Source organism: Azolla caroliniana, unplaced genomic scaffold, assembly GCF_043228905.1.
Source record: "Azolla caroliniana isolate FFs.n. ecotype wild unplaced genomic scaffold, voAzoCaro1.0.p SCAF_10, whole genome shotgun sequence".
NCBI lineage: Eukaryota > Viridiplantae > Streptophyta > Polypodiopsida > Salviniales > Salviniaceae > Azolla > Azolla caroliniana.
Window position 1 is genome coordinate 18656424 of NW_028230445.1, and position 127338 is coordinate 18783761.

At 38.0% G+C, this 127338-nt stretch overlaps 13 protein-coding genes across 13 annotated transcripts; 6 read left to right on the forward strand and 7 right to left on the reverse strand.

The window, feature by feature from the left end:
* Positions 1-8486: 8486 nt before the first annotated feature.
* On the reverse strand, positions 8487-12378 carry RUS2 (root UVB sensitive protein (Protein of unknown function, DUF647)). Its single transcript, XM_087325869.1, has 9 exons — positions 12238-12378; positions 12021-12109; positions 11815-11899; positions 11542-11601; positions 11323-11416; positions 11068-11166; positions 10108-10286; positions 9630-9752; positions 8487-9030 (listed from the first exon to the last, which is right to left on the reverse strand). The coding sequence occupies exons 1-9, from the start codon at positions 12346-12348 to the stop codon at positions 8578-8580; spliced, it is 1293 nt and encodes a 430-aa protein (XP_087181995.1). The 5' UTR covers positions 12349-12378; the 3' UTR covers positions 8487-8577.
* Positions 12379-19888: 7510 nt separating this feature from the next.
* LOC147859337 (S-adenosylmethionine synthase 2) lies at positions 19889-21672 on the forward strand. The gene is made up of 2 exons (XM_087325473.1): positions 19889-20852; positions 21144-21672. Exons 1-2 carry the CDS (start codon positions 19938-19940, stop codon positions 21402-21404), a joined length of 1176 nt encoding a protein of 391 aa, XP_087181599.1. The 5' UTR covers positions 19889-19937; the 3' UTR covers positions 21405-21672.
* Positions 21673-24357: 2685 nt separating this feature from the next.
* Positions 24358-26202, forward strand: LOC147859338 (uncharacterized). The gene has a single exon (XM_087325747.1). It carries the CDS (start codon positions 24362-24364, stop codon positions 25997-25999), a length of 1638 nt encoding a protein of 545 aa, XP_087181873.1. The 5' UTR covers positions 24358-24361; the 3' UTR covers positions 26000-26202.
* Positions 26203-27025: 823 nt separating this feature from the next.
* Positions 27026-31530, reverse strand: LOC147859339 (pentatricopeptide repeat-containing protein At2g27610-like). The gene is made up of 2 exons (XM_087325745.1): positions 31257-31530; positions 27026-30951 (listed from the first exon to the last, which is right to left on the reverse strand). The coding sequence occupies exons 1-2, from the start codon at positions 31338-31340 to the stop codon at positions 27832-27834; spliced, it is 3204 nt and encodes a 1067-aa protein (XP_087181871.1). The 5' UTR covers positions 31341-31530; the 3' UTR covers positions 27026-27831.
* A 1087-nt stretch (positions 31531-32617) lies between these two features.
* LOC147859340 (pentatricopeptide repeat-containing protein At3g09040, mitochondrial-like) lies at positions 32618-35788 on the reverse strand. Its single transcript, XM_087325746.1, has one exon. It carries the CDS (start codon positions 35589-35591, stop codon positions 32712-32714), a length of 2880 nt encoding a protein of 959 aa, XP_087181872.1. The 5' UTR covers positions 35592-35788; the 3' UTR covers positions 32618-32711.
* Positions 35789-42091: 6303 nt separating this feature from the next.
* On the forward strand, positions 42092-45570 carry LOC147859341 (hydroxymethylglutaryl-CoA synthase-like). Its single transcript, XM_087326336.1, has 11 exons — positions 42092-42247; positions 42564-42803; positions 42893-43036; positions 43197-43355; positions 43570-43643; positions 43738-43813; positions 43923-43978; positions 44098-44185; positions 44319-44456; positions 44945-45094; positions 45205-45570. The coding sequence occupies exons 1-11, from the start codon at positions 42173-42175 to the stop codon at positions 45391-45393; spliced, it is 1389 nt and encodes a 462-aa protein (XP_087182462.1). The 5' UTR covers positions 42092-42172; the 3' UTR covers positions 45394-45570.
* Positions 45571-55417: 9847 nt separating this feature from the next.
* Positions 55418-60066, forward strand: LOC147859342 (uncharacterized). The gene is made up of 11 exons (XM_087326303.1): positions 55418-55978; positions 57535-57622; positions 57768-57887; positions 58039-58116; positions 58252-58343; positions 58427-58508; positions 58595-58668; positions 58859-58957; positions 59223-59291; positions 59418-59532; positions 59878-60066. Exons 1-11 carry the CDS (start codon positions 55476-55478, stop codon positions 60064-60066), a joined length of 1509 nt encoding a protein of 502 aa, XP_087182429.1. The 5' UTR covers positions 55418-55475.
* Positions 60067-62578: 2512 nt separating this feature from the next.
* On the reverse strand, positions 62579-66021 carry FKBP12 (FK506-binding protein 12). The gene is made up of 5 exons (XM_087326375.1): positions 65882-66021; positions 65013-65046; positions 64543-64604; positions 63957-64009; positions 62579-62875 (listed from the first exon to the last, which is right to left on the reverse strand). The coding sequence occupies exons 1-5, from the start codon at positions 65967-65969 to the stop codon at positions 62774-62776; spliced, it is 339 nt and encodes a 112-aa protein (XP_087182501.1). The 5' UTR covers positions 65970-66021; the 3' UTR covers positions 62579-62773.
* Positions 66022-72804: 6783 nt separating this feature from the next.
* Positions 72805-75007, reverse strand: LOC147859344 (uncharacterized). The gene is made up of 3 exons (XM_087326474.1): positions 74887-75007; positions 73818-73912; positions 72805-73551 (listed from the first exon to the last, which is right to left on the reverse strand). Exons 1-3 carry the CDS (start codon positions 74956-74958, stop codon positions 72939-72941), a joined length of 780 nt encoding a protein of 259 aa, XP_087182600.1. The 5' UTR covers positions 74959-75007; the 3' UTR covers positions 72805-72938.
* A 4969-nt stretch (positions 75008-79976) lies between these two features.
* Positions 79977-84414, reverse strand: EMB1687 (ribonuclease P family protein / Rpp14 family protein). Its single transcript, XM_087326581.1, has 3 exons — positions 84189-84414; positions 81898-82035; positions 79977-80345 (listed from the first exon to the last, which is right to left on the reverse strand). Exons 1-3 carry the CDS (start codon positions 84340-84342, stop codon positions 80194-80196), a joined length of 444 nt encoding a protein of 147 aa, XP_087182707.1. The 5' UTR covers positions 84343-84414; the 3' UTR covers positions 79977-80193.
* Positions 84415-85491: 1077 nt separating this feature from the next.
* On the reverse strand, positions 85492-89113 carry LOC147859346 (uncharacterized). Its single transcript, XM_087326371.1, has 2 exons — positions 86539-89113; positions 85492-85913 (listed from the first exon to the last, which is right to left on the reverse strand). The coding sequence occupies exons 1-2, from the start codon at positions 89092-89094 to the stop codon at positions 85878-85880; spliced, it is 2592 nt and encodes an 863-aa protein (XP_087182497.1). The 5' UTR covers positions 89095-89113; the 3' UTR covers positions 85492-85877.
* Positions 89114-95008: 5895 nt separating this feature from the next.
* On the forward strand, positions 95009-103397 carry EMB2766 (structural constituent of nuclear pore). The gene is made up of 9 exons (XM_087326372.1): positions 95009-96758; positions 98160-98211; positions 98306-98375; positions 98453-98575; positions 98814-98891; positions 100164-100267; positions 101299-101386; positions 102739-102837; positions 102946-103397. Exons 1-9 carry the CDS (start codon positions 95060-95062, stop codon positions 103036-103038), a joined length of 2406 nt encoding a protein of 801 aa, XP_087182498.1. The 5' UTR covers positions 95009-95059; the 3' UTR covers positions 103039-103397.
* A 12778-nt stretch (positions 103398-116175) lies between these two features.
* On the forward strand, positions 116176-118798 carry LOC147859348 (protein ETHYLENE INSENSITIVE 3-like). Its single transcript, XM_087325697.1, has 2 exons — positions 116176-116429; positions 116630-118798. The coding sequence occupies exon 2, from the start codon at positions 116711-116713 to the stop codon at positions 118511-118513; it is 1803 nt and encodes a 600-aa protein (XP_087181823.1). The 5' UTR covers positions 116176-116429; positions 116630-116710; the 3' UTR covers positions 118514-118798.
* Positions 118799-127338: the final 8540 nt, after the last annotated feature.

A 127338-nucleotide genomic window follows, 5' to 3' on the forward strand; every position in this document is an offset into this window, starting at 1 on the left:
TACCTAATTTCTTTATATCTAAGTATCTAACAGTTGGGAGAGGTTGGGAGAGGGTCCTAGTATGTCGTGGTATTTTTCCCTTATCTTGACATAAGCAGGACACTTGCATGTAAAGTGATACTCATCATCTATCTCTATATGACATAATCTACATATCCTTTCCTCTATGGGGACTCCATTAGCACGACAATTCTCAACCTCAAGTTGATAACACTCTAAGTTGTCCAATGGCAACCATTAGTGCATTTGGTAATAATGTATCTAGATATTTTGGTCATATAATAAAACCTAACTTAGAGAAGTGCATGAAGTGTTCCTTATAGTACAACATTTTAGATAGGAGTGACTCTAGTGGGTTGATCCATTTATGTCGAGTGTAAATTTATCATATTTTTTGGCGTATTAATTTATTACGATCCTCATGAGAGATTAATTTAAGTTTTATCGGTCTCGTGGTTGTACCTAAGAGGAGGTAGTTTATTAATGTCTAGGCCATTTGCAAGAAGCCAACTTACCACAAAGCTAGTATCTCCAAACTCATAGAGTGATCAAGATGCCTCAAAAGCTTTATGAGATATTCTATCTTTGTGATTGGCTATGTATCCTATTAATAAAAACTACAAGCTGAAAAATAATTGCATTGGTCGTGAATCTAACTTGGGTCTGTACCATGGCAATGTACTATTCTACCACTAGACCACCAAGAGAGAGAGAGAAAGAGAGATGTGTTTCCCTTAATTACCTGGGATGCCCCTAGGTTTCTGTTATTCTCCAAAAGACTACCCTTGGCCTATAAGGGGATGACCGTATCTGTTGCTTGAGCAACTAACTGTTCATTTCTTTAGGCGATTTTCGTTGATGGACCATGGTGTCACATGTTCACGGAATAAGCCAAAACCCTTTATACCTGCCCACCCATGACCATTTAGTTTCCCGCTCTGATGCTCTCTCCGTTCCGAGTCCAACCTCTCCATCCATCGTCCTATCACAAGCACCAACTACACAAAACAAACAAGACAATCAAAACTCTCAAGAGCATTCTAGGGACTTTAAAGAAAGGTCGACGACGTATTTGTATTACCATGAACATTCGACCAGGAGTCAGTCTCACCCATGAATGAATGTTGCTTCATCTGGATTGGTCATTAGGTTTACACACTCCAAAGACGCAATCGAAAGGTACAAATTGGCAATAAGAGTCGGTTATCAACAACCATATTATAGATAATAACTACTTGTAAAACTTTCTCTCTCGTTTGTGCTAGGACCAAACCTAATGGATAATCCAAAGTTTGTCAATCCATCCAGATACTAGTATCTCACTATGTCCACAACTTCAGTAGATGTCACTATGTGAATACGTGACCTTGTAAACTCTTCCAAACAACTTAACCAATTGAGCTACAATTACGTGGGATCCTCCATGGAGTTGCACCCTAGTAGTAGTCCATATATTTGACTAGTTATGCATTGGGGCCTAAATCTCAATGCATGCATGGCATTGCATACGTAGATTTAATGCTTAAAAAGAGAGTATTAGACACATAAATATAGCTAATGTGTTTGGAAAGTTGTCAAATGGAGACTAAATATCAATCCCTAGACAATCCACCTTAGTGTTAAACCATGTTCAAATCAACCCGAACACATGCATTCAAATCTAGTTAACTAGATGCCACCCATGAACTTGGGTCCAAATCTCAATAATTGCATTAATATACGTGACATCACTAGGGAATGTATGCATTGCACGCATGAATCACAAGTATTGGAAGTCCTATTGGTCGTGCTAAATCCCAACTTTGAAGCTCATGTAGAGTAAGAAAGCTCATGACGGTTCTTGTGACACGTGGTCCAATTTAATAATCATTGTCTTGTGTCAAGTGTTTTTCTCACCTCACAAATGTATGTTATGTTAATTTTTGCCATATATCTATAAGAGAGTGTTGTGTACTAAAAAGAAAGAATGGTCACCATTCAAAATAATTGGGAATCATTCTAATTGTTGAATATTTATGCTCCCAGATTATTCTTTATCATATTTTCAGTCAAGTAGTCACTTTTATGCTCCAAATTATTCTATATTGTGTAATTGTGGTGCATGTGCCACACCATATCATCATATCATATTTGATATGCCATTGTAATTGTATGTTTCTCATTTCTTTTGACAACCTTTATATTCCTGGGTGGATCAAGTATTCCCTCGGCCTAGAAAGCAATGGTTTGCTTGTCCATTCATCAACAAAAGTTGCTTCCCAAATTGGGTTGAAGAAATTGATTGAATAAGCTCTATGGCTACCAACTTTGTTGCGGACACTCCCAAGTGTAAACCTTGGGGATATACTACACTAGGTAAAAGAACCAAGAAAACAAAGAAATACATTAACCTATTTATAATTTGCGTTCTCGGTGTGATAATCGATCATATCTATCGCAATTTTTTGGCGAGTAACTTCAGTAACAATCGTTTGTCTCAAGTTTCAACAGTGTTCTCATGAGGTTTTTTGTCTTTCCCAAATGAGGTTAGCTACTCATTTTATGCTCGCACCCCATGTTCTCAAGTCACTTCATGTACTTGCCATTGGGAAATATTTGTCTCTCCACATGAGGTTAGCTACTCCTCATTTTATGTTTGCACCCCATGTTCGCAAATCACTTCATGTACTTGCCATTGGGAGATATTTGTCTCTCCAAATGAGGTTAGCTACTTCTAGTTTTATGCTTGTACCCTAGGTTCTCAAATCAATGCATGTACTTGCCATGTGTCGTGACTTGATGTGAGTAGGCACATTTCTTAATATACTCTTCAAGCCATTAGAATTTTTCCCCTTAAATAATAGATTGAGGTCACATGCACATATCACCTTCCCAATATCCAGTATCGATGTGGTTGCAATAGCACCCAAACATAGATATACATTGGGTTGTATTCCACTTTGGTGGAGGGCTTCTTATGCGGCTATGTAAAATATGAGCTTTGATTCTCCTATCCTTTCTTTTCCTCTATCTACACATTTATACATTCTTCAACATGCCATCTTATAATTCATTTTTGGATCTAATCGGCCCATTTGGATGAAAACGTGTTGCAAATGCTTTTTGAAATACTGCCTCCCCAAAACTTCAATTCTATATGAAGTAGAAATTGCACCATGCACTTAAATTCATAGTATTTAGTTGTGTTGGCTTACTAATTACACACATGTTCCCATTGCATTGACTAGGTATGTTATCTCCAAGGGCTTGAAATTATGAACCTCTTCAATTGCCTACTACTCTTCCTAATAGTGTATTGGTTGCTAACTTTAAAGTAATGCTTACCACCATGACTTTGGCCTTACCCACATTGCCCATTAGACAACCATTTTTATGGAAAGTAGGCATTGTATTTAAAAACTTTTGCAGTCTCAACTAGGAGATGCCAAAAATGCAATATCATTTGCATAAATCAAAACCATTACTATGAAATGTTTAATGAATGGTTTTCTAGGGGGCATCCCTCATGCTCTTCAAAGGCTTCTTGTATGGATACTTCTTTTGACCAATTTAAAATTTAAATAAACCATAGAGGGCATAGTTGTTTCACTCCCATAGTGCTCAAGAACATGCATCTCCCTCGCACTACCAAGCCATTGTTGTTTTCATGCATGTTGCCACTACACATTTTTCAATTATTTCCCATAACTTTGCATGTGACATTGTGTCAAAAGTCTTTTTAAGACTATAAAACAATACAATAGGCTACTCTCCTCCATTACAACCCATAAAGATGATCAATAGTGTTGTGAGTGGCTCAAAAACCTACTTATTCCACAATACAATAGCCTACTCTCCTCCATTACAAGCCATAAAGATAGTTAATCTTGTTGTGTTTGGGAATCTACTTGTCCCCAACCCTTTGGAGTTTTACTTAACACATTAACTACATTGATGTTTTGCAATACTACCTAAAGTTTGGTCATACAACATCCCACCGTGATCATGTGATAGTTGGTAACCTAACAAATGTAGCATGTTAAAGCATCAAGAGTAATCCACAAACGAGAGAGAGAGAGAGAGAGAGAGAGAGAGAGAGAGATGTTATATATTAGCATCTCTAAAGAGGTCCAAGTGACCTATGAGACCCAGAGTAGGTTACAATCTCATCCATGCAAAGGCAAGGGCTCAAAGAGTTGCAAATCCCAGGAAGTCTTGGGCTCTCTTTTGCCAAGAGTTGAGAGAGAGAGAGAGAGAGAGAGAGAGAGAGAGAGAGAGAACCTTGCTCAAATTTCTCAAAATTAAGGTACATTTACAACTAGAATCTTAATGAATGTTTTCACATTACAAGTGAAAATGCCAAATGGATAATTCATCTCATCTCTACCACCAAATCCATCACTCCCCCTAAACTCCCACATCATAAACTTTAGACGAGCCTTCTCCACTATTGACCACATCTTCACACTTAGGTGCTTAATTGACCAAACAAAGGCTCGTAAGAAGAAACTATATTGTTGCTTTGTGGACTTTCGCAAAGCCTTTGATACGGTTCCTAGGGAGAGGTTGTTTGATAGACTTAAGAGCTTGGAGATACCAAATGACACGATTTGGGCCATTTATGCCCTATATGAGCAAGTCTGTGGGCGCGTAAGATGCCCAGGTGGCCTATCCGATTGTTTCACTAGCACCATTGGTGTAAAACAGGGTTGCCCCCTATCACCGACTCTTTTTGGGATCTACATTGATGAGATCACTGATTTTATTGCTCGTAAGGGAGGCATAGGAGTGGCTATTGGGGATATGCAAGTTAGTCTCTTACTCTACGCAGACGACATTGTCTTGCTCTCGGAGTCGGAACACGACCTACAAAAGCATCTTAATGCCCTAGATGACTTTTGTACACAACGAGGACTGGTAGTGAATCTAGCGAAAACTAAAGTCCTTATCTTTCATACATCGTCCAGAGTTAGGAGTAAATGTCACCTCACCCTCTCTCATAAACTAGTTGAGGTGGTGGGATCTTATGTATACTTGGGAGTCACTTTTAGTGCTCGCTCAGGTAAATTCTCGATGACCCAGGCAGCCAAAGATAGGCTAACGAGAGGATATGCATCCCTCTCACTCTTAGAGAGACAATGCCACCAAGCATACTTTCAAGAGCCACGGACTAAGGGATGGCTTTTCGACTCATTAGTGACCCCGTCCCTCATGTATGCATCAGTAGTATGGGCTCCAGGTCTACCATCTTTCATGTGGACGCAATTGGAGAGACCTTTAGTGGTGATGTTATCACGTCAACTCCGAAGCAAATCGACAGTACCACATGACATTATTAGAGCGGAGTTTAGCCTACCCCCGATGTTAGTAGAAGCACTCTTTCAAGTGGTAGCTTTTATTCATCGGATACATAGTCAACCACAAGATAGGATATCCCGTCGAGCCTTTGAGGCATCCCGATCCTTACATGTGTCTGGAGACACTAACTCTTGGTATAGCATTGTGGTGAGTTGGTTATTTGCAAATGGCATAGACATTAATAACCTACCTCCCCTTAAGTACAACCATGGGACTGATCAAACTTTAATCTCTCGTGAAGATCGTAATAAAGTGATACGCCAAGAAATATGGCAAATCTACACTCGATACAAATGGATCACCCCACGAGAGCCACTCCCATCTAAAATGGTGTACTATAAGGAACACTTCTTGCACTTCTCTAAGTTAGGGTTTATTACACGACCAAGATACCTAGATACTTTCTTATCAAATGCATTAAGGGTGGCCATTGGACAACTTAGGATATCATCTCACCAACTTGAGATTGAGAATGGTCGAGCTAATAGAGTCCCTAGAGAGGAAAGGCTATGTAGGTTATGCCACATAGAGATAGAGGATGAGTATCACTTCACATGCAAGTGCCCAACTTATGCCGAGATACGGGCGGAATACCAAGACATACTAGGACCCTCTCCCACCCTCTCCAAACTATTAGATACCCCGAGTGTAAAGAGACTAGGTAGGTATATCTTAGAGCTAAAACAACATAGGGAGGATAAATTACAAAGTGTTAATCATAACCCTTTTACTACTCATCAACATGTACCTAGTGTAATTTTTCAGGAACATGGGGAGACGATGAATGTGGATACACTTATGCCGCTCGGCCTCTCCCTTGAGGAAGCAGAAATACAAAGAGCAACCAAACGTCCTCGGATGTTGGGCTTCAACACAAGTCAACGTGGAGTAGAAAAGATTAAGAAGATAAGGGAACGTGAGCTACGTCGACTCGAAGCTATGGTTGGGGTACCTCTTACATGGGGACCACGGGCCACATCCACATGGCAACCCTTTGACCCCCCGCTTCTCTTCGAGAGACTTGGATGGAAATGAAATTAGGCCTAGTATAGAATCATTCTCATTGTAGAACATGTTTTTTATATAGAACATGTTTGTTGTTTTCTTAGAACTATTTAGCTTAAACTCTATTTTATCTTATTTTTATTTTTACTTTCGATGAATGGGTAAATATCCCATTTTTGTTGTACACCATTTGTCTCATGGGCCAATTTTGGCCTTAGAAGACGTTAATATATCTTTCTTTCTTCTTTCTTTCTCTCTCTCTCTCTCTCTCTCTCTCTCTCTCTCTCTCTCTCTCTCTCTCTCTCTCTCTCTCTCTCTCTCTCTCTCTCTCTGGTAAAAGCACACCATTATATTAATTGTATGTAAAATCCACTTAGTTACAACACTTCTTAGTCTCCTCTACCTATCATATGTCTATGTAGGGAGAGGTACGTCATGTAATGCTATTAAAAAACTTGAATATGCATTTGAGGAAATGATCCCCACATGCTCTAACATCCAAATATTCCACATGAGAATACCTTTCAGCTTCTTTATATAGGCTTTCGCCCCATGTCTATTATCAAACATGAAAGCATTACGCATATTCCAATTGTGTTGTAGACCCCAATAACGTAAAAATTGGAACAATATCTCTATCTCATCATTTGAACCATTTTGAACATATTGAGAAAAAATCCATTGTTGAGGTCTCAAACAACAACGGGTTAAAACTTGCCAAATGTCCAATAAGTACTTCCAATGGTACACATTATAGGACATTTAATGAACCTATGTGTAGTATATCCTCCAATGGACCGGTGCAAAAGAAACAAGTGCAAGATCCTAGTCCTCCTCTCTCTCTCTCTCTCTCTCTCTCTCTCTCTCTTCGTAAATCAATGTTTTGTTATTAAAACAAGATGATAATACAACCCTTGCTATCTTCACTACATCATGAGTAGTGATAATGCATGGGAAACCCTCTCAAGTGTTGCAAAACTAGATGGCATACCTCTATCTCCTCTCAGGACAATGTCCTCAAACAACATAGTTGCGAAAATTGCCACATCAATTTCCCGTTCATCCTACGAAGTTGTTGTGTTACCCCATGAAGTCCATCAAACAAGAACCCATTTCTCATGGTCCAATTAAACCATATCCCCCAATACCGAAGGTAGTCAAACACGAGCTTATATGATGGTGCAGGCCTGCCTTTATCGTCATCAATAAAAACCCAGTTAAAAGGTGACAAAATATTGCTTGTTATCAATGCCCAATTTTGTGATATAATCACCCAAATGGCTTTAGCAACCGAACATGCAATGAACCAAGGTTGGTTGAAGATAGAGCTTGGTTAGCAACCAAGGTTGCAAACACATGGTATATTACTCGGCATGCAAAGTGGTGGACTAGAGTTTTGAATGCAGGATGACAATCTCATCTTCCGTTTCGTGCTAAGGTGTTTCTTTGGCATGCGATTGTTGGTGGGTTGCCTTTGGCGATGGCTTTAAAACGGCGAAATATTTCAAATGGGACATGTTTTTTTTGCACGGTGGTTGAGGAAGATGCCAAACATAGGTTCTCTCTCTCTCTCTCTCTCTCTCTCTCTCTCTCTCTCTCTCTCTCTCTCATCCCTTATCTTCCCTATATAAACCCCTCAAATTCTACATGGTCATGTGCATTGATGAGCTCCTTAGGAGCGAAACTAGTTTGCCACATCCACCATTTCTTTGTATTACCTTTTCAAGTTTCTTAATATGAATTAGTTTTTAGTGTCTCTCTCTCTCTCTAAACTTTGTATATATGTCTCTCTCTCATTTGTATTCTTTAGCTAACACTCTCCCTCTCACATACACCCATTGATTGTATACCACTCACACTCCTTGCATCGACGTCACAGTCTAAAACCCGAAAACTAAATCCTAAGCCCAAAACCCAAACCCTAATTCCGAATTCCTTTCTCTAATCTCTCACTGTCCCCCTCCGTCTTACATATTCACACCCATTGATTGGACGGCCGTCTTACATATTCACACCAATTGATTGCTTACCGTCCGCACTCCTTGTTTCGACCTCATGGTCTAATAAAGTAGTGCTTTTTACACACATTATTGTGTGTTTTCACCAAAGAGAGAGAGAGAGAGAGAGAGAGAACCTTGATCAAATTTCTCAAAATTAAGGTACATTTACAACTAGAATCTTAATGAATGTTTTCACATTACAAGCGAAAATGCCAGATGGATAATTCATCTCATCTCACCAAACAGCCCGTTCACCAGCTCCCTCGAGAAACAAATCTGTATGCCATCCCTTCTCCTTCAATCCAGATAAAAGAATTGAAATCTTACCCTCCATTTGCACGTAAGCATCCACACAAGCTTGTGTTTTTTCAATATTAGATGCCTTTACACTTGGTTCCATTGAATCTTGAGTTAACTTTGCTGCATATGCACTTAAAAGCCATCCCCTGACCACATCCTCTCCCGAAGCATCTTGTCGTAAAACCATATCTGTTTGCTTGTCTTTAAAACTCAACAAAAACTTCTCTTTTGCAAAAAGTTCTTTCAATTGGTTTAAATCAGATGGCTTCTTAATTGCTCGTTTCAGTGGGACACCCGCCACTACACTTCCAGCATCATGGTTAAGACCAACAGGCAATAAAATGCGTTCCTTATACCGAATTTCAGCCGGAGATGCAATGTAACCCGTCTGCATTTATTGATCGATGCAAAGACATTGAAACCCATTGGAAAAAAAACATCAAAAATGTCTCAGTCAAATTTGTTATGCTTTGAACGAGGAAAAGCATCATTAGGGACGTTTACAAAGCTAAAAATATAACAAAATGGGAAGTTTTGTTACTTTTTTGTAAATGGAAGATTCATCATTAGGTTTAAATCAGCAGTTATTCATCTTCAATCTACAAGATTAGAATTCAACTTTTCGAAAACCCTAACCCTTAAACTAAGCATAGGTAGGAATAACTTTTTGAAGATTGAAATCCTACTGTTCTGGAATTTGAATGATTAATTGCTAATTGAAATCAAATGATGACTTGGTGATTAAGGAAAATTAACTTGCCCTGCCATTTTGGGAAATATTGAAAATATGGTAATCTAGACTGACATTTTGATCATTTTCCCTCCTTAAAACCCATAGAAAAGTAGTATACACATACTCCATCATGGTTTCTAACCAAATCATTATGTAACAATTTTGTGGCATTTTGGGAATTCTGTAATCTACAGTGGCATTTCAATCAATCTAAAAACCTTAGAAAAGAAAGATACTTGTTCTTCAAACCATACCTTAACAAATTCTGCCACTAAGCTTGAGGTCCTCTGTGCATTCAGTGTGTTTACTGGACAAGCTCGCATTTCCTGAGCTATACTGAACAAGTGTACTGCTGAGAGCAAGGGTGAGACAATAAGCTGCATGCAAAGTTTAAATGTGAGAACTAAGATGTTGCAAATTTAAGATACCTAGTCAAATATAACATGATTTCCAGAAATTTAAGAAAAAATAAACCTAACGTATCACAGAAACCTCCAACCATAGCCTTTGTATAATCTAAACTTGCAAAACACCCCTCTACAACTCTTCCCTCCACACTTCGCCTCTCTAGAAATTGAGCATAAACCATAGAGAAAGATGCTCCAGAGACAGAGTGGAGAGTGTTGAGAATATGAGGGGTAGTTTTGGGATAAATAAATACATTTAATATAAACCTCGGGAAAAAAGAGGAGGTATATTGATAAATTTTCCAATGGTGATAAATGTATCTACCTTCCCTGGCATGGATGAGCACACAGTTGAAGCTAGTTGAATACCAACACCCAGACCCAAGACATTAAATAAGGTGGATATCGCCTCGCCTTTTGCGTATAAGTCACTTAAATTGCCTTCCTTGGCAAAGGCAGAATAAATAGGTAGCCTTGTTGCTCTTGCAGCAACTGTGGCCATCCCTGTAACCATAGCAAACACAAACGTGATTAATTAAGAAGATAAGAGATTTGCATATAGAGAAAGTAAAGACCAGAAGAAGCATTTTCGTTAAACATCTAATTGAATGTGCGATTTCATTTGTGTATTGAGAGGGCCATTCAGCCCCGATGTGAAGTGATTCTCTCAATAGAGAGACTTTCAATCTTAACTTATCATGCAAGTATAAAGAAAATTCGGGAGAGTTTAAAGTAACTCAACGAGATATTTTATATTTTCGATATAATAACATATATATAGTGCAGCCCATCTAAATAGTTTGATGCAGAAAATATATATCTGATTTATGCAGAGGATTTGTTTGCTGTATCCAGAACTCAACTCTTAATTAAGTTGACCAGTAATATCACCTTTGTGACATTAAACTGTCGTATACAGAACCATTTCCTACCATGAAAAAAATCTAATTAAGAATTACTTTATTGTATCACTATGATTTTGCAAATAAATGTTCTATACAAAACCTTCATTATGAATCTATGAAACCATAAGGGGATTCTATACACACACATACAACCATATGTGTTCCATTACCCCTACCATAAAACATTATTATTCTATTTACCAGTCACAAGGTATGTTAATTCCCACTGAAACATGGATATAGATGAATACCTTATAATTATATCGCTTTAAATAATCAACAACCATCTCATATGTAATTATAATCTATAAATTCCACATATCCATTCACCCAAACTACACGAAGCCAAGTTTTATTAGTAGCACCAGAATGAGATTTACCTTTTGCAAGGTTGGCGGTGCCAGCAACTTCAAGAAACAAGTGCGGACAGAATGGTGAAATAATTTCTAATCCAGTACCCACATCATACAATATGTCAGCTGTCACGAGATGAATTGCATTTAGCAAGTGACATTTTCGTATCAAAGTTATTGTCGTATACTTGCACATACTACAGACTAGACAAAGTTAAGTGCAAAGTACAGTTGAAAATACACAATTCAACATGAAGTTCAATGAAAACTCTGCATACCAACCAATTAGCCTCCAACGCTTCGGTTCAGCATCCATGCGAGCACCCCATGTACTACATACCAGTTTTCCTACATGTTGCATCCCGTCCTTTAATACCTGTATAAGAAAATGAATACCTCAGATTCACCCTGATCTTAATAACAAGAAATCTACTCAAAATAAAGTGTTTGGGTTTTATATGGTCAAATCAAAACACAATCCATCTGTAAAGAACGACTTACCCAGCTAACAACTGTAGCCTGAGCAGGAGTCGGCCTCAAACCAGCTGCATATAGCAAGGACTACAATAGAAAATACAAAGAGATTATGTTTGCTTCTAACATGCAGGTGTTGCATATCTGTGCATAAGCATACAATTACACATTCACAAAAACACATGCATTCACTTTCACATAAATAGACATGAACGCACACATTACCTTTCACTTTAAAATACAAAATACACATTTTTTTTACATTCATAAATACATAAGCAAGAATGAATCCAATTTTACCTGCGTAGACAAGACTGACAGCATTGCACTGGAGAAGTGTTGAAGAGCACGAAACTGAGAATATGCCACATATCCCTCTGAGACGCTGTTTAGAGGGAGCGAAAGAAAGCAAAGGAATATACTTATTGAACCAAAGAAAAGGCAAACAAACAGATCAAAAGATTCGACGGTAATATGAACAGAAGGAAAGAAGAAAGGGAACTAACCTGTTAGGATAACCAACAGGGAAGAAACGCTGAAGAAATGATTCAGCCATGCGGCTGGGGAGGGGGCGATGGTCAATCAGGGTCTTGGCCTGCACAGGGGGAAACGAAAGAAGGAACAAGAAAAGAAGCCATAAGACAACGATGGAAAGCTTCACGATATGATTCAAAAACAGAGAGAGAGAGAGAGAGAGAGAGAGAGAGAGAGAGAGAGGCATACGCGAAGGATGTCGAGGGATGAGCCTTGGAAGGAGAATTCTGTCTTGACAGACTCGTTCTGCTCGATCCATCGGGAGCACAGGCGAGCTGGACATGGCTGCTGCGACGCCATTGTCTGTGTGTCTGCAGGCAAAACCAACACACAGACAGACAGACAGACAGACAGCTACTCTGTATGTATGTATGTATGTATGTATGTATGTATGTATGTATGTATGGTATGTATGTATGTATGTATGTATGTATGTATGTATGTATGTATGTATGTATGTATGTATGTATAAGGACTCTGCAGGTTTTCTGGGCTTTCTTTCTTTCCTTCCCTTTTCTGTGAAGTCTCTCTCTCTCTCTGTTTGCATTTTCTGTGTGGTCTCACATACACATACATACATACATACATACATATTTCTGAAATGGATGATTGAATTGGATTGGATTGGATTGAATAGAATAGAATTGAGTTGAGTTGAGTTGAGTTCAATTGAATTGAAATGAGTTCACATGAATTGAGTTGAATAAAGTTGAATTAAATTGCAGCCCGCCCGCCTTGGATTGGATTGGATTGGATTGGATTGAGTTGAGTTGAATAAAGTTGAATTAAATTGCCGCCCGCCCGCCGAATTGTCGCATCCGGGAAGGAACCATATGTTTACATCACGTGTCGGCGCAACAATGTTTGACATGTGTATGTCTTGCACTTCTCCTCTCCCCATTTGCATATGATTGGAACCACCAAAAATCTGCTCTACTCCACGATTGTACGCATGCACGCGAGCTATGTGTAATCTGAATCGCCTCGAACAATATTTGTTTCGGCATGAGATTAATACTTTTTCTTTCCTTAATTCTCTTCTTATTCTTGTTCGAAGGGGGGGAGAGGGTTGTCATGTCAGCACACAAGGAACAACACTACCTACTACGTTCACTCACTCACTCCAAGCGAAGAAATGTGAACATGTTTAGGACATCTACTTGAATGAAGCTCGGATACGATGAACATGCACACACAGATTGTGCTCTCAATTTAGTCGATTGTTTCATTTAGGGATCAAACAAGTGGGAGATATAGTTGAGGTCCAATCTCAAATAATTTTGGAGTTTGTTGAAGTGCGACAATTATTATGCATCCCGCCCGCAACAACTACAAAATATTGTGCCGATACAAGGTCCTTTACATTTACAAACAAATCAGCAATCATGGGTCGATTGGTGTTTACGGGGTCAAAGATCCTCTTTACAAGTGACTGTTATTTTATTGCATCATTGTTTTGTCGAGTCTCTTTGAGTGTTATTGTCTAAGGCTTAACAATAATGGAAAGTACATAACTCTGATAATGGATGGTGGCAAATCTTAAATCGTAGTTAGCATTCTAAAATGCCACGTTTAGTGAAGATTTTCATTTAGAGAGTTTCGATCGGGGGGTTGCATTTGGGTTTAGCTCTAAAGTGACGCAATCTAACCACGGGCAAATGCTTCTTTTACATTCTTCAAATGGAAGATAGTAATCATCATTTCATACACTATTTGATTGCTTGCTAGATTTTGAGTTGCATTTCTCAATTTAGGCCAGTTTTGTCACGTTGTTATTTGACGCCAATACATAAATCACACAAGTTGACCCAAAATCAAGGATGGACATTGTTTTCCTATTTATGAGGTATTAGATATCGTAGCATAATTGGGATACGTGCAGTGCTTTTGAATTTGATGGTAGGGATAGAGTAAAAGCAATTCTACAAAAGTTGAAGGCAATTCTAATGTGGCAATTGTCTTTATTAAAGCAACTTGCAAGTAGAAAATCTTTCCTTGGTGGAGTGTTCGTCTTGCCTATTAGCAATTCAACATGTTCCACTATTTCATGGTGGGTGACCATATTTCATGGTGACACTCATTTTGTTTTTCATGCACATTTATTAATATGTTTGTGTGTTTTCACCGAGAGAGAGATAGATAGATAGATAGATTATATTATCATCTTCGAAGGTCAAATATGACCTATGAGACCAAAAATATTACATTTCACGTGATACATGTGAAGGTGAGTAGCGACTCTCGATGTTCAAGAACTTTACCAATGAAAGTTGCAATCGAGAGTGCACATCATGGTTGTGAGAGAAATTCGTGCAAGGATTGGGCTCGATCGAAGAGATGTGGAAAGCATGGTCGAATATGATCAAAGGCAGAGCATTGTATCAAAGTGTGATACTCAGACTCTCAAACTTGTTTAGGGCAAAGTGTGCATAGTCGGCCACTCTCATCACTTGTGCCCCAACGCCCCGTCTCACATTTCAATGCGTGCGAGCTAGAGAGAGAGAGAGCCCAGATAGATTTAGCTCAGTTGCTAAGGTTGCCCAATAGAGACCAGTGGTCGTGGGTTCAACCCCCACTTTTCACAGTGGCATTTAGTGAATTAAGAGATATATAAGAAGTACATAATAAAGAGGTGAGGAAGTTGGGTTTCAAACCCAGAGCGCGGTGCTTGTAGTGCTAACAACTTACCACTAGGGTAAAGTAATTACGAAAAAAAGAAGAGAATGAGTGATTATGGCTTCAACCCACTCATTGTTTGGAATAGATCAACATCGTTCAAGCCACACCTCAGTTTGTCATGTAGCCCAACCTCGGCCACATGAATCCTCCAACATTGTTGCTACACTCGTTCCATTTGGGTTCCACTCTATATCCATGAATTTACAATGACTTTAACACATATGGTTCAACTTTTTGAGACTCTTTATGTAAGTCCTATGAATCAAAGGTATTCGTATTTTAAAGCCCCAACACTTATGTGCCTTTTGGGAATGTACTCATCATGGTCATGGAAACACATAATAAGTCACCAATTCAATTGTTCATACAAAATATACAATACAAAGTATTCAAGATAGTCAAGTGGTGATGGCTACTACTAGGAGATCAAAGTAATCGTGATGCGTAAATAAACAAATAAATATGTATATACACACACACATATGAATAATATATAGTTGGATAAGGTAAGGTGTCATATCAATTGGCACCATCTCAAGGTCAATAAATAACATTATGCATCAATGACGTTACCGACAAGATAAGGCTTCAAAGCAATGATGAAGCTACCAACAAGTGAGGTCCATGATGCCATGATGAAGTTGCTAATGAAAGTTTGCATTGTATTTTTTCACTACAGGAAACAACGACCATCGACAAGTATATTTAGAATTTGTAATGCATTAAATACAATTAGTGGCACCAATTGGACCCATGACTCTCTATTGATTATCTTGGGTATTGTTGATTATGGATTGATAACCTCGATTGTTGTGTATCGTGCTATAGTGTTATGTTTGTGTACGCCACATGGTGTGTGTGTGTGCGCGCGTGCTTATGTATATGTATATATATATATAAATTATAATATGTATGAATGCATAGAAATGTCAAATAGCTTCGTAAATATTCTAATTGCCAAACCATATGCATGGATTTCAATGCCTTAAAAAATATAGCAATATGTATTGGGGACCATCATGACATTTTAAGGATATGGTTGTTTGTGTATGGCATTGAAAAGTACTACCTATGAAAACATTGGCGTGTAGATCTTGACTTGTTATGTAAGTCAATGTCAACTCTTGGGGCATGGCTAAGGTCCCTAATAAATTGTTTATGTTCCTCAGTGCTCACCTCTAGTCAATGTTGCCTTTATGGGGGAAACATGAATATGTACATATATGTAATGGTGGTTTGTAGAAAGGCACATGATATGCAACCATAGATTGGTTAGACATACATGTACATTGCAAAGCCTTTTAACCCTAACATGGTGGCCACTGGCAACAATTCCATAAGACTATTGGTAGCTATTTACTTTTTTCTATGTTCTTGAGGGATGAAAATTAAATAAGGTTTTAGAACATGGATGGCGAGAGAAGCAATACCTAGCCATTACCTTATCTTACTTGGAGATCATGTTTGATGGTTGGAAGCAATGAAGTGAAGCGCTAAAATTGCACTACAAAAAAACTTTGTAAAGTTTTTAAAAGCACAATGAATCATGCAAATGCCGCTTACATTAAGTGAAGTGTTCCAATTGTGTTGCATTGATGTCATCATGAAGGGTGGTGGAGACAATGAAGTATGGCATAGAAATCATATTTTACACTAAGACTCGTAAAGTTGATGAGATCATTTTGAAGTTTTATGTTTTCAAGGACAACAATGGGAAAGTGTTGCTACTCAACTTTTATTCTCTTAACATTTCCTCTCTTCCTTGTTATTAAAGTTTCAATAAATACAAAGTCTAAAAAGGTTATGGTTAGATGTCATTTTCCATATATATAAGTTATAACATGAGCACCGAGAGTTTGTTGTGGATGTTTGTATGAAACATACAAAAGTTTGTCATGCATATGTATATGTTGGTTTTGTATGTTTGCGTGTGGATGTACTCTGTGAAGCATGTTGTTCATATTGGAAAAAATGAGTTCAGATCATTGCTATAAGTACCTAAAAAGTTTTTTATTTCCTACCGACATTGAATTATGTTACTATTCAAATGTCAACCTAAGTTAACGTTGCCTCTACATATGCATTCAAAAGCAAATAAAAAGAAGTTGATGCAATGTGGTAAGTTGTGAGACATCATGGTGGGGTTTTGCTCATATTGGTTGGTTTAGGAAGAAATTAAACAAAGTTCTTTCAGTCATTGTCCCTTGCATTTTTGCTCTTGTTTTCTTAGATGGCTACATCATCTTCGTTTTCTTTTATCATCGGTGTTTGGGCTTATTCACATAATGCCACCCATGATCTAGATAGTGTTAAATTAAGGTAGTTTTAGATTGGTGGCTTAGAATTATCATAAAATCATCTTCGTTTTCTTTTATCATCGGTGTTTGGGCTTATTCACATAATGCCACCCATGATCTAGATAGTGTTAAATTAAGGTAGTTTTAGATTGGTGGCTTAGAATTATCATAAATTTGTCATTAAATCACGTGTTCTTAATCCTTAGTGCTCCGCTATAACTTCCAATTGATCTAAATAAACAACATGAATTAGGATGATCAATGACTCATTAGAGTCAACAACAAACCCTCTCACTATTTCTTAACCTTGCAAGCCATCATTCGTTGTTTTTCAATGTAAATCTTTGTGCCTATACTTACTTGACTTCAATTCCTATGTTTATGAACAACCTTAGTTTGCAAAAGCAAAATGAACACGGGGAATGAACAAATTGGTGATAATGGGCTTGTGAAGCATCCTCATCATGGCATATATTCTTGCTCATCCTCACTAGTTTCTACGGTACTCTGGTCAAACGTCCCAAACATAATGGATGAATAAGCAAAATGAACCAAATCATCGGGCACATTAGCAATAATGGGCTCGTGGAGCAAAATTGTCGCGACGTATGTTTCTTGTTCATGCTCACCGATCTCTATAGTAGTTCAATCATGCATCTCATGTTCGATCCCAAACGTTATGTTGCATGTGTGTGCTCATGCACGAAGAAGACCGAGGGCTATAAGCATCATCACGGAGGTGTCATTAACGCTAAGGCTACCAGTTCCACGCCATTTTAGCTTTTCCTCGCAACTAATTAACTTCATCGGTTAGTAGCAGCTATAGCTATATATAGCTGGTGCAGGGCAACCAAGCAAGAGTGTTTTCTCGGGCGCGTTTTTCTTTTTCGTTTCTTTCTGAACCCCCTCCCCCCCAATACACACACAGACACAAGACACAGACATAGACACAGACACAGACACAGGGAAGGGAAGGTCTAACAGGCAGGCAAATGCATTGGTTGGCCTTCGGGGTTCTCCCTAGGGGTGTCCAAGGGGACACGAGGCGGACGGAACGAAGACCAAACACTCTCGCCTTAGGATCTCGACAATAAGGGGGTTGGGAAATGGACGGCCAGATTGAGCACCCCTAGTTGACCACCAAATGCATCTGGGCCGTCCGATGCAATCTTAGATCTGTTGGCTCCCCTCTCCTCTCCCCCCCCCCCCCAACCACTATATAAAGCTCATCCCTCTCCCTCCCCAATCCTGTTCTGCAGGACAGTCTTCTCCTCCCTCCCTCCCTCCCTCCAGGTGAGTCTCTCTTCCAAGGTTTAGGGTTGCATCTGTGAACTCATCTGTTGTTTTTTACACCTCAATTTTAATGTTTCAGCCATGTGTACTCGATCTGACTGCTTAATGCATCATGGTCGCTGCTCACATCGTGATCTGTCTTCTTCTTCTTTTGTTTCAATCGCATTGTGAAACCCTGAGCTACCTCACAATGTCCACAGGAACCAGTTTAGTACCTCACAATGTCCAAAACTGGAACCCTAGATTATTTCACAACCGCTCCAACTATGTCACACTTCTCCAAAAGCAAATCCGAAGCTTCTCTATTTAACATATTTCTCTATACATCAGATCTGGGTTTCCGCACTTTCAATTAGAATACTTGCTTAAAGTTCACTAAATATGTTTATATGTATAAGACTTTCAATTAGAATAACTAGCTTATTTATAATACAAATGCTTGGTTAAAGTTTAGGGTTTTTAGTCATCTCGAAACTTAAGATTAACTCGTAATTATATTTGTGTTCTGGCTTTATGCTAGTTTTTTCTCACAACTGCATGCATTTACATGAAACTGAAACTTGATTTGATCTTTCCACTCTTAAAAGCTTGAACTGATCTTTCCACTCTTAAATCTTGAACTGATCTTTCCACGCTTAAAGCTTGAACTGATCTTTCCACTCTTAAAGCTTGAACTGATCTTTCCACTCTTAAAGCCTGATCTGATCTTTCCACTCTTAAAGCCTGATCTGATCTTTCTTCTCTTAAAGCCTGATCTGATCTTTCCACTCCTGAAGCTTGATCCGATCTTTCTTCTCTTAAAGGTTGAACTGATCTTTCTACTCCTAAAGCTTGAACTGATTTTTCGTCTCTTAAAGCTTGAACTGATTTTTCGTCTCTTAAAGCTTGAACTGATCTTTCTTCTCTTAAAGCTTGAACTGATTTTTCGTCTCTTAAAGATTGAACTGATTTTTCTTCTCTTAAAGCTTGAACTGATCTTTCTTCTCTTAAAGCTTGAACTGATCTTTCTTCTCTTAAAGCTTGAACTGGTCTTTCTTCTCTTAAAGCCTGACCTGATCTTTCTTCTCTTAAAGCCTGATCTGATCTTTACACTCGTAAAGCTTGATCTGGTCTTTCTTCTCTTAAAGCTTGAATTGATCTTTCTTCTCTTAAAGCTTGAACTGATCTTTCTTCTCCTAAAGCTTGAACTGATCTTTCTACTCCTAAAGCTTGAACTGATCTTTCGTCTCTAAAAGCTTGAACTCATTTTTCGACTCTTAAAGCTTGAACTAAAGCTTGATCTGGTCTTTCTTCTCTTAAAGCTTGAATTAATCTTTCTTCTCTTAAAGTTTGAACTGATCTTTCTACTCCTAAAGCTTGAACTGATCTTTCGTCTCTTAAAGCTTAAACTGATCTTTCGTCTCTTAAAGCTTGAACTGATCTTTCGTCTCTTAAAGCTTGAACTGATCTTTCTTCTCTTAAAGCTTGAACTGATCTTTCTTCTCTTAAAGCTTGAACTGATTTTTCTTCTCTTACAGGTTGAGCTTATATTTTTTTTCTTAAGATTTTCATTTCTGGGTTTTTGGTGCTTTTGTGTAAGCAGTTGGAATATCCATAAAGTGTGATCATATATAGAGGGAGATGGAAACATTCCTTTTCACATCCGAGTCTGTGAATGAAGGCCATCCTGATAAGCTATGTGACCAAGTGTCGGATGCAGTCTTGGATGCTTGCCTAGAGCAAGACCCCGAGAGCAAAGTTGCATGTGAGACATGCACAAAGACCAACATGGTGATGATATTTGGAGAGATCACGACGAAGGCCGTGATCGATTACGAGAAGATCGTGCGAGACACGTGTCGCGAGATTGGTTTCGTCTCTGCTGATGTTGGCCTAGATGCTGACAATTGCAAGGTATTGGTGAACATTGAGCAGCAAAGCCCGGACATTGCCCAAGGAGTCCATGGGCATTTCACAAAGAAACCCGAAGAAATCGGGGCTGGTGACCAAGGCCACATGTTCGGCTATGCCACCGATGAAACCGAGGAGCTTATGCCTCTTAGCCATGTCTTAGCCACTAAGCTTGGTGCTAAGCTCACGGAGGTACGGAAGAATGGCACGTGCTCTTGGCTACGGCCCGATGGGAAAACTCAAGTCACAGTTGAGTACAAGAATGAGGGAGGTGCAATGGTTCCGATTCGTGTTCATACTGTCTTGATCTCGACCCAACACGATGAGACGGTGACTAACGACAAGATTGCGGCCGATCTCAAGGAGTATGTGATCAAGCCCGTGATTCCGGAGAAGTATTTGGATGAGAAGACCATCTTCCACTTGAACCCATCTGGGAGGTTCGTCATTGGAGGCCCTCATGGTGATGCCGGTCTCACTGGTAGGAAGATTATCATTGATACTTATGGTGGGTGGGGAGCTCATGGTGGTGGTGCTTTCTCTGGCAAAGACCCTACCAAAGTGGATAGAAGTGGAGCTTACATTGTGAGGCAAGCTGCCAAAAGTGTTGTTGCATCAGGACTCGCCCGCCGATGCATTGTCCAGGTCTGCATAAGTTCTAAACTGATAGCCCTATATATTATATTATATATATATAATGTGCATTATAAAGGATTTTAGGATCTGGTTAAGGATTCCTGAATCAGATTTAGGATGGTAGGTCTAATTCTTGACCCCTTTAGAATTAGGATCCCTGTGTAATGTCAACTTCATAACAAACTTTGATGTGCATACATATTTAATCCTTGTACAGTTTAATTCTTGTATGGTTTAATTCCTGTATGATTTATCCTTGTATACATACATTACATTCGTGGTTTACATTTGTGCATATAGGTCTCTTATGCTATTGGTGTACCCGAGCCGCTGTCGGTGTTTGTCGACACTTATACTACCGGCAAGATCCCGGATGCTGAGATTTTGGAGATCATTAAGGAGAACTTTGATTTCCGACCAGGGATGATGGCCATCAACCTTGACCTTCGCAGAGGCGGGAACAAGAGGTACCAGAAGACTGCGGCGTATGGACACTTTGGCCGAGATGACCCCGACTTCACATGGGAAATTGTTAAGCCCTTGAAGAGTTCCAAGGCCTAGGCTTTCAGAGAGAAACAACACAAATTTGCTTAATGTATGATGATCTTTATCTTCTTTCTAAGAATTATGCAACAATAAAACGGTTTTCCAAGTAGAGGAAGGAGGGAGGAGCACATTGGTTCCATCATGTATGAACAATCAATTATTTCATTTGTTTAAGCTCCGTAGAGCTTTTCATATATATATTTTTTAACCCCTTGCAGAAGAGATGATATTGAGTCAATGTAATGACTTCTACCTTCCATTAATTTATTTATCTTTTGGTTCATTCTCTTGGTAACCATTAAGGTAAGCATAAGGCGGTGAATCTTTACATCACCATGTTATGTCACAATCTTTTGATAACTATCTGCATGATCCATGGGTAATTTTTCTATGTCTTTACATCGCCTTGTTATATTTCACAATATTTTCAAAACTATCTGCATGATCCATGCTTATTTTTTTATATGACAAGCTTGTACAAGAAAGTTTGTTTTAGATTGCTTGGTAATACAAACAAACTACATCTTAAGACAATGAGAAGTATGTTGCATATGGCCAAGAAACTACTAAAGCTATTGTATATAATGTTGGACAGGTAGCAAGAATGGAAGATTGATATTCATTGTATGAATAGATTGTGTGATTAATCTTTAAATTTACATCTTGATGTCAAAGAAATGTGTAGGGATAAGAACCTGGAAATCGTAACAATTAATGGAACGTTGAAACAACTTTAATGATGTGAGCTGTTGTGAGGATGCATTGCTTTGTCATATCTCAACTATATATCAAGACAAACCACTTGGTTGAAAATCAATGAATCAAGGTGTGAATCAATCAATTCATCTTTTCATTGGTGGATGAATGACATGAAATTATCATGTTAAACTGAAGAAACATATCTTATCTACAAGCTTCCTTGTCAAGAAATTTGCAAAGAAGGAAGCTTCCAACCACTTGTAGATGTTTCTCCTCTATATCATAAAACTAACATGATCTTTGTGAGTGATAATCATATAAGATATGCAACGTATCTACTAAAATTTTGATAATGCATTAGCCACTTTGTTATATACCTCCAAATCTTTGGCATATGCAATATTTGCACAATCCAATGAGGTGTATATTGTTCACTTAGAAAAAGATTATATTTTGATACCGTCTCTCAAGACATGAATGGTAGATAACATTTCTTGTCCATACATACACGTACGATTTTTTCTTTAGATTGTCACATCATCTGCCTAACAACACTGTACAATTTCTACCTAACAAGCTTCAAGTTCTGAAGGCATTATATTGGCATCATAAAGAACACATCTTTTCATAGTCATTTGAAGTTGATGTGGTGTCGGATAAACTAAGATAAAGTAGTAGGTGCCACATGATTTAATACATTCTTTAAGCTTAGTTCCAATAGTTATGATACATTTTTCTATTTGAACAAAGAAGTCACTTGAAGGGAATTTACATTAAGGTACACCGACCCAACTAGTTATTGGTACCTTTATCCCACTGGCACAAATGTTTGGCGCAAGGAAGTCACTAGCACCATCAACTACATATTATAGTTTGGTTGTAGTTACAAGGTACCTTTTGTCTTGCTCGTGAAAAAGTTCAACACAAGAAGACAATGCCGATATGTAGGCATATTTATTTAGTAGTGACAAGCATCCTGGGCTATAATGTGGTCCCATCTAGTTCCTAGTATCTTTCTCAATACTTGCATTGAATTTGTTTGGTTGGAACACGAAGACACACTGGCAATTGTTGGTTGGGTTGTGGACACATCTAACAATCGGCAATGGTTTGGTTTGAACCGAACCAAACTGTGAAACCTCTGCTTAATGGCTTAACGGTTTAAATGGTTCTGTTCATTCAGGTCTATGTTTTAATGGTTTAAAGATTTGAAAACTTGAAAACCAAAACCGAACCGCGAAACCGCCATTTTAACAGTTGGTGTGTGGGCCAGCCGTACTTCTGGCTATTGGACTTTCATCATCTGGGGTGCAACACTCAACTGCTTCGCCTAGCAAGACAAAGCTCTCATCGCTCTCCCACAACCCTGCTTTCACGGTTTAGGCTATTCCCGTTTCACTCGCCGTTACTAGGGGAATCACTTTTGCTTTTTATTCCTCCGACTACTAAGATGTTTCAATTCGCCTTTGCGAATGGTATTAACCCCTTCGCGAAGCTAGGAAAGGTTTGAGCTAAAAGATCGCGATTTAGAATAAGCTCATGAGGAAGGGGTATCTCTTTGGGATCAACTCCTGCATCTAATAACTTGTTAATCAGTAGTGAAACGTGTATTTGATGTCCCGTCCATGCGAGAGAACCTAAACCCAGAAGATCTGCTAGGTGGTGATTCAACATGGATTCTTTTAAAGGTTTGAAAGTCTCTAAAACCGTTTGGTTTGAGCATGACTTTTTTTGTAAGTGTTTGATTTAAACAATTTCGTGATTTAGTTCAATTCGGTTTAAGTTTCAAAAATTTTAAACGGTTTGAGTTTGACACTCTCGAACCAAACCAAACCGCACCATTGTCAATTGCTAGACGCATTGAGGTATGGTGGGGCAAGGTGTTATAAACAGGTGTCATTAGATGTACGAGCACGAGGTTTGGAGACACGTGGAGAATGATCGGAATCCAAGTGGTGGAGGGTACTGTCAATGCAGCTACGAGAGGGTCAAGAAGCCACGCATTTCATATCTTGTCTAGTTCCCGGCACTCGCGTGTCGTACCGTGGAGAAATGGGTTGGCATGTCAGGGTATTCTCGTAATTCTGAAAATATAGGGGTATTCTCGTAATTCTGAAAATATAGGGGTATTCTCGTAATTCTGAAAATATAGGGGTATTCTCGTAATTCTCAAAATGTAGGGGTATTCTTGTAATTTTGAGAAACTTTAGGAAATATGCTGAAGTTTAGAACCAGGAGGAGGAGACGGAGGAGGAGGAGGTGTAGTGTGAGCTATGGATCCTTCTCTTCTCTGCAGATTCAGTACTAGGGTTTCTCGTCTCATAAAATGGAACGCATATTCAGTCAGATACCTCAGCGATGCAGTCTCTGCTTCTTCTTCACTATCATCCTCTTCACCTTGGAACCTCATAGACCTTCTTCATGAGGATGATTCGGCGGCCACAGCGTCGAACAAGGCGAACCTTTATAACCCTTGCCTTACCATTTCCAATTGGTCTTCAGCGAAGAAAGATCATCATACCCACTCTCTTTCGTCTTACTCTGATTTGATACAAAAGCTGTGTGATGCCAAAATGTTTGCAAAGGTATGGCAAGTGTTAGAAGATATGAGGTCGAAAAACTATGAAATCCCACCCTCTATGTTTGAGAGGATTGTAGAAGGGTATTGTGATGCTGGACAAGTTAAGCCGGCCATAGATGCATTTGATAAAATGTCTGGTTACAATGTTCGCCCGACCATCAAGATGTACTCGTGCCTCATTGCCCATGTTGTGCGTGTGAAACGACACCATGTCTCTCTCCGCCTCTACAGGAGAATGATCAGTGAAGGTTTACCACCTAATGTCATAGTCTTTAGTGCCCTTATCCATGGTTATTGCCATGTGGGTGACATAATGGAAGCTCATAAGCTTCTTGATGAGATGAAGAGAGAAGGATTGACACCGAATGAGCCCATATATAATTGTCTTATCGAAAATTTAAGCAAAGCATGTCGGTATTATATGGCAAAAAACTTGGTCATTGAGATGAGGCAACAAGGGCTGGTACCTTCATTGATTGCTTATAATTCACTCCTTGAAGTTCTTTGCAAAGAGAGAAGGATAGTGTCAGCGCATCGGCTTTTCCAAGACATGAAGCAAGCGGGTATTTCACCCAATGTCGATACATACAATATTATGATAGATGGTTTTTTTCGAATGAATGGCGTTACAAGGGCTATGAAGCTTTACAAGCAAATGGCGAGAGCTGGATGCCCCCCTGACATCCACACTGACAAGGTCTTGTTGTCTGGTTTCACACGAACTGGAAAGCTAAGCCGGGCTATGACCTTATTAGATTCATTGGTCTCATCTGGAAGAAAAGTTGACATTATTGGTTGTAATACTATTCTTCATGACCTATGCTCGAAGAACATGAAAAAAGCTGAGGAATTTTTGAGCAAAATCTCGAATGGTATTTGCATACCCAATGCCATCACTTACACTACTTTGATGCATGGATATTGTAAGACAGGTCGGATTAATGATGCTGAACGTACTTTTCTCTTAATGAAACAGAAACAATGCAAGCCCACGAGTGTAACATATGAAGCTTTGATTTGCGCATATTGCCGAATAGAAAGAGTGAAGGCAGCCTCAGATCTTTTCGAAGAGCTAATGCAAGAAGGATTGCATATGAATAGTTCTACTTGTAATGCACTTCTTGATGGATTAAGCCGTGCTGGATTAGTTGATCATGCATTGAAATTGCTCGATTATGTTCTTGATAAGAGGCTAGTTCTTGATCCTGACAAACTTGTTACGTTTCTGAGAGCGCTGGGGAAGCGAGGAAGAGGGCCAGAAGGGAAAAATGTATTAAGGGAAATGGCCAAAAAAGGTTGTCTAAAAGAACCTTATGCATCGATGTTTTAATTTGTGAAGTGGAGCCACAAACATGTGGGGAAAAGCAATTCTTGGTTGCAATATCATCATTCTAATGGGATGATGGTACAGACCTCATTAAGTTGCCAATTTGGATATATGATCAGCACTTTTTCCACAGCAATTCATCGTTTTGTATGAGGGACATGTAAATAAATCAGTCCACATGCAATGTGAAGACATAAATTTAGGTATTGTCTATTGACACTCTACCAGTTATGAGGAGAAATGATGAGGTTGATACATGTCGTTTTCAATACCTCTATAATACGGATTCTAGATAATGTGTGGCTTTTAGACTTGTCATAACCTGTGAAATTCCAGTGGATATTTCGCATTCACTTTATAATACCAGAACATTGATATACATTGATTCAAAGGTAACCATAGAAAAGAGTGCTTGTACACAATGGTGATCTATTTATTCCTCCAAGCTCCTCATTGGTAAGCCATGTATATAATTCTCGAGGTTGGTAGCAAGTTCTACATAGCAGTTCTTGAAGTTGAAGTTCATACCTTAATTCATGCCTTCACTTTACTAGTTTATTTCTTCCTCAATGAACACCTGAATGACTTTATCTGTAGCTTGTCTAAAATTCTGTGTCTTCATCAAAATACCATTTCTTTTAGCAAACTTCTCTCCCAATAATTCGGGCAAATTGCATAAAATGGTTTAAGAACTGCCTCACACAAACCATATATTGGGTATGAACCAAATGGAGGTTATGAAGTACTGCCTCACATAAACCATTACCGGGGTATTAAACAGGCAGAGGTAATGATGAGTGGGCTGAGTCCAGGGTGGGATGTCACTATAAACTATCTGTAGAAGTGGTATAACTCGTAGGTTTGTACGTGATGCGAGTACCATGACATACAATCAATGTTGCTGCCAGCAGATAATGGATTGGCAACAAAATAACTCCGTTGGTTTAGTAATCAAATAAAGATGAGAGATACTCAACACTAAAATAGTTACGAAAAGTAGGTTCCCCTCTTTTGAAATTTGCAAATCAGTAGAAATAAGCTCAGTGGTTTCAATATCTTGATTTGATGTTCATGTGCTTAATGGATTCTAGCAAATAATCACATTGATACAATGTAGGCATCATTTTATAAAATAATGTCCCTCCGAAGCCTTAATCCAAGTACGCTTTTACTTCAATTTATCAAGAACAAACACAAGTGCACCAACACAAAGTGATGCCATTTGAGGTTTGTTGAAATGCCATTTGCATGATGGTTAATACTTGTTTACTGGTTGGATTCAAAGTGCACCAACACAAGTTATCATTGATTTTGTTTTTTGTCGGGGAAAATTGTCTTCACCCAAATAGTATTCTGCAACGGGATTGCATTCTCTTTCTCAAAAACATATCTTAACAGTGATAGCATTCACAATCAAATACTACATGGATCTTTCAAACAGCCATCTCTTCAACGATAGCTTTCAAAGCTTACTACATGCATGTTTCAACCCATATAAGAGTTTAAAACCCTCTTAGAATAATGCATTGGCCTCATCTTTTACAATTGTTGTCACTGAAGCCTCCAAAGATGTTCAAACTATTTTTTTTGACTGCATTCACCCATGATCCATGTCTAGAGCTTCATTTGGGCCATATACCCACTATCTGTGCAAGCATTCTTGGATATGTGTAATCTCTTGTATGACTTCAACTGGATAGCATTCATCTTTGAATATTGACTATGCCTCCTATCTTTTCTCAAAGATGGTCATGTCATAGTAGTTCATGAGAGTTCCAATGTATTCATTGATAGCTCATCGATCCATTTCTTGGTAAACATCCAACCACTTTCCTTTAATCATAATCACACAGGCACCTACTGCCTTCAAAGATGTGAACACAGTTGGCATCACGCACTAGAATTCGGCGCTTCTCAACCATTGATATAAGTGAGATGGTTGAGTGGCAGCTATTGCAAATCCGCATGTTCATTGTAACACATATAGGCATGCCTTTAGGTGTATTAATGAGAGCACATCCAATAGCCATCTTGCTGCTGTGGCCACACAAGTCCTTCCTTTTATTGTCTGAAATGGTTTGTCTATATACCCAATTTGAATGTTGGAAATGGTCTACTTGTGACAGTTTCCTATGGATCTCGTCTATCTTCGCATGTATGAGAATATTTTGAGGATGGCTCTTATCATCTTCAACAAAAGAATGCATATTTCCAAGACAATCAATCCACTGACAACATCCATATATTTTTGATGCTTTATTCTTAGCTCTCAAAACCTCAATTCTTTCTGCCTCTGCTTGCATTCCAGCAGTTGCATATATTTGCTCCATGCAGAAATATGCAGCTGAACATGTTTCATCCAATCCCACTGATTTTTCAAACGTCCATCTCCCGTAAGTCACATTCCTCCATTTTCTACAGGCAGCCAGCATTGTTAAAAATGGAACAATATGGCCACAATATGAAACTTTCTCAAGCAACGCTTTTGCCTTCTCAATATGTCCAGCTCGACCAAATAAATCAATCATACACGTGTAGTGCTCTACCACCGGATTGAGATTGTTAACGATATGCATTTCATTGAAAAATAACTGTTCACCCTCCTTCAGAAGGCCAGCATGACTGCATGCAGTCAACAGAAGAATGAACGTAACTGAATTTGGTACTATATTAGCTATCTTCATCATTGTATAGAGGTATAAGACAGCATTGGCTTGACCTAACTGGGCATATCCACCTATCAGGACATTCCAACATACAGCATCATGTACTGGAAGTTGTTCAAACACTTCTTGTGCTTTCTTCAGTGCACCACACTTAGAATACATGTCTAGCAATGTATTACCAAGAACCGCATCTTTTTGTAATAATCCTTGCTTTCCAATCTCTTCAACTATACCCTCCCCAATCTGTAGTGAACCCAGAATACTACAAGTTTTCAAGATACAAGCATAAGTTACTGCATCAGGAGAGACTCCCTTAGCTTTCATCTGTCTGAAACATTGAAAAACTTCATCATTGAACCCTTGGTGTGCATACCCAGAGATAAGGGCATTCCAAGCCACCACATTATGTGTTGGAAGCAGTTCAAATACTTCTTGTGCTTTCCTTAGTTCCCCACACTTTGAATACATGTCCACCAATGCAGTGCCGAGAACAATGTCTTTTTGCAATAGCCCATTCCTCCTGATCTCAGAATCTATCTCTTTTCCAAGTTCTAGACACCTAACTATGCCACAGGTTTTCAAAATGCATATATAAGTCACTGCATCTGGATTTATTCCCTCTTCTTGCATTTGTATGAAAAACTCTAACGCTTCATTACCGAGTCCATGGTGGGTATATCCAGCAATAAGGGCATTCCAAGAGACCACGTCTCGTACTGGAAGCTGTCTAAACATGTTATATGCCTTCTGTGGTGCACCGCACTTAAAATACATGTCCACCAATGCATTACCAAGTACAATATCTTTTTTCTCAAATCCTTGCTTTCTAATATCAGCATCTAGCTTATCTGCAATCTGTAGAGACCCTACAATGGCACAAGCTTTCACAATGCAAACATAAGTTACTATATCTGGATGCACTCCTTCATCCTCCATTTGTCTGAAACACTTCAATGCTTCATCCCCGAGACCGTGTTGGGCATACCCAGTAATGAGAGCATTCCAAGAAACAACATCTCGCAATGGAAGCTGTTCAAAAACGTCACGTGCTTTTTTCAACTCTCCACATTTGGAATACATGTCTACCAATGCATTGCCGAGTGCAACATCTTTTTCCAATAACCCTTGCTTTCTGACCTCTGTGTGTATGCCTACTCCAATCTCTAGAGACCTTATAGCACCACAAGCTTTCAAAATGCAAACATAAGTTACTACATTTGGACGTACTCGCTCATCTTTCATCTTCAGGAAACAACCCAATGCTTCATCACCTTGCCCATGTTGGATGTATCCAGCAATGAGAGCATTCCACGACACTGCATCTCGCATTGGAAGCTGTTGAAATACTTCTTTTGCTTTCTCCAGTGCCCCACACTTTGAATACATGTCCACTAGTGTATTTCCAATGGCAATGTCAGTTTGCAAAAGCCCTTGCTTTCTGACCTCGGCATCAATATCTTTTCCGATATCTAGAGATCCGATAATTCCACAACATTTCAAAACACATATATATGTTACAGAATCTGGACGAACACCATCATCTCGCATCTGTTGAAAGCACTTCAATGCTTCATGACCAAGTCCACAATGGGCATATCCAGCAATCAAAGCATTCCAAGTCACAACATTTTGTATCCGAAGTTGGTCGAACACTTCTCGTGCTTTCATCAGCGCACCACACTTGGCATACATGGCTACTACGGTGTTGCCAAGAACCACATCTTTTTGCAATAGCTCTTGCTTTCTGACCTCAGCATCAATTTCTTCCCCAATCTCTAGAGATCCAACAATGCTACAAGCTTTTAAAATGCAAATATAAGTGACCGAATCTGGACGAATGCCAGTAATTTTCATCTGCTTCAAACATTTTGAAGCTTTGCTGGCAAGGCCATGTTGTGCATATCCAGTGATGAGAGCATTCCAAGAAACAACATCTTTTATGGGAATTTGTTCAAAAACTTCTTCGGCTTTCTCCAGCACCCCACACCTAGCATATGCAGTAACCAGGGCAGTCGCAATATAAGCATCCTTTGAAATCAAGCTTTTCTTCAGAATCTCGTTATGGATTCTCTTTGTTTGCACGAGATTCTTTGATTTTCCAGATGATTTAATGAGATTCAAAAGTGTGATTCGATCAGGAAATTCTATTTTTGGAAGCTCGTGTGCCACTTCCGCATGAAAGATTAGGTTTTTTACCTTGTCTTTGACGCAAGGGGGGTTGTGGTGTGCATCTATCCATAAAGCTTTTCCTGTTTTTTTGTGTCTGAAATCAGGGGATTTGGCACTTCTCTGTCATGAAACACCATTAAAGCTTAACATATAGCGCACAACGCAGGGGTGATGATGCATGATTGCCAGCAATCGTTTGTGATACTGGTTTGAAGTGCTGATTATGTATGATATTTTGTAGTCCTGCTGTATATGCGGTGGTGATAGCATATGATAAGGTATGGTGAGTGTATGGTGATGATGATAATGTATGATGAAATTTGGTGATGATGCATAATGATGATAGATGATGCATAATTGTGAATTAGGGTGGTAGTGATAATGTATACTGTATGATGTAAATGTGATGATTTTGATTTGCTTACTTTGTAGTGACGATTATCCCAAAAGCTCGAAGGATCCCTCAAGAGCTCTTCCCACAGGAACTGCGTATCTTTGCATACATTCATCTCCACTGTCTCCGCCTCCGTCCGTCTGTCTGTCTGTCTCTCAGATCATTCCTTGGAGAGAAATACACGGCAAGCATTTTTAATCAAGAAATCCATAGCTCGATTATATTCTTCTTCTTCTTCTTCTTCTCCTGAAGCTTTCCATTACCAACGCTCTGCTCAAAATTAGGGCCAAACGCTGTAAGCCATGCCCCTAAGGTTTTGTGATATTTACAAGACTACCCCTTTATCATTCCTTCACCACCAATACTCGGGAACTAGAGTCATGAGATTTATTACTATAAATAACTCGTAGGAGGCTATATTTTGGTAAGTTTGCGGGGGCGTTTTCAGTAAACTGTATGCCATTCGATTCGACCCGCCAACTCATGGATAGTTAGCCTTCGATTCGATTTCCTTTTACGTTAATCGTCTTTTACTATGGTTCGAGTTTCATAAAAGCCCCCGAGGAATCGAGATTCTAATCAAGTTCCAATGCTTTGCTATATTATCTCATGATTTCCTTAAATGCCTTCAGTTATTTAATCGTATTCAACAACATTCTTCACTTAAAGGGCAATATCGTTTCTGTTTGTTGTAATGGTGGAAAATATGTCACTGTCAAGGTTGCGAACCCATTTTTTACGTGTCATTTTGCCATTCTGCATATCATGAACATAAAACCCTTTGTTCAAGACATGGCTTAGGCTAAATTTATGAAAGGGATTTACGATGTACCCCATGTTATTAAACCCATTCTCACGTGTTACATTACACCAACATTTTAGGTTTTTGGTAAGCTATTTGTGTGGAGGTGTCCTCCTCATAGTCTAAATAAGATCCTACATATCAAGCCACGTGATAACCATAATCATCCATAATCATCGTGACAGGTTGAACACACATAAAATGCTTATTTCACATTATGTTGTAGCACCTCATGCCTTGTTACTAAATTGCAAGCGCGAGCAAATTGTATAAATTCCACTTCTTCATCATTGATTGAGGTTTGGACCAAATTCATGGAAAGGACAAATGCAACACATCATTATTACTTGTCCCAAGCAAATTTAACAACACAATTATCAATGGATCCAATTGTTGCAATTAAAGAATTGCCCTTGATTTGTTGAGCACTATGTCTCTCCCATCAAGATGGAGAATCAACCCTTTAAAACATGACCAACGCCACTATATTGTGACAAACCTGAACTATCATTTTCTGAATCTTCATGTGAATCATTTATGCCTAGTATACATATAAACATAAACATAAAATTAGACTGTATTAAAAGGTGCCTTATGCAATACTATATTGAGCCAACAAGTAGACACAAAATTTACATCATTTACAAATTTAACGTACAAAACAATTAACAAAATTATTAGTTTTTACACCATTTCCATACAAGCTGATGCATATATACTTTCAATACAAACATATGCAGCCTCATAGTCCTCGTCCATATGTATCTTTGATTCCTCAAATGTCCATTGTGCAAGCTTCACGTTCCCCCATTTCCTACAAGCACCCAACATGGTTAAGAACAACCAAAAATGACCACCCGAACATGACACATTTTTTAGCACTGCTTTTGCTTGATCGAAGTATCCAGCCCGACCATATAGATCAATTGTACAACTATAGTGTTCTATGGTTGGAAAGACACCATACACACTACACATTTTGATAAACAACTTTTCTCCCTCCTTCAAAAGACCTATGTGACTGCATATAGCTAGCAAAATCGTGAATGTGACCGCATCTGGAACAATATGTTCCAATGTCATTTTCCTGCATAGGTCTGAAACTAAATTAGCTTGACCTAACTGAGCATATCCACCTATGAGGGCATTCCACGAGACCAAATCACGCATTGGGAGCTGTTCGAATATCTCCCGAGCCTTCTCTGTTGCACCACATTTGGCATACATGTTTACTAATGCATTGCCAAGCACAACTTCTTTATGCAGTAATCCTTGATTTGTAACCTCCACATATATGTTTTCCCCAGTCCCAAGAGAACCTATCATACCACAAGCTTCCGAAACGCAAGCAAACGTTATTGCATCTGGATGAATACCCTCGCCTTCCATCTCTTGGAAACATTTTAATGCTTCTTCTCCGAGCCCATGTTTGGTGTACCCAGCAATGAGGGCATTCCAAGGAACAACAGTGTTGGTCAGAACATATTTGAATACTCCTCTTGCTTTCTCTAACTCACCACATTTGGCATACATGTCCAGCAATGCTGTGCCAAGCACAGTATCCGTTTGTAATAGTCCTTGCTTTCTAACCTCGGCATCTATAAATTCTCCAACCTCTAGAGACCCTACGTTGCCACAAGCTTTTAAAACACAGATGTAAGTCACCACATTTGGACAGATGCCTTTATCTTGCATCTCCTTGAAGCATTTCAATGCTTCATCACCAAGCTCATGTTGCGAATAACCAGAAATCAATGCATTCCAGGAAACTACATCACGCATTGGGATCTCTTCAAATACTTCTCGTGCTCTCTTCATTGCACCACATTTGGAATACATGTCCAACAAAGCATTTCCAATCATGATATTTTCTTGCAATAATCCACGCCTTCGGATCTTAACTTCTATATCTCTTCCTATCTCGAGAGACCCTATAATGCCACAAGCTTTTAAGATTCCAGTATAAGTTATTATGTTTGGACAAATTCCTTCATCTTCCATCATTTGGAAACATTTTAATGCTTCATCACTGAGGCCATGTTGGACATAACCAACAATAAGAGCATTCCAAGACACAACATCCCGTACAGGAAGCTGTTCAAATGCTTCTCTTGCTTTCTCCAACACACCACACTTGGAATACATGTCCACCAATGCGGTACCAATCACAACATCATTTTTCAGTAGTCCACGCTTCCTGACCTCAACACAAATTTCTTCCCCAAATTTTAGAGACCTTACAATGCCACAGGCTTTCAAAGCACATATATAAGTCACAGCATTTGGACAAACTCTCTTATCTAGCATCTTCTTGAAGCAGTCCAGTGCTTCATCAGCTTGCCCATGTTGGACATAGCCAGCAATGAGCGCATTCCACAACACAACATCCTGCCCTGAAATCTGCTCAAATACTTCCCGTGCTTCTTCCAATGCACCACACTTGGCATACATGCTTACTACAGCAGTGCTGAGAGCAACATCTTTATCCATTATCCCAAGGTCTCTAACCTCCACATGTATATCCTTCCCAATATCTACAGATTTGACAACGCTGCAACTTCTCAAAATGCACATATACGTTATCGAATCGGGAGAAACTCCATCATCTCGCATCCGTTGAAAGCATTTCAATGCTTCATGACCAAGCTCATGCTCGACATATCCATTGATGATGGCATTCCACGACACGACATCACGTACTGGAAGCAGATCAAATACTTCTTGCGCTTTCTCCAACACACCACACTTGGAATACATGTTTACCAATGTGTTCCCAAGCCCAACATCTTTCTTCAATAATCCTTGTTTTCTAACTCTAGCATCTATAACTTCTCCGATCTCCAGAGCTCCTGTAATGCCACAAGCTTTCAAAATACAAACATAGGTTACTATGTCAGGCATGACTCTAGCAGTTTCCATCCTTCTAAAGCAAATTAATGCTTCATCCCCGAGCCCATGCTGGACATATCCAGAAATCAAAGCATTCCACGTTACAACATTATGAATAGGAATGAGATCAAACACTTCTTGAGCTTTATCAAAAGCACCACATTTTGAATACATTGCAACCAGCGTATTACCAAGCAGCACATTCTTCTCCAGTAAACCTTGCTTCCTAACCTCACGATCAATATATTCCCCAACATCCAAAGACCCATTAATGCCACAAGCTTTTAAGATGCAGATATAAGTGACTGAATCGGGGAAGATTTCAGAATCCTCCATAAGCATCAAGCACTTCAATACATTGTCATGGTGGCCATGTTGGGCATATCCAGAAATCAAGGCCGTCCACGTAACAACGTTTGGAATAGGGATCTTCTCAAACACTGCCTGTGCTTCTTGAAGGGCACCACACTTTGTGTAGGTTGTAATCAAGGCTGATGCAATATAAATATCTTCAAAGATCAACCCCTTCTCAAGGACGAATCCATGTAGCCTTCTGGCTTGACAAAGATTCTTCTCTTTGCCACAAGACTTTATCAGATTCAAAAGCTTCACTTGATCATGGTGGCACAGTAGCTTACCTTCGGGGGATGCAATCATGTCAGGCGTGGGTTTCATTAACTGTGTCTCTTCTCATCACAGACCACAGAATGCGCGTCAATTCTGACCGCACTGTGTGGACCTACACCACTTACATCCTCTGAGAAGCACAAAATTACAAGATTGTGAGCAACTGAGCTTCACAGATATATCATTTGAATCCATTTGAAACAACTGTGCGAAACGAAGGGGTAACTAGTCTCAACGTCAGATAGCAGGAATCTGATCATTTCAAACAAATTTATATTTCGGCGACTGATCTCCCCATGTCTCAGTAATACGAAGTAAGCGTATTTGTAGGCCCTTCACAGGATTAGTTTTATAAATCCCACAAGTTTTTACCAATTTACTGCTAAATGCTCATAAAATAATCTACAATACAATTCACAGTTTGGAAAAAGCGTTTAAAACTGAACCACATAAATTTACCAAAGATAAGATATTGGGAAAAAAAGTGAAACAGTTTCAGCAGTTTACACCATATTCGGTTGGATTCGCAAAACCATCTTGGACTCTGCAATTGGAACTTTTACCCTACATATGTACAATAATTCCAAGCCTACTAAAGCTAAGAATCTGCCTCTTCTTTGATACACATTATTGCAGTTCTAATAAACACTAATCATTGGACACATTAACCACCTCAAATGACAGCATTTATTTGCTATTCTAAACTACCATTGGAAAAACAAGACACTTAATAGAGTTCAATCCACTCAATGACACCATGTCTTCCCCGTGATTTCCGTTAAATCTCTGGTATTAGCTACATTTTTAAAATAACTGCATTCATGATCCGGGGAATTAACTCATTTTTTGATGGTAAGTAGAATTACATTCTTGAGTTGTTGATTGACAGTTACAATTAGGAAAATTTTTCTTCTCTACTCGACTTCATCTACATTAAATTGTGGATGCCACATTTCTTTGCACGTGATAACATAAACAGATAAAATCCAAAACAGGATCATGAAAATGATTAAAATCCTATAATGTATTCCAAGGATTAAAATTCAAAGGATTAAACTATGAATAACGGTTTACTGGAGCCATAAAGCATCAATGGTTATGAAGATAAGGGTGTTTTCCAGGAGGAATTAAAGGTAAATGTTTGAACAATAAACATTCTTTTATATCTATTTGAAAGGTATATATAGAACCACAATCCCTTCAATTTTATGAACATATTCAGGGATCGCCAACAGCACAGCTCAAACGTAAAAGTTTTGGGTGACACATGATACGATTGGACTTGGGCCCTAGCTAACGTTATAAGCTCGGCTTAGCTTCAGGGTTGCCCTAACCATATCTAATTTCTCAACATTTCAACCCAAATCTGGTTTTAGCCTTCGCACACCGTAAACACCTTGCAACACAATTCATTTCGTGGTGTTTTATATATTCTCTTTACCCACAGCGTTAACGAATACGATGAAAACACCCGCCATTTCTACAAAACCTTCAATACAAAATCTAACTTTCATACATTCTAATTCGATTCCTTTTATCTTCGACTTTGTATATTGTTCTCATACAAACTAAATGCCTGTGTCATGCCCCTACTTTCCCATGTGTTAATAACAATGAAATTCCTCAGAATGTAACAATATACAAAGAGCTTCTGAAATCGTAAAGTGCTCTTTTATATTATCATGTTGATGTCCTTCTGGGCCAGTAAAAAGTGTACGACAATTTGGCGGAATGAGAGGGTTTTTCTATTTCACTAGCAATTCAAGGTCCATTACTTCATAGCTAAACAACAATACAACATACTTCCAGCTCTTCTTGCATATACAGTTACATTCGTCACATATTATCATTTACTCTACCACGTTTACAGGAAGCAAATCGACAAATGTTTATGCAGAACACCTTGGTCCAGAGTTTCCAAAACTTTCAAAAGTTGAATTAGAGATGAAGAATTCAGGATTAAAAGAATAACTGCCTCAAAATCAATACGGACTCTAACCAAGAACATTCATAATATAATAACATAACCAGTGCTAAAAATATGGGTATGTGCATCCTTTGGAACTCTTACATTTACCAACATGGAAATGTTAGTTGTAATCTTATGTAACATAAATAATGCGATACAGGTTCCTCGCCCACCTTCACCACTCTTACGTCCAACTGAATCCATAAGTCAGTTAATAGCACTGTGGTTTTGATTCAAGCTGATTCAAAGATCCTCTCACTTTGGTTTGGTTGACTTCCATTCTGAATGAATGGAAATATACAATCGTTTCCGACCAGCTACATTAACGAGTACAGGAATGCGGATTACAGTGCCCGATTACGTATATACAATGGTCTTCTACTAATTAAATTAATAGATACTGGAGTGCGAAATACAGAAGCCAGAGTCCGTCTATTTAGTCGTCTCCCTCTAACTAGATTCATGTGTACTGCAATGCAAATTCAGGAGATTTTTTCTTCTTCATAACAAACATCACCAAGGAAGTGTCCAGTTAGACACAAAAAAAGAACGATTCGCAGCCAGAATCAGAGTCCCAACACTGACACCAAGGCGAACGAAACAAACCATTTCTAGGTCATCCTGTACAAGTCGGTTACACTAGTCCTAAATGTCTCACATGTAGAATGTCGACTGTTTGTGATTCTCGATTGAAGTCTATACCCTCGATTCAACATTACACCGAACTTTCAGACAAGATCAAAAGTACGCACTACGCATTGTTATAGTCCTCACAATCGGCATTAATGTGCGAATTCTACGGATGTCAATTAGTGCTAATTCGGAAGACGAAAACAATACACCGGCATCTATATCAAGCACAGATATTTTCTTGAAGGTGATAAAGATTTGAGATAGCCGATCGGTAATTTTAAATGCTGTAGATAGAAGAGATAAGCCTGTACGAAAAGCATCGCTAGAACATGCATTTCACCACATTTGGACATCGTCTGGAAGCAATCGATCATTCGGAACTACCTATAAGAAAACTTAGCTACAGATAAACCTAATATCGCAGTTCGAAGAAGAACTCCACAAGCGAAATAAAAAACCACGTTCGCACCTAGGGCAGCCCTACACTAACTCGGAGGTAAAAGTTCAGCAATTTCTTGAATACCAAAAGGCTCCCATTAAGCAGGAAAGGAGAATCAACCAATACAGAAAAAGAGAGCAGGTTAAAAGAACTGTAGCAAAGTGTTCGAGGATTCGTGCAGATGAGATTAGACTACACGATCACGGAGGCCTCGCTCAAAACCGAGTTGTCGATCTGTCCCAGACATCAACGCGTAGAAGCCATGGCATCATCCTTACTCTCTCTCTCGTCCGGAGACAGGAGAGGGGTAAAGAAGAAAGCTACTACGATCTGCCATAGCCGGGCCTTCATTCAACTGCAGAAGAACTCATTGGGTCTGCATTTATGCTGCTGCTGCAGGAGGTAAACGGAAACCCTAAAAACCAGAGCGCTTTCACATTTGTCCGCCTCCTCCTTCACATTTGTCCGGCCAATATTGACCCCATCGGACCTAACTAAGCCCTAAAGCCCAATTGTTCTTCTCGATAATGTGTCTCCTTCCTAAGAAAGGGATATTCATACTCTGATAGTGAGCGAAGTTTTCGCGCGTTTTTTTTCATGTGACAGCCACTGGGGGGGAGCTCTCTCTCTTGAGGATTGATTGCATGAGTTGGTTTTTTCGAGCTGTGCATGTTCTGGTCGCACGGCCTAAGGACTTTCAAAAAAACTTAGCTTCGTTGCTTGATCTTCCGATCAATCGAAGCTGTTGTGCATGGTTTTAGGCACGTCATAGATCAGTCGCGTAACTGCTTTGCCGCCTGATATAATGCCAATCTCGACACCTAACTTAGCTCAATGCGTATATTGTTAAACCATTCTCGATGAAATGAAGAATCGTTTACTTTTGTTATCACTTGGCTTATGGTATGTGAGTGTTGTCATGTTTTGGTGTCTTTTGTAGTTTTTTCTTCATCTTTATATTTACCGTTGTTTCGATAGATACTTATGTAATTGTGTGCCCTAAGGGTTTACCTTCGAGGTTTCTTCCTTGTCTAGGAAGTGGATATTTTATTTATTGCTTCTCGAGTACTAAAATCCATGTCCCACGTAATTGGGCTAATGGCAATGGGAATTGAAGATACAAACAAGCTAAGAAGCATTCAAGGGTTTTAGAGAGATAAAAGAAGTTCGAGATATACAAATTAGCAATTAAGAGCTAAAGAAACATAGAAATGGATTCAGGGGATGGAAAAGAAAAGGGTTATAGAGACATTTAGTTAGGCAGACGAGAATGGTTGTAATAAAAATATTTTAGATTATGCAGCATGTGGGATAATGATGTGTTTGCGCCATACTCATGCACGTCGTTTAAAAGAGTCATCATTCTTCTTTGGCAACATGTAAATGATTGTTCACTTAGGCAAATGGATTGTTCCATAACCATCCACTCGACATGAGCTATTTTTTCATCTTACAAAGTGGATAAATTGTAGGCACTAGCCCTTGGTTCTCCGATTCAAATTTCTTGATTGTAATATTGTTAGTGTGATTCCTCGAGCTTGCAATGTTTCGCGTTAGTGTGTGTACTTCCAATATTCCACTATGCCCCGAATTATGTTACCAACTATCAGATGGGTAGTAGGTTGTATGTATGCATAATATTACCTACAAAAAAACATAAAGGATCAGTGAAACATTGTCCCTTAATTGAACTTCTATGGCCATGAGCTACTTATTTAGGGATATTAAACGAACATAAAATAGTTGTTTTTGTGTAGTAACAAGTTTTCTTTGCTCTTATCTCGTATATCGTACATTTTTCTTATATATTTTGGTGGTGGCCAAATTATTTAAGGTTCCATAAGTTTCAAGTTTGCGAGGAATACAATGCTCCAAATTGTTTCATGTGAGTATAGCTCGAACTCTTTTTCCTCTCTCAAAGCCTTTTCAACTTTTCAACCCTTTATGTGCATGAGAAAAGAGTCAGAGTCCTAGAATTAAATCGTCAGTAGGTGGTTGTCGAACATGAGAGCTTAGGGAAGAAGTAAGATTCGAGTGGCCCGACTTGACTATGTAGTTCATCTAGGTGCCCCTTGCAATCAACATGGTCTCGCCTCACAATATATAATTTCTCTAGGTATATTAAATACGCATTGTGAATCAGTATTGTTCGTGTATCGAGATCAAAAGGACAACACTCAAGCAACGTACTCACATTGAAATGCACAAACATCTACATGATAAGGGCCGATATCAACTGCCACCCATGATTATGATTCTAGTAGTTGATTCAAGCAATGGGCGAACGAAGTAATACATGTCAATCTAGAAGGTAGTGTTCTCGGTTAAGGGTGACATAAAAACACAATGCCAAGAGCTTTAAAATAGCTTGCATATATAAGTACAGTTGCTAACAAAACAAACTACATACAAGGAGAAGTGAGTACCACAAAGGGAGATTTGCTCATGTTGTGGGCCATGTAGATGTGCTTAGGCATGTTAGTCTAGGCTCTTCAATCATTGTGCTTGGGTGAAAAATTGTTGGCATAGTTCAATGCATGTTGAGGTAAAAAACAGGAGAGGTGATAATTGCTATCATTTTCAATAAATGGAAATCGAGTTTTAGAAAGGATGACGTTAGATAACAATTATCGAGAATGTAAAAATGATGGCCATTTATAGGGGAAATCTACCCACACCCCAAATAAATGACAAGTCAAAAGGAGGAGATAAGTGCGAGTTGTTAAGTTCTACCTCTCTTGAAACGCAAAAAGCAAAAAGCAAAACCTTGATTGGGCGATCCAAGTTTTGGCAAAAGACGACAATGCCATCAGATAACAATCATTAAGAATGTCAAAGCTAGGGGGCGATTGACAAGGGAGATAAGTCCATACTGAAAGTAAATGCCGAGTCATCATTACGAGGAGATGGGTGCTAGGTATTGTACAAATTAAAACTTCGATTGATTGTTGTGATAAGGCGAAGTCATGGCATGAGATCAATATCTCAAATAAAGTAATGGCGAAAAGGATGAGGTATTATGAGAATTACGATGGATGATACAAGATAATAACTAGATGGATGATACAAGATAATAACTAGCCTGTCGGGAACCGACAAAACGTGGGTAACTTGAGGTAGACAAGGTCCTTCCCCCCCCATACTCCAAATGAAGTATGTAGAAGAAGGTGAAGAAGGTAAAGAAGAAGATGGAGATGGAGATGAATAATCAAGATGAAATTATGGTAGTGGTGGTGGTCATTAATCCAAGGTCAAAAAAAATTAAAGACATTTTATTTTATTTTATGTATATATAAAGGGATCAAATTTAGAGACTTTAAAAAAGTTAGTTCTAACTATTTTTAAGGGTGAAAAACAGGGGAGGAGGTAATGATGATGGGTGCTATCTCAAGACAAGAATACTCTTTTCTTCCCCATTCCCTCTTCAATACAAAGGTCTGATAGAACAGAGTCAATCAAGAAACAGAGTAATTTTAAGAGAATAGAGAGTACCATCATCCTTCTCTCTCCCTCTCTCCTGTGTAGAAATTTATTTGGTGTTAGTATTATTTTAACCTTTAATCTCTTAATCTTCTTCATCACCTAAACATGGCAATAGATAGACCTCAGAATGTTGGCATCCTTGCCATGGATATCTATTTCCCTGCAACCTCTGTTCTTCAGGTAATTATTTGCTTATTTTCATTTCCTCTGGTTCTCTGTCTGTCTCTCCATATATATATATATATATATATATATACATTGTCTATCTATCTATCTATCTATATTTATATATTTATATATATATTCTTTCAATTATGAGAGCTCTCTCTTTTCTGCATTTTCTTGGCAACATAAAGCTTAAATCTTCAAGATATTTATGAATTACATATCAGATTTGAATAGAAAAAGAAGCGCTAATGAAATCGATTACGGGTAAAATGTAATACTGAGAATTCTGGTTTCAAGTTATAAATGTGCTTCCATTTTGAGTAAATAGAGTGCACTTGAAGATTATGATGGGGTGAGCAAAGGGAAATATACAATCGGCCTGGGACAAGACCGGCTGGCATTTTGCACCGATCTTGAGGACGCGATCTCGATGAGTTTAACTGTGGTACAATCACTTCTCAACAAGTACAACATCTCCCCTATGCAAATAGGAAGGCTTGAGGTGGGAAGTGAGACTGTGGTTGATAAGAGCAAATCCATAAAAACATGGATCATGCAACTTTTCCAGGTAAAAATAAATAAATCTATGTCAGGTTTCGTTTCTGGGCAACGATATTTATAGAGAAGTTGTATAACAGTTGCTCTCTTCTGGCATAGAAATGTGGGAACACTGACATTGAAGGTGTGGATTCAACAAATGCATGCTATGGTGGAACCGCAGCGCTGTTGAATTGTATGAACTGGGTGGAAAGCACATCGTGGGATGGACGATTCGGGCTTGTAGTTGCTGCCGACAGTGCTGTAAGAAAGCTTATTCCATAGACACCTACCATATATAAACCCCAAACCCTAAAAATGAGAGAAAAATCTACTTGTTTCTCTGTAGTCCTAGCATATGATGTTTAGAAAAACCTAAAGAAACATTCTAAATAGTTGAAATTTATTTTATTTGCTGTTTAAGGTATATGCTGAGGGTCCAGCAAGGCCAACCGGAGGGGCTGGAGCGGTTGCGATGCTAATCGGACCGAATGCACCTTTAGTTATGGAGAGGAAATTCACAGGAACTCATATGGAACATGTCTATGACTTCTACAAGCCTCAGTTGGCAAGCGAATATCCGGTTAGTGGCTTTTATGAGTTACCCAGTCTAAGCAGAGATTTTAATCATTTCTTGTTATGAGTTTTCTCAAATATTATGCCGTAGAAATTTGTGGATTGAACGTGTCTATGGGATGTTTGTCGGAATGTCGATACAAGATACATGAGGACATTGATTTCTTCTTAGTATCATCATTTGCATGATATAAATTTTCTCAAGCTTTATTATTTTGTAGGTTGTTGACGGAAAATTGTCACAAACATGTTATCTTAAGGCACTGGACTTATGCTATGGGCGCCTATGTGAAAAGTAAATTTTCATGGTTGTGTTTTTTTTCCATGCTATATTAAAGGTAGTAAAAAAATACGGTTAAACACTAATGAAATCTTGGATATTGGAATAGGTTTGAGAAAGTGGAAGGAAGACCGTTTTCTTTGGCTGATGCAGACTATGTGGTGTGTCATTCGCCCTACAACAAGGTAACTAAAAGGAAACCCTTGTGTTCGAAGGCTAAAAATTTATACAATTTTCAAAGGACATGGATGATCTTTCAATCCTTACATATAATTACTTTGTTGGGAGTTTCAGCTTGTGCAAAAAAGCTTCGGTCGTATCATTTACAATGATTTTCTTCGACATGCAAGGTTTGTGGTGGAAAGCTATCTATTAATTTTTTAGTATGCATACTTTTTCCAGTGTCTTGCTTACATGCTTGGTTGAACATTGAGTTGAACTAACACGTTTCACTTGGTTCAACATCTAGCTACTTAACAAAGTCTGCAGTTGCATCACTCGAGCCATTCAGGACATTGTCTATAGAGGAAAGCTACACTAATCGCGATCTCGAGAAGGTTATTTTCTCTTCAACACAACACACATACACACATACACGATTTAATTCAACAGGCTGTGTATTGAAGAAGCAAAGTTTCATAATGTGGTATTCAACGATGTTTTTTCTGATTTTTACGTTTCTATATGTAGGCTTCGCAGCAAGTAGCCAAGCCACTTTATGATTTGAAAGTGGAACCAGCTACATTGCTTCCGAAACAAATTGGAAACATGTATTGTGCATCGCTTTATGCCGGCCTAACATCTCTCATTCATCAACAAGCCCAGCTGGTTTGTCTCTTTGATACATTGTTTTACTTTATCTTGTTTTTTCTCGAGAATTTACCAATGTTATAGATTCTAGAACAAAACACTGGAATGCCAAAAATACCCCAAAAATGTCATGTTCGTATCTCTAACTCTTTTGGAGATTTACCAAACATACCCCAACTATTTCAAAAATTACTGGAATGCCCTTATGTGCAAGATTTGTTTTCAAATGACAAAATACACCTACATAGTAGAAGTATTTATCAACATAACCAAAGTATCCCTATGTTCCTCGATGTGTTGCAAAAGAATATTCGAGTAAACATTTTAAGACTTACAGCTTTTTTAAAATCCTGAATATTCTGGTAAACTTTTTTAAGACTTCACAGCTATGTTAAAATCCTGGAAATGTTAGGGGTAGTCTTTTTTAGATTGTAACTGTGCTTGACTATTTTATGTTTTTTGAGAATTTTGCGACATAATCTAATTTTATATGCTTGACACAATAGGATGGAAAACGTGCACTCTTGTTCTCCTATGGAAGTGGCCTTGCATCGACCCTCTTTTCAATCCGCTTTTTTGAGGGCGATGGATGTTTCAGACTCTCCCAAATCGCTTCTGCCCTTGACATTTCGAGCAAGCTAAATTCCACCGTTGTGGTATTGAAAACAGAATACTGAGATCTAAATTTCCTTTTTATGCCATCTCAATTGATGTTTAAGTATTTCCTCTACCATCAACTTGATCAAGGGTTCTTTGTGTGTTATAGGTCCCCCCAGAAGAATTTGAGAAGACAATGAAGTTGATGGAGACTCGATATGGAGCTAATGATTTTAAACCAATTAGTGAAAAGAACATACTCCGGCCTGAAACCTTTTACCTAGTGGAGGTTGATTCCTTATATCGACGTTTCTATGATGTGATGCAATTGGACGGGGTTGCCAATGGTTTCCATTGAGGCGTTCTTTATCCTTACATTCTCCTACATTGATTAAAAAGTTGATTCTTACAAATTGAAGCCTATTTGTCAACCAAATTGTATAGGCATTCCTCATTATAATAATATACTTGGGCAAGATTGATCCCCATACAAAATTACACTCAAGGGGATGAAAGCCTTTTATCTTAGTTGCAATTCGAGTGATAAGATAGAAGGGTTTCATGGCTATCGATCAATTTTCATATTTTTTGACTCACAGAGCTATACCTCTAAAAGGACCTACAACTTAAGTTTTAATGAAAAGTCTTAAGCATTGCAAGCATTACAACTTTGTGAAGTTCTCATGTTGAATTACAACATAGGAAAGATGAATGAAAAGTAGCTATCCACGTATCGTAAAAATTGATTCCAATTCTTGTTTGCATTCTCTAACTATGGAAGTCAAGGGAGACATGGAAATTCTATTGTCTAATGCTTATGACAAATTCCCATAAAATATTGCTATCGTACACTAACATGGTATCATACAATACAATTATGTGACACTCTTATGGATGTAACTTGTACATGACCTAGGATTGAATTTTTTAACAAAACATTTGAGTGTGATTGTGTAACTACAAAAATCTTATTTGAGTATCCCAACCCACTCAAGAGTCAATACCTCCAATATATATTGATGTAAGAAATTCCAAAACCCTATTGTGCATGCTTATGTCCTACCCTCAAGAAATACTTGTATTGTACACTCACATAGTACTATCCAATACGATGATGCAACTCACTTACAATGGAACTTGTACATGGCCCATAACAAGGTATTTGTTCCGTACATGACCAGATGTGTAGATTTCCTATGTGCCCTTTAACAAAAGAAATAAGGACGAACAAAGTTAATACTGTAAGAATGATTTGAAGATGCATTAACATGTTATATTAGTATGGGTATATTTGAGAAAGTTCAATTTTAGTCAATTGTAGTGGCTCAACATGTAAGGTTAGGACTCCTAAACAATGCCCAACCATCCATTAGCAATAACCATAGATATTCACTCTAATATAAGAGCTAATGTGGTTGAAAGTTATGTTTTTCTATTTGTTCTCTCATGCAGAACAAAACATCAATTTCGAACAAATTCGAATGGATAAATATTTAATGTGAAACGAGCCATTCTAGTTTAAGTGGGCACTTAGTTAGACATGTGCACCCACACTGACCATGGAAAGCATACCTTTGGAAACCACAAAAAGTCTAGGGTTCTAAGTTCCACAGAGCGAGCATGTTAGACATGCAAGTATGTGCGTGTGAGGCGGCATGTACATAAGCAAGAGGGTGCACATGCCTAGTAGTAGTAGTAGTAGTAGTAGTAGTAGTGCATACAAAGCACACTAGTAGTAGAATAAGACTTAGTTAAAACGGATTTTTACCAATATTTTATACACATTCTTGACACCCCACCCCCCTCGAAGTGTAATCCACATGAAACCATTATTTAGGATGCATTGTGTATACATAAGAGACATAATGTAATGTATAGATGGTATCGGGACTACGGGTGTTGTCTAAGAATCATGGTATCGAAGCCAACAATCATCCGAATGGAAGCTCGCGACCCTCGAGAAGGTGCAACTACGGGCGATGGTGGAGATAGCGAATCGAAGACAACTCGTGCAAACGAACCTCGGTAGGAAAGGCCTACAAAACGCGGCCGCAGAGCCGATGTCCCCCACTTTCACTTCCACGACCTCATGGGTTGTGGTTGTGCCCACACTTGCTTGTACCAATAGCTCCCCTAGGAGCCATGTCACCTCCCTCTCGTAGTCGAACCTTGGCTCAAACTTGTCTAGCCCGCATATGTAGTCGAATGGCGTGGGTTGCACCAATTCGTGCCGTGCTCCGGCCAATGTGGATTGTGTGGGATCATCATTTGCTCCCCCGACACTCGGCTTCGGCACATCCATCCATGGTGCCTCGTGGTGGTGAGATGGCGAAAGAATGTCCGAGGAGGAGACGTTGGGGTTTGAGGCCGGAGGAGATGGTGGCGTCAACACCTCAGCCACCGCCGGAGATGGAGATGGAGATGGAGATGGAGATTGGGCGTGATATGTGTGGTGGATTGGGATGTGCATCCATGGTGCCGCAAAATGAGGCGGCGATGGAGAGGGAGATATAGAGAGTGGCATTAGGGTTGATGGTGAAGGAGGGGGAGAAGGAGATATGGTGGTCGGCATTGATGAGCTTGTGGGAGAAGGAGATATGGATGAGCTTGGGGGCGAAGGAGATGGAGATGGAGATGGAGAAGGAGAAGGAGAAGGAGAAGAAGAAGGAGATATGGTAGAGGATATACTTAATGCTGATGGAGAAGGAGAAGGAAATATGGTAGAGGATATACTTAGTGCTGATGGAGAAGGAGAGATGGTTGATGGCATTGATGTGGATGTTGAGCTTGAAATTGAGCTTGAGGGGGATGGAGATGGAGATGGAGCTGGAGTCCCATATGCATGTTTGAAATGATTCTTGTGTGTCGGAATACGCACCCAAGGTGATCTCCACCGAGCGGCCGATGGAGATGGAGATGGAGAGAGAGATATCTTTGCATGCTTATTTCGTTTAGAGTGATGGGAGAGAGAAGGAGAAGGAGAAGGGGAGATTAAAGGAGGATTTGATGCAGAAGAAATGTACATTGTAGTTGGTAGAGGATGAGGGGAGAGGGGAAGAGAGGGAAGAGGGGAAAGAGAAAGAGAGGATGAAGGGGAGAGACCACCACCACCACCACCACCACCACCACTACTACTACTACTACTACTACTGGTGGTGGTGGTGGTGGTAGTAGTAGGAGGAGGAGGAGGAGATGGTAGGATGGAGGGGGAAGGAGAAATTCTTGAAGGCTCCGCATTCGAAGGGGAAGGAGAGCTATCGGACGAGGCAATTGTGGTTGAAGGGGGTGGAGAAGAATCCAAGCTTGTTGGGGAGGGTGATGCATTGGACCTTGATGGAGATGGAGATGAGGTAGAGGCTAATGTGGGAGAGGGAGAGGAAGAGGGAGAGGGAGAGTTGGAAGCCAACCCCACTGAAGAAGTCAAAGGTGGCATCGAGTGTGAAACGGACGAAGAACCCAATGTCAAGATGGAGTGAGGGGGGATCGAGCTTGACAAAGTACTAGTAGGAGGCTCGCTCGACAAAGTAGTAGTAGGAGACTCGGGAGAAGGAGAGAGAGACTCGGCTGGAGAAGGAGAGGGGAAGGGAGATGGGGAGGGTGAGGGTGAAGCTAAACTTGTTGAAGGAGTTGAAGTGGAACTAGTAGTAGAATCCAATCCGAAAATGGAAGGGGGGAAGGTCAAGCTTGACGAAGGACTTGTAGGCGTCTCGACAGAGTGAACAATTTGTTCTATAGATGGAAGAAGAGGGGGTGGGATGGGAATAAGAGTAAGATAACAATTGGGAATAGGAGAGCGAGAGGGAGAAAGGGTAATGAAGCACGAAAGATAGAGGGATCCAAAAGGAGAAGAAGGAGAAGGAGAAGGAGATTGGGAAAAGGGGTCGGACAAAGGTATGGAAATGTATGGGGGAATATGACTGGACAAATACGGAAGGGACGATTCGAAGGAGGAGTTCAACGAAGAAGTTGCAAGAAAACGATTGAGAGATGCTAGTGCATATGAAAGGGGGGAAGGGAGGGAAGAAGAGGGTGAGGACGAGGGAGATTGGGTAATGGACGATTGAGAGGAGGACATTGAGTGAAAGTGAGAATGTGAATTGGAGTGGTAATGTCTATGAGGGTGGGAGTGGGGATGGGTATGGGGATGGGTATGAGAATGGTGAGCATGAGTGTGAGGGTCTCTAAAGGGCATGTTACTACTACTCGAAGCCGATGGGCCGCTTGCTTGGAAGGACATACTATCTTGCGCTATCACATTTGTAATTGCGACCTGCATGCTTATGATCAACATAATCACCATTGTAGCTTTCATGATTATGTGCCCATGTATTGTCATTTCGATCCTTTGGCAAAACAAAAAGAAAACGGAGTTTGTTAAGAGTTAGTCGACCATGTTGGAACTGAAAAGACTATTAACTTCATCATTGTTACGAAAACAAGATCAATATACACCACCTTCAATTAGTCTCACATTCATGCATGTTTGAAGCCACTTTTCCCAAAAACATGAATGAATTATATATCACTTAGGTGCAATGACCATGCCATCTATGTCTCCATGGAGTAATCCTTATTAGTTTCACAAGGTATATACTCGTTTCCTAAATCACATTAATAAATTTTGAAATACAAGTTATGACACATTCGCATTCCCTCTATCACATTGTACTCTCACATTTTTTATGATTTTTGTCAATCTAGAAGGCACATCATCATTGCGCAAACATGTTTTGACAACATCATGATAAAAGTCAATTGAAATGCCATAATAAATGAGCTTGAGTAAATTGGAGCTTAACCACATATCATCGCATGAGAATATGATCCTTTGTAACGAGGACATAAGTGAAGTTGTAATATGTTCAAAGATCATGTTCACTATTCATACAAATTTGAACTTAATTGTGTATGTTACCTAGCAATACAAGCATTATCTTTGTCACAAGTTTATGAATATAAGTTTTAAACACTATAAGGTTATGAATAATGTAGGTTCCATAAATCTTTGATACAATGCAAGGATTCAAACATTACACATGCAAGAGTAAAGAATGAACCTGTTACTAAATGAATGCATATATTGCTAACCGAGACGTCAAACTTGAATTGGCAAGGTGTTCATTTATGCGCATCTAGAAGACAATGTTGATCATCGGACCACATACTAAAGAATAATGGATATTAAACTTTTGTATACCAGTCGATGATATTACCATATAAATTGTTCACTTATGAAGTAATTCTTAATGTTAAGAAGATGTGAATTATTCATATAGCTCAAAACTTACGTAAGAGAACATATAAAAGTTTGAATTTGAATTCTGATATTCTAATGCAACATAGATTACATGTAAGTATGACTTCAATACCCTTCTGTGAATGCACGCTACACGTATGGATCACCCAATGTTCCCATTTAAGTGCATGCTCATTTTCAATTATTTCAAAAGTGAAAAAGGCTGCATATATGAGAGTAAAGAACCTGATAGTACATGAATGGATATAATTTGATGATCAATGTGTCGAACCTCTATCAACAAAGCTCATGAGCGCTATATTCTATTTATAACGAAAAATCATTCATCAATGAAATGAGGCTAAAAATAATTCTCGATGTTCAGGTAGCTACACCTTTATTTCATGTAGGTTTTATTTGTTTGACATGTTCACTCAATTTAATACGCACATTCTCTTGGTGTGAGTATATGGTAATGAACTTTTTGTTATTGATTTTTCAAATACTACAATTTTGTTTTCTCTGTTTGAGTTTTCATCCCGTAGTTTTAGTATTAAATTTACCAAACCCTCTAAGTTACTCTAATGAGATTGTGCAACTGACAATGATGAATGTCATAACACAAAATGAAAGGTGATGTATAAGCTTCGTGTGATTGCATTGTTAATATTTTTATACTAATAATTATAGACATATTATCCATGTTAAATCTCCATAGTATACATATATAAAAGCAACCACTTTCTCAAGCAAATCATATTTCTACCAAATAAAGGAACGAGAAGAACATACATACATTGTTCCATATTTCTAGGGCGATCAATAATTCAGTGATAAAATATTTTAGATTCATTGTCAAATTTGGTCCATTAGAGTGTGACGAGTATGAATATGACACTAATTTGATTAAAAATGAGAAACTTATGACTAGTAGTGGGTAACCCTGGCAAAGGCAAACAATACTTGTTCTTGGAATAAGGCATGTAAGCAAAGAAGCATGATCCACCCCCCACCCCCATCCCCTCTCTCTCCACGCCTCGCTCTCGCTCTCTCTAAATGTCAAGCAATGAGTTTAATATGATGCAAAAACTTACATCAAATGTAGTACAAAAAGATACATGTTGGTCACATATCATCTAACGTATTGATGGAAACAATATAGAAACATGATATATACACATGCATGAACATACATACATGCATGCATACATGTATATATACATGAATATGTGTTACACTCTTTCTACAATGTAGTTCGATTATGTTGAAGTAGGGCAAACATTTTTACTTAGAATTCAAATATATGATTGCTTTGCTTTGTGCTATAAGTCAAGAGATGTTTAAAGTTATAAGAATTCCCTCAAATTACCATTAAAAAAGAATTTGGTTTGTCCTAGTCAACTCCTCTGTGTGTGTTTCAGTGGGTGCATGTCTTGCCTCTCCTAAGTGATGTGCACAACGTAAAAATATAATATCTATGTCTTGTGTTATGAAATAACTAAAGTTGTCATGTTTGTCGAAGTTAACAAGAATATATATAAAGAGTAAACAAATGTTGGTGGATGTGACCTTTTGAAGCTAATGATTTTTTCTTTATAGTTTATTGTTTGGATTTTGATATCGAAAGTCGATGCTTTTGTTAATAAAGAAAGAAAGCACGCACACACCAAGCTAGACTAAAACATTGTCGACAATTGTTGTTTCAAGTTAAAGCAACTCAGTGTATATGATGTTAGCATATAGACGCGAAAAATGTATTTTCAAAGTATGTTTGCTATGGTTTAGTGATATAAAAATGTATTTCAAAGTATGTGGGCGATATAAAAAAGCATACCACCCAACCGAATTGAATTTCCATATCATACAACATAGCTTTTGAGTCGAATGTCCAAACCCCAAACTTCATTGTATATAAGACTCTTCCTTTGGAAAGCTCTAAGAGAATATTTGTAAATCAGCAATTTATGTATAAAACGTAATCTTATTGGGAATCAACAAAATTCGAACCTTATACCTTTAATTGACAAAGTATTGTAACTACTAAAATGTAGAAATGAGAAACACCATTAAAACATCTACCCCAAGAGACAATATATGCCGACCCATTCAGTGCACGAGGAACCCTAAATAAAGGCACCTCATTAAGTGAGAATGGGTCACATTATACTACCGAATATCCTACTAAAAATCTTATGTAGCCTACAAGCTATACTTCTATTTTGCAACCAAATCTTTTTATTCATAATACATATATACATCTACTTGTTTCTCATCTTATCTACATTCCTTGCTTAGGTTGTTTCAACCTCTTGTTTCTTATTCGAAAGTTAGACGTTTAAAGGCTCATTCGCCAAGATCTTGATCAACATAATCTTTGTCTCAACACCTATTAATGACTTATTTACGATATCTACGATCATTGTACCCATCTCCTGATCCATAATTGATGGATCCACAAACATTTACACAAACCCAATATGATTTTTCAGACATAGGAGTTGATTCTTAAAAGTGGTAGCAAATCGTGATGAACTAACTTGTACAATGGAGAGAAGATGTTGATAACTAACTTGTACACCTTGATGCCACGTAAAGAACTAGGGAATCGATTGAGTAAAATTATGCATGTGCACACACACACACACACACACACACACACACATGCTCACATGCATGTGAATTAGAGGAGACAAAGAGATCATTATACGCCAAAGACAATAGCATTAAGCAAAATGGGAGAAGATAAACAAATCTAGGATAATAATGAATGATAAATCAACATTTGATACAAGAATAAGGGCTTAGTTTATATGGGACACATGTATAAGTGTATATATATAAGTTTTTTTCCAAAAAAGGAGTAGCCTACCATTAGTTAAGAAAAGTCATATTAGCTAGAACATACAAAGTAGGTGGGAAGGAGGCGAAGATACTTCCAAAACCCTCTTGTGAAACCCAATGACCAACCACGGATCCTTCCCTTAAACGGGTTGAGGAGGTGAATGTATACACATTCAAACAGTAGTAGAGAACAACCAACAAGGGAAGAAAATTGTCAAATCACCTTACCATCCATCAACCGAAAAATTGGAATGCAACTCCAAAGCTTTCAAAAAGCAATTTGTTGTAACAATCCATAATTTGTATGTGTAGGAATACTATCATGTTCAACTTTTAATGAACTCACGAATTCTGACAAAATAGACACAAAGGTTTCTTCAACTAGCACTATTTGACCCTGAAACATTTGGCACACACACTGTGCTTTCCATAAAGACCATACAACCATTGGAGCCAATCTATCACACAATCTTAGCCATTTAGCGAACATTCGATCTTGCAAGAATCCTAACATCCAATTTGTTAGTTCTAAAAGCTTGATTGTAATCCATCACGTAAGAAGAAAACGAATCATGAAATGAATTTCATACCACATTGCACCAACCCCATGAAATGAAGCCCAACCGCCTTGCAATCACAAAAGTTCTCACAAGCCTACTCTAGAACTTTGTTTACCAATGAACATTCCTAAAAACAATGATGAATTGATTCCTATGATACGACACATAGTTGATTGAACTTGTTATTTTAACTTGTCATTGGTTTCTTTCCTTTATCCTTTAAGACAAGGATGACCCTCTTGATGTCATGATACTTGTTGTATTGGTAGCAAGAGTCTTTTTAGCAACAAGTCAAGCTTTTTGCATCATCCTTCATTATTTCAACAAGCAAATTGATCATCATCTCCTCTTATCTACTCTACTTTGTGATTGGTGTTTCTTTATCTATCACGATCATACGTTTCTTCTTCGATCTTCTTTCTCTTTTAACACTATTTTTGTTTGGCTTCCTTGGACACTTCAACTCTCTTTTGCCTTTTTCACATTTTGTTTTCTCTACTTCCACATTCTTGTGAGTTAATGTTGCTTGCTTTTTAAAATTGCTCTTTGCTTTTTGGAACCACAACTCTCTCTTGTGTTGTAGTCCCCTCTCTTGCTCAAGATTTTGGTCTCCTATTTCATCTTTAGATTCATAGTCTCCCCGTTGAGAATATAGGATGGGTTCACAAATGAATTACCACATAATACCGGTGAATTCATGAGCTCCTTGTCGAGGAATAGATATAGTGTTTAAGAATGAGGTGCTTGAGCTCAATAAGAAATATGGGTCAGACCGGTTAGAGATACTTACTAGAAACGAAACTTAAACCTCACCAAAACATATGAAGTTTTCTAATAAATCCATATACAGTATCTAGAAAATTCTCCTAAATTCATATGATTTGAAATGTAAATTGGGGAATTCATTAAAGAAAGGTTACTAGGACATACATACATGATGGGAAGGTGTGAGATTTATGATGCTTTATGTCATGTTGCAAGGTTTGAACTATGAACTATGAAAAATAGTTCACCATAATTCCGGAGATTCCATCAAGTTAGAGACTAGAGTCTTTGATATTCATTCAAATCCTAAAAACACTAGTATAACTTGCGGAAGGTAGTGAGCATTATGATATGATTTAAAGAGTTTAAACGCTCTAAATCAAGAGCAGGGAATGGGTCATTATTAATTGCCAATCAGTAGCCCATCAAAGATGCAGCAAAGAATAACCATCGGTAACTATTAAATTATAGGAGTCTGCAACGGCTTGACGCAAGCCTGAACTGAGTTGTTTAAACCGTTTTTGAAGGGTTGGCGAGTTTGGTTCGGGTTGGTTCAAGCTTGAGCTTCCTTAACCGGTTTGAGCCTTACAAACCGGTTCCCAAACCGATTAAGGCCTAATCGGTTCGGACAAACCGGTTAAGCCTTAACTGGTTTAGGCATAAGGTGAGTGGAGTGTAATTGTGAGGGGTATATTTTGGAATTAGGGAAAAGGAGAGAGTGGCATTTCAAGAATTAGAGGAGGGCATGGCCCCATGCCACACAGAGAGACAGTCTGACAGAGACAGAGAGAGAGAGGCAGAGCCCCAGAGACAGGGGAATGGCGAGAATAAGAGACGGATAAAATGATATAATAAGGCCATATATTTGTATTCTCTATCGTGGGTTCTGATTTGTTCTCCTTAAGATGTGAAGCTTCAAAAGATCCCTGCCTCTTTCTCTTTCCGTGTTTTTTTCCTGAAGTGTATCTCATCTGTACATAAATCTGCAGAACATATACAAAGCGTTGCATGTATTAGCCATACACCATTGATGAGATAATGGCGAGGAGGAGGACCCAAGGTGCAGAACTTGTTGACCAGGAAGTTAGTTCTGTTAAATTGGTTGGTTCGGTTAATGATCACCGTCTTCTCCGCCGATCCAAGCGTCAGAAGGCTGAGGTAAACTATGCCCACATGATGATGAACGATTTCGAAGAAGAAGAAGAAGAAGAAGAGGATGATGATGATAATGATGATGAACTCATGATAGCTAGTGATCTGGCTCTATCTCCTGATATTGATGAAGATGGCAATATAATCTCATGTACTGATGATCATGATGATATTGAGAACAAGAAGACGAATACTAATGTGCTTTCATTGAGGAAGAGAAGGAAAAAGATGAGATACTCATATAGTAAGCTTGCTAGAACCGTCCTCAAATGGCCGGCTGGACATAACATAATTTCCTCAGATTTGTATGCTATTCACTCCACTGGCTTCCGCTCACCTTGTGTTATCCGTCAGTCTTCCCCTTCCACACCTCGATCACTAGGCATCAGGTAGCACCTTAAACATAATTTTTGCTCTTCTTTTATTTTATTCCTAGGTTACATAAATTTGCTCTGCTTTGTTCACATACATGGCATTGCCATGAAAGACAAAATAAGAAATATGAGAATTGATTTCATGACCGTAATTATATGAATTCACGCATAATGTCATGAAGTCAGGGACAAAATATTTTAGTAAATGGGATGTGATGGAAAATACTTGGATTCATGCATAAATGACATGCCATGAAGTCAATAAAGTTAAAATAGCCCTGCACTCATGTCATGAATTCAAGGTCAAACTACTTTGAGTCAAGGTAAAAAATGCTTTGGATTCATGGAAACTCACAATGATGGACAAACGTTTTGGAATTTTTTATCTACATGTCATGAATTCAAGGTTAAGGAGGCTTGAATGGTGTAGAGGCTAATAAAGTCAATGTCAAATGGATCGTGGAACAAGCTTGAACCTTTGTTCTTCCATATCTTGGATCCACAACCAAGCTTGACATTATGGTTTGGTAATTCATAAAATCCCTAAATTGCACTCTTTGACTGCTGCAAGTCACACACCCATATCAAAATCTTTCATGGGATTATTCGTGCAATTTAACTACCTTTCTGACTCCTTCGAAGTCTTCTTCTGGGAAACCCTGCTACGTTGGGTCTCAATGCACTAACCCACCCTTTCTCTCTCTCTCTCTCTCTCTCTCTCTCTCTCTCTCTCTCTCTCTCTCTCCTACCAACTAATTGTTATGCCATCCGAAAGAACAGATGATTTGTAAATTTCTAAAATGCAAATTAAGAATAAAGCAAATAAGGCCTTGAAGAATCCCATTAGAATAGTAGTTCCCCAACCAGGGGCCACTTTCCCATGTTCTGATTAACCAAGTGGCTTCAAGATTACTCCCAACAGATTAACCTGGGGTTCACCCTTCGAGGTATCATCAACAAAATTGGTAGCCATAGATGTTATTCTATCAATTGGAAATTATTGACTTCGTAAACTATTATATCTCATGGGAATTAATATGTCTTAGGGTCTACAGCAACGGGAACCGCAACTTCGGTTGCTATTTTTACATCGTGTTCACTCATCAGCTTCACCGGTCACCATTTGTATACAGCCTTTGGGCAACCACCCGAAGAGCTTAGAGACCCTGTCGATGAGTTAGATTGAGACACCTTCCCAGACAAAACAACTGAGGAAGTTCTCCAACTAGCCCTACTTTTCATTCCACGAGTCCACTGATGCCAGTGATGAAGACAATTACTCCTTATGTTGGTTTTTGAGTATCTAAGGATAGAATGTCACTTTTCCTTGGTGGGCAGTTTGAGTGGTGAACACTTTCAATTCATTCGTCAACTTATTGACTTACTGAGCTTTTGTGATTGTCAACCTAAAGTTAGTGACTTATTGACTTAAAGCCATGGCGTCATGAAGTCATCCATACAGGAATGAGATGATCATTTACAAAGCCAACTTTGATATATTGATTTTGGATTAGCCAATTCAAAATATAAAATATGCAACGTGTAAACACTATATATATAATTTGCCTTAGGTTACCCCGAGGAAAAATGACAGTGAAGCGACTAACCAAGCTTGTGGGCGTAAATCATCCTGTCCAAACCATCGATGTTGCAACACAGGTAATAAACCTAATGAACTATTTTTAAATTTCCTTGATTCTCCTACCCATTTTTTCTTTCATTTCCATATTGCATTTAAACCATGAAATTCTCTTTAATATAGAAATCGTCTTTTAGATTCATGTTTCACATTAAATTTTTGTAGTCTGAGGGCCCAGTTTATTCCATGGAGGATTGGGTCTCTTACTTCCAATCACCACCTCCAAGGAAACCACTCCTAAATGTAGTTTCGCTTGAACTAGCCGACACTCCTCTCCAAAGTATGGTGAGTTTAATTAATTCGTCAGAATTTCCATATTATTATATTGTTTAGAGAACCTCAACGTGTTATATGTAAAGCAATAAGAATATTTAATGTATGCCATTTAACTTTACCGATTTTGATACAAAAACCAATAAGAATACATCTATTGTAGGTTTCAATTCCTTCCCTTGTGAAAGAGCTAGATTTAGTGGGAACAGTGTGGCCCAAGAATGATAATAATAGACCAAAGGTATGTAAAACAAAAGATATATTATATGTTAACAAAAGGACACATAGGAGAGTCTATTTTATTCCCTGTAGAACGAATTTTCAGATATTTTTATGCTTTCCTTTTCCTTCTCTTCTTTTCTTTGATTTTGGCTAGGTTCAACTATATGCACTCATGAGTGTTGCAAACTGCTACACTGATTTCCATATTGATTTTGGTGGATCTTCTGTTTGGTATCATGTGCTGAGGTATGTATGTACCCTTGTGTTCTTCTATATGTCCGTTCAATGTATCCAATTTCACTTTGTTTTGGAATGTGGTTTGTCCATAGTGGCCGAAAAGTGTTTCTTCTAGTTCCTCCGAGCAAAGGGAACCTCCTCATGTTTGAAGAATGGGCTTCATCAAAGAACCAGGCAACCAATATTTTACTATCTCTCTCTATCTCTGCACATATGTATACATGCTCAATTGTTAAATTTTTATGTACCATTACTCCCAGGCAAGCGTTTTCTTTGCCGAGAGAGTGAATGATTGTCAGAAAGTAGAGCTTCTTCCTGGGGATACTCTCTTCATGTGAGTTTTGCCCACAATTTGGGTGTCTATAAAACAGGTTCTTGAATTTTGCCTAAAGTTGGACAAGGTTGGGATCAAATTAGTATCAAGTACTTTCGGATCTAAACCTAAATCTTACCATTAGAATACTTGGAATTATGTTAAATTCTTTTGGTGTTTTCTCTGCTTCAATTCTCTTTAATTGTTGCAGACCTGGAGGGTGGCCACACTGTGTTTCTACTCCTGTGGATTCTTTTGTTATTGGTGGGAATTTTCTAACAGGATACAACTTGAGTCTCCAGCTAGACATATATCCTAATTTACTTACCTGGATTACATTTATGTTAGGGATTTTTTTTACTAGCCCCATTGGAATCTCACTATAAGCATTACTTTACTAGATTGCAATGCAGAATATAGGGGTTGATTCTCTCTCTCTCTCTCACCCATCACACATGTAAATTGATGACAAGAAAAGTCTCTTTAAATGCAAAACATGAATTTCATTTTATTTTCTCTCCATTTTCATGTTTTGTATGATTGTATGTTACTTGACTGACCGACTGAATGAATACCTGGCACATGGAAGAGAGATTAAAAATAAGGCGAAAGTTCCGCTATCCTTTATACAAGCCTCTCATGTGGTGAGGATGGTGCTCTCTTTTTTATTCAAAAGATAAGAAATTTTCGCGTGCACAAATCATTACACATCTGTTTTCACGTATCGCGTCTCCTTTCAACTTTTTGCCTTTTCCCTGTCGTTTTTGTAGGTATACAGCAGCATACTATTTGGATGTATTGAAGAAGGGAAATATATGCATAAGTGTATGGGAGAAAGAAGGTCTTACAAGCCTTTTGAACTCTCTTGAGTCTTGGGTGGAACAGGTAGTGTGGCCATAACAAATATAGATATAAAAAAGGAGAGTTTCTTTTATGTAATCTTAAACATTTTTAAGAACAATTGCCTTTTTATGCTCTTAAATACATAGAGCTAAAAGAAGGGTTCTTTTTAATATTCATGTTAATTTCAGGCGATGTAATAGGGTTCTATTTAATCTTAACCAGTTTTAAAATCATTATGTTTTTGTGATCATATATAGATTCTTTTTAATCTGTTAAAAAGACACTTTTTTTGTCTTTTAAAGTTAAAGAATTAAAATTATCTTAATCTTGTCTTTTCATTATCTAAATCTTGTAGTATATGTATTTTTTTGGTTTTCTCCATTCTAGTCAAGTGCGAAACTAGAAATACCTAACAACATCAAGAATCCAAAGGCAATTCTAAAGGATTTAAAGAAAGAACTACTGAAAGGTAATGAGCTTATATTCTTTTTTTATCTTTTTATTTTGAGAGAGAGACAGAGTATTCGTTTTATTTCCCAGGTTGATATGAGTGGACCAGATAAACCATTTGGATAGGCAAAGAAGTTTCGTTGTAAGGATGTTGCTTGTAAGTATTGATCCAAATTTTTGTCTATATTTGGACATCCAAAGGCATTTGAATTGTAAAAAGAGAGTTTTAGTTAGAGTTGGTTGATTTATTTTTATTTCTTCTGATGAAGAACATCATTGTTTCCTCTTTACTTAGATCATCTGATTGGGGAAATATCAATAATACCCTTGGTATTTTTGTAAATAACAATGTTCTAGTAGAAATAAGTAAGCCCATCAATCTTTTAATTTGATCAATCAAATACATCATTAAATCTTTTTATCCAAAACTAACTGGGTGGATGATTACAATGTAATCTTGTCTCTCAATTACCCATTTATTTATGTTTAGTGTTTAAGTTTTCAGTATCTATGTTAATATAAATACACTTGTTATTGTTTCTGCATGCTAGTGACCTAGTACATTATGTATATACATTTGTGTTACAGAATGTATAGTCCAATTCCCTTGCACTTTTTCCCTCTACAAACATGAATTATATTACTGGAGACAACCTCAGAAATGTGTTGTGAAAACACACACGTAGTAAAGTGAAGTGATCATGAGATCTTTAGTTGAAGAAATATAAGCTTCAATGTCTTGCTCAATTTGTATATGGTTGTGAGATATCCCTTCTATCCCACATGTAAGCATCCCGCAAATAAGAGGACCCTAGTTTAAACACCCAAATGTTGACAAACTTTAATCAATTTCCAATGAACTTCCTCTTTGTTATCTAGATAGATGAAGGCATCCCGTCCCCTCTACATGCTTCTCATCTTGTGTCACTCATTTCTACCATTTTATAGCTCTATCATTTCCTAGTAATCAATATATATTTGCCTCGTCTTCATCTTGTCCTTTCTAGTGAAATGTTAAATTTGAGCTTGCGCCAAGGAGATGATGTGGTAAATGACTTGCTTGGGTGTCATGATGTATTATAGGTTTGTAATGCATCTGAGATCGGGTTGAGGGACTTCCGTTAGGTATTATAAAGAAGGGCTCGTGTTATTTGTAAGAATTCCAGATTAAGCTGATATAAAGCCCTATCATGTGAAATACGGTAAATAGGAACAAAACCTCAAATTTTAGAGAAAAGGAAAAGGCAATTATATTTAATGATGCTGTCGTCTGCTGAATCAGAAATGATAAAAGTGTTTTACAAGTCATCAACTTCAAAGTTCAAATTTCATCAAGAGGCATGGATAGCTAATAATGGAATTCGCTTTTAATTTGGACATCAAATCTGCTAAGGTCCAAATAGAGTTTTCATTCCAGAATCAGGTTCCATTGGTCATTTGATTCAAGCCTAAAATCCTGCATTGATTGAAACATAATTAAATTATTGTTTGATAGAATTTCTAAATCATCAAGGGTTTCATACTCCTGGAACAGTCAGTTTGTATAATATTTCTTAAAATGATCAGATTTTACCAAAATACAAAATTGTGTATGCTAGACATACTTTTTATTTGTAAAATCAGTACATTTTATATGTACTCTACACATTTCTGTGCATACGATAGAATATTTTCATTCCTCACCAGATTTTGTACATTGGACTACTTAAGCCACAGCACTAAAATAAATACATGATGCAAAGTAGCCTCGTAGATCAACCTAGTGTCACGCATAGAAAGCAAATTATTTCTGAACTTGAGATATGATCAACAATGCAAAATGATCTACTTTCATTGGTTTCCTATGCAAAAATGTGAAAAGTATTTTCACAATGTATTAGATTCATATTTGCGAAGCCTTCAAAATCAAACCTTCAGAGTTACAAACGTACTTAAAATCACCCATCAGAGTCAAATGATCCCTAAAATAAACTCAGTCAAATAAGTGATAGACTCACAATTACATACTATGATTCAATCCAATAAATTTGATAATTACCATTGAGTACCATGTACACCATTCACTTGAGCATCACAATCTTCATTGAGTATAAAACTTTTTTACTTTTTTCCTCCAATTAATTACCCAACTATAGTGACCTCGCATTTTCCTTCATTTTGTTATTGGTTTGCTATCTCCCATGCCATACAAGAAAACAGATGGGTAAAATCTAACAGAAAATGTTCGCCCTTAAATTCATTTAAATGTCAAGCCAACACTCCCTTGCAGTTATTCTTTTGATCTTCTCAGCATGGAGATAACATCATAAATTGTCTTTTGATTACATTAGCTTGAGATAAACAGCTTAAAATTCATATTTACTGCTCAAAAATCCACAAAAATTGTCCTAGTGTTAAGGCAAAACATCCAGATAGATAATTGACAATCCATTACATAAATACATTGTCAAACTACCAGAGTTGGTTGAAAGGGATACATACCTTGATTATATCTCAATACAACTAGTTAAACTTAAGTTCTCATACATGCACAAGTACCTCATTATTAATGCAATCTCAACATACTAGAAATAGCACAAAATACTTATAGGTCATCATGAACATTCTCACACGCATGGTAAAGTAAGTAACACATACATAGTTCCGACTCAAAATGCTAATAATTATAAAACAATCATTGAGTTCATCATGAACGAGATAGTGATTGACCAAGGCATCTCGAAGTCCAAAATGTGATTGATAACTTTCATCTCTTAATACATGGGATGAACATTGAAAAGTATAGATTGCAAAAGGTATCCACGGTTGAACATCCACTAAGTGATCTGGTGTTTTATGCAATGTTCAAAACCTCAATCTCGAACACAAGAACTGAATTAGGTTGGATTCCCCACGCTGGGAAACCACCTGCTCCATAGCCATAATCAGGTGAGCACTACATAATAAAAAACAACAGACAAAACAAGATTAAGAAAAAATTATCAGGTAGAGGCAAATTTTAAAGAGGAATCATTTAACATTCAAAAAAATTTGAATCATATGCATGATGTATGTTTGAGCTAGCAGTGCTGTCATCCAACCAATGATCGATCTCAAACCAGTCAAACAAAAACTATCAGAAAAACAAAAACTAGAAAAGTATGGCAAACTTCAAATCTAGGGTAGATGCAGGATATTTATCTTCATAAACTATAGAATTTAGAGCATCATCAACAAATGTCAGAATGCCATATTGTATGAATGGATATAAGCCAATGTAAGCCTGTGGGATCAAGGAAGGAAAGCTGTAATATAATGATACACCATTTATAAACCTACCAATAAAGCTTCCAATATTGCATAAAATAGTAGCAAATTACAAACACATCAATCAAACTTCCAATATAGAAAAAAAAGACCTTCTCTACCTTTATATGATATTAGAAATGGCTACATTAGAACATTAATAAGCATATTGCAGTATCAAGCATCCATATAAGATACATGTCAGGTATCCTAGAACCCTCACATTCATCAAAATCTAGAAACAAATAGCAAGAAAATCAAAACCATATACGTAACTAATCAGGTAACAATAACAAATACAGCATAAAATGCATCCTTCAATTGAACATTTGTAAAACTATCCACAATCCAGAAAAGATACATTCTACATGTTATACACATCAATAAAATCTCATCAATATAGAAACCAGTGTCTCAGAAACAAAATATGCACTCCTAAACCAATGGAATAACAATAAATAAACAACAAGGTGCATCTTGCAATCCCCAATCGAAGAACCCTGTAGGAATGATCCATAGAAAAAACCACATTGTAATTGTAAAGAATACACAAAAGAAATACCTAGCTAGCTATCATGTAAAATAAATACTAGTATCAAAAACAAAAACAGTGTGCATATGCATACATAAAGATATATAAGTGAAAATGATTAGAAACCAAATAAAACTTATGCCAGTCAGCATAAACCATAAAATCACATTACGATCATGGGAAAAATGAGAAAGCAAACCCGTAGACGAGCGACTTCTCCAAGTTGCATACTTAAGACGCCTTCATCCCAACCTGACACCAAAACAATATCATGTAAGAATCTTTTGGCATGAATAACCAATTTAAATCATGTAAAACTCTCTAGCATAACAAGAATATATACAGTCGTGACTTGATTGACTTGGATTGCTAACAATTCTTAATTTGGATTTCTGAAAACTTCTCTCTATCATATTCAAATATAAGTACAATGAACAAAACAGCCTCTTGAAAGAAATAGATGTTAATGTAAGCTTGAAGTGTTTGCAAAAACAATTTTTCCTATAATACGCATAGGTGAAATTGTGAGAAAATAGCACAAAATGCAAGGAAATTTACAAGGACTGTATAAATATTCCAATTGGAGTTTTGTTCACTTCATAACATAATATTTCCTTCCAAATAGTTTGAAAAATCCATCAGACATCTTAGTGAATAAGGACTATTCTTTCCCAAATAATGCAAATCAAATTCTCCATATACATTTTTAAGTCAGAAGAAAATCAAAAACTTTGACGAAATTCAATAATCTTTTACAAAACTTGAGCGTTCAGAAGAAAGTATACCTTTGATAACTTTTCCTTGTCCAACTTGAAATTTGAAGACCTGCTGACCAGGGTCTTTGGTGCTGTGCCAAATTGAAACGCAATAGAAACAGAATTAGACAAAAATCTTTCTGAGAGAGATTTAACAGAGCTCCCAGATGCCCTCGAATATTCCTTTACTCCCCTCAAATGCTCCCGAGCAATACAGTTCACGTTTACTTCCTAATTCCTGCATTTACTTTCTTTTCTGTAAATGCTACTGTTCTTCATTATTAGAAAACAAATATTGTTGGGGAAATACTCCCAAAAGCCCCTGAATTTTTCCAGTATTTCCCGCAAATGCCCCTAACTATGCTTCTCATTATTTCCCCAGATATACCCTTGCCCAATCCCCACCATGCAATTATATGGTCAATTTCAACCATTTTCTTTCTCTCAAAAGCTAATATTATAATTTGAATCTCAATAATAAGAATTAAAGATCCATTCACCTCCAGAACTTCTGTGACAGGTCTCCATTCTTTCCTGTGAAAAAGAAGAAGAAGAAGACAACAGAATAAGGTGAAAAAAATCCGTGCAGAAGGTATAAAAAAATCCATCAGAAGGGTTTTTGCCTGAATTTGATATTGCAAAAGGGTTTTTTCTACTCCTATTTGCAATTGAGTTTCTTCTTTACATTGATAGCAAAATTTAGCCTTTTCCTCTGACTTCTTGCTGGGCCTTTTTTCTACGATGATTTTCCGATGCTTTGTGTTTTACCCTGGAACTCGTCAATGGTTTATTTTATTCTACTATGATTTTTCAATGCCTTTCTCTTATCTACTATTATTTTGCAATGATTTCTTTTTATTCGGCTCTTGGAATGACTTTTCTTTTTCTCCTCTGATTTTTCAAAGGTTTGTTCTTTCGTACAGACATTTTCCAGTGGTTTCTTTTTTGAACTGTAACTTTAGAAATGTTTCTTTCTTTCTCTTACTCTGATTTCGCAATACCTTTTCTTTTTCTACTCAGGATTTTCTATTATCAGTATCACAATTGTTACCTGCAAAGAATTTTTTGTCATTCTTCCCTGCAATTTCCACACAGAGTGATTTTCAAAGAGATTGTGGTTTCTACATAATGGTTGTTTCCCCCCCTCCCCAATCACATAGAATTTAAATCTTGTAAAAATGGTTACACTAATGACAGGATATTTCTACCGCGCCTAGAAAAACAGGGTATTTCTACTCCGTTTTCTCACAAACATAAGCAGAGAAGACATGCAAGTCGACCATAGCAGGGCAAGGTAAGCAAGAAATTTTAACTCAAAGAACACAAAAAAAGGTGTGTGTATTTGAGAGAGAGAGAGAGAGAGAGATACCATAGCCAGTGCAGTGGACGGTCACAGTTTGTCCTGGAGAAGGCTTGGGTCCATGTCCACCTCTCAACACCTCCTTCTCCACACCCATCTCTGTCTCTCTGTCTCTCTGCAGAAAAAACACCTTACCTCTCTCTGCTTTTGCTTCTGATTCAAATGCTGCCTCCTCTTTCCTTTTGTTGGATATTCATATGAATACATATACATATGTATGTACTATGTATGTATGTATATGTATATGTATATGTATATGTATATGTATATGTATATGTATATGTATATGTATATGTATATGTATATGTATATGTATATGTATAATGTATATGTATATGTATATATATATATGTATATGTATATGTATAATGTATATGTATATGTATATGTATAATGTATATGTATATGTATATGTATATGTATAACAGTATATGTATATGTATAGCTCGTGACTAACTACTACCAAAAATTAAAAGAGGGCAAGTGAGGGAATCGCGGGCGCGGACGGTGCAGGTCGCTCAGCTGATGGCGCATGCGATCTCCACCGTCCAATCTGGATTAAAAAGCTGACAACGTCTGTCACCAGGAGCCCCGACTCGGACACAAGGAGCCCTCCATCATTAATCCTTCTATGGGTAGTTGAATAGTATGTCATATATGTATGTCACTAGGAGCCCGACCAACTCTGGGTAGGAGCCCGACTCTCAAAAAAGTAAAAGTAATAAAGAATAATATAGCAATATAATAAAGTAAAAATGAATAGGGTATTGGTTAGAGTTATCCTTAAGTTTTGCTAGGTTTATGGTCCAAATCCTTCTTCTTTTTAATTCTTTCTCTTTGGTTTTTTTTCCTTCCTCGATTACTTTCTTTATTAGCGTTTCAACATTTGGTTAGTCACTTTACACTTCATTTTTACATTTAAGGGTCGTACTAGTGGTATTGAATTCTCGTCTTTACAAGTTACAACGTGATGAATTCTTGTCTTTTGCAATTGTAGATCTTTTACCCTATGATCCTTCTAATCCGTGCATCCTGGCCTTAACACTTTTGTTTAAGTAAAATTAGCTCTTACCATTTGGGCTATGTTGATTGTCACTTTAATATGCAACTCACTCATGTTCCAAGTTAACTCTCGTAATTTGGGCTTTCTTCTTGATTCTTTGACTTTATACCATGGAATACTCTACCTATGGATCATGAGCCAAAACAAGAACAAATGACACAATGACACATTCACATTTTCAAACTCACTCATTCACTCTATTCACAATAGTATGCAACTCACTCATTTTCCATGTAAAGTTAGCTTGTTTACATGAAATCGCATGTCTACCATCCCACATGAAAGCATCATTATATATACATATATGTATATATATATATATATATATATATATATATATATCCAATTGTGTTGCAATCCCCAATACCATAAATTTCGCAACAATTTCTCCAGGCTCGTCATTCGGAGGAACCCATCTTCAACATAGTGGGCAAAAAAACCCATTGTTGTGGCCTCAGATAACACAACGAGGTTAAAATCTTGCCGAATCTCCAATAAGTACTTTATGAAGGATATGCGTTGTAGGGCATTTTTAATGAACCCTATTTATTGTACTGTCTATCCTCTTATGGAATGGTGCAAAAGAAGCGCGTACCTAACCCTAGTCCTCTTCTCCTTTGAAGCCGAACCTAATGGGAGCCTACTAATTATGACTCTCCATATGAAATAGTGTTGCACGAAAATGGGAAATGGGAGAGCCAACCATGTTGAGATATATTGTCAACACCTTGCATTTGACTTACATACATTCCACACCTTTTCTGCTTTAGGTGAAAGCCAAGATACTGATGCCATTGCATGTTGTTGCCTCTCTTCTATGTACTTTTCCATGTGATATATACATACATCACATTGTTCATTATAGTTTACGAGGGCATCCCTTCACATGCCTCTCATCCATTCTTGGATTTTTTTTTCGCTTAGTTGCCCTTTAAAAACTTGGTTTTTCTATCATGTTTTCTTCACACGAAGAAACTTCAAAGTTAGGGGATCTCCCTAGTTGGACACATATATGCATATATGTATGTTCTCTTTACTCATGATTGAGTTCTCTATTGTCTTTATTGCAATACCTTAAAACTAGGGGACACATGCTTACATTCTTAAATGTATTTTTACGCATTGTACTTACGTATCATAAAACCTTGCAACTATAACCAAATTTATGTCTCCATTATGGAAAAGGGAGAAATTGCTAAGTTGACACATGTGGTTTTGTGGAATTGGTTGGTAACATCGAACACACATCTTAAAGCTTAGCTGAAGTTGTGCTTCCTCACCCAAATCATGTGGGGGGGCTTGGTCAAGCGACATGGGTAGAAATAGTCATCAACCGTTCCTATGCTAACTAATGATCCCATTATCACTAAGACAAACTCCACTAATTTCCGTTATAACGATAATTTAGCTAATAGATTACTTGTTTTATCTAAGAACTTATCTAAACACTCAAGTGGCAAGAAAGAACATAAATAGAATAATTACAACTCTATTCATTAATTTACCCAACTTCATACAAGTGATTAGCATAAGGCTTAGAGCAAAATCCTTAAAACTAATTGTATGTGCCCTTGAATCGTGAGAGAGAGGGGTGATGGAGCACCTCAAGCCTCGAGTGGAAAAAAGTGAGAAAAGCCAAAGAGTTGGTTTTCATATTTCCCTTGCAATTAAATACTTTTGTCGTTGTCCCCTTTCACATTAGGGGAAACAATACCCTTTTCTATGCTCTCTCTCTCTCTCTATCATGCGAGGAGACTCGTTGCATACGCATATTTGGCCTTGAGAACTTCCGGAATGTAACATTGCATCTGGCCACATTCAAGTTTAATTTCCACACATTGTCAATTTGGTCTACTTCCTATAGAAATTCCTCTCACAATCACAATGAGCACTCTTGATTGCAACTTTTATCATTAAACTTCTTTTCGAAGTTGAGAGTCACTTCTCTAAAATCTAGATATATTGTTTCACTTTTGGTTCCATCTGTCATATTTGACCTCCAAGGATGATAATAAAATCAATCAATCTCTTCTTGATGATGCCAATGTGTATGTTGATGAAGTGTATGGCAAGTACTTAATACAAACGAAAGCAAGTCATTTCTCATACTCCAATTGAGCCATAGCACCAAGATAAAGCCATGTTGAATCCCGACACCTTTATAACTCTCTCATCCATCTACATATGTCTCCCAATGATCTTATAGTAAACATCATTTGTTGATATTTTTGGAAGACTCCCATTCCCAACAAATGTTCAATCAAGCTCTTATGATCCTTCATCCAATTCTAGGGTTGGACCTTGCAATAGCCCTAAACCTTGAGCCTTATCTTGAATATGATTATATCTTTTTGTAATAGCAAATGTCGACCTTCTTATTCTAAACATCACGAATCGTTTTGCTTGACCAACTTGGCATCTTGCATTGTTAAAAATCCTAATGGAGCCACCCAATATAATTGAAGATAAAAGAGCCTCCTTCCATATCATCTAACTGTGGTGTTGCCAAAACCTCAAATTGCAAAGCATTAGCACACATCCTCCCTTGATAAATTTTAACACTCTACCAAATTGCTACTGTCATTGTGTAAGCCACATATCCTCATCGTTTCTTTCTTTAGAAATTCCTAATTTTCAAGAATGGAACCAAACTTGTGAACAAGATGATTCTTGGAAGGATCTTAGTTTAAGCCATAGCCTACTAACAACAACTTGGGAACATTTTAGATTAGAGTTCTAAAAAAATTATGTACTAACTACTTTTGATTGTAATACAACGACAACAAAAATGTTTGCGTGTTTATATTTAACTTTCTTCTAATTAAATATTTTCATTTGTTTTATAAATAAACATGGATTGTTACCTTATTGAAGGCTTAATAACATGGTTTTACCTTAGACAAGCTACACTTTCTCAAAGGAACTAAAACACCCAACGTATACCCAGTAAAGTTTCCTATTTGATGTCATACTTCAAAGAGACATTGTTGTGGGGGAATTTTGTGGAATTAGTTGGATTCTTGTCAGAAAATTGTAAATCTAATGCAAAGGAAGGAAATGTTATTGTCTATAACCTTGGGGTGAAAACTATGCATGTATGTATGTCCATTGTGCAATTTGTAAAGTCAATGTTATCACATTACAAACTTGTTTATTTTCTCTTAAGACCTTATGCATAGCATAGGCGAGTCTCCTCCAACCAAACCACCCATCCAACAAGGTTACTGCAAGAGATATGGAGTGAAGTTGTAGCCACTCTGAAGAGCCAATATGATGGCCTTAAAGGTGGCTCCGAGGGAGTTGAAAGACAACGCATAGCCTTCATCCAACAATGGTCGTCCTCTCCCTTTCTTGAGTCAGTGGGCTTCCACATTAGATGGAACTATCACGTCCCTTTAGGGATTTGTACATAATCGCCTCATTTGTAAAATTTTATAACTAATGGAAGGAGTTTTTTTTTTGGAAAAAAAAAAAAGTCTTTGACTTATTGTCATGTCATTTATAGTGTTAAGGGAGGGTTTCTAGTCTTTTGAGGAGCAATTATGTTGCATTTTTACATAACATTCCAAGGAGAAAGATTGTAGTGCCTACACGAGCAATATACTTTTTGTGAATGTAGGTTATTATTCAAGAATCGATAAGAAATTGAGTGATACAAATATTGATAGATTGAGCAAATCCAACCAAAAAGATGCTCAGATTTATCATTGACATCATGAACGTAAAATTTATTCACTTTATCATGAAAGGTGTGGATGATATTTGGGTTCACGGTACAATTTACTCTACCATTTTTATGGGTGAGGGATCGAGGGTTTCTTGTAACTTAGGCCATGTGAATATAACATCACATATTATTTTATACTTCAGCTCTTGTGATTACATCCATAAAAGGAGTGCATTGAATAAAAGGATTTGGCCCATATGTAACAGTAGGGAAAAAAAGAAGACATGTAATCAAATCTCTACAAAAGGCTCACGAGCATAGAACTAGCCTATTATTGTGTGTTGAAGAAGTCTTCAATTGGGTCCACACCATGTTCCATCTCGTGGAGGAGAAGTTGTAGCCAGAAAGGCAATGCATCGCGTTGTGCTTAGAACATGTAATTTCATTCTATCATATGAAATGTGCTTTAGATATAAAATATTATTCTACATTATTTGTTATGTGACTTATTACATTGATATCGAGGAATGTCACAACCCATTTTGATGTAATCATGAAACAAAATGTCGTAATTCATAGGTCAAAAAGATTAAAGAGGTTGATCATCATCAAAATATTCTTATCAGAATGTTCTTTTCTAAATAAGAGAATGCCTTCCATAGCATGAACACCTCATCTTAACATTTGGGCCCCATTCATGATTCAACCAATGTTTTTGAAGTCACAACTTTAAGAGAATTAAGCCAAATACTACTACACCATGGGATGCACGGAGCATCCAAATTATTAATATATCCCACTTGCACCCACTCTAGTGTGGTTGTCGTTATCTAGTGATTTCTCTCCCTTCTCTTTCTGCATTCTATATCATAAGATCGTACATTGGGATTGGGCCTTGCTTTCTTGGTTTACACAACTCAGTTTTCCGAGTACCACCAATTAATGTTGAGCACTTTGTTTAAGATGAAATAAACAAGCATCTAGACACAAATGCACAAGCTTGAGAGCACATTGGAAATACCATCATTGATCCAATCAAACAAGAAAATATAAATCGGGCACGAGAGATGTGCTCATACCATCAGACTATTGTGATTGACATGACTTAAAAGCTTCAAGGCACATGCTCCCCATTTCCAAACACGACATTAGTTTACATTTTTGCCGAGAATCTATTGCCAATTTTCGAATCCAAATGATTTATTTACAAATGCACACATGAAAATATTTATTGATATTGTAATGAGCTCAATGAGTCATTGTTCAACATTTGCTAGTACAATACACATCAAATCACCTACCATTATATTCCATCGATGTAATGCGAAATAAGTGATGGTGAGTAGTTAGTCAAATCAAGTGAAAAATAAATCAACCATATTATGTAACATTGTTTTCCACGTATCTTTACAAATACCACACTCAACCCAATTGAGCTTATGTTGTCCTTTGCATTAAGCATTGCTTGCTTCTTCTAAAATCTATACCCTCCTCTCTCTACACCTTATGTGGAACTCAATAGTCAAGGCAAGTTATATATTTCTATTCTAAATACAACGTTTAATAGTTTAATGGGGCACGGTTGGATAACCTTTTCCAAACGATAACGTGCAAGAATTCTCATACATTAAAATTCTTAGGTAATCTTCAAGTCAAGGAAATGAGCATCTGGAATAAATTTCATACATAGTCTCTAAGTGGTATGCCTAATAAGAAGTAACCAATTTATATCACAAGATTATATGTCAACAACATTGTTTTATTGCCCCTAACAATTTACATTATGCATGAGTGTCATACAAGATTGCAACATAGGTATGAAGTAAATGCTAAGTGAAGTCATAATCCCATAATGAAAAGTCATGACATTTGGTTTCACACTTCAATTATCCATCGAGATGGAATGTCACAAACAATCCATAAGTGTTTTGGATCTCGCAAAATATCTGAGAGAAAATAAATCCCTTGCATGCAATGTATACCCACCAAGTGGTCCAAACAATAATTAGAAGCAATCATGTTAGAAATTCTATACCAAGGCAAAGATTCTGAGTACAATTTGACATATGGATGATGAGGTTAAGTAAAGGATTGAACTTTTTAAATTTCAACAGGCAGATAAAAATAATGTCAACATTATAATGTTTAACCTTACCCCTTCGAAATGTGATCGATCTACAAAGACAATCATAAGCCCGACCATTCAAGAAACAAATTGTGATGTATTCAGAGATGAATATTTACAAGGAAGCCCGGCCCATTAGGGACAGAGATACATAAAGAGAACTCCAAAGAAGAATTCTAAAGATCGTTCACACCAAGACATGCACTGATCATCAATGCACTAACCTATTGAGCTCATCATCAACCTCTGCAAGAGCAGCCATTATGTAATCCTGCATACCTTCCCATCCATCATTAGCATGACTATATGAACGTTCCCTACGGCTATAGCTATGGCTATGCCGAGAAACGATGCCTCTTAGATGGAAACCTCGAGGACAAAAACTGATTGAGCTACCTCCAAGATTGGTAGAAATCTTTCCCTTACTATCTGATCCTTCCAATATGTCCGCTCGACACAATGGACAGCATCCATGGTTTCTTTTGATCCATGGAGTTATGCAATCAGCGTGGAAACGGTGATGGCACGGAAGTGAAAGCAACTTATCTTTAGCAATGAAAGTTTCTAGGCATACGGGGCATTCACTTTGATCTGATTCTTCTTTACTTTTCTTCCATAAGTGCATGGGTCGAGTGGGTTTATATACCACTTTCCGGCACTTTCTCAGGACAGCCAAAGCATTCACATGCTCATGCTCTTGAGTAGTTCGAGCATCCGTTTCTCGGGTATTTGTATTGGATACCATTTCTCCTGTTGTCATTGTTCTAATTTCCGTGTTATTATTCATCATAAACCGCATATCTGATGAAATTGAACTCCGAAGCCTGTGAAACAAAACTGAGGATCTTAAATCTTCCTCATACACATGAAAAAACAATAAGATACCATGAAAAAGAGAAAGGGAGAACACCAAAATACCTATAATCTTTATGAAATTACCAGAAGACCCTGGGGATCCCTAAACTACAACCAGAATACCCCTATCTACTAGTAAGTTTTGCTCAAAATCAAGGTGTTCATCTAGTATTTTTGGTAACCAAGGAGTGTGATAGCATAAATAATATCCAGAAGGTGGAAAGTTGTATTCTACCGTCTGGATTCTCTGCTTGTGAACATGAACTCATCCAGCACAAGATTGAGAACATCCATGGGTAGTATGGGGCGCATTCTTGAGTTCTCCAAGCTCTGAAAGGAAGAAGAAAATGAATGCATAAATCAACATAAAAACCATTCATGACAGGATTTCTCGAAATCATACTGGCAGAACACATATAACACCATCATCAGTTCCACTCACATGGTACAAGGAATAAGATTCTATATGATTCTCTGGGAACATTACACGAGGGAATCTAGAAGAAAATCATTCGTAGATCTTGGCAGCAGGAAATCTAGACAGTGGGAAACAGGTTTTATCTCAAAATTGACTAAACGATGAAAAGGTCTAGAAAGCAAAGAAATACATACATCTTGGCATCAGTATTTTAACACAGATTACTTTATAAAGAAATTTCAATCAGCCAATCAGTCTAAACACTCATTAAAAATCATGACAGATAGAATTTCATGGACAATTAATTATGAGAAATCTATGATTGGTAGAGAGATTTTAAGGAAATACTGAGATTTGAAAGGCAACAAATTATAGAAAGTCCCGAACCACATCAAACATCCAGAAAAAGCTTGAATATTTTGTTAAAAATATTAACTTGATGGTCAAATCTAGTCACAATGGCTATGGATTCTTATCATGAGTATGTAATCCATCTCAGGAAATACATTAAATATGTAAAGACATAAAATAAAAGAAATGATTACCTATACATAAAAAGAGTTTTAATCAAGAAAAAGGAAACATTGAATCTTACGGTAAACACTTGAGGACCATGAATAAGATGAAGAGACAGTAGAGGCAAAAATAATACGCAAAGTAATCAGGAAACTAAGAAATTCAGCAGACGGTGACACAAAAGTACACAGAATTACGGAAGGAAAAATATATATGAGCGCTAGAGAGACAGAGAGGAAGAAGGACGGAAGATTGATTATCAGACATGGCGAGCGATCGATCATTTCTACTCTTTCGCTGATATGTGATGAAAGAATATAAGATTGGGGGGGGGGGGGGGGGGGGGGGGGGCGCGGGGAGAGGGACATACTGATGAATTGAAGATGTGGCGATGTCGGAAGCGTGTCCAAAACGAAGGAGATCTGTGTTGAGAAGAAGCCATGGAGAAACTCTGATGATATCAGAAAACGCAAGAGAGAGACAGACAGAGGAGTATATGTGTGCCTATGCAGTGTTTCTATGTATGTATGTATGTATGTATGTATGTATGGTATGTATGTATGTATGTATGTCTTGTCTGTCTGTCTGTATGTATGTATGTATGTGTGTGTATGTATGCATAGTACGTAATATTCGTGTTCGTTTGAAAACGAATACGTATGTTATTAAAACATTCTTGTGTTTTTTTTCACTTTTTACCTTAAATTTTTACCTTAATAAATAATGTTTTTCATACTCGAATGATAAGAATGTTCGAGTGTGCGAATAAACGAATGGTACGTATGCTTCATACTATGAATGTATGTATGTATGGATGGATGGATGTATATGTATGTATGGACGGATGGATGAATGGATGGATGTATGTATCAGTATGTATGTATGTATGTATGGATGGATGGATGTATATGTATGTATGGACGGATGGATGAATGGATGGATGTATGTATCAGTATGTATGTATGTATGTATGGATGGATGGATGGATGGATGGATGGATGGATGGATGGGTGTATGTATGTATGTATGTATGTATGTATGTATGTATGTATGTATGTATGTATGTATGGATGTATGTATGTATGTATGTATGTATGTATGTATGTATGTATGTATGTATGTATGTATGTATGTATGTATCATGTATGTATGGATGGATGCATTGTATGTATGTATGGATGCATGGTTTTTATGTATGTATGTATGCATGCATGCATGTATGTATGTATGTATGCATGCATGCATGTATGTATGTATGTATGCATGCATGTATGTATGTATGCATGGGTTGTATGTATGTAGGGGTCCACATTACCGACTCCCGAGTGATGCATATGTATCACATCATCTTGTTGTGTCTAGAGAGATTAATTTTGCGTTGCAAATGTAAGTCCTTGTGTGGAGCTAGGCTCGCGTATTGGGGCCGGATTATGCCTCAAGTTTGGGTCTTATGATACCCTTGTGCATGGTGAGTCTTGGGGATAGGATCAAAGTTTGTGTCGAGGTTTAGGTGTGCGATACACTTTTGGGTCAAAGTTTTTGTTTGGGTCTTGGTCTAAAGTTGTCCTTGTGTCTAAGATCTAGGGTTTGTGTCGTGGTCTAGGTGTGGGGTTGAACATGTGTAAGGCTCATTTGAAAGTTGTGTCTGGTTCTAGGTTACACTTTTATTTATCTAATTCTAAGTCTGGTATTGGGTCTTGGCCTAGGATGCACAACGGATCTTTGTGTGCACACCTAGGCCTTGGTCTAAAGTTGTGTCTTGGACAATATCTAGTTTTTAGTTTTGTTGGCCTAGGTCTATATTTGTATGGGGCTCCTAAATTCTAAATTTGGGTCATCCTTTTGCCTACTCCCATTTGGCTCTCCATTCATGTGAGGCTCATTGATGTGGAAGCTATGATTTTTGGCTCACATCCAATCTTAGCTATTACTCAATCATATTCTAGTATTGTTTTTTCATAACTTGCCTCAATCATAGTGGTCTTGGTCTAGTAAGGTAATTAATTAATTTCAAAGCTATGATTCTAGGTTCACATCATCAAGCATCCATTATTCATCATTGATCAACAAACCCCAATTGTTAATCAACAAAACTTTGTTTTAGTCTACCTCATGTTTGTACCTACTAGAATTTTTGGATGACCATTGAATAGAATCCAACCTTTTCTTGTTCACGTTACTTGCACTTGCTCTTTATCATTTATCATAATTTGAGTTTATATCAAGTAATTATCACGTAATGTTGTTTCTTGTGGTATGTCAAAAAACACCATGACATATTACTTCTTTATCAAATTTCTACATAGGTTAGAGTAATGAGTGGCTCACTACCTAGTGTGCACTCAACTTTTGTTATTTTGCTAATCACGTGGTCCTCGTTCATCATTAATCATTATAAAGTTTATAAGCTCAGAGTCATCACCAAAGTTTTACTTCACAAAAGGTCTGGGTAGTTTCAAAGTACTACTTTAGGTGGTTGCAAATACTTTTAGGTAGTTAGAGAAAAGGTTTAAGTAGACTCTAGAAGACATTTGACTATTTTCTAACATGTGTTGAAGAAGACTTTTATATATACTCTAGAAGACCTCACTCTATGTTCAATGATCCAAGAAAAAAGTAATTACAGGTTGGTCAAATGGATGAAGACAAATAAATCCAAGTTTACTTATCCAACTTTATCGATTCAATTTAATACAAATAGTTTATTGGGGAGAAATATATTTATTTATAAGGAGAAATTTCAATATTCCAAAACTTCACTACCCAAGATTCGAATACTTATACCTCCAATTCTACATGTAATTTGCATGCGAGGTAAAGAAAGGTTCCTCACATAGATCATATGACTACCAAGATGTTAGATAGGATTCATTCAACATCTTTGGATATCAAGGAACCGATATGGTTAATGTAAATTGTACAAATTTGAGACTACATCACTTACTTAACTTGATGGGCTTCTAGAAACCTATTGAAGCACTAAATGAGATCGCAATATTAATGAAAACGGTTCCAAAGTCATGAACCTTATGCTGAACAAGAGAGTTGGTAAAATGCGCTAAGGTGTGGGAGTGGTGGGGGATTGTGGGAAGGGCATTGATGCGATTGCTTGCATGGCAAAGCATGTTATAGAATGGGTAGTGTCATAATACATGTGTTACCCGTGGGTTGTAATGGAGGTTTGGAGATCATAGCTCCCCTTTGATTGACAAACAACAATGTAATTAAATGCTAGATGTGCACACAATCACACCTTAATTTTAGAGTTTGAAGGGATGCTATTTCTTTTTAGATAATTCATTCGCAGTTATCTTAAGAAAACATTATGCACTAAGCATATCCTTGGACATAAGGGAGCAAATATATACACTCGTGGCCAAGGATTCATCATAGAATTCCTCTACCAACTCATTAACTTTTTGGGTGGCCAACAACATGCATACAACATCATGTTATAGAGATTTCATGTAGTGTCGTGTGATTTATGCTTCCACATATGATGCATGAAACGTGGTGGCCATAGCTCATAGCCATAAGAGTTGAGCAACCTCATAAGTTATTGCGGTTTGGGTTACTTGTAGCTTAGTTCTAATTACTTGTTGTCGAGGTCTTGTTCCCAATAGTTAGGGTGCAATATCATTTGTTGGTCTTTTACTCTTGCATTGGCAACGTTGTGAGATATTTTGATTTGGGCGGCCTATACCTTACTTTTGGTGCTTGTTAATTGTTGAATATGTCTTGTTCTAAACATTAGGGGGTTCCAAACCTTAGTTTTGCTCCTAGTTACTTTTTGTCTAAGTTGAGCAACGTCGTGAGCCATTTTTGTTTGGGTGACATGTACCTTACTTTTGGTGCTAGTTAATCGATGTCTGAGGTTTTGTTACAAATAGGTATGGGTTTGTATCATTTGTTGGTCTTTAATTCTTATGTCAACTATTGGTTGAAGTTGAACGTGCAAGCATGAGATAACCTTAGGGCCTTGTGCACATTTGGCTCCATTAGTGTATTATTGTAATTGTGATAATCGATGTTAGCTATAGAAGTTCGATAACCTAGTTGGACATTGTGGTTTGGGTGTCTTGTAGCTTGCTATTGGTGCTAATTGTTTGAGTTCTTGTTCCCAATGCTTAGGGTGTTGGTGGCATTCAACTCTTGCATTGGAGTTTATGGAAATTGAGTGCACAAAGCATGTGATTGACTTGGGACCTTGGATATGTCCAACTCGACTAGAGTATCATTGTTGTTGCAATGCTTAATAATTTCGTTGTACCCATCAACCACAAGAGTTGAGCAACATTGGTTTGGGTGGCATCTAACATAGTTTTGGTTCTAGCACAGTGCTATCTAAGGTCTTGTTCTCAGCACTAAAGTGTCGTTTGCTTGTTGGTCTTCAACTATTTCATGGTATTATCATTGTTGTGGCAACAAGATTGTTGACGATGAACTCTTGTGCCTAGAAGTGATGTGTGCTCTAGATGACCCATATAGATTCTATGAGTCCTCTTAACCTCCATGAACTTCTAGTGTGAATATACTAGTATGATCATATAGAGGGGCTCACCCAAGTTCACCAACTATAACATTCAAAATATATTCCTGTTTGAGCAAGTTGCAACTCAGGCACCTTTGAGCAAGAAGTCACATACAAGAAACGAAGACATTAAAAGTAGTTTCAAATTTGGTCCTTAGGGTTTATCACGAGTAGCATCCAACAAATGAAGACATTTCTAGGACAAAAAATTAAAGAAAAGTATGAGTCCTAAATTTCTTCTCTCAAATATCAATGATATGATCTAGCCCTTCATCCACTACTAGAGTGGACTCAAAGGAATCTACAACTCTGCAATACTATCTATCATGTTACCTTCACCTGGAGGATATATCTTCAATTTACTAACATGAACCACAACATGGATACAACCTCCCACTAGCAAATCTAGCTTATAAGCAACATCACCTATCTTATTTATGATCTAAAAGATACACGTGTCATAAAATCTATCAATAGCTTCTCGCGTCTGTGCAACAAAGAGTGATATCAAAGCGTAATGGCTTTGTTTGATCAAAATCAAGTTTTTACCGATAATCCTAGATAACGAGTTCTAACCAAAACTAGTTAATCCCTTACTATCAGCTATTTCTACAATATAAGAATAGGGTGATGAGTTTATTTGACGTCTCAAGTTCTTGACCATTCTCTAGCTAAGTTATGAGCGGATGCAATGTTGACTTAGACCTTATACTCCAACTCAGTCTCAAGAAACTGACATCCCCTTTGAGCCTCAAGTGACAAATGGCAATCAAGAAGACTCGAGTCGACCTTCCAATCAGTCACATTCCCCGTTCTAAATTCTAAAAATAAGTTGGTCAAAGACTCCTCACTTTCTCCTTGATTGAATATGGATGCTAATGTGGCATTAGCCAAAACCTTTATCTTTCTTTTTCTATTTGGACAGTTGAAAAATAAACAAAGCATATCGGAAAAATAACACTGTAAAATGTACAAACAATTCTTACATCCACATAAGTGAGAACTACAAGCACCTTCAGCTATCTGCAACTAACATCAAGGCCACAAAAAACTTCATAGTAAATACCAGATTGCTAATAAAAAGTTGAAGGGTTGCTTGTTCTCCACCTAGAAATCGTCGAACATTGGTTTGGATAGTTTCAAGTATCAAACTCCTATCTCAGATATCCTGTCTAATGAAGTATTGGCAGCCTTAAGCTGCTTTGCAGTCAATTGATTTTTACCTGTCCTTGAACTTAACAAAGTAATTTTTGCTTTGTCATATTCAAGAGCAACGCGCTTGCAACATGTGACATTCCCTACAAACACAAATAAATAGTATCAAAAGACAAAAGGAAACAAGATAACTCCCATCATACATTTTCAGCCAAAAGTTATTCCATTTAATCCATGAAGAATGAAACATTTCCAGCTTCTCTAGACAATTCTCTAGATAAGAAGGCAATGAGATATGCATGCAGATGGCATACAGCACCTTACTTTTTGGTTTTTGGATATATTAGAAACCCCTGAGTGCAAATCCTTTGGTCGCTAGTTCAAATTCACTCCAAAACAACAAAATATTAGGTTCAAATCTAAATTATGGAAGAGAACCCTCTCCAAACTAAATAGTTTTTCCCTGGAAAAATCCAAAGCGCTTAACTGCCTTCTTGCAATGATTAAATAGAACTAATAGAACAATGTATGTCAAATATACAAGGGAGCTGGTGGAATCACAATGCAACCACCCAGTGTTAGCTGATAGCACCAACTAGATGCTACGGAAGTTCAAGGTACAAATAATTTGAGATCCCTAAGAAACACTAGATGCTATGCGCAGAAATTTTACGACTCCATTAGGAATGGACAACCCAAATGACAACTTACTTGGATTCAGCCAACCATTTTTCTCAACCACCAGATGACTGGCTGGCGGCATGGAGGCAATGGACCATTGATGCTCACTGCACTTTCATAACCCTAACACAATACATAGCCTGGATGATACTCCATGATAAGTATGCGATGCAGAATTTGACCAGGGCTTGAAAACTCAAGTATCAATTGGCAGACAGGATTTTGGTGAAGTAGTGAAGGTACTGATCTTGTTATGATACAGATTCAGAATCAAAAGGCTAAAATTAAACTTCCTCCCATAATGACTGAGACTGAAAATGAAAATTGAAAACGCAGACATAAGAAACAATCACATATCAGGTCAACAAATCCAGCATGTAGCTTTACATGAAAAGCATTTTTTCTCATTTTCTTCCTAATATAATTCTAGTCTTTTGGTACATGTTGGCTATATAGGCTGTAGGTTGTGCTCAATAACTCATTTAGATGCATTTTGCATTAGGACACCCCCACTCTATAGTGCCCATGCTATCAAAGCTTTAGCATCTAAGTTTTACAAAAATAATGAAATGTTTCTAAATTTTGGAAAATAAAGACAGTCAATAGTAGTAAAATCTTCAATTCTTTGCTTTTCAGCATTTTCCAAAAACAGCCTAAAAATGTGCACATAAGTGATCATTAGGCAGGACATAAGTGAACAGCCTAAAAATGTGCACTAAGCGATAAAGATTATACTTTCAATGAGCTTTTTTGGGTGTGCCTATATTTTATCAAGATTTGTTTTTGTGGGTGGTCAGCATTAACAGATCATAATGCAAGAATGATACATTTCACCTAGTTTAACAATGTCCATCCCCTCAAAACTATACATGTTTGAATTCTGTCAGTCTATAATTAAAAAAAGGTCACCCACCAAAACACTTCCAGCTAAGCAATGTCATAGGCAACAGATTAACAAGAGAAACATAGAAAAGCCTTGCCATTAGCAAGGATCACAAGTTTGAGGTATCTCACCACTCAAATCAAGGAGATTGAAGAAGAGTGGGTAATTGTTGATACTAGTAATGAATGTTATTGCACACCAAATCTTCTCATATTCTGAACGGCCACATCTGATAATACATAATCTTGTAATTGGGTTTACATACTTCACTGCAACAAGAACAAAAAGATTCAGAAGAATTGTTATGAAACACAATAAAAGAAAGGGAGATAAAAGGAAACTCAAATATGTCATGAAATGATATGATGACAAGAATCTACAGAGTGATTAAAAACATGCAATATTTATTATTCTCAGTATCAAACATGAAAAGCCTGGAAAAATGGTCTCATCGCTATTCAATCATCAGTGCAGAATAGTGAATCTCATAAAACAGCTAAGAAATCGTATTTCTATTGCATCTCAAGATGCAAAGTGCAGGAAACAGCATTTTGTAAAATAAATTCTCTAGTACAACTTTCCAATTTTGGCCAACCCATAACCGTGGACAGTTCATAAACTGCTGTTGTCACGATGAAACTCAAAGCTAAAATCAAGTGTGTAATTTGAATGCATGTTCAAATTCATGCAGCACTAGCAAAAATGCCTACTGAGAGGACATCAACAACAATGTTGCCAGCAGAAATCTCTTCAATGACACACTCACACTAAGGCATACTCATTCTTCTTCAAATATTCAAGATTCTTCCTCAAATCTTAGAAAGAAGGTGCAACTCACACATAAGGTGCACATAAAGCATCTAAAGAAATTCAGCACACTCTCAAAAATCTTGTGTGAACATGACTTTATCATCAGAAAAACAGCCACTAAAGAAGGTTATGAAAGCATATATTATGATATGAGAACTCGTGTTTTGGTCATGTTATCTTTCTTTGATACACTAACTCTTGGGAAAAGAAATTGTATACATCCTTGGACATTGGCAAGCTTCTTATGAAGAATGGATTCCATCTTCATTAACTCTCTAGTGGAAAAGCCTGTTCTTAATATTTCAGTTGTAGATTGAGTTCATAAGGACATCTTGTTCATGTGGACTTGTTCCAAGTGGTCAAGGGAAATTATCCCTTCATTTCTTTACTGATCACATGACCACTGCAATTATTCTCCATGAACAATCAACCAATGAAGAAATTTCACATTAACAAATTTCATATATGCTAACCATAAGGTTGCATAGCACAACTTCCTCAGGTGGGAGATGTTGAGAAGATTACAAAGACAAAATAGAATCCCTTTCAATCCGCGGGATGTTCTCAATAACACTATGTTGTGCATCAAAAAAGAGAACGCTTTAATGATCAGATGAACACAATTCCAATCGTAATCTCTTCATATATAAAAAAGAATGAAACAAAAATTCTAATCAAACAACTTGATCACAATGTCAAAGATTTGTTGTTTGCATCTGACAATTATGCACAGCCCATAGAATCGGACGAAATTAAAAAACAAAACTATACTCTTGGGAGGGTAGTGAATTCCTCCTCCTGCAAACACCCATTGACACGAAGACAAAGGTATTGTTGTTATAGACTCCCAAATCCAAAAGGAATTGTAAATATCCATAATAACATTGCCCCCATTTTCTTCAAGTCATCTACCCCCCTTTAATTCCTAAAACTATATTTTCTTAAGTTTCTTCCTCCCCCCCTCCCAACATAAAACAAAATATCTACAAACACAAACAATGTAAAAGAAACAAGCATATGTGGCCTACTTTGCTTCAATGTGCCAGAAACCGAAGAACATCTCACATTGGAAAACCTTGCAATGAAGACATCAGGCATGATTTTCACGATTTCCTACAAGGTTGTATTAGTTTGCAAGAACAGAACCATCACCATGGACATTTGGAATTCACTTTGCCCATCTATTCGGTCACAGAACCAAAACTCAAGGAGGATACAAACAGTGAGTTTGGGAGGAGTGCTTTGTGACAATTGTTGGTCCCACAGGACATATTAACCCCCTCACTGACATTAACACATCATGATGATCATAAACGACTCTCTTTCTCTTTCTAGCTTAGCAATTAATGCCGCAGCATCAAAGCCATAAAATAAAGAGGTCAATCCTTACCATGGGCTCGTCCCTGTTCCCCAAGGATGTCATATTTCAGTCTCTCACAGGATTACAAGAGATGAAAAACACAATAACCAGATGTTTAATAGGCAGATAAGATCAACTAAACTATCAAAGACTGGGTTGAGGCTAACTATTGCTTTTCTCTTCCGAAACTATTGATTCACAAGTATATATATTTCCGTGAGAGAGAGAGAGAGAGAGAGAGAGAGAGATGACCTTGCAGTGTAGATTGAGAAGAGCCGAGCCCAAACTCTCCAAAGGTGTGCAGGATACTGTCCTTGATGGCGGTAGTGAGAAGAGAGTGGGTTAGCAGGGGACCTTCTCCATCATAAAACAGCTCCAGCACCATGTATCGATAGTTCAGCACCATTTGTCGTAAAGATTTTCTTCCTTTCTGTCTGTCTTACAGACCCCTACAGGGGCACATACATAAATATTATTTCTCTGTATGTGTATGTATATACATAGATACCAGGAATCGGCAGAGTCTCGGCTCAAGCCTGAACCGAACCGTTAAATCGTTTTGAACAGTTTGGCGGTTATGTTTAGGCTTGAGCTTCCTTAACCGGTTTGAGCTTAGTTTAGGATGGCTCAAGCTGAACTGCACCAATTTGGGCCGAACCGGTTAAGGCTTACTCGGCTTGGCCAAACCGGTTACGTTTGGACAAGGGCAAACTGGTTAAGCCAAAACCAAACCGTTGCTGATTCCTAATAGATACATTACACCATACAAACATCATTAATATACACACATGGCTGACATAGATGAGGAATGTGTTTAGAGTTTCTACAATGACATAGTTCCCAAAATTACACTTGGGAGTTAGTTTTCCGATATCCCCGAACACATACTTTGTAAAGGGGGAGATTTTTCTTCATGGATATTCTAGTGTATAAGCAAATCACGCCGAAAAAATGGGTTTGTTTCATCAAAATACATTTGAGACAATGTTGTTATCTCGATCATAATTCAAAATCAGTTTCACTAAACACATTCTATGTGAGTACATCCCCGATTTCAAATATGCCAAGGGAGTGAAACTATAATGCCAAACAAAGGGTTCTTGATGAAATTACTGTAGGTAAAGTTGGCAAGTGGATGAAGATAATCAATCAATACAAAATGTGTATGTATGAACTATAAGTCAATGAAACTTAAATAATCAATCGATACAAAATGTATATGAATAAACCATATGTAAATGAAACTTATGTATGTAAAATGAGTGGCCCAAGAGATCTATAAAGTCAGCTACTTATTGTTGCACAGCCCAAGCCATTAATCAATCAAGAAGTAACATTTATCTTATCCTTATAAAGAAAAAACATTAAAGTGAGGACAAATCACTTTGTTCTTGAAGATTGCATGTAACAAAAACCTAGATAAGAGGCAATCAACAAAGCCAACAAGAAGGTTGATTATCATAAGCGAGATTGGTATCTTTCAAAGCAAGTAACAAGACATGATGTCAACACAATTTCAACAAAAACACTCACTTTGTTTTACTTGGAACATATGGATCAAGTATAGACATTTATTAATAGGAACTATTTTCACTCTCAAAGTTTTGAACCCTCAATAAACTTGTAATTCTTCTTGACCAACAAGCAAAACAATGGCAAGTTTTGCATATTTTCTCACTTTAGTAAATCAAGATATCTTTAAAAGGTATACAAAACCTAGAACATGGAGGGTTTGCTGATGTAATTCAATTGAAGTGATCTTATCACAATGGCAGTGGCCAAATAGCTCTAAGTATTAACTAGCATTACAATCTAGGGAGTTAAAATTAACCAAAGCTACAATCAAAAAATGTCACAATTTAAAATACAAACTTCATGATCTTGATGTTCAAACATACAAGAGTCATAGCTCTTATTACAAAAGGATCTAGTACGTAAGTTCTAATCACGGGGTACAATCTTGAAGCGCCGCCTCTCCTGCAAATAAATTTCAAATAATGTCAATTCAAATAACATACATCCAAGCATGTTTATAAACCCTAGAACACCAATAGAGGGAAGTTTTCAGGTTTAGATCTTAAATTGTGACCCACATATCAAATTACAAGTCACAATTTTATATAGCATAACAAAGGCTGATTATCAAAGACAGCATAATAAAACAATTAAATTGCACATCTCCAAATCATGTGCGAAAAATATGGGGCAAAATTTAACTATTTTAAAATGAATGCTTAAACCGTGAGTGCCTTTTTACTGTGTTCCATATAACACACATCATCCCTACCACCCCTTTAAATAAACAATTATACTCAATTGTCCTTATAGTCCTTCTACATAAATATTTCAAGAACCAAGAACTCTCTCTGAATGTAACAAGCTTAATATTCCAAGGTCTTCCAATATGCTTGAGTATTTTACCATAATACCCCTAAGTTTTCAAACTTCAACAGAATAACTCTTATCTCACAACGAAGAACATTATGAATGCAACTAAATTGATAGGTGCAAATCTTAGTTGATATCTACCTAAAGAAGAAAACCTATGCAAAATGGATTGATACAAGCATATTGGAGATGGAGAGAGAGAAAGAGTGCATACCGATCCAGAGAGAGCTTGTTGAGTGTGAGCAGGGCAGAACGCAATGACGATGGCAGGGGTCTTAGAGACACCGTTGCCAATACGAATGTCAAGAGAGAGACCCGCATCCATGGCACAGGACACATGAAACGTTGACGTGCAGCCTACCTCTGTACATTGAATGCAGGCACCCTTACCACAACCATCAAAACTAGTTTCACTATTGTCGGTGGTCTTATTAGGATTAGTAGTGCCTTTCTTGCAGAAGATGCAAGGAAGGTTCCATCGCCAAGAAGGAACTTGACTACATTCTATTTCTTCTCTTTCTCGAGCTTTTCTATAGAACACTTCAGGCACGAACAATGCACAGGATAGATGTGCCCATCCTCCCCCAGTTGTCTCCTTCATCGCTCCTTCTCTCTTTGGGCACAGGCAACAAATCCTAGAATTATCACAACCATTGATGTTTGCAACTGTTGCTAAGCTTAAAGTATTCTGTTTTGCCTTCTTCTCCACGCATTGCTTGCAGAACCAATCACCCTCTGGTATGCCATCTATGAGTGGATAGCCGTAGCAGCTTGCGTGCACCATCACATTGCAACCATCACAGAAGACTATAGGATCCTCTTCATCTGCATCTTCTTCCATGCACACGTCACAGAACACCCCATCCTCTTCATCTTCATCTTCATTTTCATCCACTTCTTTGCTTTCCCTGTCTTCTTCACCACATGCATTCTGGGTTTCTTTGCATGTGTTATACTCACCAGTATAACAGTCTTTGTCTGATTTTGTGCAATCCTCTAACAACACATTCGAACTATGATGATTTTGATCTTTGCTAAATTCTTCTATTTCACCATTTGAGTAATGCTCTTTTACTACAGACACTGCATAGGATCCCATTGTTTCTTCGGGTCGTGCCTTCTTCAAACAACACACATTCACCTCATTTTCTTCTGAGCATGAATTATCTTTCTTTTCAACACATGAAATATATGAATCGTGTCCTTTAACCTTATCTTTATTTTCCACACAGGGGTTTAATGAATTATGTCTTTTGAACTGGTCTTTGTTTTCCACAGAAATATTTAACTGACTATTTCTTTTGAACTGATATTCTTTATTCACGGATAGTTTTGATTTAAACCGGTCTTTCTCTTCCAGACATAGTTTTGATGGATCATTTCCTTTCAACTGTATTCTTTTCTTCTTCTTCAAACAGAGTTTCTCGCTGGGATATTCTTCACCTTTTAACTTCAAACCGTCTCTGTTAACCACGACCTTCTTCAGATCTGTTAATTGATGATCATCTCCATCTTTCTTTAAGTGACAAAAGCTGGAAGACTCTTTTTCATTAACGAAAATAGCCGTCTTTTTCAAGCATAAATTGGTTTCAAGGATTTTTCTCTTCTCTAATGAATTCAGATCATCCTTTTTCAATTTGATTTTTTGTGACCTTTCTGCAATTCTCTTCATTAATTCTGAGAGCTTCCCATCTCTTTCTTTAACCAGTTCTCTTTTCTTCAAGCATAGGTCACCACCACCTTCCATTAACTCCAAATCTTTTCTCCTTTTTGATGATGAACTCTGATCATTTTTTCTTCTCGAGATAACTTTGGTTAATTCTTCTCTTTTTCTCTCCTTTGCATCAATGCGTCTCAAATCCTTTTCATTAACCAGATCTCCTTTCTTCAATTTCATTTCTTCATTGGCTTCTCTTGAAACAGATTCTTCCCTCTTCCTTGACAAAGAACTGTGGTCATCCTCCATTTTCAGACAAGCATATGTTGCTTCTTCTCGTTTTCTCTCTCTCACCTCTACATTCTCTTTTACACCTTCTTTCTTCGAGCTTATATGTCTATCTCCATCCTTGGAATATTTCTTCTCTGTTTTTTCTTTATCTGTTTTCATTACCTTACTGGATGACTGAACAGAATTCGTTTTTGTTATCTTTGCAGTCTCTTCGCTTACCTTTGAAAGCTTCGGTGTCTTCTTTGCATCACCTTTCTTCTCTGATTCTCTTAATTTATCAGGCTCCGATGGCCTAATCATCTTCTTATTGCCCTCGGCATTCTTCTGAGCTGATGCAGGAACATTCTGCATACTAGTATTTAATGGACCGAGAGATGATCTAACCTTGGAGATCTTAGAGTTTAGCACTGAGCATGAAATATCCGAGGCCAACTTCAGGCAATGATTGGAGGCCAATTCCTGAAGGATAGCGGGATCAGGCGGAGGAGAAGCAGAAGCGAAGCTATGGTTAATTATCTTTTTGAATGGCGCCATTTCGTTCTCTTTGTCGTCGTTTTCTTCTTCATCTTCCAGTGAGGCGAAGAACTGGAGAGCACAGACACGTTTCTTAGCAGGAAGGCAACATACCTGTACAGGAGGGCGGTGGAGGTGATCATCATGGGGCATGGATGGAGAATTCGGGAGGTGCGTCTTCTCCTTCTGAAGAATTTTGAACCGTTTGAGAGGGGGGAGGCCATGGAACCTCTGGTCTTCGTCCTCGGCGCCGCTGGGGTCCTGAGGTGAGAAGAGTTCGCGAAGGAGAAGATGCTTCTGTGCAGCCATGGGAGGTGGGGAGGGAGCTGAATGACAGGATACTCTCTCTCTCAGTTGGTCCTTTCTTCTTCTTCTTCTTCTTCTTCTTCTTCTGCTTCTTTCTGCTTCTTCTTCTTCTTCTTCTTCTTCTTCTGCTTCTTTCTGCGTTTTTTCCTTCGACGAAAGAGAAAGGCTTCGAAATTTCTGTGTTTTCACAGTTCGAATTCCTCGCTTCTTCTTTTTTGAATTTTCGGCCCAATTCGAAATTTTGGGCCTGCCGCGAAAACCTGCTTTTCCCGCCAAAACCACCTCCTTCTAATTGCAAACCATTTGCAATTCATTCAATACATACATACATATTGATATACATACATACATACCTACATATTGATATACATACATACATACATGATACATATATCCCACCACCGGCTCTCATTTGGGGTTCTTGACTTTTGGGTTATGTAACTCTTGAGCGTGTTCTCACATGTCCCTTCGCTCCACGTGGGCTCGCCTCAATGACTCCTCTTGTGATGAGGGCTCTCGGTTCCATAACGAAGTGAACTTCAGCAGACTAGCGCGTGTAAGAGTGTCCAAGCTAATCACCTCGGCGAGGGATATCACGATGTCCTATTGCCAATGTAACATCTTCCTCGTATGGGTCAATTGAACGGACGTCATTGGATAGAGGTGTGGGTTTGGACTCGAGTAGTATCCCCTTTGGGATGGTGATTGTCTTGGGGTTATGCATATTACTAAATTCTAGCACCGACTACCAATGAGTATGTATGCTAATTACCACCAAAGATGGAATCTACCCCATTAGGACATGATGTTGTGGTGAGGATGATCTAATCCTAGATTGCTTTCTCTTCCTTTGAGCTTCGAACCTTTGATGACGGTACCTCATGATTAGCATTAAGGAGCAAACAACCCAACAAATGTCCAAGATGTAAACCAACTCCTTTTCCTCCATTGCAAAGAATATACAAGCACAATATGAAGAGTTGGAAAGAACTTCAAACATGGTGGAAGTTGCGAGATTTTCCCTTCGACAATCATGGGAAGATCGAGGCATATGCACCAAGCTTAGCCTTTGTTGCATTGCAAATCATAAATAAGGGAATCTCGTTATGAGACGAAAGGTGGAGAAAAAAAGTAAACAAATTTATCCATGACATATTCCTTTTTTCCATATAATAATATTGTTCACTTGGCTATCTTGGGTTCAAATATATTTCTCGCATATGTTACACTCTTCACCCTAATCTTCCATGTAAATTTCATTTAACCAAAATCTTCTCTTGAGTTTTGTCTATCTCATCTATATCCTACATTTTCAACACACACACACTCACTCAAATTTGATGCACACATGAATTTTTGACATATTCTCACCCATTAGAGTAATGTCATGAAATGTTTTCCATTGTCAACGAACTGACGATATCAAAATTTCTACCATGTCTCTTTCTCTAAAACATTACTCAAAAAAGTGGGCAGACATATGAAGATATGATTTTCCTGAAACAACAATCCTTTTAAGGCAAATGGAAGGATTTGTTAGTTTTTGTGGAGAGAAATGACAAAATGGAATGGCAATATGTACCCCCGCGATGGTTGTTCCCTCCATAGGGGGAGGTTGGTTTCAATTAGGACATAATGGGGGATCTCTTACCCACCACTAAATTGTATCATTATAGGCTTGTATTTGCTTATTGCATTGGTAATGGAAACTATGGTGTAGTTAATAAATAAACAAATAAGTGGCTAGACATATTGCTTTATTCGTGCACCAAGTGGCCCCATGCATGTGAAGAGTACATGTTAATGAAGAAAATGTAACACATACATATGTGACGTGTTGTGGTTTATACATAAGAGTCGATGATTTCTAACATATTCTGGAGTTTCCTAACCATGGCACACACCGATCACCCATTTCCCTTTGAAGTTTGTAATAATGTTCGTTCATATGGGCGTTCACGCAAAGTAACCTAATCATTTTGCCATAATCATGAATACGCTTAATTTTGGCAACATAATTGGTAAGTTGATCATCATTGACATCACTTCTTTTCTCATGTTAATGTTGCTCGATGTGATTGGACTTGTTGCAACACCAATGTTATGGTTTGTGTTCGACAACTTGCTCCGTGATTCACGTATTGTGAACCTTAACCAACACAAAAACGTTCTATTACTTATAGCTATTACATTGTAAGTTTTTACAAGGACTTTGTTTGATTAAAGTTGCTCATTTTAAAACCTAATGATTAATTATGATTTTGTTATTCGCAAGTGATTACCAAATGGCAAATATACACGTTATCCAAGTGACGAGCATCATTTGATGTTTGGTGGTGACCATGTGTAGGTATGGGGATACCACAAAAATAAGTGATAAGCTTGGCAATCTATGATGAACTCTCATACATTTTCTTCTCGTTGATTATAATACAGTTTCTTTAAATCCTATTTTCCTTTCCTAATTCACTCTTGTTTATTGCTTCGACTTTGATTGAGTTCTAATACGATAAAGGAATGACTAGAAGGAATATATCAACATCGTGCTTGTGCTTGTGAATATTAGCATTGCTTAAGTGCATTATGAGTAAGAAAAAGGAATGTCCCGATGTAAGGATACGAGCTCGACAAGAAAGAACGATAACAAGAAGTGATGTATGGAGTATGGATTCCATTACCATGGATATGACGAGACCTGCAAATGTTATATTTTACATCAGACGCAACATCCAGAAGCCATTTATAAAATAAATGAACGAGGTACCTTCAATCAATAATTGTGTTGCGTATATATCGTAGGCTCGTTAGGGCATTCACTTGTGCATGTGTGTGTGTGTGTGTGTCTTCCTTGTACGTTTGGTCGTCTTGTGACGAGGGAGCGTTTCGGGTGTGCCCATGCACCTCTCCTCCTCATAAAGACATATGAGCATTTGTGTGTGTGTTTGTGTCTTCCTTGTACGTTCGGCCATCTTGTGACGAGGGAGCGTTTCGGGCGTGCCCATGAACCTCTCCTCCTCATAAAGACGTACGAGCATTTGTGCGTGTGTTTGTGTCTTCCTTGTACGTTCGGCCATCTTGTGACGAGGGAGCGTTTCGGGCGTGCCCATGAACCTCTCCTCCTCATAAAGACGTACGAGCATTTGTGCGTGTGTTTGTGTCTTCCTTGTACATTCGATCGTCTTGTGGCGAGGGAGCGTTTCGGGCGTGCCCATGAACCTCTCCTCCTCATAAAGACGTACGAGCATTTGTGCGTGTGTTTGTGTCTTCCTTGTACGTTCGATCGTCTTGTGGCGAGGGAGCGTTTCGGGTGTGCCCATGCACCTCTCCTCCTCATAAAGGCGTACGAGCATTTTGTGCGTGTGTTTGTGTCTTCCTTGTACATTCGGTTGTCTCGTGACGAGGGAGCGTTCGGGCTTGCCCATGCACCTCTCCTCCTCATAAAGACATACGAGCATTTTGTGTGTGTGTTTGTCTTCCTTGTACGTTCGGTCGTCTCATGACGATGGAGTGTTCGGGCTTGCCCGTGCACCTCTCCTCCTCATAAAGGCGTACGAGCATTTTGTGTGTGCGTTTGTGTCTTCCTTGTGCGTTCGGCCGTCTTGTGACAAGGGAGCGTTTCGGGCGTGCCCGTGAACCTCTCCTCCTCATAAAAACGTACGAGCATTTGTGCGTGTGTTTGTGACTTCCTTGTATGTTTGGTCGTCTTGTGACGAGGGAGCGTTCGGGCTTGCCCATGCACCTCTCCTCATCATAAAGGCGTACGAGTATTTGTGCGTGTGTTTTGTGTCTTCCTCATATGTTCGACGTCTTGTGACGAGGGAGCGTTCAAGTGTGCCCATGCACCTCTCCTCCTCATAAAGACGTACGGTCATTCGTGTTTGTGTTATCGTCCCCTTGTGCGTTCATCTTGCGTGCTCATCTTGCTTGTACCCGTTTGATCACTTGGCTCATGTAGTGATCTCGAAAGGTCGACGAGTCGTGATCAATGAAAGCCATCGGCCTCACAAAACAAAGGGCAACGAGCCTTTGCTCGGGAAGGGGTCGGGAAGTAGTATTGTCGTAAAGCAAACCTCCAATCTTCTCTATCCCTTGAGTACTCCCTAGTCCAAGACCCCCGTTGTCCCGCCCAAGTAACACACGCGCACGAAACTTCGCGACAACGTCGCAAAGTAACTTAATCATTTTACCATAATCATGAATACGCTTAATTTTGGCAACATAATTGGTAAGTTGACCATCGTCGACATCACTTGTTTTCTCGTGCTAATGTCAGTCGATGTGATTGGACTTGCTGCAACACCAATGTTATGGTTTGTGTTTGCCAACTTGCTTTGTGATTCATGTATTGTGAACCTTAACCAACACAAAAACGTTCTATTACTTATAGCTATTACATATCTAACGTTGTAAGTTTTTACAATGACTTTGTTTGATTAAAGTTGCTCATTTTAAAACCTAATGATTTTGTTATTCGCAAGTGATTACCAAATGGCAAATATGCACGTTATCCAAGTGACGAGCATCCTTTGATGTTTGGTGGTGACCATGTGTAGGTATGGGGATACCACAAAAATAAGTGATAAGCTTGGCAATCTATGATGAACTCTCATACTTTTTCTTCTTGTTGATTATAATACAATTTCCTTAAATCCTATTTTCCTTTCCTGATTCTCCATTGTTTATTGCTTCGATCTTGATTGAGTTCTAATACGATAAAGGAATGACTAGAAGGAATATATCAACACTGTGCTTGTGCTTGTGAATATTAGCATTGCTTAAGTGTGTTACGAGTAAGAAAAAAGGAATGTCCCGAGGTAAGGATATGAACTCAACAAGAAAAAACGACAACAAGAAGTGATGTCTAGAGTATGGATTCCATTACCATGGATATGACGAGGCTTGCAAATGTTATATTTTACATCAGACGCAACATCCAGGAGCGATTTATAAAATAAATGAGCGAGGTACCTTCAATCAATAATTGTGTTGCGTATATATCGTGGGCTTGTTAGGGCATTCACTTCTAATAATTAATATTTTGATTCAACTTGGGCTTCTTTAATATACCAAATCAATATCTTTGTTTAAGAAATTCTTAACGATGCTTAAAACGGATTTTATGATGCATAAGCCAAGGTTTTTGTGTCATGCTTTAATGTATATTATTTTATTGTGCATTTCCATTATATTCGATGCTTGAGTTCGTAAGCCAAGTCGAAGAGGAAACCCCATTAATTCCATTGAGTAAGACTCTGAAGTAACATTAACAACAATGAACACTTTGATGAGGTTCAATTATACTAACTAAAATTATTCTTGTTGCGACGAATTCATTGAAAATGCTTTCAAAATGCAAGTTGTGGATTTATGAAAATGGCAATGGTAAACCTTGTGCTTCGTATGTATTAGTTTCTGCGTATGTATATGAAATGGTTCTTTGCAAGATAGTTATTGCACTAATTTGATAGTTGAACTACCCAAAATCTAATACTGAGAAGCTGAAATAACGTTCATCCTCAAGACTTTATTACTAGCGAAACGACTCAAAATGATTAGGCAAGCGGGCTCGAGTATTGGTATTCAACACACCTTCAAGAAAATTTAGGGGAAAAAATATGAGAAGACGATAATTTAGGAGTTGGCAACGGTTCGGCTCAAGCCGGAAGCGAACCATGAAGTCGTTATTTAACGGTTCGGCGGGTCGGTTCGGGTTAGGCTTGAGCTTCCTTAACCGGTTTGACGTCGGTTTGGGATGGCTCAAGCCAAATTGAATTGTTTTGGGCTAAACTGGGTTCCAAACCGGGTAAGGCTAATCGTTTTGGCGAAACCGGATGGAGAAGAAGGGTATGGGAAGGAAAATAAATAGACCCCTCGGAAGGGTATCGGCGGAATTTCGATAAACCCTGCGTTCTGCAGAAGATTTCGAACCAAACCCAACGGCGAAGCAGAAGACGCAGAAGAAGCAGCCATGGCGACGGGCTTCAGCTTCGGAGGAACAGGAGCTTCTTCTTCTTCTTCTTCTTCTTCTTCTTCTTCCTCTGCATTTTCGTTCGGAAGCAGCAGTCCCTTTGGCTTCGGAGCAACAACAGGATCATTATCATCTTCTTCTGCTTCCTCCTCCTTCCCTTCCTTCACAACAACTCCTCCTCCTCCTGCTACTTCTCTGTTTGGAGCTCCATCTTCGTCCTCTGCAACTCCATCGCTGTTCGGAGCTCCATCTTCGTCCTCTCCAACGCCATCGCTGTTCGGAGCTCCCCCTTCTTCCTCTGCAACGCCATCGCTGTTCGGAACTCCCTCTTCTTCCTCTGCTACGCCATCGCTGTTCGGAGCCCCATCTTCTTCCTCTGCAACGCCATCGCTGTTCGGAGCCCCATCTTCCTCCTCTGCAACGCCATCGCTGTTCGGAGCTCCCTCTTCTTCCTCTGCAACGCCATCGCTGTTCGGAGCACCATCGTCTTTCTCTTCAACGCCATCGCTGTTCGGGACTCCGTCCGGAGCTTCCGTTTTCGGAACACCTTCTAATTCCACACCTGCAACAACGGGGGGAGCTTCCCTTTTTGGAACACCTTCTGCTTCTCCTTTCGGGGGAACGCCATCATCTGCTTCAGGATCTGCTTCATTGTTTAATGGAAGCAATGCAATGGGTTTTGCTGGAAACACATCATCATCCACAACATCATCTTTCCCTGTTTCCTCTTCCTCTTCCTCTTCTTCATCAGCGTTTGGTGGATTAAGCTTTAATGCTGCCTCTCAACAGCAGGCTAACACTTCTCCATTTGGATCGTTTGGACAGACATCGTCAGCCACACCACCTCCTTCATTCCCTTCATCTGTAGGAGCTTCTGCACCCGCCCAATTCGGGAGCTCTTCTTCAACGCCTTCCATGTTTGGAAGCTCTTCAGCGCCTGTTAATACATCATCTACTATGTTTGGCACGGGTAGCACAGGGGGTTTGTTTGCTTCAGCTTCCACACCCGCATCACTAACAACCAGCAACCCTGCAACCAGTGGATCCATGGCTACATCTTTCTCGTTCGGATCTAGCTTTGGATCAACTGCGCCAGCCAGTTCATCTGCGGCGTCTCTTTTTGGGGCTGGTAAACCTCTCTTCACAGGGTTTACACCACCACCACCACCACCATCATCATCATCATTAGCAACAGCAACACCATTACCATCAGCAACATCTACACCTACACCTACATCAATATCCTCTCAATTTGGAGTCTCCTCAGCAGCAGCAGCAACACCAGCACCCGCACTATTTCAACCATCATCATCATCATCATCTTCATCTTCATCAACGACAACAACGTTTGCTTCTGTGCCTTCCACTATGAGCTCTACCACATCCATACAAACATCGACAACCGGCGTTTCTTTCACTTTCCCTCCATCAGCAAGCACAGTATCGTCGTCGTCGTCATCATCGATATCGTCTGCTTTCTCGTTCGTGTCACCTGTAACTGGAATTCCTCCTGCAACAGCAGCTTCTTCTAGTGCATCTTCAGCTCCTTCCTCATTTATTTCATCCACTGCTATACCTGCAACCACTCCCATAACCACACCTTCAACAACTGCCCTGTCAACATCTTCCTCATTCAGTTTCCAATCTGCAACTGGAACCAAACCACTGGCGACAACATCAGCCATGACACCAACAGCTAGTAAGATGAACTTTTAGTATAATACTTTGTAAATTTATCAGTTTTACGTATGGTGACTTTATAGAAGTTTTATGCATTGCTCATTTAAAATAAAAACTGTGCAAAACTTGTAAAAACCATTCTAGTTTTGTTTTAGCAAAAAATAAAGGTGAGAGTTTTGATGTTCATTTTATGCACAGCTCAAACTTGAGAGTAAATTATGTTTTTCAATCGCCTATAATTTGTTTATGGTTCATTATGAGGAAAAATGAATTTTATTTTTAGTTCACATCCTTATGAGATGATAAATTCTATTGTAACCTTTCGAGATACTGAAGGACACATACCAAAATATTCCCCGAGTAAAGTGTGGTATTTTCGTCCTGAGTACTCTATGCTTTGTGACTTTCTCAAGAGCATGCTCACATCTCCAACGATCTAAATACTCCTGGGGTAGAATCAATACTGCACATGAAGGTGCATAAGTTTTCTCATTGTGGATGTTAACTACAAAGAAAGGGTGATTATAGATTCTAGAAATGAAGTCTATGCTGGAGTAATGTGGTCTTTTGATTGTTGTTCGTGTGACTTTGCATCATGTACATGCTTATATCCCCAATGATCCGATCGTACCCCTGTGATAGGATCAACACTGCATATGAAGGGTCCTTAGTTTTTGCATTCTGGATACTCCTTGCATAAAATGTGGCCTTTTGATCCATGTATTGGTGATTTGTGAGCACCTCCAGGAATAGGATCAATACTGCAGATGAAGGGGCCTTAGTTTTTGCATTCTGGATATTCCTTGCATAAAGTGTGGTCTTTTGATCCATGTATTTGTGACTCGTGAGCACCTCATTAACATGTTTACATCTCCCAGGAGCTGGGAGTATTCCTAGAATAGGGCCAACACTGCACATAGAAGATCCTTAACTTTTCCCGTTCTGGATTTTGACTATATGAGAGAAAGGGCAATTGTAGATTTTGTGCCTGATGAAAATGCTTACATCTCATATGATCTGATAATATTGAAAGAAAGAGTGATTGTAGATTTTAAAGACAAACTGCACTGCATTAGATTCTTGGAAAAATGTTGAACTTGGCTGAAGAATTGCGCTGACAGTTGAAAGGGGACATCACTGACGACAACCAAATCTCACACAAAGAATCCCTGCAAACTTCGGCCTTGGTTGGTCCCACCACCATACACTGATTAAACCTGGATATGATTGAAGATGAATTCCACAATATCAAATTTCTGGATGAGGGAATGTTAGTAACAAGTTAAAAATGCTCACTACTGAAAATACATGGATTCATATGCTGATAGTTTTGTTATATAGCATGACTGTTCTGAAGGTGTTTATGTTTAAAATTTCTCAACATCATTTTTGAATGTTGCTGGTGCATCTTCTTCTGTAGAAGTAACCACTGCTTTGGGATCTTCATCGACATTGAGTTCCTCAACTTCAGGGTAGAGACTGCACTCTAAGTTATTTCAGTGCTATCAGTTCTTACAAGATTTTGTGAGCTAATTCAATCTAGCATTTTCTATTAAAAAATTCCAGCACAACTACAGGATTAGTAACAAGCACTCCAAAATTGCCATCTCAAATAACAGGAAAAAATGTGGATGAGGTGGGAGTCATATTTCTTCAATATGTAAAGATTCAGTAATATCTCGAAGCAAATAACTTTGTGGCCTTTTTCATCAGATTATCAAGGATTGGACCAATGAGTTACAAGACCAAAGTATGAAATTTCGAAAGCAGGCTGAAGCTTTAAGTTCATGGGACCGTAGAATACTCAGCAACAGAAATGCTCTAATAAGGCTAGAGGTGTGCCTAGTTCCTTAATTTTGTACTCATTGAAACTTATTTCATAAGCTAGCTGTATAGACTGAAGTTGGTTCTCTCACTTAATCTGAGGTTTTGCATGCATCTGGATATTTCACACATTTTAAATCTTCTCATGTCAAACATTGGGGATAGAGGACAGACCAGGCGACAACCCGATACTGATGACTGAGTTTATGGATTTAGAGCTTAACTTAATTATTATGATGCTCATTTACAGAGTGAGGTAGCGAAAGTAGTTGAGACACAGCATAGCCTTGAAAGGCAGCTCGAACTCATAGAGACACACCAACAAGAGGTATGTTTGTTTTCTCATGACCATATTTTGAATAAAATGCATTTAGTGAGTGAGATAGTTTATTAAAAATTTAGTGGCACAGGGATGGTTCACACAGGGGTTGAATGCTGATGCACCCCCATTCCATTATATACAGCCTTCCCTTTGGCTTCCTAATTAATGACCTCTAACAATAGCATAGAGTCTTTATGATAGAAAGTTAGTGCAATATCTCAAATGACCTATGCTGCACAGAGAAGTTTGGATCTTGAGATTATATGCTGTAAGTCAAATGGCTGCCAAGCAATTGTTGGGATATCTACATTGTAGCAATTGTTGGGATATCTAAACCATCGGGTGTACTATACCACTGAATATTACCGTATATTGTACTTTGGTGGTTGAATGACGGATCTAAAGAAGAGAGCTCAGCCTCACCAATAGAGTCTCGACAGCATCTGAAGATGCTGTAATGAAGGGAGTAGCTTCTCCCCTTTATTTAGCTCAACACTGAAGGCTCCCAGACCACCACGTGTCATAGGTCCTTATGGGTTTGTCCCAGCTCCTAGGATAACTGGTTTCCCAACTATCTGACCTAATATTAACCCATAAAATTAGCTATAGAATTGGTCTGTAACGTTATGCCTACAACAGCTATGATGCATAGGACCTCAGCATAGTGCTCGTTTTCTAAGACACTCTTTATCCGGCTTGTACACAATTTGTGCACTTATTGGAACCTTTGAGATGCCACTGCTTTTGCCTCTGATAATTGCTGAAATGCGTTGGTTAAAGATGCTTCTTGATTTGGGCTGAAATTGACTGTCCAAAGCATGCTTGTATATGGTGCAAACTTGGTTGGGCCATAAAGGATTGTCCAAAATAGCTGATGTATACAAGAATTAGATTATACAACGATGGCATGAATAGCTGAATCTGCCTGGGTATCTGAGTTGTTTTGAGGCTCCTGTACACTATTGTGGCCGCATTGTACCGGATCTAATTGACAAAATTATAAGTATGTTATCTTCCTTAAAGTTATAGGTCACACTCATTTGTCAACAAACAAATAATGAGGGGAGGACATCTAAAATTGGCCTCAAAATAGTGAACAATACTAATTTCAAAAGAAGTTCAGAAGAATCTGGGTTTATAAAAACATAATTAGTGGAGAATCGAAGCAAAGATAATAAGTTTGTATTTCTGCACATATTAAGAAGTATGACAGAACCCAAACCTGATTGCCATGCTAGAAGTTGAAGAAATGACATCAATTAAAAAAATCTTTTACAGGTTGAGAAAGCACTTGAAAGTGTTGAAGAGGAAGCAACTCAGTTTTATAAAGAGGAACGTGGAAATGTTATAGAAGATGAGCCATCTGCTGTGAGAGACATGATGTATGTTTTTCTCATAATAATTTCTCTGTTGCATAGTTGCACTGTATCTTTCTTTTGGTGGCCATGAGTGTACCACTATGAAATATCTATTAGGCTAATGACTGTAGGCTTTTGAAGTTCTCTCACAGTGAAAGAGTTGGCGTGCTAATGTATATAGTTTCGAAATTCTCTAATAATGAGAGACTGTCTCCCTAATGAAGGTTAATTTTAAGATTGTGTGGGCCCCGTACATGGCCATTTGCAACTGTTTACTCCGTGGAAAGAAAGTAAGGATCTTCTTGAAACGTTTCCAGTGCATGTTCTGTGAATGATGATTTCGAAATTTAAAATCACAATTTTTGATGTATCATATATGTCTACTACAAATGGCAAGGAGTGATAAGTTATGTATAATGTCACTTACATGGATTTTCTAGCCATAATGTTTTCCGCTCAGATTATAACCCGGAGTCTGTCCAGGTGCATGTTCTGTGAATGATGATTTCGAAAATTAAAATCAGAACTTTTGATGTATCATATATGTCTACTACAATTGGCAAGGAGTGATATGTTATGTATAATATCACTCGCATGAATTTTCTAGCCATAATGTTTTCCGCTCAGATTATAACCCTGAGTCTGTCCAGGCTCCATTAAGTATTTATCTTAAATAAACATTCTGCATCCTGCAGATTTAGCTTTGATGTCAAAAGAGGAATTGATCCTGAATGATAAAATTTTAAGCTTTAAATGCTTCAGGACTTCACGTTTTTGTCATTATAACTTTATTATAACAATAATGAAATCTCTCTGCAAATTTACAGTAAGTTGAACTGTGGCAAGGTAAGCAATTTACCATTTTTTCTTCAAATGCACATTGTGGAACATTCTTATATGAATGAATTTTTTTTATAGCATTTTGATAGTCTTTGTATAACTTTTATTTTCGTCCAGAAAAGAATATCTGTTTCATTTGATAAGCCTAAGTCTAGTCGCTAGCTAGGACTAATAATTCTTTGATAGTTTTCTAACTTGTTAAGGTGGTTACACAGGTTCGAACAGAGTGAGCATCTTGAGAGAGAATTGGAACAAATGGGAGAAAAAATCAGGGAGACAATTGAAAATATGAACATGAGTCAGGTGTGCATTTTTTATTATTTGAGTAATGTTGTCATTGATACCCCAAATGTACCTCATATATGTAAAGCGAATATTGCAATACTCTTGATTATTTATATAATCCTGAGATTCTTTGGTGGATGAACGTGTGTTGGCTTTCTGAGAGTGGAATTTCAACATACCCAAGACTATTTATCTATAAACGTTCCTGCATAGGTAGTAGTCACAATTGTTTTGGAAATAAGCTTGAACTCCCTCCTAATTTCAGTATCTCTCATGAGATAAATTTCAAATTTTTGCATGCCTTAAAAAATTTACTATTGTAGATATTTTTCAAGAATTAGCACGCATTTATGCATAAATTTACCATGCTCTATCTCGTAATGGGTTGTATCTTGTTGAACTGGATAAATCATATCCCTCCTACACCTTCACTGCTTTTTTTCTTACGACCCATCTGGCCATTGTATGCAGATTATTCCATGAAGCTTCTGTATTTTTTCCCAGTTGTCCTTGGCTGCCACCCTGTTGGATCTCTCCCCAACTTGTTTGGAAAACCAACATATGCTCTCTCATGCTAGACGTCCCAAATTAACAGTTTGTCTCGTATGAACCAGTCTCGACAACACAAGGCTGAAAATTTTGCATTTCATAATTATTATTGTGAACACCCTTAACATTGATATCCCCATTTAAATATTATAACTTCGGTTTATCTCTGCACTTCAAATTCTAATTGTTTCATGCTATAGTAACATGTACTATCAGACCTGAGATTTGTCCAAGCAAACATGCAAGTTGAGCTTATCCAATTCTAAACTCATTCAATTCCTTAATCATAGGTATACTGACATTATGAATCTATGAAAGAAATAACAATTGCATGAAAGTAGGTGCAGTCCTAAAACCATATGTGTACATTATCGGGTCTCTATCATCAACTAATTAGATGAAAATTAGAGTTATATCCATATACTTGGTATGGGGACATATCCGGTTTGTTGTGTTTAATGGTAGATGTCTTTATAACTTTATTTCTCTCTGATTTCAGTCATATCCAACAGTGGCAAATTGCTGAAAAAAATGCCCATAGATAGAATTAGGCAAAGGTATAGCTTTGAACAACAAAAAGTTGAATTAATGAAATGCCTCATTTACCCATTGTATATATCCCATTCTCGTGTGGCCATGGATCGGTTTGTAGTTCTTTAGCCCTGCTACTTTAATACTAGTTTCAAGCTAAATTTCTGCTAAAATTGCTAACTGAAGAGTTGTACATTGGCATAAACTAACGCGTGTTTCTATTCATGGTTTCATGTGTCTTTTTGAATTAAAATTCTTTATGCAAATGCTGATTTACATCACTGTCACAGGTTGGGGAGCTCGGACTGGCAAATGGAAGTAGTCCCATTGACGTGGTAGTGCGGATCCTTAATAATCAGTTAAGCTCATTAGTTTGGATTGATGAGAAGGTAAATAAGATTTAGGGGAAGCTTGAATTAAAACTTCTAGAAGTCTCATGTCTACTACTGGTGGTTTGAGTTTTTGTTTGGCAAATTGTTATTTTCATTGTTTTGCAGGCAGAAGAACTTTCTTCAAGTATCCACAAATTGATGGATCATGGGGCCCAAACTGATAGTAGTTGGTCGTTGTCAAGGTTTCGTGGAGCTTAACATGTCTTCATTCAATTGAGACTTTCGATGCAAGTGGACTAAATAATTCTGTATGTTGGAAAGCAGAGCAGCAAGCAAAAGGTTTTATTGGTCAGTGCTTTTTGTCATTGAAGAACTAGACTAGATTGACCTGGAATGCTTGTGTCTATTTGCAACCGAATATTAGTTAGGGGTAGCAAGGTGATCTGTGCAATGGACAGTCTAGAGCATGCTTCGGGGTTCTGCTATATAGAAATTTGAAGATTTTTTAATCAACCTCTTTAGTTCGATAAAATTCATATGAACTCCTCGCTGTAGCTAGAAAAGAGCCCCTGGTGTCTTTTATTTATATAAAAATATGATGATATTTTCTGCAATAATTGCTGAGTTATTACTTACATTCAAATTTATGTTCTTAATGGTTGTGCCCAAGGCCCCCTCTATGCTTGCCTCACAAAACTCGAGGGGACATCAATAATTTCATGCTGCTGGCAGTATTTACAAACTAGTGTGGCATGGATACACACGGTCTATACTTGGTTGAATCATAAATAAATGGAAAATATAATAAATCATTAGTCGAAAGCCCGGACATGTGAAAAGATTGGCTTAACAGACAGGCAAAAAACAAAATTAATGGATTTTATATGATTTACTCATTGGAAAAATTTGTCAGTTACATGTGAGGGCCAATACAGTAGATGGTGTATGTTGTGCTGAAGAGGTTTTGTAATATTTGCCCGTAATATTATTAATGTCATGGTAGAAGACAACTTTAATTCTTTAAACCAATGCTGCTAATGACTAATTCAATTAGGGTATGAACTTCTTGGACACCATACTTGTGGTTATCCATTTTGAATTTTAAGGAATATTGGCTCTGAAACTACATACATTTACAGCTTAGTGGCATGAAATGTTCAACAACTTTAATTCTTTAAACCAACGCTGCCAATGACTAATTCAATTAGAGTATGAACTTCTTGGACACCCTACTTGTGGTTACCCATTTATGGGCCTTAAAAACAAACATTCATCTATGGTCTTTACGGAAGTGCAATAAAGTTATATATGCCATTGTCAAATTGGAACTCAAATCTTGCTTGAATTGATCAAGATCCATTCCATTGTACCAATAAGAACAAAGTTTGCATATATAACATGAGGATTATTATTGGCTTACTTTCCCTCTTTACATAGAAGGATGCATCCATTGGCCACATTCTATTATTATTGTTTTTATTTTGGCCACATTTTCTATGATAAATTTGTTGATTTGTTTATATAAGACTTTTTGTGGTAGCTTTAGCATGTATATAGTTACTTGCAACCTGAAGACCTTTCCTTCTTAATTCAGCAGGTCAAAGCTTGATGGTTGTTCAACAAATAGCTTCTCCTTGAAATATCTAATTGATGTATTTGGGTGTACATCATAAAACACCTTTAAGAACAACCTCAATAGTTTGAGCAAATGATTCTTGAAAATCCTCTCACTCTTCGTTTTGCATTTACATCATGGGAAAAATTATTGTTTACTAAATCTCGTGAAAATTCAAGCTTGGCAAATGTATTTCCAATTGCCCATATTTGAAAAAGTTCACTTTTTGTGATCGTGTTAATAAATATTGGTTATGAGATAAGTCTTTTGTAAGTCATTTACCGAAATTTACAACATTATGGGTTTTTTTGCCAAGGTTGCAATTTACCCAAGAAATGACCTAAGTCGGGTCTTTTGTTGCACCTTCATTTATATGTCGATAGCTAATCCCAACAATGATGAAGTTAAAGCTATAAAGAGTAACCTAAATCAACATTTTGTTAAATAGGACTTGAATGATGTTGTGCTTGATGACTTGAGTGATGTTCAACATATTCTTGGCATAGGACTACGACAACATGAATATGCCAATAAAGTCCAACAAATGTCCATGTTGGAAGGGCATCTCCAATGCTTGTGGGTTGCAAATGTGGATTTGGAATACCTAGAGAAACATTTTTCTAGATATTCCTAATACAAAATTATGGCCCTCTCAACCATTGAAGGAGATTATTGTTTGTAACTAAGGGGCTCCAAAACAAAACAATATGGCTTATCTGATTTTTGGATATTTTTAAGGACCCCAAGATTCCATTTTTGAGAACATCAATGAGAGTTTTATCTAATTAACTTGAAATCCCTTCTTTCACAAAAAAGGTCAACCATATTCAAGTGAAGTACCACATCATTTGATGGACAGTCAGGGTAACGAAGTAGAGCTTTCAACATATTGACTTAAGATAATCCAACCAATCTCGTCACCAAAAGGCTTCATTTGAGCACGTTGTCAATCTCCTTCACCTTATAGTGATAGATTAGGTCATTCTTTGGCCTAACTTATGTATAGTGTTTATACAATGTTCTCTATTTGTTTTCTCATAAGCTCGTTCGACTTCAATTGGAAGGTTGTTGGAAGAAAGAATTAAATTGCTAAAATTTGAGGTTATTTTCAAAAAGAAGCTACTTTCCTATTAGTTAGGAGAGATTATTAGAGAAAGACTATACAAGGTGGCTTATCCTTTCAAAATGACTGCTAAATGTAAGTAGGACCTATAGCTATAAACTAGTGTCCTTCATCACCAGCAAATACGAGTCAGATCCTATGGCCTAGAGTGAAGGGAGGGTGGGAGGTGAGTAGGAAACAACTAGCGTGGGGGCTGGTATTTCCACCTCAGGCCGTTTCCTCCTTGCAGCACCATTGACATGTTCCGCCATTTCTGCCAGAAGCGCAAACAAGCATTGACCACGTCATTGGAATGACCACAATCCTCATCCAATTGCTCTCGTAGGCAGATGATAATCGTGAACCATATATCCATGATCAATTCCTCCGGGGAGCGTACTAGATCTTGGAAGACCTTTAGGCTGCGTGCTTTCCATACAGACCACATGGTGAAGCTTGTGATCAACATCCAAATCTCTCGAAACCGAGGGGATGCGGTCTTCAAGCCTCTCTCAAATCAAGTCTTGACAAGTTTACCTCTTGTCCATTTGAGACCGTAAAAAATAAGGCAATTGCTACACGTGGATATTCATTCTCTCTCACTCTTGCTCTTACTTTTCTCTCTTACTTTCAACCTTGACAATCCAAATTTTTTTCTTTTCAATCTCTACTTTTGCATCGAGGTCTATTGAATGTTCGGAAAACACTCATTATGGATTATGCATAATGTGATTAAAAAGGCATGAACAATTTAGAGGCATCATGCTCTTTTTTTGACTATATCATGTGAAGATTCTCTGTAACCCATTGATGATTTTTTGTTTTTATTTGCCATTTCTTAGAAAAGCGCCTTAAAATAATATTGAAGTAAGTTAGCGCATTTAGGTCCTATGGCAATTTGTGTGCTTTTACGGTTTGTACTTCTAGATTTACATTTTCTTGAAGGTCAATGCAAATCTCCATAGGGTTTAATTATATGTGGTGCTCATCCTATAATGCCATTCAAAATTGTGTACAACAACCACCATAAACCTAAATAACTTGTCTCTACTTAAAAAATATATTCTAAAGCCACGAAGTATGCAAGTCGCACTAAATGATTTGATTTTAGAAATTAAAATAAAAAAGAGTTACTTTCCAATAAAGACTAATAGTTTATTAAAATTTGGAAGTGCAACCAGTAAATATACGAGATTTAAATCCATAAATATGTTTACAACCAAAAGTTTAAAAATACTAGAAAATGCGTGCACAACTTGTGAATTGCACTTTTAACAAATTCTATAGTGAATTGTTGATGATACCATATCCTTCCGAGTTCATGAGTGATCAATCGCTTTTTCAAAGAATATAATCTAAGGTTGCATGAAAGTGGATGCAATGAATGAATATATGAATGAGTGGATCTACTTGTCTTTGTCCACATATTTAACTCCCCCCATGAGCATGGTCCACAAAAGGCTTCTCATTAAATAGATGCATGTATAAAGTGATCACGACAATTGAAAAGAAGCACGACTTTTGAATGTATGTATAGGAGCATAAAAAATGATCACTATTATCTTTAGGCGATGTTGCAATATGAATATTTGGAAGTGGTCCTAAGTCATGATAGATTAAGAGTAGCATCGAGTTAGTTAATTCCAAATAGGTGTGAGCAAACAATATAATAACATATGTCTCTCATGCATTTACAAGATAGTACATTATACACTATGTATGTTCAATTGTCGATGTAGCGTAGAGACATAATGAGAGTATTGATGAGGGCCTTGATGGTGAGTTCTACAACTCATTGCTTCCCATTCATAACCAATGATTGAGAAATAAATCATAATCATTTATACTTTTCACATGTATAATAGTTAGTAACAATTACTTAAGGTACACATATGGCTTCCTATGCATCACAAATGAAGTAGATATCATGAACCAATATTGTGGAAGGAAGAATGTTGGGGTATGATGTCATGTGGAGGTGGTCACAACATCAAAGGATTTTGGTGATATGATCTGAACCTAGTTACATTTTGAACTTGTGGCCACCATGGCAAAATGCTCGTAATTGAAGTGTAGTGAAGTCATAATCTAGCTTTTTTGGTACATTGACAAACCTATGTGTCTCTTACAATTTATTTGTGAATAAATTTGATCTATGTAATGGCTTATGGTTTAGCCTCTTCATTAAAAAAAGAAGTTAGATTCACAAGAAACGTATTATTAAAGTCTTCCTTGTACTCTATTATCTTACACCTTGATTCAATCTAACATCACCTTCTCAACTTGTTGGTGTTGCCATATCTATAATGAAAGAGATAGAAAACATCAAACAACATTATGATATTCAAAGTTTGGGGTAGAATGTAAATGCCAATTTCATTGGAGGAAAGGTTGGCGTTGAGCTAAATATAGGAAATGTGTTGTGGCCAAAACAATTGGTCACATACAATGAAGGCATTTGGGTGTAAATTTTGCAAGTGGTAGTTGTAAGGCTTGAAAATAGAACATCAAAATTAATGGTCCAAAAAGGCTGAAACATACCCAAAAATTGTAAAAGTACATGATCATTATAACCTATGCATTTATGTGAACACCTGGAATGTAGACTATCCTCTTAAATGAAATATGGCTCGTGTTATGCTCTTGGACACTATTTTGCCTTAGGTATGTATATAGAATTGCAATGTGTGTTATTGAACAAGTCTTATAAAACTTTTTGATATTGGGAAAATATGCTCATGCACTTGGACACTTGAAAACATATTGGCCCAACCTTTTGCCTTAGGGTATGTATATCGAATTGCAATGTGCTATTGAACACTTACAAAACTTATTGATATCGTAGGAATATGGCTCATGCTCTTGGACACTATTGAAAACATATTGTATTACTATGTCATGTAACAAGGGGAATTATGTTTCTCTATGTAGCATGTTCATATGATAAAACAATAAGTTTTATAGCCAATTTCAAATTTTATGGCTCATCATACCATGTTGCTCATGTGATTGATTAAATGAAAATAGATCTCACATGTTCGTCAAAACATGATACGAGGGCTTACACACGTACTTTTGACCTAGCTATATTTGTACCTTGTCTAATGAATTGATTGTAAGTAACTCTTACATATGTTGTGCTTCCCATAGTATTATAGGTGTATGTTGAGAATCAAGCTCAACCTAGTCTAGTGTGTTAACACACCCTTTGAGAATCTATGAGCACTCAAAGGTCAAAAGTCACCACTGCTCTCTACACATTAACTATATGTCAAAGAATCATATTCTATGACACATAACTAATGAGTTCCATATTCCCCATAACTAATGAGTCTCCATATTCCCCAAGGTTCTAGTGCGAGAGTGGGTGTTATAGTGAGTTAATGAAGAGGGAGGGTGACCGTATATAAAGCACCCTCCTACTTCATAAAGAGTCGGCTATCCTCCATTGTAATGCTACATTTTTGTACTTGATATTCTCTTTGTTAATATACATCTTCTGGAGTGCTTCATTTCTCTTATCTATCTTGTGTTTTCTCTCCTCTCCTTTTTACACACACACACACACACACAACACATCTCGTCCGTTGCACATAATCATATCCGATTCTTTACATGGTATCAGAACGATTTGGTAGCTTGATCTAGCATGTGTTGTGACCTACACTGACACTCAAGAAGAATCGGCTCATCGTTATCGTAGTGCCACTACATAACTCATGTTCAAGAGAGAAGGAAAAGAAGAAAGAAATCTACATCGACATAATGAATACTCAAATGGGCAGTGCTCTCCCTAGTGAGAAGTTGGACAGAAACAAAATTATTTGCATCTTGGGAGAACAAGATGCACCAATACCTAGTCGGCCAAGGCTATTGGGGTTACAATCAAGGAGCACAAGAAAACAAACCCGGCCCAAAGGACGCCAACTATTCAACATGGGAGCAAGCGGCAAGCCAAGTGATGTATTGCTTGGCAACGTGTGTCCGTGATCACATGGTTGGCTACATTTGGGAAGCCAAGACGCCGAAAGAAACTTGGGACAATCTCAAGAAGATTTTCGCGGCCAACACAACTGCAAGAAAGCTTCAACTCCGCCAAGAGTTGAACAACATCCAACAAAGGGATATGTCCATCACAAGCTACATCTTGAAGATCAAGGAGCTTTGTGACTCAATCAACTTAATAAGCGTCAACGTGGAAGATGATGAGATGATACAAATATGCTTAGGCGACCTCGCACCACAGTTCGGCGCAATGACAACCGTCGTCCTAGCAAGGGAGAATCCTCCCTCTTTCTTCAATCTTCAATCAATGTTGTTGGTTGAAGAAAACCACGTTCAAACAAGGAACAACGCCTCAGAAGGCCACATTCTCTACACACACTTGGACGGAGGAAGAGGACGCTGTTGAGCAAGAAGAGGCCAATTCAGCTACCGACGAGGTAGATGAGGTTCGACCTATGAAAACAACTCCCAATTTCGGCAAGAAAGCGGAAACAATCGAGGAATGTTCGGAAGAAGGGGGAGCTTCCATGCTAGCCCAAGACTACAAAACTCAATCGAATGCGGATATTGTGGCAAAATCGGTCACCACGAAGAAGAGTGCTGGAAGAAGAAGCGTGAGTGGGCTTCCACAAGCCGACAACTTACCAATTATGCCACTAACTTAGACTATGAAGACCTTGATAGAATGTTCGTGATGAGACATAGAGCAAACTCTATGGCGGCTTTTACTTTGACTAGTACCTCAAGTCCGGAAGACGTATGGTTCGTCGACTCCGTTGCCTCAAACCATATGAAGTCTCATCAAGAATGGTTTTGAGACTTACGAGAGCCGGATCGACCCGGCTATGTCGAGAGTGGAGACGACACTACTCATCCGACTCAACACATCAACAGTGTCCCATTTGGGAAAGACGATGACCAAACTTATATAAAAAATGCGTTGCATGTACCGACTATCACGAAGAATTTGGTCTCAGTCGACGACCAAATTGTGGAGTAAGGCATACAAGTCCGATTCAACCAAGGTGGTTGCTTCATCGAGAAGGAAGGACGACTCATCACTTGCGGACAAAGAGAAGGCGGAATGTTCATTCTCGATTTGCATGAGATGAAATTGGCCATGTTTGCAGAAAGCACCAAAGCCAACACCGATATAGAGCTATGGCATGAATGAATCGGCCATATCAATATAAACAAACTCAAGGGCATGCAATCAAAAGGATTCATCATCAGACTCCCTACATTAAAGAGATAGAGATTGAAGGGGTATGTGAAGCTTGCCAATTTGGCAAACAACATTGGCAACCATTCCCGAAAGAGAAGAACGTGAGCAAAGGCATACTGGATGTAATTCTTTCCGACGAATGGGGACCGACTGTCACAGACACGTCATGTTCGTGAAACCGGTTCAGACGGCTACATTCGGCAGATGCCGATATTGCATGACCTTTATTGACAACTTCTCTAGGCACACTTGGATCTTCCCCATGAGGCAGAAGAGTGAAATGTTTGCACACTTCCAAAAATTCAAAAGTGGAGTCGAAAAGGAAATAGGTCGGCATGTACAATGTCTTTGGTCAGATGGAGGCAAGGAATACTTCTCCGATACATTCACGACATACCTTTGACAAGAAGGAATCAAGCGTGAATTTTTGTGTTGACATACACCACAACAGAATGGAGTAACCAAATAGAAGAATCAACACATCCTCGAAGTACCACACACTATGCTGAACGAAAAGCACATGGCAAAGTCATATTGGGATGACGCCGCCAACACAACCGTCTGCCTCATGAATAGGTGTACAACCTCTAGGGTGCACGATGTGACACCCCACGAGAAGTTTTATGGAAAGAAGCCGGATTTATCCTACGTCAGGATATTCAACTCAATTGCATATGTACATATTCCCAACGAGAAGCGACAGAGCTCGATCCTAAGTCGGAGAAATGTATCCTAGTAGGGTAATCACTTGAACAAAAGGGGTACAAGTGTTATAACCCATCTACCCAGAAAGTTCGAGTGAGTCGAGATGTCGTTTTCGATGAGTCGACATCCTAGTACGAACTAGAGACGACTCCAACTCCAACCCTAGTCCACCTGAACTTGGCCAACCAAGAGATAGAAGATGAAGATCGACTGAGGCATATGTTCAAAGAAATTCTGATCACGACCAGGCCCAGTGGGCCATAAGAGCCCCCGAGCGACCAAAGCACATCTTGGCCAAGTCCGAAGATGGACAAAGATAAAGCCAAAATGCCGGAATATGAAGACAATCATTCCGACAACAATGAATTCACTTACTCACTCGACAGTGAGCTTGGTGGCTTTGATGTACCGATTATGAGGACACCTGGAGTGAAGAAAGCTATTGCCACGACAAACCAAAAACTTTGTCGCTCCACCCGAGAGAAGAATCCAGTTAGCCGCTTCGGCTACAACGAGTATATGACATATCACTATGCCTTTATGATGAAGGTGGCGGCAGTTCGTGAACTGGAAACTTTTTCCAAGGCAACCAAGGATCCACGATGGGTCGAATCAATGAACAAGGAGATGCGGGAATTGTGCAAGAATGAGACATGGGATCTCGTTCCCCACTGACCACACAAAAAGGCGATTGACTGCAGAGGGATTTACAAAGTGAAGTATGATACTAACAACTCCGTCAACTGCCACAAAGCTCGACTCGTAACGAAAGGATATGCACAAACACATGGAGTCGACTATGAAGAGACCTTTGCCCCGCTGGCAAAGATGACGATTGTGTGGACCGTGATTACACTTGCAACGGCGAAAGGGTGGCACCTCCATCAGATGGACGTAAAGAACGCCTTTCTCCAAGGATAATTAGAAGAGGAGATGTACATGGTACAACCACCCGACTTCGAATCCAACATCCATCCGAAAGCAGTTTGCCGACTAAAGAAGTCACTCTACAACCTTAAACAAGCACCATGTGCTTGGCATTCGAAGATAACACAATATCTTCATCAAATCGGCTTCAGAATGTCCTAACATGACAACTCTCTCTCTGTTAGAAGCGATTCTAGAAACCCTATTGTCATCATCATATATGTGGATGATTTGGTCATTGGAGGTGAAAATCTAGTCGATATCAACAAGGTCAAGTCCCTCCTCTCCAGAAAATTCGAGATGACATGCATGAAAGAGCTTCATTACTTCCTTGGCATCGAGGTAATTCGGACTCCAACCAGCATTATGATCTCCTAAAGACACTACATCCTTAACTCGTTATACAAGTTCGGGATGACTGAGTGTAACTCTGTGGCAACCCCTCTAGATCAAAACCTAAAGCTAGTTGCCAACTCCGGCACGGAAGAGTGTGAACCGACTCAATATCGACAAGTGATCGAGAGCATCATTTACCTCACAATCACTCGACCCGACCTCAGCTACCTAGACGGTCTCCTTATCAATTCATGCAAAAGTCACGTGACATTCACTTGGATTGCGTTAAGTGAGTGCTACGATACGCGAGTGACACAATGGATTGCGGCATTCTCTACAAATCAACCACACCAATTCGACTCAGGGGTACACAGATGCCGATTGGACCGGTTATAAGGTTGATAGACGATTGACCTCCGAATTTGTTCTCTCCCTCTCCCTCTGGATTTGTTCTCTTCGGACTAGCAAGAAGGAATCGATTGTTGCACTTTCGAGCACAGAGGCCGAATATAGGGGCATAACTAGGGCTTCATGTGAAGCCGTCTGGCTAAAGAGAATCTTGAAGGACCTGGGTGTTCCCATCAAGGAACCTATTCCCTTGTACTACGACAACATGAGCAGTATTCATTTGGCTCGGCACCTGGTGTTCCAAGCACACGCAAAGCATATCGAAGTGCACTATCACTTCATTCGAGAGCATGTTCAGGCTGGAGATGTCGACCTTCAACACATCAACACGAATCTTTAGACAACCGACATCTTCACCAAAGCCCTAGGAACCAACAAGCTTCGACAATTCATGTCAGAACTCGGATTGACAGTCTCTGACTTACCAAGCTTGTGGGGGAGTACAAACTAGACACCATCCGAACTGGATATCAGTCGAAGCGGACATCTACCGAAAGAAGCCAATCAAAGTTGAGCTTGTAGGGGCGTGTTGAGAATCAAGCTCAACCTAGTCTAGTGTGTTAACACACCCTTTGAGAATCAATGAGCGCTCAAAGGTCAAAAGTCACCACTACTCTCTACACATTAACTATGTGTCATAGAATCATATTCTATGACACATAACTAATGAGTCTCCACATTCCCCAAGGTTTTAGTGCGAGAGTGGGCGTTATAGTGAGTTAATGAAGAGAGAGGGTGACCTTATATAAAGCACGCCCCTCCTACTTCATAAAGAGTCGGCTATCCTCCATTGTAATGCTACATTTTTGTACTTGATATTCTCCTTGTTAATATACATCCTCTTGAGTACTTCATTTCTCTTATCTATAATCTTGCGTTTTCTCTCCTCTCCTCTTTACACACACACACACACACACAAAACACACATCTCTTCTGTTGCACAAAATCATATCCGATTCTTTACAATATATTATTACCTTAATCTATACCTTGGTAGTCAAATGAAATATATGAAGAAGAGAGTTTAATTTCACAAATAGAGCCCTTGGTGATGTCTCAAGATGTTATAATGAACGGCATAGGTTGTCCTTGTTATACATACAACCCAACACCTATGGCTCCTTGACCACCACATTTCTTGTGCATCATAAATCCTTGTGGGTTTGTCCCAAGTCCTATGACATATTGATTGCCACCTATCCTACCCTTAGATAACGTTTCTTCTAAATACTAAAAATGAGTTGATGTTTTGGGAGGGCTTGCGATGATTTTCTCTAGCATGCACATATGTCAAAAACTGAACACTCTTCTTGTTTCTTTCATATATTTCGTTTGGCCCTAAACTTGAAAATATTGAGATCCATTTATCAATAACATAGAAATAAGTGACTTCGCTCTAAGTGGATATTCGGGGTAGCTCATTGAATGAACCTTATATTATTCCTAAGAACCTAAAACCCAAGCTAATAGACTTTAGCATTGCTCTAAGAAAACTACAAATATAAATCAAGTGACTTAGAAAAATATTTTTTTGAGAGTTCAACATGGCTAGCCACTCTACTATGCATCCCATTGTTGCAAATATTTTCATATGACATGCCAAGAGTTCGCTCAAATGCTAATGCATTTATGCCAAGTTGACAAACAACTCACGTTATACAATCTTGTTAACTCAGTTCAAAAGTCTGCAATGCGATCTGGTTCCATCCATTACACCTTCCTCTACTTCATTTTAAGGAGTGCCTACTATTGTTCATGTCGGAAAATCAATCACTAGATAGAGTACCCTTCTAGAAAGCAGAACATCCTAATGTGTACATACAGTGATCAAGAAAAGCATCCTAATGGTTTTAAGCATGCAATGTGATCTGGTCCCACTCCATTGTTGGTAGAGTACCCTTATCGTAGGCAAATACATCCTAACGTGTACAATCAATTTCTTGCAGCGCTCATCCTTCATGAGCCCTTTTGGAACAGGACTTCCAATGACAATCCGACACGCTTCACTCGAAGCAGCAAATTGGGAATGCGAAACCTGGATGGATCAAAGAGCAGTTTATGTAGCACCACCAAGTGCAATCTACTAACGTGACACATCATCATTGAACCCTTAAAAAGAGCAGTATCTCAGTCGAGGATCGAAAGGGACGGGATTGAAAGAGCGCTATGTGAGCCGAGCCGAAAGCGGCTCCGTGTGTGTGTTCACTCACTCACTCACTCACACACACACACACTCTCTCTCTCTCTCTCTAGCTCACTCACTCACACACACACACACACACTCTCTCTCTCTCTCTCTCTAGAGAGAGAGAGAGAGAGAGAGAGAGAGAGAGTGTGTGTTTGTGTTGTGTGTGGATCTTGTTCACTCTTTTTGTGGTCAATAATTTACTCTTTTGGGCAGATGCCCCCTGTCTCCCCTTTTCTCTCTCTCTCTCTCTCCCCCTTCAGCTCTCTCTCTGCATCTCTGAGTTTTCCATCAGGAAAATCAGAACGAAAACCCTACAATTCGCAGTATCTTCTCATCACCCACCTCATCATCATCATCGTCGTCGTCGTCGTCGTCATCATCACCATCGCTAAGGGTAACCCTCTCTTTATCTCTGTGTGCTCATTCATATCTAGGGCTCGGTTTCTTCTTCTTTTTTCTCCTTTATATTTTATCTATGTCCCCCTATCCCCGCATCTCCACTCTTCTGGAAATCATTGATTGACTGTACTGAAAATTTCATCACTTAGTATATGGAATAAATTTATTCGAGTTCTGTTTGTCTTCTATGTTGTGTTTGTGTTTTTATTTCTATTTTCGATTTGGGCGAGTGTAGTTGGGGCACGATCTTATTGTTTTTTTTTTTAGTAGCTAGGGTATGTGAAGGATGCACTGTTTTCATGTCATATTTGTATATCCTTTGTACTATGGGCATGTTTTCTTTTCCTGATAGATATATGGCATATTCTGCATATGTATGATTTCTATGAGGAATACGGCATGGATGCCCTATGTATATTATGAAAAATGTGTCATGGATGCCCTGTGTTTATTTAGCAAAAATATTCCATGTTTGTGTATATGTATACATGCATGTATTGATATGTATGTATATGATTTCTATGATCATCTTGCTATGTTTGTATATATATGTTTTGTATGAGGATCAAGTCATGGATGCCCTATGCCCATCTATGAAGAGCATGTCATGTTTGCATATCTATATCTATCTATATACTTTTTCTACTAAGAACATACCATGTTTATATACATGATTTCTATGAGGAACATGCCATGGATATGCCCATCAGTGTCTTGGCTGTACTGCTTCCAATTCTCGGTATTTGTATGAAGCCGTGATATGATGCATTATAGATTCATACTTATATATTCTTGTTTATCTCTATATATTTGAACTGAGGCTTATCGATTATACTATATTTGTAGTATTTTTTCCATGTTGGGTTTCCAGTGCAATTTTTCGTTCATTACCCAAGCTCGTAATTGATATCATGCTGTTTTGGGTGTTGTTGCAAATAGATGAAGAATATTTGAAGATTTCGAACTCTCCAAATAGATCAACAGCTACGTTTGCATTGTTATATAACATTCTGAGAGGCTATGGAGATGGATGAAATTGACCCCTTCGGAAATCTTGACAATGATTTAACAAACATCATGGGAGAGATGGAAACCGGTGGATTGCCAGGTGAAGGCCTTAGTGATGATGGTGTTGATGTTGATGAGCTGGAGCAAAGGATTTGGAGAGATCGAGTTAGGCTGAAGCACTTAAAAGAGAGACGACGATTCAAAGAGCAAGCAGAGAAGCCAAAGCATAAGCAATCACAAGAGCAAGCTCGGCGCAAAAAGATGGCACGGGCACAAGATGCGATTCTAAAGTACATGATTAAGATGATGGAAGTGTGCAAAGCACAAGGGTTTGTATATGGGATCATACCTGAGAAGGGCAAGCCAGTAACTGGTGCATCAGATAACCTCCGAGCTTGGTGGAAAGAAGAGGTGAAATTTGATAGGAATGGACCAACAGCCGTTGTAAAATATAAAGCGAAGCAAGGATCTTTGCAAAATACTACGGTTTCTGCCCCGGATTCTCACACGCTACAAGAGCTCCAAGACACAACTCTTGGGTCACTCCTCTCAGCTCTTATGCCACATTGCAATCCACCTCAGAGGCGGTTTCCATTAGAGAAAGGAGTAGCCCCACCGTGGTGGCCTACTGGAGATGAGGATTGGTGGCCTCAAGTGGGTACGCCAAAAGGTCATGGTGCCCCGCCTTACAAAAAACCACATGATTTGAAGAAATCATGGAAGCTCGGGGTGCTTTTGGCTGTCATCAAGCACATGTCATCGGATATAAGTAAAATCCGTACGGTTGTGATGCAGAACAAGAGTCTTCAGGATAAGATGACTGCGAAAGAGAGTGCAACATGGATGGGGGTCTTGAATCAAGAAGAATCTATTCGGCATCAAGAAGGGAATGTGGGCAGTGTGATCACTAGTGATGATACCGGAGAGGCTGCAGAAGCCCAAAATAATGCGAATGAGAATGATGCTGAAGGATTTGGGGATACATCTACTTTTGCTGTAAGTCATGATCATGATGATCAAATTCAAGATACGGAAGCAGCAACATATGTCATAAACAATAAGGTGATAACGCTAGAAAATACGAGAGGTTTCGATGCCGAAGAAACACCCCCTGTGTATGACGAAGTGGCGTCAGAAGCAGGGCAAGTTATTACAAAGAGGATTAACACAGACGATTCTATGTATGAAACACCTGCAAAATATCGACGAGTGGATAGTTATTCTTCTACAGTGCACAATGTTCACCTGTCTGATGGGACACTTGAACTTCCGGATCAAAATTCATTGCTTGGAGGAAAAATTGGGAACATTTCGAGTTATTCTAACTTGGCTGGTCCTGGAGGCTTAATTGCAGCAAGATCATGTGAGGAAACTTCGCAGACCATGCCGAAGCATGTCTTAACAAATGAACATCCGGATTTGGTTATTGGAAGCCGGATGCAACATGACTGGGTGACAGGTACTTTAAGTGCTTTTAATGTTGGGAAGCAACTTGAAGCAAACATGATTGTAGACATGGAAATTCGCAATGAGTTCCAAGATGCTTCAAATGTGAGCTTTGGAGAGAATATGGACTATAATCAACCTTACAACAGCACGGATGCAGAGGCACTTCAAAATGCAAGCCTAACTGGCTTTAATAGTGGAAAAGTTGTTGAAAATCACTTCAATTCTCCACATTCAATCACGGATCCTGATGAATTTGGCTTTAGCTCGAGGTATAACATCGCTATAGAAAACGCCAAATCTTTGGCAGAAGAAGAGTTAGACAGCTTCCCGTCATATGAGGATTTCATCTGTTTCTTTGGATCATAGGTATGTGCACATGCTGCAATCGTAAAATGTAGTTTCATTGATCAGAGGGTTATGTACACATGGAAAAGGCTTTGCCCACCTTTCTTAATGAGAATCAAGATGATTTTCATTTTACTCTTTACCCTTAGAATATACAATTCCCAGGGGTATGTACACTTATCCAAAAGATACATTTGTTCCCTCGTTCATACCAATCTGTATGATGTGTATATTTGATTTGATCCATTCTCAGAGGACCTATTTTCTGATGGTGTTCCAATGATCATTTTCAGTTGATTGGATTTGCATGTTCTGTAGAAATATTTTTTGTACAATGTAGAGAGGTATGATGATATTTGATGGGAGACGATTTTCTTCATCAACGGGTTGCTTTGGTTTCCTGAAGGTAATTTATGCATCATATCCATCTGCATTGCTTTCACTTAAAATTTTGTTTTTGTAAATAACAAATTTGTTAATAAAGGGAATGTATGTTCTAATATCCCCACTAAAAAATGTTTTGAAGGTTTTGTAAATATGGAAGTAATCTGAGTATTATAAGAGACTGGTCATTTGGAAGTATATTTGATGAGGTTCTGAGTAGCACACGGATTAATTTTTTCACATTTTTGGTCAATAATGTTAAAAATTTGATAATAGGGTTATGAGTTCAAAGAAGAGATTTTTCTTTTAGTCATACAAAATTGTTTCATCATATAATAACCTATTTTCCACTCAATCTATTCATTTGTTTTTTATTCATGTTTTTAAGGAATAAGAGTGTTTTTGGCAATGTAGTTTGCTGGACATGGAGCCTAGTATTGATGTCTAATGCATAGTCATACTCATAGTCATACTCGCTTCATGTATTGGATGTTTTGAGAAATGTTTTACAATAGATCCTGGATTTTATAGTGTGGTTTGTTCTATTTGCATTTTCATGAAAATATTAACAAAATATATTTTTACAAGATTCTTTCAGGTAGTGGATTCACCAAACCAACCAGTAGTTTTTTGTAAGGATTTTATTATCACTACACTTCAATGTTGGGTGTGAGCGATGCTATCCCTACACTTCGATTGGTTCTGACTTTGTATGAGCCTCAACAATGCATCTCAAATTGCAAATGAGCCACATTTGTCGCAGTGCGCATTTTATTTAGACATTAAAAATGAATATCAAATGCTAGTGCAGTGAGGACCTCCTGTCCATTTTTTCTTGAATCACTGAAAAGCATGGAAAGGTTGTGCTCAATGTCGATGATATTTGTTGTCTCTATCTGAGGGATTTAGACTCTCAGAGTTTTGTGCACACAAATCTTATGAGTTGCTTTGGTGTTATGAATTACATGGATAACAATATATATTTATGAGTTACTTTGATATGCCACATCTAGATTGGTGTAAATCTCATCAATGTGCAGTTTACATGGATAGCAAGGATGGAAAGTTTTTTTGTTTTATTTATTTATTTCATATTATTGATTTATTTACTTATTTTAAAAGATTTACCTTCGTATTAATGGAAAGATGCCCAAAGGCTACAAAGAACTCATACATGTAAACGCAACCACCATACCCACATCGATCAACATGTCGAGTAGCAAAAGCTCTCACACAACTACCTTAGAAAATGTTTTTACGACATATAGATCTTACAAGAAACAAGTTGTTCTTGCAACTATTCAACAAAAGGTTATAAATGTCATTACATCTTAGTTATTACAACCATTTTACATCTCAGGAGGTTTTTGTTGCGGCGGCTAAATCCTTAGGTAACGATGTTTGTCTAAGAAAAGATGGAATAGGAATTGGCTTCTATTTGCATTATTGGGATTTTCTTGGTCCTCTCCTTACTAGATCAGTTAATTTAATATTCTCAAGTGGTAATATGCATGTTGAATGGACAGACGGAGTCATATATATGATTCCTAAGTCGGATGCGCAATGTGATGAAGTCTCCAAGTTGCAGCAATAACATTGCTTAATGTTGTGTATAAGATTGTGGCAAAAGTTATTGTTGTTAGACCACTAGTTCATTTTTGTTTTTTGGAGAATATGGGACACTATTTCCTATCTTCAGGTCTGTTAGGCAAGGATGCCCTCTTGCCCCATTTCTTTTTATCTTGTTTGAGTAAGCTTTGTCCTCCTACCTAAGATCGTTGACTGCTGGTATCAAAGGCATAGTATTACCTATTACACAGTCCACTGTAATGGATGTTGAGTTTGCAAATGATACAACCCTCTATGTTGACAGGGAGATTGGTAATCTCAACCATGTACAAAATGCTTTGCAGGTTTTCTCAAATACTACGAGTGCATAACTTAATTGGAATAAGTCAGTCTGCCTTTGGGTGGGTGTAGAAACTCACCCTACGTGGTATCTAGGTCCTGCTTTCCGATGGCTTCATCATGGTGAGCCAGCTCGATATTTGGGATGTATGGTTGGAATAGATTTAAGGCCAGAAGCAATGTTATCTTCGTTACTATTATCAATAAAACGCAAATTACTGTATTGGGATGCCTAACAATTGTCTTTTGTAGATCAGGTTGTAGTAGCAAACACAATACTATTGGCATCAATGTGGTTTATAACATATGTGTGGCTATTTTCTAGATTAGCAATAACAAAAGTGCAAAGCTTGATTCGTAATTTCCTTTGGTGGGTGGGTGGGGGGGACATGGCTCTCCTACAATAGCCAAAGTTGTTTGGAATGTGTTGATTCAGCCTAAAATCAATGGAGGGTTGGGTTTAATATATCCTTTGATGCAGTTAAGAGCTCTCTTGACTAAGTTTGTGATCAGAGCATTGTTGCCAAGATCAAAAGCTTGGAAAGGAATGTTTTTAAATCAGTTAATGCAGTTAACTCCTAAGACAAGAGTGTTGATCGAATATGTGCAGAAACGTATGTATGAGGATCTGTCGTAGTGTTCAACAAACAACATAGAAGGAAGGCAAGAGAATAAACAAAGAATGAACACATTCTAAGCTTTAATGGAAGCTTTGATATATTACGTTCTTTCTCACTCTCACTCTCACTCAGAGATCGCTATACAAGATGATCAAGAAGTTCGCTCTCTTTACGTCGTTAGGTTATTGCTTATATACTAAGCGCTAACTCTTTTGGACGAGTTCACACTAGGATACAAATTAGAAGGAGTCGGCCTTTTATGCCAACAAGGAGGAGCATGGTCACCCTCTTTAAAGTGGTTGTTCTTTAATGATATGAAAACGCTAAGGCGGAATCTTGCATCCAATATATTTTTGCTAGGAATCATAAGAGCATGGGATGCGATTAAATCATTTTTGGTTAAGGATAAACATTCTACATGTGATGCATTACTTAACCAGCCTATGCTAGCCAATTCTCTATTTTGGGATAATGCATGAAAAGTATTGGGCCTGCAAACTCACCTTGTTTGGGGTAAATTGGATAATGGGCCAGCTGCATCTGTAAGAACATGGACTCAATTTCAACAAATGTCACAAGAAGATCGTCTTGCACATCTACAATCAATTCATGGTGCCAAGGTAGTGATTGTTACCTTATCAACAACATATTCTTCGTTTTTTACAACCTTCCAACCCAAGCAGGAACATCTATGGTTTGGATGCTTCACAAATGATACATTGATGGTTGTTAAGGGTGTTTCACCTAATGAGTGCGTTTCTTATTTTGAGGTACTAGACAACAATATATTTCAATCTTATACCTTTGATTGCAGTTATCTACAGGACTTGAGAAGTGCACCAGTCAAAGTGGTTGCTAAAACTGGAAAGAAATGGATCCTTGATCCTTATCCTTCAATTGCTCATATGTGTGATATCCTGTGGTTATACGCAAAAGATCTTGTTGCAAGATTAACATGGGATCCGAGGTGGTTGGCTTTGGTCACTCTCCTTGGGGGAAAAGATCGTAAAGATCCCCTTCTTTCAATACTCAGTAAAACTTGGAAGATCATTACCGCTCTCTCGGAATGTAACAATACCAACAACTCAAAAACATTGGACCAATTGGGGTGTCTCAACTTTGCATTTGAGAACCTATTGGAAATGGGTTTGGGCATTCAAGGGGCCAACTAGATTTATTCTCTTTCGATGGCTATTAGTGCATATGGCACTACCAATTGGTCATTCATTGAAAGGGAATGTAGCACCCAATTTGCAGCAATGTGGCTTTTGGCATGAACCTCAAGAGACTACCAAGCATGTCCTATGGTCTTGTCCCTTTGCTCAACAAGTATGGAAGAAAGTCATGTATTTATTCCTAACAATCAATGTAGGTTGCATATTATCATGGGGATCAACGATATGGGGAGTATGACATTCCAGCTTGATGTTGTCTGAGGCAAACGATGTTCATGAGGCAACAACAGTACATAATAGAATATTGATATTAGTTAGTCCCTTTCAGCAACCTCGAAAGCAAGTGCGATCTGTCTAGATTTGGAAAACAGTGACCACAGTAACGTTATGGGCATTATAGGAATATCGATGTAACCGACTTTATGATGCGGTAGACATTTATCTCTCAGATGTGCTGCTTGAGATATGGGAGAAGTTGCTAGCAGTAGTCCGTGGCCAATATGATAATATGTAGGGTTCCCCAGATATTGTGAACAAGAGAAGGAAAAAGTTTCTTCACTTATGGAAAAAGTTGCGCATGTTTACAATGTCAACTCAAGAGCCTCAATGGCAATATCGAGTTCCATGGACTCTTTCTTGAATATCAACAAATGTAACATCTTTAACAAAGTTTGATATTTGGTCCTAGGATTATTTTACATCATTGTATAAGAAAAGTTATAACCTCTTGGGCAGTTAGGTTCAAGTTGTAGCCTTCGGGCATTTTTTCTTAATACTATTGTAGAAAATCCTTTTAAAAACAAAACTACCTTAAAAATTGTATTTACACATCTAAAATTGGGATCCTTCCATAATGGGGGTGGAAAAAGGCACCTTGGTGGAGCATATCTCCCCTTTCTTCTCTCTCTAAAAGAGGTGAAGATTTGCCTTTGTCCACATTTTTGTAAAATGTTGTTGCTTACGAAACACAACCTTAGGCTCATTCATTATTGCCTCATATTGACCTTTTAGAGTATGTAGAAGCATTAAGCATATCTCCTTGACTAATTCAACTGCATTTTGTTTGACGTATTGAAATGCACATTTACATCTTGCCTTCCACAATACCCAAATTACTAAAGAAGATATATCCTAGACCAAATATTGTCTTCTACTAAACAACTGATTGTTTTAGTATAAGAGACCTCCAATACTTACTCTTCATCGGAAAGAATAAGAAAATCAACACACTCCTTTTCATAATTTTGTATTTGCCCACGTGTACCGAAGAAAATCAACACACACCCCTTCCCACAAAACCCCACGTGTACATCTATTTACCATAAATAGAATACATAATTCTCAACACTATTTTCCCAATTGCTCTAGCAATAGGATATATCCATAAGACATGGTGAACTGATTCAATGTGAAAACCATAACTATCACATTTTAAATCATGACGATGAACCGTATCCATGACTTCATACGAATCTTATAATGTACCAATAACCATCTAAACAATACAACATTTTTAGGATTTTGCATGGCCCACGACCATTTCCAATAAGCACCCAAAGCAAAGATAGAAAGTTCAATTGAGGAACAAAATGTTTGAGAATGAAACCAAGATTGACCATGTATCTTCTTGTCAAGAATAAGTTATAGGTATTCTTAATTTCCCACATTACCACCATGCATTCCTATAAACTCAATGTTTGGACAAATGCATTTGTCAACTAATTCACCAACTCATACTTTATAGTAACATTCTCTTTTCCTTAAAGTTGAACTCTTCCTCTTCTTTAGGAGATTTTATATTCTAAATATGTGATTAGAAAACAAAAACTACAAAAAAACAAGACAATACATGGTAAAGCATAATGTGAAAGCATTGTCTTTCCACAACATACAAAGACTTTATGTTGTCAAAGTCATTCATTGAGGAAGATCCGAGGGTTTAGAATTGGAGGAGACTAGCATGAAATTTGTATGGTCACCCTCTCTTGCCTCCCTAGAAGTATATGAATACTTGGAGTTGCACATTCTATACTCATAATTGGTAATTGTGTTTTGCAAATGTAGGGCTTCTCTCATTAAGTTGACGCACTATCTAGCTAACCTTCACACAAATAATTTCCCCCTTCTATCACTGATAACCAGGCACCTACAATTAGTGCCCAAAAGTAGAAAATTGGAGATATATGGGTATTGTTGCACCCATTATCATATGGAGCATATGGACAACAAGATGTACTAGGGTATTTTCAACAAACAAACAGCCTCCAGTAGAATCTATTAAGCTAATATGGCACATATCAATAACTATATTGAGGGCCCAATATGAGCAGATTCATGGAACATATGATGCGTCAAAACTAATGAGGCTGAATTTCAAAAAACAATGATGTACTACACTGATGGTTGCAGAAACTGGAATGGATATATGTTGGCAATACGTAGTACCCAGATGGTTGTTCCCCCCTCCCATTAGATGAAAGAGGGGCGTGAATGACATGAGACACATAGAGAACAAACATGTGGGCTATTGAGTGTAAGATAAATAAGTGATGGCGACCATATGGAAGTAGGTAATGACTACCCGATAAAGGGACTAAAGTTGTGTATTGAATGACATTTTAACTAATGGAGTATATTCTTATTTGGTATAATAATAATAATAATAATAATTTCCCCCTTCCTTAAATTAATCCACCTCTTTACTTATTAGTACATATTAATACCATTACATCCAAACAATGAAAAAATAGTTACGTTGCATTTCTTGATTGTCAGAAAGAAGTACATTTTTTTTATCATTTATTAGTTTGAAAGAAATTCCAATAAAATAAATGCAAAAGTATAATGTTAGTTTCATTATTTGAACTTTAGTTTCAAGGGGGATGTTGATTCTTGATACATGGTTTACATTACTATGGTAAAAAATAGAAATAAAAATAAAGACACTAACCATCATCATCTAATCAAGATGTTACGTGCTAAAGCTCAACGCGAAATCATATCCTAATGAATTTCTACAACATTTGCAATTCAAAACTGAACGTAGAATCCATTGTGGAATAGAAAGAAGATGTCAAAACATATGGAATTCTTTTTCCTAGTAACCAAATGGGGACCCTCTCGACCACATAAGCAAAGTGGAAAGTTCCATAGTATGAACCATATGTACGATACGTGCATTTACATTCGAGAATGTTTCAATCATTCGAGTAGGGTAAACACCTCGAAGAATGGTAAATACCATACTTTTGGATTAACTATTTATTATGAGGTAAAAAAACCTAAAAAAGGAAAACAAAACCTTAAAAAAAGGAAAAAAACAAACAAAAAAACACAAGAATGTTTCAACAACATTCGCATTCGTTTTCAAACATAGGAAAACGAATGTTATGCTAGACGAACACGAATTTTAAGTACTATTTCAAACAATGGACCCATTAGAATTATTAACAAAATAAAAATAAAAGAAAACCTTAACCATTCCATCTATGTAGGATTATCAAGGATAGTAGGTATTTGTATAATCTATGTTTGCTTAGTTCTTTTTCTTTTCTGAGAATGCAAAGACCTTAGATGGTCACATTGATAAGATTATGGCTTTTATCGAATGGGAACCATAATGATATCAAAGTGTAGTCATTAACTTTGGATATATATATTAATTTGGAGGGCAATCTAGAGTTAGGTTAATTGGAGCTACCAGCAATGTTTCTATGATTTGTACGGTACCTTTGGTTGATGTACTTTTTAATAGTTGGGCTAAACATTTCTATGTGCTAAATGTGATGCTCTACTAGGTTGCTTGAATCATCCTTAAACTTTTACATGACAAGATGGAGTTTACCAAGGTTAGAGCAACAATATGGATAGAACTAGTTATGCCCTTTTTGCATGTTTAGTGGAAATTGTTTCTAAGAATGATTACCTTTAGTCGGCATCTTACGCAATCACCAATGCATTATTACGAATGGATAAAAGCATATCAATGGATCCATAAGTAGTCAAAAATATTAAATTTGATTTGTTAGACGCCTTACAATTCAAGTTTATGGTTTCGAGTCTCAATCAATGGTTTTCCAACATTACAAATGTTGCTTGTTTACATAGAGTCGAAAGTGGAAATCATATTTCTAGTGGATCCATATGTTGTCAACAATGTAAAATATTATCTTCTAAATTTGAATAGTCAAACATGCTAATGCACTATTGTTTTTTGCAATAAATATATTACCAGTTGGACATCTCAACATTGAGTTAAACCCCCCACAAAAATAAAGAATACACAAAAAATCAATACTTAAAAATATTGAAAATAAAGCTGAAATATATGTCAAGAGATTTCTACAAGTTGCAGACAATCATAAGGAGGTTGTCTCAAAGTGGAATTGAAGAATTGAAAGTCACAATAGGACATTGATCAAAAGCCACATGATTGCGAGTTATCCGAACGGTCTATGGTGCCCAATATTTGATTCGAGGGAAAATACATGGCATCCTCCTATAATTTATTGGAAAAGAGACCAAAGGACTAAAAGGATTTTCCGAATTGCAGACTTGGAGAACGATATGTCAATGGATAAAGCTATTGTTGATGAACAAATCCACAACAAGTGAATCATTAGTTTTTATCCTTTCCAATACCACACACAAAAAATGAATTGTTCTCCTTTTCTAAAGGCGAGATCCTATGTGAAGTATACTCGATAGAAATATCCATAAGAACACATGTTGTTTAAGAGGTAAACTAAATACCAATGTT

What these genes read in the sequence shown, in the direction of transcription:
- RUS2 (XM_087325869.1), bottom strand. Translation starts at nt 12,348, where the DNA reads ATGGCGTCGCAGCAGCCATGTCCAGCTCGCCTGTGCTCCCGATGGATC. An exon ending in CACCGCCAACCTTGCAAAAG is followed by an intron (nt 10,287 to 11,067) that starts GTAAATCTCATT and finishes CTATGGTTACAG; the next exon opens with GGATGGCCACAGTTGCTGCA. An exon ending in GCTCATCCATGCCAGGGAAG is followed by an intron (nt 9,753 to 10,107) that starts GTAGATACATTT and finishes CTTTGCATGCAG; the next exon opens with CTTATTGTCTCACCCTTGCT.
- LOC147859344 (XM_087326474.1), bottom strand. Translation starts at nt 74,958, where the DNA reads ATGGCTTCTTCTCAACACAGATCTCCTTCGTTTTGGACACGCTTCCGA. An exon ending in GCCACATCTTCAATTCATCA is followed by an intron (nt 73,913 to 74,886) that starts GTATGTCCCTCT and finishes TCTTCCTTTCAG; the next exon opens with AGCTTGGAGAACTCAAGAAT. An exon ending in ACAAGCAGAGAATCCAGACG is followed by an intron (nt 73,552 to 73,817) that starts GTAGAATACAAC and finishes TTTGTTTCACAG; the next exon opens with GCTTCGGAGTTCAATTTCAT.
- LOC147859339 (XM_087325745.1), bottom strand. Translation starts at nt 31,340, where the DNA reads ATGAATGTATGCAAAGATACGCAGTTCCTGTGGGAAGAGCTCTTGAGG. An exon ending in GGGATAATCGTCACTACAAA is followed by an intron (nt 30,952 to 31,256) that starts GTAAGCAAATCA and finishes GTTTCATGACAG; the next exon opens with AGAAGTGCCAAATCCCCTGA.
- LOC147859341 (XM_087326336.1), top strand. Translation starts at nt 42,173, where the DNA reads ATGGCAATAGATAGACCTCAGAATGTTGGCATCCTTGCCATGGATATC. An exon ending in CTGCAACCTCTGTTCTTCAG is followed by an intron (nt 42,248 to 42,563) that starts GTAATTATTTGC and finishes TTGAGTAAATAG; the next exon opens with AGTGCACTTGAAGATTATGA. An exon ending in AGTTGGCAAGCGAATATCCG is followed by an intron (nt 43,356 to 43,569) that starts GTTAGTGGCTTT and finishes ATTATTTTGTAG; the next exon opens with GTTGTTGACGGAAAATTGTC.
- LOC147859348 (XM_087325697.1), top strand. Translation starts at nt 116,711, where the DNA reads ATGGAGATGGATGAAATTGACCCCTTCGGAAATCTTGACAATGATTTA.
- LOC147859340 (XM_087325746.1), bottom strand. Translation starts at nt 35,591, where the DNA reads ATGAAACCCACGCCTGACATGATTGCATCCCCCGAAGGTAAGCTACTG.
- LOC147859338 (XM_087325747.1), top strand. Translation starts at nt 24,362, where the DNA reads ATGGATCCTTCTCTTCTCTGCAGATTCAGTACTAGGGTTTCTCGTCTC.
- FKBP12 (XM_087326375.1), bottom strand. Translation starts at nt 65,969, where the DNA reads ATGGGTGTGGAGAAGGAGGTGTTGAGAGGTGGACATGGACCCAAGCCT. An exon ending in CGTCCACTGCACTGGCTATG is followed by an intron (nt 65,047 to 65,881) that starts GTATCTCTCTCT and finishes TCTTTTTCACAG; the next exon opens with GAAAGAATGGAGACCTGTCA. An exon ending in GAGAAGTCGCTCGTCTACGG is followed by an intron (nt 62,876 to 63,956) that starts GTTTGCTTTCTC and finishes TTTATTATGTAG; the next exon opens with TGCTCACCTGATTATGGCTA.
- LOC147859337 (XM_087325473.1), top strand. Translation starts at nt 19,938, where the DNA reads ATGGAAACATTCCTTTTCACATCCGAGTCTGTGAATGAAGGCCATCCT. An exon ending in CCCGCCGATGCATTGTCCAG is followed by an intron (nt 20,853 to 21,143) that starts GTCTGCATAAGT and finishes TTGTGCATATAG; the next exon opens with GTCTCTTATGCTATTGGTGT.
- EMB1687 (XM_087326581.1), bottom strand. Translation starts at nt 84,342, where the DNA reads ATGGTGCTGAACTATCGATACATGGTGCTGGAGCTGTTTTATGATGGA. An exon ending in TTCTCAATCTACACTGCAAG is followed by an intron (nt 82,036 to 84,188) that starts GTCATCTCTCTC and finishes TTCTTGTTGCAG; the next exon opens with TGAAGTATGTAAACCCAATT. An exon ending in CAATCTCCTTGATTTGAGTG is followed by an intron (nt 80,346 to 81,897) that starts GTGAGATACCTC and finishes TTGTGTTTGTAG; the next exon opens with GGAATGTCACATGTTGCAAG.
- LOC147859342 (XM_087326303.1), top strand. Translation starts at nt 55,476, where the DNA reads ATGGCGAGGAGGAGGACCCAAGGTGCAGAACTTGTTGACCAGGAAGTT. An exon ending in ACACTCCTCTCCAAAGTATG is followed by an intron (nt 57,888 to 58,038) that starts GTGAGTTTAATT and finishes CATCTATTGTAG; the next exon opens with GTTTCAATTCCTTCCCTTGT. An exon ending in GTTTGGTATCATGTGCTGAG is followed by an intron (nt 58,344 to 58,426) that starts GTATGTATGTAC and finishes GTTTGTCCATAG; the next exon opens with TGGCCGAAAAGTGTTTCTTC.
- LOC147859346 (XM_087326371.1), bottom strand. Translation starts at nt 89,094, where the DNA reads ATGGCTGCACAGAAGCATCTTCTCCTTCGCGAACTCTTCTCACCTCAG. An exon ending in AACAAGCTCTCTCTGGATCG is followed by an intron (nt 85,914 to 86,538) that starts GTATGCACTCTT and finishes ATTTATTTGCAG; the next exon opens with GAGAGGCGGCGCTTCAAGAT.
- EMB2766 (XM_087326372.1), top strand. Translation starts at nt 95,060, where the DNA reads ATGGCGACGGGCTTCAGCTTCGGAGGAACAGGAGCTTCTTCTTCTTCT. An exon ending in AGCCATGACACCAACAGCTA is followed by an intron (nt 96,759 to 98,159) that starts GTAAGATGAACT and finishes CTTCTTCTGTAG; the next exon opens with AAGTAACCACTGCTTTGGGA. An exon ending in TTGAGTTCCTCAACTTCAGG is followed by an intron (nt 98,212 to 98,305) that starts GTAGAGACTGCA and finishes AAAAAATTCCAG; the next exon opens with CACAACTACAGGATTAGTAA.